At 39.2% G+C, this 144179-nt stretch overlaps 6 protein-coding genes across 10 annotated transcripts in view; 2 read left to right on the top strand and 4 right to left on the bottom strand.

Annotated features, from left to right (window-relative positions):
• Positions 1–1305, bottom strand: part of tmem127 (transmembrane protein 127) — an 8680-nt gene extending 7375 nt beyond the window's left edge. The window contains exons 1-2 of the mRNA XM_057830847.1: positions 339–1305; positions 86–250 (exon numbers count right to left, since the gene is read on the bottom strand). Of these exons, the coding sequence (XP_057686830.1) occupies positions 86–250; positions 339–582 (409 nt within the window). The 5' untranslated portion in view covers positions 583–1305. The remainder of the gene's footprint in view (positions 1–85; positions 251–338) is intronic.
• Positions 1306–3966: 2661 nt separating this feature from the next.
• ciao1 (cytosolic iron-sulfur assembly component 1) lies at positions 3967–20791 on the top strand. Of its 4 annotated transcripts, XM_057831803.1 has the most exons (7): positions 3967–4294; positions 6170–6318; positions 6402–6513; positions 17698–17786; positions 17854–18055; positions 18123–18192; positions 18306–20791. In XM_057831803.1, the coding sequence occupies exons 1-7, from the start codon at positions 4156–4158 to the stop codon at positions 18538–18540; spliced, it is 996 nt and encodes a 331-aa protein (XP_057687786.1). In that variant the 5' UTR covers positions 3967–4155; the 3' UTR covers positions 18541–20791. The 4 variants fall into 4 exon arrangements, 1 of the variants encoding a protein (XP_057687786.1); XR_009062753.1 differs by lacking the exons at positions 3967–4294; positions 6170–6318; positions 6402–6513; positions 18123–18192; positions 18306–20791 and adding exons at positions 6522–8417; positions 8573–14876 and having other exon boundaries at positions 17854–17878; XR_009062752.1 differs by lacking the exons at positions 3967–4294; positions 6170–6318; positions 6402–6513; ... (2 more) ...; positions 18123–18192; positions 18306–20791 and adding exons at positions 6522–8417; positions 8573–14876; positions 15032–17691.
• On the bottom strand, positions 18699–48358 carry snrnp200 (small nuclear ribonucleoprotein 200 (U5)). Its single transcript, XM_057831802.1, has 44 exons — positions 48090–48358; positions 47741–47904; positions 46554–46725; positions 44271–44463; positions 44126–44181; positions 43962–44060; positions 43734–43886; positions 43548–43647; positions 43287–43423; positions 43141–43218; positions 40982–41155; positions 39955–40092; positions 39703–39858; positions 39384–39554; positions 39106–39299; positions 38884–39007; positions 36856–37005; positions 36532–36774; positions 36261–36449; positions 35979–36176; positions 35751–35903; positions 35566–35646; positions 32201–32284; positions 31821–31927; positions 31613–31731; positions 31391–31545; positions 31127–31316; positions 30861–31034; positions 30598–30758; positions 27732–27959; positions 27458–27649; positions 27206–27384; positions 26976–27127; positions 26790–26898; positions 24228–24336; positions 23955–24144; positions 23543–23707; positions 21647–21768; positions 21420–21563; positions 21165–21341; positions 20935–21095; positions 20773–20854; positions 19253–19345; positions 18699–19175 (listed from the first exon to the last, which is right to left on the bottom strand). Exons 1-44 carry the CDS (start codon positions 48132–48134, stop codon positions 19026–19028), a joined length of 6411 nt encoding a protein of 2136 aa, XP_057687785.1. The 5' UTR covers positions 48135–48358; the 3' UTR covers positions 18699–19025.
• A 4208-nt stretch (positions 48359–52566) lies between these two features.
• zfand5a (zinc finger, AN1-type domain 5a) lies at positions 52567–66693 on the bottom strand. The gene is made up of 6 exons (XM_057832597.1): positions 66494–66693; positions 63832–63993; positions 63345–63447; positions 63180–63265; positions 54212–54340; positions 52567–54137 (listed from the first exon to the last, which is right to left on the bottom strand). Exons 2-6 carry the CDS (start codon positions 63989–63991, stop codon positions 53989–53991), a joined length of 627 nt encoding a protein of 208 aa, XP_057688580.1. The 5' UTR covers positions 63992–63993; positions 66494–66693; the 3' UTR covers positions 52567–53988.
• A 15432-nt stretch (positions 66694–82125) lies between these two features.
• Positions 82126–111437, bottom strand: LOC130913494 (uncharacterized). Of its 2 annotated transcripts, XM_057832155.1 has the most exons (5): positions 111168–111437; positions 101966–102328; positions 85391–85596; positions 83618–83777; positions 82126–83275 (listed from the first exon to the last, which is right to left on the bottom strand). In XM_057832155.1, exons 1-5 carry the CDS (start codon positions 111343–111345, stop codon positions 83121–83123), a joined length of 1062 nt encoding a protein of 353 aa, XP_057688138.1. In that variant the 5' UTR covers positions 111346–111437; the 3' UTR covers positions 82126–83120. The 2 variants fall into 2 exon arrangements, with proteins under 2 accessions (XP_057688138.1, XP_057688140.1); XM_057832157.1 differs by lacking the exons at positions 82126–83275; positions 83618–83777; positions 85391–85596 and adding an exon at positions 98889–101284.
• A 5731-nt stretch (positions 111438–117168) lies between these two features.
• LOC130913890 (oocyte zinc finger protein XlCOF22-like) lies at positions 117169–143858 on the top strand. The gene is made up of 4 exons (XM_057832811.1): positions 117169–117450; positions 119443–119760; positions 122958–123080; positions 141327–143858. The coding sequence occupies exons 1-4, from the start codon at positions 117273–117275 to the stop codon at positions 142796–142798; spliced, it is 2091 nt and encodes a 696-aa protein (XP_057688794.1). The 5' UTR covers positions 117169–117272; the 3' UTR covers positions 142799–143858.
• The last annotated feature ends 321 nt before the right edge of the window (positions 143859–144179 follow it).

Below are 144179 nucleotides of genomic sequence, written 5' to 3'. Positions count from 1 at the left end.
TATGTAACGGTGTTATTTATAACGGCGTTATTTCCAACACTGTTCATGAGTCATGACACTAGCATGAAGAGAAGCACCATCTAACCTGTGAGGATATGTGCAAAAGCATATCTCCGTGTAATCTTAAGGGCAGGGTATTTGGGTCCAAACACATCCAAGAGGAATGCGGTCAGGCTGCAAAAGATGCCCAAAAAACAGAAGGCTGCGATAACTCGCAGCAGCAATATAGTCTGCGAGTTCACGCAGAAATCTGAAAGACAAATGTCAGAAGAAATAATAAGATGAAAAAAATATTTAGTGGCTTTCTTCTGGATGTCGAGGCCACGTTTAGTCCTCACCGTGCAGGAGCTTGGGATCAATGTAGCCTAGGACGTCCGCCACCCCCAACTCTTGTCTGGGGCATTTGCCCCCGTGAACACGGAGCCAAGCCGGTTCAGCCAAAGCCGTGCATAGGGCGGTTATGGAAAGGGCCCCGGGCAACGCCGAGACAAGACTCCGCTCTGGCTGCTTGGGCAACGGGGTGCCTCCTCTCCTTCTCCGGCCTCCGGGAACGCTCGTACCCGGCGGGGCATACATACTCATCCGGTAGTTTCTAATCGCGAGGTTTTCTCCCTAGTCTTAAATTAGCGTGACTAAATGAGTATCATATAAACAACAATGTTTTGATAAAAGCGGCGTCAAATCGTGTCAAAAATATTTCCGTTTCAGGAGATAAAAGGATCGCTGACAAACAAGGAACAAATTGTCTTCAGGCCTAAAATTAGCTCATACAGCTAGCCCAAAAGCTAACGTTAAATTTGGTCGACGATTTAGTAAAATCAAAGTAATTCGATATACAAAAACATGCACGGGTTTTTTAGTTAAGCCAATTAACGTCTTAGCAAAGTTTTTGGAAAATTCAATAGGGGAAAAATGAAAGCTAAAACCAAACAAAACAAAGCCAGCCAACGACAGCTTCCTGTAGATTTATTGACTTCCTTGTTCACGACCTTCTTCTTCGCCACTGTTCCACACGTTTTCTGTCACATAGCGCTCGTTGCTTACCTCTATTGGCGAACGGTAAAATAACAACTGCAATTTACTGTTGAAAACCCTAGATTTCACATTATTCTGTGAAAAATGTACGCCCAAGGGCATAGGTTTGCATAAGGACGATAGGGACATAAGACTACCAACTTTTCAGGATGCTCAAATTATCCCCACCAATTATTATTCGCATTATATATTGACTTCAGTTATATAGGTCATTTAGATTGTCTTCCTATGTGTTGTAAGGATAGAATTGATCCTACCATTATTAAATCAATTACAGTACTTTCAGTATGTTCACTTACACTGACCCCTTTTCACTTGTTGAATGTGCCAGTCCATTTTTCCCTGAAACGCACGTTTGATTGGCTGATGACTTGAAACCCCCCCCCCCACACACACACACACCCATTCCCAGCCCGACAGAAATACAACATGCCGCCTCCCCCGCCCCCTTCAAAGACGAGGGATTTTTCCCCCCCCGCCAGCAACAGCCTCTGTAAGTAATATAAAAAGACATCAATGTTGTGGAGGTGGGGAACACTCCACTAATTTTGCTACTGCTACAGTCCTTCAAGTCGATTTTATTCACTGAGATTTCTTGAAATAACAAAAAAAGCTAGCTGAAAATAATCTTAACAGACTTATTTTAAGCAAAAAGTTTGTATATTTAATCTTAAAAGAAAAACTTGTTTGTCAGAAGTGTTCTTAATTCAAGAATATTGTTCAAAACATTATTTGAATGAATTTTTTTTCTTGATTTAGGTGAAACATGACCAACTTTTAGATGTGTGGGCCAAATACGAACAAATAGTAATATTTACTTAAAGTAAGTGGAAGAATCTGATGCATTAATCTGTTAACTAGCCTTTAACACTCAAAAAGTTTTTTTCCCGCCAGCAGCAGCCACTGTAAGTAATGTAAAAAGACATCAATGTTGTGGAGGTGAGGAACACTCTAATAATTTTGCTACTGCTACAGTGCTTCAAGTCGATTTTAACACTGAGATTTCTTGAAATAAGAACAACAGCTGAAAATAAGCTTAACAGACTTATTTTAAGCATAAAGTTTGTATATTTCATCTTATAAGAAAAACTTGTTTGTCAGAAATGCTCTTAATTCAAGAATATTGTTCAAAACATTATTTGAATGATTTTTTTTCTTGATTTAGGTGAAACATGACCAAATTTTAGATGTATGGGCCAAATACGAACAAATAGTAATATTTACTTAAAGTAAGTGGAAGAATCTGAGGCATTAATCTGTTAACTACCCTTTAACACTCAAAAAGTTTTTTTTTCTGCCAGCAGCAGCCACTATAGGTAATGTAAAAAGACGTCAATGTTGTGGAGGTGGGGAACATTCCACTAATTTTGCTACTGCTACAGTGCTTCAAGTCGATTTTACTCACTGAGATTTCTTGAAATACAAAAAAAAAAAAACAGCTGAAAATAAGCTTAACAGACTACTTAACAGACAAAAAGTTTGTATATTTAATTTTAACAGAAACACTTGTTTGTCAGAAATGTTCTTAATTCAAGAATATTGTTGAAAACATTATGTGAATGAATTCTTGATTTAGGTGAAAGATGACCAACTTTTAGATGTTGGGCTCAATACGAACAAATAGTAATATTTACTTAAAGTAAGTGGAAGAATCCGACGCATTAATCTGCTAACTAGCCTTTAATACTCAAAAAAGATGGAGAAAATTATTTGACTAGATTTTTTTTTTAAAAAATATCAGATTAATTAAGACGTTATAAATTTGCAGTGTGAATGTTAGTATAGATCAATACAGATTTATTTTGCATTAATCATTTAGCCTCTGAATTAATTAGGTTCATATTAGTGAGAAATGTAGCCCTGACCCCCATTCACCAAATATGTTTGGTTTTATTAATGTCCCGTCCCCAGCAAAAAGTGTACATGCAGGTTATGCTGTTATATCGTCCCTACCAATATTAAAACCAAACCTACGCCCATGTACTCCCCACATACATAAGAATATTTTTGGGCTGATATTTGTGCCATCAAATACTGAATCTGAATTACTTAACTTGAATCTGAGTAATGTAATTTGAAATTGAAATTCTTTGATATGAATCATTGCATTAAAAACTGAATGTGAATAATTTAATGTGAAATTATTTTCTTCAATGGCATGCCATTTTGATTAAATAAACACTCACTAAAGCAGATGTATATTGTAATTAATCATCCTGTGATAATCGGTGCGTTTATGTTAATGCCTTGTTAACTTGACTTCATTTATGTCGAAAATTTTACAAACATTAAGCAACCGTGCCGCGCTCTTCTTCCTTAATTTCTCCAAGTGGCCAAAAAGTTTTCAGGTAATAAAAATGAATCTAATCTCTGACTTTGCCTAGCTCTGGACGTCTGTGATTGTTTACACGAACTTGCAAATATATTGAGAATTATAACATTGATTAATTTAGCATGAATTCGCAGAATTTCAAACTACTACTTTGCGCTTCAAACTTCGTGCCCTCACTCCATCGCGGATTTTATATCATTTATATCATAATTACATTTGCAGTGCTTAACAACCATTTATTAAAATATACATGTTCATACACGTTTTTTTAAATATACATGGGGTGGGGGGCATTTCTTATATGTAACTGTTGCCAATGTTGTTAAATCTGATAAATACATTGAAAAAAAAGTTATGTAAATAAGTTCCGTCTGTACTTCGTGGATTTTGGATTTTTGCAGGAGGGGGGATCCCGATTAACCGCGATAGAGGAGGGATCTTATTTAGCTTTTTTTTATCTGATCGTATTTTAAGTTTTAACTTTCTACATAATTTAACACATCCTATGCAGTTTTAGTGTGTGTTTATTAATTTATTATTATTATATTTTAAAGGATAAAGTTGATGGTCAGTTATGTCCCACAATGCCTTGCACAAAGCAAGATAACAAACATGGCGGCGCTTCCGTAGTGGCTAACTGTCACAATTTTTTTCTGCGTTATAAAATCCGACATTTCCATATTTTGAGCATAAAAAGTCCCGCTTGAGCAAATTGTTACACTAGACGTCAGTAAAGTGTAGTTGTGGATTTAAATTATCTTAAATTATCCGAGTTAACAGTTTGAGCAATGAAGGAGAATTTGACTCTGCTTCAGAGACTGGACGCACATCCGGACTCTCGCAGCTGGTTTGTCGGCTGGAGTCCAAACGGGACTCTTCTGGCCTCGTGTGGGGGCGACAAGGCCATCCGGATATGGGGACGGGAAGGTCAGTGTTTTTCTTCTTAGGTGAAGACAGACTAGAAAAGAAAACATTTTACCCCACATTATCTCTTGGACTTAGACGGCGATGGATTGGATGTCTATCGCCGTCAATGGATGTTTTAAATACTATATACATTGTCTTCTTTTACTAACTACCACAACAAATACTCTGTTAATAATGTACTATACGTGGGTTGGTATTACAGTGGGGCAAATAAGTATTTAGTCAACCACCAATTGTGCAAGTTTTCCTACTTGAAAAGATTAGAGAGGCCTGTAATTGTCAACATGGGTAAACCTCAACCATGAGAGACGGAATGTGGGGGGAAAAAACCGTAAATCAAATTGTTTGATTTTAAAGAATGTATTTCCAAATTAGATTGGAAAATAAGTATTTGGTCACCTACAAACAAGCAAGATTTCTGGCTGTCAAAGAGGTCTAACTTCTTCTAACGAGGTCTGTATTAATGGCACCTGTTTTAACTCATTATCGGTATAAAAGCACCTGTCCACAACTTCAGTCAGTCACACTCCAAACTTCACTATGGCCAAGACCAAAGAGCTGTCGAAGGACACCACAGACGAAATTGTAGACCTGCACCAGGCTGGGAAGACTGAATCTGCAATAGGTAAAACGCTTGGTGTAAATAAATCAACTGTGGGAGTAATTATTAGAAAATGGAAGACATACAAGACCACTGATAATCTCACTCGATCTGGGGCTCCATGCAAGATCTCGCCCCGTGGCGTCAAAATGATAATAAGAACGGTGAGCAAAAATCCCAGAACCACACGGGGGGACCTAGTGAATGACCTACAGAGAGCTGGGACCACAGTAACAAAGGCTACTATCAGTAACACAATGCGCCGCCAGGGACTCAAATCCTGCACTGCCAGACGTGTCCCCCTGCTGAAGAAAGTACACGTCCAGGCCCGTCTGCAGTTCGCTAGAGAGCATTTGGATGATCCAGAAGAGGACGGGGAGAATGTGTTATGGTCAGATGAAACCAAAATAGAACTTTTTGGTAGAAACACAGGTTCTCGTGTTTGGAGGAGAAAGAATACGGAATTGCATCCGAAGAACACCATACCCGCTGTGAAGCATAGGGGTGGAAACATCTTGCTTTGGGGCTGTTTTTCTGCAAAGGGACCAGGACGACTGATCTGTGTAAAGGAAAGAATGAATGGGGCCATGTAATGAGAGATTTTGAGTAAAAATCTCCTTCCATCAGCAAGGGCATTGAAGATGAGACGTGGCTGGGTCATTCAGCATGACATTGATCCCAAACACACATCCAGGGCAACAAAGGAGTGGCTTCGTAAGAAGCATTTCAAGGTTCTGGAGTGGTCTAGCCAGTCTCCAGATCTCAACCCCATAGAAAATCTGTGGAGGGAGTTGAAAGTCCATGTTGCCCAACGACAGCCCCAAAACATCACTGTTCTAGAGGAGATCTGCATGGAGGAATGGGCCAAAATACCAGCAACAGTGTGTGAAAAGCTTGTGAAGAGTTACAGAAAATGTTTGGCCTCCGTTATTGCCAACAAAGGGTACATAACAAAGTATTGAGACGAACTTCTGGTATTGACCAAATACTTATTTTCCACCATGATTTGCCAATAAATTCATTAAAAATAAAACAATGTGATTTTCTGTTTTTTTTTTTCCACATTCTGTCTCTCATGGTTGAGGTTTACCCATGTTGACAATTACAGGCCTCTCTAATATTTTCAAGTGGGAGAACTTGCACAATTATTGGTTGACTAAATACTTATTTGCCCCACAATAAATAACTTATCAGTACTGTATAGTCAGCCATTTTCTCTTCTTCATGTTTTTCTGGACTTAATTTGACACTTTTAGATGTTCCTCTTCGTGCAGGTGACTCATGGGTGTGCAAGGGCGTGCTAGAGGACGGCCACCAGCGCACCGTCAGGAAGCTGGCATGGTCTCCGTGTGGGAATTATCTGGCCTCTGCCAGTTTTGATGCCACTACCTGCATCTGGAAGAAGAAGAATGAAGAATTTGAGGTTGGCGTTGATCTTTTGCACTTGCGTACATTAAAAAATTGTGTTCTAGAAAAATGATCACTTCTCTCCTCTTGTTCTTTTAGAGCTTGACCGTGTTGGAGGGTCATGAGAACGAGGTGAAATGTGTGGCTTGGGCCCCTTCGGGCAACCTGCTTGCGACGTGCAGTCGTGATAAGAGCGTGTGGGTTTGGGAAGGTATGTTTTTTTGTTTTGTTTTTAATCTGTCCTGTCCAGCTCCTTGGAAATGCATAATACAAAATACCTTAAAATGCTTAAACAGTTTTAATGTGCCTCGTGGGAGTCTGGAATATTTGAATATATATGCCACGCTACCTAGCTATGAGTAGTGTTGCAAAGTCATTACGACTTCATTTACTGAGGGAATATACCTAATAAGTGATAGGACAAGAAGAGGGATGACAGGAAAGATTATGGTGTGGTGACAACAAGGCATGGTGAGTGTTCAAACTAGAGCTGAAACGAGTACTCGAGCAACTCGAGTAACTCGAGTTTAAAAACTGATCCGAGTCATTTTATTCACCTCGAGTAATCGTTTATTTTGACAGCTCTAAGCATCACGTTTTGCTCGGACTACTTTTAATGCGGGACAACGCGCTGTCACGTGCGGAGAGGAAGAAGGGGAGAAAAAAAAACTTACTGCAGCTGACAGCCGCCACAAACGACGCCGACGTTGCCAAATACTAGCCCGCACGATGCTACGTTGGTAACAGCTAGCGTCTGATGCGTCTCATAAAGATCACATGTATGTTGAACTAGATGCGCAATGACAGACTCGGCCGCGTCTGGGCAGCGTTATTAAACAGCCGCCATCTTAAAGCAGTACAGCGCTAAGCGCTAATAAAGAGCGCTAAGCGTTAATAAATAAGATTAACGTTACTGTCGCTACTAGCTCACGTAAAGTTAGCCCTGCGGAGGACTAGGTTTCAATTAATTATGACTACTGTCATTGCGTGGCTAACGTGTTTTACATACAGGCTTTAACATAACATAGCATTGTGGAGTGATGAGGGTGTAAAATAAAAACTTAATCATGCTAACTATCAATTTTAGCTCAGTAGTCATTGCTGGATAAAACACCAAGTTGCACTGGTCCCTAATGTGCTCCAGTACAGCCTGTATCATACATTTATTTTGAACACTGCAAAAACTCAAAATCCTATCAGGACTTACAGTTTAGACTAACTTAAAACTTAACTAGAACTTAAAAATGGCTTGACACAAAGAGAAATTCAATTGAAACACGAGGGAAAAAATCCTAACTTTTAAGTGATGTGTGTCATCAAGCGTAACGGCATTTTTAGGTTATATATATATATATATATATATATATATTTTTTTTTTAAATAAGATCTAAAAGTTTTTTGAGTGAAAGCAGTGAATGTCTTTTTTTTAAATTCTAGCTACAATATACATCAAAAATAAAGACATTGATTGACTGAAAATGGTTCAAGATTAGATGAAATGTCTTGTTTTCTCATGTATATTTATAATTGCTCTTCACCTAAAAATATATTTGTTTTATCCGATTACTCGATTAATCGATAGAATTTTCAGTCGATTACTCGATTACTAAAATATTCGATAGCTGCAGCCCTAGTTCAAACAGTGCCAGTATTATGAAAAATCACGTTTGATTTGTAGTGGACACAGAATAGCAGAGAGGTGTTCATGATCTGATCTGAAACATGATCACTCATTGCCTGTCTCCCCAGTTGAAATGGATTTGATGTCCATAACTGTCAATGTAAGTAAAGGAGTTAAGGGTTAAGAGCAACAAAATAATCCAGCGGTATAAGAATATTGTAAAAATAATACATACGTTTTTTTTTTGTTGTTGTTTTTTTTTTTTTTTTACATATATACAGTGGAAAAAAATAAGTATTTGAACACCCTGGTTGTTCTGCCTTTTGGTGAGTTTTGTAGAAGGCTTTTTTGTGCTGTCCAGCAGCGAACTCTAGTGGTCGCCTCGCGACATGGTTTTTTGTTTTTCTAGCCAATTCAATATGGCTGCACGACGTCTCTGGCTGAAGCCTAAGTTGCAACGTTGTGCTCACATGATCCTTGGACAAGATTTGTCCGTAAGTATGGATGTTGTGGATAATGTACATATTATGTTGGTAGGAGAAATGTTATGTTTTTTGTATGGAACGCTTTTTGTTTATGTTTAGTGAACTAGTCTGGCGTGCTAAGCTAACGTTGTAGCTAATGCTATGCTTGTATACTCTTTTTGTAGTTTTACGACGGTCCGGAGAGGACAATGGTTTAAGGCCATTCCATTAATAAATCAGATAAAACCAAAGGAAGAAGTCTGTTTATTAAAGCGTCGTTCACTAGCCGTCTAGCTTGGAAAAAAGTAGACGCTTCCGAGTGAGGACAGCATAGTAAAAGGACATCAGCGCGGCGGGATCAACTACGACGCAACACACAACAATGAGCCTACGGTCAGAAAAACACCTGGATTCTACAGACGAAGGAGCAACGCCAAGGCAACAACAAAGACAAGTGGAAAACAGAGACTATGCAGACAATACAGAGAACATGGATAACGCAAGCAATGCAGACTCACAGGTCAGGTCTATACGCACGCATACATCCAAGAGTTCATCTACTAGTTCATCTACTAGTTCTGCAGCACTAAAGGCGCGAGCAAAAGCAGTAGCCGCACGTGCACAGTTGGCATATTCAGAAAAAGAAGCTACCATGATGAAGCAAAAATCTGAGCTTGAAGCCAATCTACACGTCTTAAGTTGTCAAAAGGCAGTTGCAGCCGCAGAAGCAGAGGCTGCTGTTTATGAAGAAGAAGAAAGTTTCACAAAATCTGAAGTAAGACATTCAATTGTAGGACAACCTGCCAATCCAATGCAACGTACAGCAGAGTTTGTTCAAAGCCATCCAGACAGCTACTATGAAAGATTTTTATCGAAAATGGATCCACTCGCCAGCCACAAAGCAGCACGTGAGCAATGTGAAATGGCGATGAACACAGAAATAGATGAGAGAAATTTTTACAGTGAGAAAAAACCTGACATCAAAGTGGAGCAGCAAACACAAGAGAGAGAAGAACGCAGTCCACCCAAACTGTACCCGTATGACACTCTTCCAACTCCAGCAGAGACGCAGGGAAAACAGGACATCACATGTTACCTGAGACGGAGAGAAATGTTGAGTACTGGACTTTTACAGTTTGATGATCTCCCAGAGAACTACTGGGCATGGAAGGCGTCATTCCAAAATGCCATTAAGGACTTGAGATTAACAGCCCAAGAAGAAATAGATTTAATGATAAAGTGGCTTGGAAATGAGTCTCGCCAGCAAGCTAAAAGAATCCGATCAGTTCATGTCTTCAATCCAACAGCTGCACTTCATCTTTTGTGGGAACGACTGGAGGAATGCTACGGGTCACCTGAAGTCATGGAAAATGCATTGCTAAAAAAGATTGAACAGTTTCCCAAACTTAACAACAGGGACAACACAAAGTAACGAGAGCTAGGTGACATTCTACAAGAAATTGAATGTGCCAAGGACGGAGGATACTTACCAGGCCTATCGTATTTGGACACGTCTCGAGGAGTCAACCCCATCGTGGACAAGCTACCTTACGGGCTTCAAGACAAGTGGATCGCTACAGGAGCGAAGTACAAAGAAGAACACAAAGTCGTCTTTCCACCTTTTAGTGTCTTTTCAAAATTTGTGAGACAACAAGCAAAAATAAGAAATGACCCAAGCTTCGTCATCACATCTCCTATCAACACAAGCTTCAAAAAGGAAAAAAGCTTCAAAAGTGATAACAGGCGAGTGGTTTCCGTGCACAAAACAGACATTCCAACTGACACCAGTACAGCTCAAAAATGTTTTAGTAAGCCAGCAGAAAGTCCGGACAAGCTATGTCCATTACATAAGAAACCTCACCCGCTTACAAAGTGCAAAACCTTTAGAGCCAAGCCCATTGATGAACGCAAGTCATTCTTGAAAGACAACAGAATTTGTTTTAAATGTTGTAGCTCAACTCAGCATTTAGCGAAAGACTGTAATATGCAAATTAGGTGCATGGAATGTGGCAGCGAAAGACATTTGACAGCGCTACATCCAGGTCCACTTCCTGCTCCAGCGGAAAGTTCTGAAGTTGAGAAAGGTGATGGCGGGGAGACACACGAAGATGTAAGTGTCTCAGTTGTTTCTAAATGCACTGAAGTATGTGGTGATGCAAACAGCACACTTTCATGCTCAAAAATAAGCCCTGTAATAGTGTACCCAAAGGGTGAGCGAGATCAAGCAGTAAAGCTATATGCTGTACTTGATGAACAAAGCAACAAGTCGCTTGTCAAGTCTCAGTTTTTCGAGCTCTTCAACATAGAGACACGCTCGGACACTTATAAGCTTAGAACATGCTCAGGCCTGTCAGATAATGTCGGCAGAACAGCATCAAACTTCATGATTGAGTCAGTGGATGGTAGAGTAAAGCTCCCACTCCCAAACCTAATTGAATGTGACATGATTCCTGACGATAGAAGAGAGATCCCATCTTCACAAGTTGCTATGCAGTACCCTCACCTGCAAAGGATAGCAAACAAAATACCTCCGGTAGAAGAAAAAGTACCAATCCTATTGCTCTTGGGACGTGACATTATCCAGTTACACAAAGTTCGAGAGAGGATTAATGGACCGCGTAGTACCCCCTATGCACAACGTTTAGACTTGGGTTGGGTTATAGTTGGTGAAACCTGCCTGGGTAAGACGCACAAACCTCCAAACGTGAACGTCCTCAAAACAAACGTTCTTCAGAATGGCCGTGCTTCTTACTTCAGCCCATGTCCTAACACCTTTCAAATCAAAGAGTCGAATGGTTTTAGTAGCCAGTCAAACACTAAACCAACTTCCCAAAACGAACGTAAAAATACAAACACGGATCAGCTGGGACAAACTGTTTTTGAGAGAACCAAAGATGACGACAAACCGGCACTCTCAATAGAAGACAAATATTTTCTTGACATTATGGAAAAAGAAGTATATCAAAATGAAGATAACAGCTGGGTGGCGCCATTGCCATTCCAATCTCCAAGACCAAAGCTTCCAAGTAACAAGGAGCAAGCACTCAAACGTCTCCAGTCACTCAGAAAAACACTGGACCGAAATCCTGAAATGAAAAAACAATACGTGGAGTTTATTCAAAACATGCTGGACAACGACCACGCGGAGATCGCTCCAATTTTGGACTCAAACAAAGAACATTGGTACTTACCATCATTTGGTGTGTATCATCCTCAAAAACCTAACCAATTAAGGGTAGTTTTTGATTCAAGTGCAGAGTTCGAAGGTCAGTCACTTAACAAAGTGTTACTAAGTGGACCGGACTTGAACAACACGCTACTAGGCGTTCTTATGCGTTTTAGAAAAGAGTCTGTAGCATTTTCTGCTGATGTGCAACAAATGTTTTATTGCTTTCAAGTCAGAGAAGATCATAGGGATTATTTAAGATTCCTTTGGTATGAGAATAATGACATGAGTAAAAGTGTATGTGATTATAGAATGAAGGTCCACGTTTTTGGAAATAGTCCGTCTCCGGCTGTGGCTATTTATTGCATGAGGCGCGCTGCAGTCGAGGGAGAGGAGGAGCATGGACTGGATGCAAAACAGTTTGTAATGAGACATTTTTATGTTGATGATGGCCTTGCGTCTACAGCAAGCTCAAAAGAAGCTGTTGAAATACTGACAAATGCACAAAACATGTTGGCCCAGTCAAATTTAAAGCTGCACAAAATAGCCTCCAACGACAGCAAAGTAGTTGAAGCATTTCCTGTCGCAGAGAGAGCGAAGGATCTAAAAGACTTGGATTTAGAATTTGACAACATACCTTTACAAAGAAGTTTAGGGGTGTTGTGGGATCTTGAAAATGACTGTTTTACTTTTCATGTCAACACTGATCAAAAGCCATATACTAGAAGAGGTGTTTTGGCTACAATTAACAGTTTGTATGATCCGCTAGGATTCGTGTCTCCCATAACAATGCAGGGAAAAGCTCTTCTACGTGAACTGTCAGCAGAGCAAAAGGACTGGGATGAACCACTTCCCATTGAAAGAGAAGAGGAGTGGAACAAATGGAGAACCTCGTTGAAGCACCTCGAGCAGCTACAGATACCAAGGTGCTACCTACCTTTTTCTCAGACCACTGCTGTGAGGAAAGAACTGTGCATATTCTCAGATGCCTCCACCATGGCCATAGGAGCAGTAGCGTATCTGAGAGCGCTCAACACTGAAGGTCAGTGGCACACAGGTTTCATCATGGGAAAGTCCAAAGTGGCCCCCCGACCTGCTCACACTATCCCTAGGTTGGAACTGTGCGCAGCAGTATTGGCTGTAGAAATGTATGAACTCATTAGAGATGAGATTGACATTGAAGTGGACATTGTCAGATTTTTTACAGACAGCAAAATCGTCCTAGGTTACATACATAACAACACAAAGAGATTTTACACGTACGTAGCAAACAGAGTGAACAGGATTAGAAAAACCACACATCCTGCACAATGGTTTTACATTAACACAGATGACAATCCAGCAGACAAGGCCACAAGATCAATTGCAGCTCCTGCATTGACTTATACAAACTGGTTTAGTGGTCCTTCTTTTTTGACACAGCCGAGTACAGACACGTCACACTGTGACACATTTGCTCTCATCGAACCTGACGCAGATGCAGAGATTAAACCTGAAATCAAGACATTTGTTACTCAAGCTTCAGTAACACAGTTCGAGTCACGTCGTTTTGAAAGATTTTCTCATTGGATGAGATTATGCCACACTGTTGCATCATTAAAACGTGTAACAGCATCTTTCAAGAAAACAAACTCAGAAAGTAAAGGCTGGAAGTGTTTCAGTGTAACTAACACCCCAAATGAGCTCGAGAAAGCAGCGAAATTCATCATTCACACAGTTCAGACTGAAACATTCAAAGAAGAGTACAGGTGCATAAAAGCAAACAAGCCACTTCCAAACCTAAGCTGTCTCAAAAAGTTAAATCCAATCATCGATGAAGATGGGCTCCTCAGAATAGGAGGACGCTTGGCACCTGCAAATTTGACAAAAGAGGAAAAACATCCACTCATCATCCCAAATGCTCACCATGTAGCCGTCCTTCTTATCAGATACTATCATGAGAAGGTAGCACATCAGGGACGCCACCTATCAGAGGGTGCGCTCAGAGCAGCTGGATTTTGGATCAAAGGCAGTAAAAGACTCGTCTCTTCTGTAATTCACAAGTGTGTTCTCTGTCGAAAGCTTAGAGGACAACTACAGACACAAAAGATGGCGGATTTACCCATTGACAGACTTACACCTATGCCCCCATTCACCAGCGTAGGACTGGACGTTTTTGGCCCCTGGTCAGTCATCACACGTCGCACCAGAGGAGGAAGTGCAGACAGTAAACGCTGGGCTGTACTTTTCACCTGTATGTCCACAAGAGCTGTGCACATTGAACTCATAGAATCAATGTCAACATCCAGCTTCATTAACGCATTAAGAAGATTTTTCAGCATCCGTGGACCAGCTCAAATACTTCGTTCGGACAGAGGTACCAACTTTGTTGGCGCATGCAACGAACTCAAAATTGATCACAAAGACACAGAACTGACCTCCTACCTACAGGAGAAAGGATGTACATGGCTTTTCAACTCCCCACACTCCTCACATATGGGAGGGGCATGGGAAAGACTCATCGGAGTCGCACGACGAATCCTGGATGGAATTCTTTTAAAAGCCACAAATGTCCAACTCACTCATGAAGTGCTGAGTACTTTCATGGCGGAAGTAATGGCAATAATGAATGCGAGACCACTCGTACCAGTATCAACAGATCCAGACAAACCAAACCTTCTCACACCAGCAACTCTTCTAACCCAAAAGACCAACACGTTAACTGCCCCAACCGGAAACTTTGCACCTCCTGACCTCTACGCAAAGCAATGGAAGCAAGTGCAGTGCATGGCGGACACTTTTTGGAAACAGTGGAGAAGTGAATACCTTTCCTCTCTGCAACAAAGGAGAAAATGGACAGACGATAAACCAAACATAAAAACTGGTGACATTGTGCTATTGAAGGATGTTCTTGCACATAGAAATGACTGGTGTATGGGAAGAGTTGTGAAAACATTTGAGAGTAAAGACAATAAGGTTCGAAAAGCAGAAGTTAAAACTGTGAAAGATGGAAATGTGAAATTGTTTATGAGACCAATTTCAGATTTGGTTTTGCTACTACCAGTTGAGAAGTAATCTCGTATGTTGTTGTAATTGTTCAAAACAAAAAAAACAAAAAAAAGTGTTTTGTAGTGGCACAATTGTATTGTACCAGGCGAGGAGTGTTCTGCCTTTTGGTGAGTTTTGTAGAAGGCTTTTTTGTGCTGTCCAGCAGCGAACTCTAGTGGTCGCCTCGCGACATGGTTTTTTGTTTTTCTAGCCAATTCAATATGGCTGCACGACGTCTCTGGCTGAAGCCTAAGTTGCAACGTTGTGCTCACATGATCCTTGGACAAGATTTGTCCGTAAGTATGGATGTTGTGGATAATGTACATATTATGTTGGTAGGAGAAATGTTATGTTTTTTGTATGGAACGCTTTTTGTTTATGTTTAGTGAACTAGTCTGGCGTGCTAAGCTAACGTTGTAGCTAATGCTATGCTTGTATACTCTTTTTGTAGTTTTACGACGGTCCGGAGAGGACAATGGTTTAAGGCCATTCCATTAATAAATCAGATAAAACCAAAGGAAGAAGTCTGTTTATTAAAGCGTCGTTCACTAGCCGTCTAGCTTGGAAAAAAGTAGACGCTTCCGAGTGAGGACAGCATACTGGTATTTTGCAAGTTCTCCGACATAGAAATCATGGAGGAGTCTGAAATTTTCATCGTAGGTGCATGTCCACTGTGAGAGAGATAATCTAAAAAGAAAAATCCAAAAATCACAATGCATGATTTTTTAACGCTTTGTGTGACACAGCTGCAAAGAAGTGTTTGAACACGTGTCTGTCAGCTAGAATTCTGACCCTGAAAGACCTGTAAGACCACCTCCACTCTAAGTATTATCCTGAATCAGATGCACTTTATTGAGGTCGATGGCAGCATAAAGACACCTGTCCACCCCATACAATCAGTAAGACTCAAACTTGTAACATGGTCAAGACCAAAGAGTTGTCCAAAGACGCCAAAGACAAAAGAAAGGAAAGGAAAGGGAAAGGGCTACGGAGCAACTGCCTTGTAGCCTGGAAAAAAAGCTCCACTGTTGGAGCAATCATTAGAAAACAGAAGAAACTAAACATGACGGTCAGTCTCAATCGGAGTGGAGCCCAATGTAAGATATCACCTTGCGTGGTCTCAATGATCCAAAAAAAGGTGAGGAACCTGGTGAAAAACTACAGGAAACGTGTGATCTCTGTAATTGCAAAGAAAAGCTATTGTACCAAATACTGTATTAGCATTCGTTTTCTCAGGTGTTGAAATACTTATTTGCAGCTGTATTGCACAAATAAATCGTTAAAAAAAAAATCATACATTGTGATTTCTGGATTTTTGTTTTTAGATTCTCTCACAATGGACATGCATCGACGATGAAAATTTCAGACCCCTCCATGATTTCTAAGTGGGAGAACTTGCAAACTAGCAGGGTGTTTAAATAATGTACTTATTTTCTTTCCTGTATATATATTTACTATAGTTCCAAAAAATCGATTATTACATGCATCGTGATTAGACACGCGACGATTCGATTATAATTCATAAAGGTTCAAAAACGATGATTTTCCTTCTTTACTTTGACAGCCGCTTGTAGCGGAACGAAATTCAAGACACGTCTGCCGCACGGACACCGTTAACGGAGGCATGTACAACATTATGATGGATGCTCCTGGTTACTGGGAGAGATATTTACTCTTTTTTAAAAGACTGGAAAATAAATTTGTGTATGATGCAGGCAGGAGCCGGCGGTCGCGCTTTTGTGCGCAAGTGATTTTTTAGAACGAGAGGAGAAGATAGTTCGTTGCACCTTGTCTTTCAGATGTGTTTTAAGGCATTTCAATTGAAAAATGTCCTGAGTGTGTTGCTAAGACCTGTGTGCGTCTATAAGAGGTGAGTACACGAACCCTCTTGTATTGTTTATGTGTAGCCTTTATTGTTGTTGTTTTTGAGATGTTAATAGTTAGCGCCGAGCGCTAAGCTAATTAGCTAATTTGCTCATGTGTATATTATATGCGGAACGTGTAAAACCATGATTAAGTACAGTGGTAACACTACAAACATGCGGAATAGTACAAAAATCTGTTGTTGCAAGTGCTCCCTGGGAGCCGACAGGCGTGTGTGCTTGTGGGTGGGCAGGAGGAGAACAAAGTGCACGCGCTGTAATGAGTGTCTGTGTGCCGATGTTGGAGGCTGCCAGACTTTTTTATGTGCTCGGCAATAAACGCCACAAGTTAAACGTGATAAAGAGCAGTTCTGATTTCCACCTGTCACTCCGAGAGTTACACAAGGGAGGTAACAGTGTGAAAACAAAGTATATTGGTTCAAAGAAGTCTTATATCTAAAGACACTTTGTGTCCAGAAAATGTAGAATTCATTCCACCAGTGTAAATTTTATTGTATTGTTGAGAGAAATAAGTATTCCCTTCAAAATGGTTAATGTTTTTGCACTTTCTTGTAAAAAAAATAATTAATAAATAAAAAAGCAGCTTAAGGGCAGCTTTTTGTTGTATGGGCATGTTTCCATCTTTCCTGTTGAATCATAAGGATATTTTCTTATAAATAATGGACATAAATTTGGTTGGCTACTTTATTAATCAGTAATGTATGATGCATCGATAATTGTTCAAAAATCGAATCGTAATCAAATCGAATCGTGGGGTGCCTAAGATGGCACACCCCTAATATTTACGCTATTGAAACAAACTGCAGGACAAAGGAATTGTCCAACTACAGCAAAAATGTCAGGAAAATCATAACCAAGATAGCTCAATTATGACCATACTGTAATTTATTCATGTAAAACAATATTTGGAACGCAACTTTACAACCTTATTTTGTGCTACACCATTGACTTGCAAAAAAAAAAAAAAGTTAGTGTTCTTTTTGCTTCGTTGAAACCACTTCTGTACTAATCCTAACCTTTTTATAAGGATAGTGTTGGCATAGCTTTGTTCAAATTATAGGGGAAAAAATTTTTTTTAATGTGATTCCCCCCTGCTCCATAGAATAAAATATGCAGCGCACTTTTTTTAAAAGTGTCAAAATGCCTTTCCATAATCTCTTCCCTTGATTGTGTTACGAAATTGTGAGGCATTGCTGTGCAACAGAAATGATGTTCTAACATTCGTGTGTCACAGTTGATGAAGAAGACGATTATGAATGCGTTACAGTGCTGAATTCCCACACGCAAGATGTCAAACATGTTGCATGGCACCCGACACAGGAAGTGAGCTCATACCGGCACTTGACCGAATTTTTTTCTGTGCGCTGTACTGATTTGCTTTTTTATGTAGCTTCTGGCTTCCGCAAGCTACGACAACAACATCTGTATTTACAAGGAGGTAGACGACGACTGGGAGTGTCAGGCTACATTACAGGGCCACACGTCCACCGTGTGGAATCTGTGTTTCAGCGCCACTGGTGAGAGGCTGGCGTCATGTAGCGACGATCGCACAGTTAAGATTTGGAAGGAGTATCCCACTGAGAGCGGGCAAGGTGAATTCACATTGGCAAAATGAAGTTCTCATTGTCTTAGTAATGAGTGCGACGATGCTTTGATCAGGTGACAAGTCATGGAAGTGTGTGTGCACATTGTCTGGCTATCATGAACGCACAGTATACGACATTGACTGGTAAGATGTTTCAAAACGTTTTCATTTTTCGAAAAAAATAGCTGACTGTTTTATAATTTAAAGTGTCAATATGCACCTTCTAATTACCTGAATGCATCACATGGTCCCACCAGGTGTCGTCTGACCGGCGCACTGGCAACTGCTAGCGGTGACGATGCTGTCAGAGTGTTTAGGGAAGAGGTGTCATCTGACCTTGACCAGCCATTGTTCTCGTTGGCTGCGCACATGCCCAAAGCTCACAGTCAGGATGTCAACTGTGTGGCGTGGAATCCAAAAGAAGCAGGACTGCTAGCTTCCTGTAGCGACAGTGGAGACATCGCCATTTGGAAGTTCCACGAGCACGACTGAACATGGTTGACATTTTTGTATTGAGAACTTGATTGAAAGTCACACTGGCCAATGTGTTCCAATCCATTATCTTCATAAATGTACTTGTTAAAAAAATACATGGAATCCATCTGACATTACAATGCATTGTTATATAATTTCCAGATGTTTATATAGATAACCACAACTTCAAGTCTTTTCTTTATTGCAAAAAATCTTTGAAATTCTTTTTAAAAACATGTACTGGTTAACATTAACTCCAGCCCCTGTACCAACTTTTACATATTGTGGAGAAAAAAGTGCCAACAGAATCTCTGATTTTGTGGCTTTTTCTAAACTGACTACTGTATACTCAATTATTGTTCTGGATTGGAGTACATCACAGAGCTGACTAACAGAAACAGTGGTAAATATAAAGTCACAAAACAATAACTTGATTTAAAAGAAAATAGGAACTAAACTTTAGGAAATATATACAGAAATCAAACTGCCTCGACTGGTTCTCATTAGTCAGAGTCGCTATCTGCATCACTGTCAGCTTCTTTCACATCTGTGCTGAACTTGTACTCCTGGTCACAACCCATGTAGGCGTCGCTCATGAAATACAGCGTGTAGTTGTGAACACCCATCGCTGGTGCAACAAAGTCCAGTTTGACCTGTTGGGAGATTTAACATTAAGTGTGCTTCATTTTCCAAACAGCCACTAATTAGGCATAGCGCACAGACCACCAACCTTTGCTTTCTGTTGAAGCGTCAGTCTCTTGATAGAGATGAGGCTGTTGGATTTGGGGTCTCCAATCACTACCCACCAGCCCTCTTCACGATTCTATGTTAAGCATTAGATAAGATTAGTTAAGGAAAAGAAAGTACATTGTCATTCTTAGGTAAACTGGCAGATAAGCCTAAAACGTAAGTGCTATAAAAATACTACAATCACAAATATTGTTGTATTGGTGAATCAGACTTCACTATTAGTTGATGGGAGAAGGGTCCATTCTGTTGGGGCCCTATTTTCAAAACTAAAGCCGCTAGCTACCTAAAACTAAATCAGGCACTTCCCTAAGGCATATATATACAAATCTCCATGGGCAGCAGCATCAAAAAAATCAAAGTCGTTACCTAATACAAATCCCAATTAGTTCTTAATTTTTTAATTGAATATAGGAATAACAAAACATAAAATGGCTATAAAATTCTCAGATTTTACGCTAGATGCAGATGCACACAAAATGCATAGTTGCCTATATTTTCAGGATCAATAGCAATATTTGACAAATCATAGAAGTTTTCGCTCGAAATGGCGACTTAAATGTGTATTTCGTGCAATTTTTTCATGTTTTCAACAGCTAATAAATCACTCAATTTTCACATAAACTTAATACTTGAGGAAAGCATGCAGAATCATCCTAATTTTACTGAAGCAAATTTTGCATTTTCTATACACAATCACAACTTATTTAGGTTGAATTCCGATGTCACCATTGCCTTAGCACACCTTGCCGGCTATCTGGCCCGCGTCGTTTTTAGATTGAAATGTTACATAAAATAACACGTACAAGCCGGGTATTTTTGGATGGATGCAGAAATGTTTTTGCGAAAAAAATGGGCAGTTGCCTGAAAATTACCTGATTATTTGAATGTAAAGTTATGCTACTGTGTATGGATACAAAACCCAACATGGCGGCCATCACAAAACAGCTTTTTAATTGGAAAACTCCTGTAAATAAATGCTTAAATCCCGGAATTTCTATAGATATGAAAGTAAAACAGACTAGATTCTTAGTAAACATAAAAAAAACGGGCATGAACATAAAACAGTCTTAATTCTTGGTTAAAAGCAGAAAACCGGGCAGTCGTCATTCATTTTATGTAAATATTTCAAGCTAAATTTACGCTAATTTTTTCCATTGATTTTTTTACACGTTTCAAAGTGCATGCATGGTGCAATTTTATATAATAATGACCTTGATTCCTCAACCAAATCACTCTTGAGAAACTCCTGCCTGCTTGTATGGACTAAAACTTTCGTCCTGTTTCCACCAAAATACAGCGTTAAAATGCAGCGTGTTTTAGTTTATCGCAGTGAAAGCTTCTACGACGCTCTGCCTGGCCCGGCAACCTATGGGAAGCCGTAGCGCAACGTCTGTAGGAGATGTCTCGTCAACTGATAGTGAAGTCTATTGGTGAATTGTGTTACCTTCCAGTCAGAAATTTTTTCAATTTTTTAATTTAATCAAATAATTGAAATACTACCTGAGGGAACATAGGCGCAATGACAGGCCCAGTGACCTCCTCCTCACGTTCCAATTGGACCTGGACCAGAACTGGATTGCCACTGAGAATAAAAATAAATCTTTGAAGCTACAGACTGAAATGAAATGTAGTTTTTATGCACATGCGAATAAGGACATCAACCTCTTGATGTTGTCCTTATCGGCCACTTCGTAGGACAGCTCGATGTTAGGGTAGCGATTACAGAATCGAGCCACATCGGCTATCTGAGCGTCAGAGAGCTGCAGCAAAGCACTTCTTTCATCATCCTCCATTTCCATGATGTCGAAGATGCTCTCCACGCCCTGATTCGTACATGACGGCTCGTTACTCGACAGCTCTGACAATTGACAGTCAGATAAGAAGTAATTTACCTTTTCCGTGCAGCGCTTGATGTGCTCGGAGGTGAAGAACGGGAGTTGTTTGAGGTAGGAATCCTTGGACCACATGGCCTGCGTGACCATCTGGGCCAACTCCATTGCTGCCAGGGCAGGACTCAGCCAGCCATTACTGGACAACACATCGACGCAGGCCTGGATCAAACGCACCGCCTGACGAGGACAACCGCGCAAGGGAGGTTATTCGATTAAGAAGGCTTTGACAAATGAACGCTGCAGCTAAATACTCACTTTGCTCAGGATCTCCTCAGTATCCGACTGCAGCTCAGCACTCAGCTGCATCCTGGAGAGGTGGGCCTGGAGCAGCAGGTTGGTCTTTACATGGGGGTCGTTGAACTTGGGGTTGTTCAGTTTGTGGGGCACCTTCTGCGCCAACTGGAGGTTAAAAAAATCAGACGCTTTGACTAGGTGATACTTTTCCGCGTTCCTTTCGGCGGGTTTAGATTAGACGTACGTACCTGTCGGAGGAGTGCTTCCTCGTGATGCCGTATGGGAATGTTTTTATACTCCGCAGCGTTGGAGATGATCTCGATTAAGCCGCGGATCTTTGTCTTGGCGTTGAGGGACATACTGAACAGCTCTGCGCATCATAAAGAAAACACTTCGGGTAATCCAACGAGCTACAGTCAAACATTAACGACGATCTGGGGCTGAAATGATTACTCAAATAATTCGAGTTACTCGATTTTAGAAATTGATCGAGGCATCTTCTCTGCCTCGAGGAATCGTTTAATTTAGCCACCTCCAAGCATGACGTTTTGCCCGTACTACTTTTATTGCGGCACAACGCGCTGACATCACGTGCGTAGAGGAAGAAGGGAGTGGCGGCGGATATATTTGATTTCAACCTGGCATTAATAGAAAGATAACAATGAAGAAGTCGACAAAAGCGAAGAGAAAGGCACCGAGAAAAAGAAAATTTCAAAAGAGGGTGAGCATTTAAAGCTGGAGAGCAAGGGAAACACTGTTTCATGTATTCACTGTAAGCCCGGCTCCGGCTACCCGCAGCCCCGCCGACACTTCCGTACCCCCTGCTGGGCCCAGTGACGATGACCGCCCCCAAAACCCGGGCCGGGCGCCACTGTGCGACCTGCTCGCCTTGCCCCTGCTCCACTGAAGGCATCACATTTACTCCGAGAACGAAGGAACGATACTTGGGACAAGGTAAAATTAAGTAAACGTAGGGCTAATAAATAAGATTAACGTTACTGTACCTTGCTAACGTAACATTAGCCCTGCGGACTGCTAGGATTCAATTAATTATGACTACTGTCGATGCGTGGCTTACTTGTCTTTCATACAGGGTTTATTTAATCTGTAAAAACAACGCTGTAGAGTGATGAGGGTGTAAAATAAAAACATAAGCTAACTGCCAATTTTAGCTCAGTAGTCATTGATGGATAAAACACCAAGTAGCACTGCTGCCTAATGTGCTACAATAAAGCAGGTATCATACATTAATTTTGAACACTGCAAAAACTCAACATCCTATCAGGACTTACAATTTAGACTTAAATTTAAAGCTTAACTAAAACTTAAAAATAGCTTGACACAAATGAAAATTTAATTGAAAAACGGGGGGGAAAACACCTAACTTTTAAGTGATGTGTGTTATGCGAAATGACATTTTTAGGTAAGAAACAAGATTTTCTTATTAGGATCTTAAGTTTTTTTAGTAAAACCAATGCATTTGTTGTTTTATTTTCTAGTCACATCTGAGGTGCAATTGTTGGCCGTTTTCAACAATGTACATCTAAAATAAAAACATTGTCTAAAAATGGTTCGCTATTAGGTGAATATCTTGTTTTCTCATGTTTATTCATAATTGCTATTTACCTTAAAAAAATGTTTTAGCTGATTACTCGATTAATTGATGGACTTTTCAGTAGAATACTCGTTTACTAAAATATTCGACAACTGCAGCCCTAAGACGATCACTCGCTGGCAGCCTCCCCGAGTTAAAATGATTGGACGTCAAGTGCTGCCAATGGCACTGAAATGTGAGCGTTCACTGCCAATCCTCGCAGTTCAAAAATCTTTTGTAGTTTATGTTAAATAAAACTGAACTCTCATAGATTAAAAAATAAAAAATGGACGAATGAACATTTAATTCAGTAACCACATTCACACACCACTAGAAGGAGCCCACATTACTTCAAATGGCGAGCCGCATGACATTGCAACACGAACACACACAAAAAAAATCTGAATTTACCCCAAAAATCTAAATTGGGCATCACGCGCAGTGGTGTGAATGTAGCCAATTGAAAACCACAAATTTACACGAATAAATATTTTCTCCACTATAGTGGATATTTGCGGGGTTCACTACATTTCAATAAGGAGGCACAAACCGATGGTGGTGTAGTTGATGTAGTAGTAGGCGGCGATCATGCCCAAGTTGAGTGGCGCCACATCCATCTCATCCTCGATGCTAATGCACTTGGACTGCTCCAGATCATGCAGCGTGTTCTCCACCAGCTCAGACAAGTGGTCAGACAGGTGGCGATGGGACATGCCTACGACAAGGTTAGCGCAAAGTCAGTGTGCATAGCTCATGGTTCGCACGAAAGCTTGCTCTTAAAAGTCTCCAGTGTAGCTTTTATGTAGCTTGTAAAAATGTTAGCAGTTCTGTTTGTAAATTGTCGTCATTTTTTTTTATTTTTAATTGTGTTTGCCGTTTTAAATCTGATGTAAAGTATGTTGCATAACCTTGTGTTTAAATTCTCAAAAATTAACCTAGCCTTGCTTAAAAAGACTACTTACCTTGAAGATTGTAGTAGTTGGGGTTCTGGGTCATACGACGGTACAGGAACGTCCAAGTCAAATAGTCCACAGCGTCCTGCTTGTTTTCCACTGTTTTGGTAACAATCTCGGCATTGAAGTGGTCATGGAGACAGTGGTCCAAGTGGGACTCCACGGGCAGAGGTTCGTACAAGAACTTCTTGAAGAAGTCCTATCAAAAGGGGGGAAAAAAATAGTAATTTCTATCATTTATATATCTTAATGCTAATTTTTTTTTTCTAAAAACAAACATACCTTCTTGGAGCCCTGACACATGATCACACAGCGTCCTTCGTCGTCAAGAATGGGCCTGTTGGCTTTGCCAACCATCTGGAGGACGTCGTAGATGGGATAGTCCACATAGCTGCAAGAAGGATGGACACAATGAAATAAAAAAAAAAACAATGTCAGAATTAATATACAGTGGTACCTCGACATATGGTCGCATTGACATAAAATCCTTTCGACAGCCGCCTTAAAATTTGACTCATCATTTGTCTCAACAAATGACAACATGTTCGAAATACGATTTATGACAGCGTCGCAATTTCATTTTTTCGAGCAAGACAGACGCACGGCGGATTTTCTTGTGGGAGAAATTAACATGGGTCCCAAGACGTTTATTGCAGGTGCTGACAAAAGTTAAAGGTGATGCTTACCATTGAAATTAAGAAGGAAATGATAGGAAAATATGAGCATGGTGTGAGTGAAGTGGCTCGATAATATGGCCGGTCTCCTCCGACCTCCGTTTGCAGGTTCAGGTGACAATAAAAATGCTTTTTTACTTCCGATTTATTATTATTATTATAACATCGGCAAGCCAGCTTCGTCAAGTTTTTAAGTCATGTATTTTAGAACGTGTTCAACGCTGCTACTGTCCGCCATAGCCTACACCAACAACAAATGAAAAGAGGAACTAAAAACTCTCTCGTCAGTCGCACAGTGGGTTCAGGAACAGCATGCAAAACAAAACCCCCACATTAGAGACTGATTCGTTACATTATTATCAGGGCTGCAGCTATCGTTATTTAAGTAATCGGATTAGGAACAGTTAATGCGTTGCAGAATAAATTTTAGGAGATGGAAAACAAAGGCTTGTCCTTTCAAAAAAGCATTAAATGCAAATACAAAATAAAATTATAAATTTTTAAAAAATCAAAAGAATTGCACTTTCACAAGAGCAATAGTTAAAATCCCTGATCGTAGCCTCAAACGGTATAATAATGAATCAGGATTGAAGTACAACAAAAAAAACAATTGGCTAACTTGCAAATGTGCGCTAGCTTAAATGCTATAAAATGCTAACTTTTTTTTTTTTTTTTTTTTTACAATGCTTATAAATCTTTCAAACATATTCCAACAGAAAACAGCTAAATATACCTCTACACTAAACTGCATATGTGTAAATAATCAAACAAAAACATACAACCCTATGTTGGTCTTAACAGTGAGTAAATGAGACGTCGTATTCACTATTGCCACTAGAGGGCAGCATATCCACCCAAATTAATAAATCTAAATGCAAACACTTACAAAACAAACCATTACAACGCCACTAACTAAACAAATCCTCGAAGCAGCAAAATTTGGTTCGAAGCTTTTTTTCCTAATTGAACTACCAGAGTTAATCAATTCATCGTTGCAGCTCTAATTGTTATTATTATAATTATTCCAATTTGTATTTAGAATTTGTTTGTTTTGCCATGTGTAATTGCTATTTGTAATTGTACCAGCAGTATTTATTAAGGATTTTGTGTAGGTTTTTGGGCTGTGGAACAAATTATTCAAATGATAATGTATTCTTTAGAGCTGGGAATCTTTGGGCACCTAACGACTGGATTACGATTGTGATTCAGAGGCTCCGATTCAATTATAAAACGATTATTGATGCACCCCCCCCTCCTTTTTTTTTTAAATTTATTTATTTTTTTTAAATGTTTTGTACATTAGTTCCAAAATTGTTCAAAAATCCTCTCAGGCTAAACCAAAATACTATTTCAGTATCAAGTTAACATATAACAGTAAACAAATATACAAAAATAACAGTAAATAAAATACTCCAGTCCCCATTCTGTATCAGCAGCTTTAAACTACATTCAATTAATTTATTGTTGTGAATCAACCGTTACAGTTGTTAAAATTGCTCCCGTTATTCCATAATTTCCCTTCTGTCTACTTGTCATGTCAAAGTTTTAAAACTGTCAAGACAAGATTTTGCCGATTTAGGAGTATTTTAGATAAAAAGTTAGATTCGCTACAAAAGAGCCTTCTAGAGAAGTCTACTGCTTTAAGATGGCGGCTATTTACTAACGCCAGCAAGTCCATCATTTTGCATCTGTTCAATAATACATGTTCTAACACCGACGTCGTCTGTCATTTTGCATCTAGTTCTACATATATATGATATCTACTGCAGCCGTTTGTTTGTAGCAACTAGCAACCGGGCGTTGTTTATCGCGGCTGTCGGCCGCAGTCAGGTATGATTGTTTTTTTTTTTATCTAGCGGCATGAGTTGAACATGATATTTACTCTGGGTCCGTTCCTCATTGTGTCCCAAAGACCGCGCTGACTGTGTTTTACTTCCGCTTTACCTGGTATAATTCAATAATCGGAATTTGAAAGTTTGTGAATCGTTCTCGAATCTTCCACGGCGGAATCACGAATAATCTAAGAATCGGAAATTTCGCACGCCTCTAGTATTCTTAGGGGAAAACGTCCTCGGACGAATTAAATTCGTATGCAGAAGTACAACTGGTTATGTATTTATGTATATATATAATGCTTTCCAATGTTTGTGTATCTGTGATTTTTACTTACGCATGTATTATGCCATTGTAGTACTGCGTGTCCATGACAATGACAAGATGTGCCGAGATGTTGACCCCCCAGCAAAGGGAGCGGGATGCCACCACCACCTGAACAGCTCCTGGAAAAGAAGATCAGAGAAGTCAGGACCGAACTCTAAAACCTTCCCAATTTAACGCAGATCATCATCAGTCGTACCCGAGTTGAAGAGCTGCTCCACTATTTTACGCTCGGTGGCGGACAGGCCCTCGTGAAGGTAGCCCACACCGTTGGCCAGAGTCTCTTTCAGGGTCGCGTCTGTTATCTTATCCAGGAAAGGACTGAGATCTTTTTCAGTGCAATGCAGAAACCTAAAGATGACAAATATGTAGAGCGTGGCTTCTCAACAGATACGACTTGGATAAAAAACAGGACGGGAAGAGACTGACCTTTGAGGAACCACGTCAGCGGCACAGAAAGTGAGAATGTCGATGGCCGTGAGGCGAGTTTGTCTGCGGGACGGCACAAACACCACAGCCGGTTTGGAGGGTGAGTGCTTCATGATGGCGTGATACACCGGCTTGGCCATGGAGAGCAGGCGAGTCTGAGTGTGACTCACGTTGAAGCCCTAAAACGCCACAAGGGAGAGCTCAGAAAATATAATGCTGTACAGCAGAAGTCTTTGTAACCCTTTTCCACACCTGAATGTGGAGCTCCAGAGGCACAGGCCTGACATTGGGGTGGAAGTTGAATGTGGCCGTGGTGCTGCAGCCCAGCCAGTGAGCCACGTCTTTGGCATTGGACAGTGACGAGCTGAGTGCCACGATACGTATGGGCCGCTCAATCTGAGAGGAGATGTATCTCATCCTTGAGCAGATGACCTCCAGCACCGGCTGGGGGAGGAAAAGAATGTTCAACATCATGATGAATGTTCTATTAAAATCACAGCGCTCGAGCCAACGACTTGAATCTTACCCCATTTTCTCCTCCAATGAGGTGCGTCTCATCCACAATAAAAAGACTGACGTTTTGGACATTCTTCCTCTGCTTCCAGCGACGAGACAAGATGTCCCATTTATCAGGGGTGCTGACAATAATGTCCCCTTTTCCTAACAGTTTCAGATCGGTGCTCGTTTCTCCTGTGAGCAGCACCACCTTCTTGTTTAGGTAGTCCTGGAACTTTTGGTGCCAGTCGACAAACACCTAACGAGAACAAGATGAAATTTTTTACTTCTAAGAAAGTAACTCATGAACTTCCATTGCCGGCGATGGACGTGCAATCCATTTTAACATCAAAATGTGACAAGTAATAAAAAACATGAACATAAAAGTGATATTTTCACCAGTTCAAAGTGTATGTGAGATGATAGTCAGCAAAAGAGAAAAAAATATTTATATTGAAAACACCCACTGACGGTGATAGACATCCAACCCAATTTGAATGCCAGGGATGGACGTTTATCACCATCAATGGCAGCCAATTAGTTAATCGATAAAATCGGTTGTCAGCCCTACCTTCGATGACATCATACCTGCTCTGCATTGACAAAGACTATTCTTTAAAATGGGAGAATATTCCTTTTGGTTGTTTTACAAAGCATGAAAAAATAGAGGCCTTTTTAATGAATTTGTTGATATTGAAGGCTTAATTTTATTCTATCAAAAATGTAAATAACACTCTAAAACCCATCTTTAGACACTTTTACAATGACACCGTTTCCTACATAGAACCTATGAAAGACTATTAATAAAAAGGCTCAAAACTATAAATTAGGGCTGCAAGCCTGCAACTAACAATTATTTTCATACTCGATGAATCGGATAAAATTTTTTCAATTAACTTCACATTTTAACTTGAAGTTGTTTTAAGCATGTTGTAAGTACCAATGAAGACAAAATGGATGACTATTTCCTTCAAGAATAATATTTTATTACAGTTTCCTGACTTAACTGCAGTCTACAGCTGTACTTTTTTATGAACACAAAGCTAGTTTTTAATGAAGGTTCTGAGTCTAAAACAAAAAATATCTCAGTACACAAATCAGACAAAACCTGTCGATTCAAATAAAAGTGCCGTTTTTTTTTTCTTGGGGGCAAAGTGCCGATATCATTTGTGTTAATGACACATTTATTTTCCTTAAACAACAACAAAACCGAATGCGGAGGAGGCAGACTGTAATGAATCTTTTTTTTTTTTTTTAATTAAACAGTCGTTCATAAATACAATCCAAATCCAATTTGAAAGCACTCTCTTGCATGAGAATTCACACTTTGAATGTAAGTTTGTGTTGAAAGGAGACTTTATTTGTGTGGTTTCTTTATAAAAAGAAATGAGACAACTTTACTATCTAACAATAACTCAAGTGCTAATATGCTTCTCTAAAGCACAACACAAACGGACAGTTAAAACACTGATTAGCATAATCGCTAACTAGCTTAGCGCTCCGTGCTAAGTAGTAATGTCTCATCAACAAACAATACAATTGGCTTCCTTTACTCATCTCTGATGGAGGCACACTGGATCTAACAACACAAAAGACAATCTAACTCTTGACACTTCGTAATAATATTGAGCAACCCAACCTGAATGTAGCTGTGAACTCTCTCGCACTCTAATCACTGTTACGTGCGTGCAGCCTCACATTACATGGAAACAAGGACCCAAACGGGACTGCTCATAGCTGCCAGAAAAAAATCGATTATCAAATTCATTTGCAACTAATTTATTGATTTTAACTCATTCACTCCCAGCTATTTTCACCAGAGCAAGGCCCTTCGCTCCCGGCCGTTTTTCTGGATTTTGACTGATTTTGCAAGGCCCACAGAAAATTCTGTTCTATTATTATAAAAACATGGAAGCCACCAAGAAAGATTAGACTCTTCTTTCAGCAGAAAAAAGGTAAGTTCATATCTTTTTCCATTCTTTAGAAATCAGCATTAGAAAATAGCTTAGCTTGAGCAATTTTCCAATATCTGATGAAAAAACGGGGAAAATTGACTTTTTGTAAACGCATACATTTCAAACATAACTGACTTTAACACAGCTATTTTTTTGCATTAGTTACATCCCAAACATCTGAATAATGTTTTCCTTTTACAAAATATCATAATGAACAAGACAAATAGAGCTTTTGATAGCAAAGTAACAATTTGTTTACACATGACTACTGAGAGATGACGCCTGATGTCGCCGAGATGACGTTGTCGTTGTCTGTCTCGCAAAGATGGATTATTTTTTAATCTCTGCGGGGTCTACTTGGCGAGCCCACTGCACGGTGGTCTGTCGTTTTGCTCTGTCGTCCAGCGCCTGGCATTCCCGGCGTCCTCTCGATTGTTTTGTTCGGTCGTCCGCCGCCTGGCATACTGCCGCCAGCCATACTGCCGCCAGCACTCCGACCATTGCTGTTGAATCGGTTTGCGGGTCTTTACAAAATGCACTACTGCCCTCCAGTGGCCAGTTTTATTGCTTTAAAATGGGTTTGGAGCCTTGTTTTTTGTTTCTCAGATAGATCGCAAGCTATAGATTCTTCTTGTTAAAAAAAAAAAAAAAAAACGCAAAAGACGTATAAATATGTTTTTGGGACAATGAAGCATTTAAAAATAGAACGTATTTATACGTTTCAAATGAGTTAATCAATTTAATCGATTAGTTGTAGCAGCCTTCGTATAAATGTTTGTAAAATGTTTGAAAATTTTGAGGAAACGCAAGCCCGACATCTGTATGTAGTTTGTTGTACTTATATTGTTTATATATTGTATAATGTTAATTTTAATCTCTTTATATTGTTATTATCAATATTGTTTCCAACACTTGTCAAAAAAGTAAATTAAAAAAACATACCTGTTCTGCTAGTGCTTCCATGGGGGTGATGTAGACACAGCGACCTTCTGCATTGTGAAGCAGCATCCTCAGAATGGCAAATTCGGCACAGATAGTTTTCCCGCTGCCAGTAGGTGCTCCCACAAACACATTGTCATCACTGTTGTACACTGCATTGAACACTGGATGGGACACAGATGTCACAGAAAAACAGAATTACTCGTAAAAACAAAAAATGCTCACTTTGTTTGAATACGTAGTCAATATTTCCCAGTTTCTTGTACCTTGTGTTTGAATTGGGTTAAAGAATGGGAACTTATTTTGGTAGAGGGCCTCAAAGGCAGAGTTCCTGAGAGCAGTGACAGGAAGGGGCTGCAGATCGAGCAACTCTGTGGGTGGAGGGTACTTCTCAGGGAGGATAAGGTGACGGAACGACACCGGGAGCTGGGTCTCGCATGCTGAAACAATCAGAAATACAGCAAAACAAGTTGAACTTTTACCATGTTAACATAAAGGGAATTGTGTATAAAAGCCTCCTCCATTCACTTACAGAGCCAACGATCAGAGACTACACGGATGAAGTACTGAGGAGGCAGAGGCTCGAACACCGGGACGAAGAAGGTCACAAGGTGCTCATCCTGGGCGTACTTTGCTTTGAGCAGGAAGTACTCGTGGTGAAGGATGACCTCACTGTCTACATCCTCTACCAGGATCCAGAAAGCTTCTGATGAACCATGAATCTAAATAACGGCATACGAAGCCCGTCAAAGAAGTGATGCACATTATTCCCTATTGATGCTGTTCAAATAGTGACCTTGTCATCCCACTGGAAATCTGGAGTGATGGTAAGCTCCACTTTGAGCGTGGAGCGGGTAATGGGCTGAAGATGAACAGCCAGGTCCAGTTTGGGGAACTGGTGGACATATTTGTGGATGGTCTTTCCCATTTTTGGCATTCGGATCAGCTCGCCTGGAAATCACAGCTTGCTGTGACTTTGGAAATGGAATTTCAAGGATGGGAAAGAAGGGAAACTTACCTATCTCATTGTGGTTGAGGTCATACAGTCGCTCAAAGGGGAAATTTTTCTTCTCAATCTTCTTGATCACTTCTTCTGGCAACTTCTTAAACTGTCGCAGTGGGGACATGGACTGCCACCTGAAAATAAAACCACAATACACTTTAAGATCTTGCTTTTGTAAACCAATTCTAGAAAAAAAAATCACCAACTTTAATAACAGACTTACATTCTCTTGTCAATCATCTTGCACAGATTCATGGTTTTGTCTGATAGCTGAGCCCAGCCTCTGTTCAAAACAATCTCAAATATGGCTCGCATCAGCCTTCCAGCACTCTGCAAGAGAAATTGAACACACTTGCTCTGAAAAGGCCTGGTTGGATGATTTCAGATTTCCTTTGGTAAAACATCATCAGTGGAAATATTAAAAAATTTTCACTTGCATACATAGCGTATGTGTTGCGGTAGTTCGTAAAAGAAGAACATTTGTATATTAAAAAAAACTACCACGTCCAATCCATTTTGACTGTGTGACGATCGCCAGCCAAAATAGACGTTTATCACTGTAAGTGGCAGCCAGGAGTTGAATAAATATGTAATAATACAAACCTGTGTCACATACACCATGTCTGCCATGAGAGCAAAGCCTTCCAGTTTAAGCTGAGAGATGAATGCCTGAAGCAGCACATTGATCTGTGGAGGGCGAAAAAAGGGCACTCATTTAACTCAATGGAAGTTCTCAAAGCAAAGCATTTACGGCCACGCCGCCCATTAAATTGAATTGCACGTCTGTCCCCATCACTGGCATGCAATGAGTTAAATACTAGGAAAGAAAAAATATCTAGTATGACTCGGGGCCATTACCAGTGTATTTCTTTTTCATTGTAATTTCATTAATTTATAATCAGGGGTGCACAGGTTCTCAGAGGAGGACCTGGAGATGTGACTTGGTCCTCATTGAGCTTGAGAGCCGACCCGCCTGATGCGATAACATTATGACAAGCTTTACCTAGAGCCAATTAACTTTAATTAATTATATTAACAATTAATGCTTGATTAACATCATCTGGCACAACAAAATTGCCATTACCGTACTTTGAAGTGAAATGTAAAGAAATAAACATAAAAGTTCCAATTCAAAATAAAGGGCATTATGCGGCTCCCACATTAACTCCAAGCCTTTGTAAAAGTGGGATGTCCTCCTCATAAGACCTCATTGAACGTGCATGTTTAGCTTTGTAAAATGCGAGCAAAAACGGGTTTGTCAGTGCATGGCACTGTTCTTCATTACCTTTATTCCGCCACTTGTCCATAGCGCGAGTGAGGTCCTGTCTGACATCGATAGTTTGCTTAAATGCCACATGCTCTGTTTTTTTCATGCTTTTCAAAATTTGAATGGCTGAAATTCTTTGACCCTACATAAAATGCGCTGCTCTTATCTGCGACATTGGGATTCTCACGGCACATTTTGTACTGCATTTCCGTGCGAGCATCATTTGCTTCTAGCCATGGTTCCTCCTTCAGCCACTTTTCAGCTAAAGTCCTTTTTTTCGGTAGCTCCGGTGATGTCTCCGTCGTCTGTCTTTTGACGGGGGTGGGGGAACACGGAAATAATTACTCAGTGGGGCCTGCCTCTTCGACATTTTGAGAAGTTATTTTCTCGTGTCCGCCGCAAATACAGTGGTCAGCCATCGGTACGCAAAAGTGTATGGAAGCCATTGAGGGCCAGTGCGTTTGTCTACGTCCAGTACGCATGCGCGCATGCGGACCACTTATGTGCACCCCTGTTTATAATTGTTTTTACCTTGTATTCATTCATACATTAATAATTATTTAAAATATTTTTAAAAATACAACGATTAATCATTTTAAAATTTAGTGATCCCTCGCTACTTCGCGCCCTCAGTCTATCGCAGATTTTTTTCCAATAAAAAAAATAGATGATCCTGAGCCGTAGTCTCTCTCTCCCTGCTCTTTGTTAGTGGCAGTGCACTGGAGTTGCTTATTAAAGTTAACGAAGATTGACAGACGTTTGGGTTTGATCTGGCCAGAGACGCGAACTTCAAAGCGCCGCATGCGTCAATCATCATTTAACTTGTCAAACAGTTGCTGTGGCAACTCTAAGTGAGCAGCTTCAACGGATTTTAGTGGACTCACTAAATGAAGCATTTAATAAATTAAGCATTTTTCTGCTTTATTCTTATTTTAAAATAATTCTGTGGGACTGCAACATGTTTAAAACATAATAATTATTACATTTGAAGTGCTTAAAAAAACATTCATTAAAATTTATATATACATAAACATTTTTTTTATTAAACTTGGGAGGAAAAAAGTGAAAAACATTTTTTATGTATCTCTTTCCAATGCTAAATCTGAATACAATGAACACACACACACACACAAAAAAGAAATGGGGGGTTGAGGGGGGCGCTACTTGGCGATTTTTCACTTATCGCGCCGGGTTCTGGTCCCCATTAACTGTGAATAACGAGGGATCACTGTAATTGTAATGATGAAAAATAGTCACTTGCACGATAAAGAGTTAAAGGTCTTAAGTGTCAACTTTTGAGTAACTGTCCACTGCAGTAACTACTGTCCCTGAAAGGGTTAAGTAGTCATAACTCAATTTTTGAACTTCTCATAAGCAACTTGCGATTCACAATATTCTTAACTCATTTAATAAAGTTAATATTGTGAACTTGATTAATGGAGTTGACTTGAAGGATAAAGTATGTGGCCCATAATTAATAGTCTGAGTAAACTGAACTTGAAATGATAAGTTGTAACCACACTCTTGGTGCCTTCAAAAGAGTGCTATGGCAATTGAGCTGTCAGACAGGGTGTTTAGATCAGCCTGCACGTTCAACTGCCACGGTGGCGGGATGGGTACAATCCATATTGAGGCAACATATCAAATATTTACTTAAACTCAAGTCCATTTTACTTAAAAATGTAGAGTTCTAACTCCTCAACTGAAGTCTTATTTACTTGGAATGTTAAGTGCAAAGCTTTAACCTGTTTTGTTGAGTTTTCCATCAAGACTTGAAGAAGCCAGTGAAATTGTTTGACTTGAAATTTCAACTCAACTAACTCATTAAAAAAAAAAATATATATATATTGATCAGGGGTAGCGTTAACCGAATATTTTCCGTCATTGACCGGTTTTTTAAAACGGTGACGGAAAAAACTGAAGTCCATCCGTCATTTTGACAGGTTGCAATTCACACCTCAGATCACAGGGTGGCGAGTGAGCATATTAATTAGCTATTCTTGATGCATGACGTCGTTGGCCTTACTCGGAAAAATGTCAAGGCAACTGAGTGTTTGCCTGGCACGACCAGACTGTTCTCCCTGTATTTTTCAAACACTGAGAGAAAAGTCTGGGACACAGCCTCTCGAGTAGTTACAAAATCAATCGACAAATCAGATTTGTTTATTTGCGTGGCGTGTTCTTCACGAGCAACGTCACTCTTGCGTGCCGAAAGTCGTCTTTACAACACGGTTGGCGAACGGGAGAGCCGAGAATATGCTCCAATCCGCGGTAAATTCAGTTTTAAATGAGCTAAAACACATCGACACGAGACATTGACAACAGTCTGTCTCGCGCTAGCCATGTTGAATAAACTCCGTTCTCCTCGTATGTTTACTTCCGCGCGCAAGTCCCTCGTCGCTTTGCTAACGGCACGGCTGCCCGTCGCTGATTGGTGCACTCCGCTGTCTGTTTGCCTCTTGTTAAGCTTGTTCGGACAGAATATTAATTAAAAATTAATGAAAACTAAATACTATTGAATATGTCATTGTTATCATTTTAAAAATGTATGTGACGGGTAAAAATAGATTATGACCGGATTTTTATGACACTGTCAGTCAAAATGACAGACAACGAAAAAGTCTAGCGTAACCTCTGATATATATATATATATATATATATATATATATATATACAATGTAGGTACAAATTTGAACGCTACCTTAGCACTCGGCTCCTCAATGCTTTCCTTCACTGGAATGGGAACCCTCTCCAGCAGTTTCTGGAGTTCCAATTTCTCCTCCTAAAACAAAGACCCAGAATTGTAAGGATCCAGGCAACATTCCAGGTTATTCAGCTAAGACCAGACAACAATTATCAATAAGACTGGTTCAGAGTCGATCATACCTCTCTCACTGTGATGTTCCTGAACTCAGAGGAAAGTGAAAAGACTCGGAAGAGCTCAATCTCACTCAGGGTCGGTTTGAGCAGCTGGTTGTAAGTTTGAACTGAGTCATGTGTAATGTAGAAGTGACTGGCAATACGTCCTAGGTCAGTCACCTTTGAAGAGATTAGACAAATGTAATTATGTCCGGTTACGAAAAATGCTTTGAAAAAGAACAATGCAGCGTATACCTGGAAACTTCCGGTCCTCTTGTCATATTTGATAAGGCTGTTCTTGTCGAGTACACTGGCAGCCGTGTGCACCAGGTCAGTCCGGCGTCGCTCCAGCAGCGGGTCTGAAGATCGGTCATCATGGGAGACGCCATACAGTGTTGGGTTGCGAAGCATGCGCACATACAAGTAGGTGTAACCGAGCCAGTTCACCGCATCCTGAAATGTAGTAAAAAAAATAAAGTCACTGATCATTCCAGCACTTAAAAGTTAAATAGCCATCTGTTCGTGGCAGGAATTTACCTTCACATTCTGAACATTTCCCAACACAACCTCGGCATTAAGCATGTCAGGAAGCTTGCCAACCATCTGGCTCTCGATGGGCAGCTGCTGGTTGAGCAGGGACAGATAATACTGCAGCTCTCCATGTGATGTGATTAGGATTCCTTCTCCCTTGGTGTCATACTGCGGCCGACCAGCTCGACCAAGCATCTGAAATGTTCATGTAACATTCACAAACGTTATATGGCAGTCAGAGCAGCCTTATCTGCGTGGGAATGCTCTCAAAACTCACCTGCAAAATGTCCAGGGCACCCAACTCAGTCCATCTGCCTTTCTCAGGGCTGTACACCTGAGTACCTTTAATGATGACAGTGTGTGCTGGCAGGTTGACACCCCAAGCCAGCGTTGCTGTGGACACCAGAACCTGAATGTGGCGATCGGCGAACAGATCTTCCACCAGCGTACGGTCCACTCTGGTCATTCCGGCGTGATGGATCGCAAAGCCGTAAGGGAGCAAGTCCTTCAGCTCAAGGTTCTGTGAAAAGCAGTTTGTGTTGAATGCTGTGAGAATTTTGCAAAAAGTGTTCAAAAGTAGTGTTATTATTTGTGTAATTACTTTGCATTGTTCTGCTTCAGTGCGCAACACTTCAGTGGATGCTGAGCCTTCTCGAAGGAAAAGACCAAGCGTGTCCTTCTCCAAACACATGTCTCGAATGGCCCTGGCAGTTTTTCCAGTCTCTTTCCTGGAGTGAACAAATACGAGTACCTGGCAGAAAGGAATATAAGTTAGTAGCTTCCTAAATGTGATCTCTTAGAGATGTCCCTATCCGATCACGTGATCGGAAATCGGGACGATTGCATCATTTTTCAGAGGATCGGAATCGGGTAAAAAGCATCGGGTTTTTAATTTAAAAAATGCATATAATTATTTTTCAGTTTCATGCTCTTAGAGCCTATCACCCTCCCTCCTGCTGAAATAATCCCGAAATAAAATGGAATTGTCAAAAGAGACAAAAATATATACATTTTTTACTCCACAACACTCGCAGAAAAGAAGTACTGTCAAAAATAAAATACTGTAGCATGTTTGGAACTTTTGTTCAAATAAAAATAAAAATTAAAAAAACCTATATAAAATCGGTATTGGATCGGGACTCTGTATTAGCAGTTTCTCAAAATCAGGTAACTCAGACTCGGCTGCAAAAATAAGCGTTCAGGACATCCCTATACACTGTACAATAAAACTACAATGTAGAGTGATATATCGTGATACTTTGTATCAAAAGAGGTTATCGATATACCAAGAATTGATATAATGTAGTGCTGCAACAAATTAATTAACTTGAGTAATTTGATTAGAAAAAAAAAAAGCCTCAAATCAACTTTTGCTGCTTTGAGTATTCATTTAATTAGAGTGGCATTGTAATGCTTTGTTTTGAAAGTGCTTGCATTTAGTTTTATTAAATTGGGTGGATACACTGCCCTCTAGTGAAAACAGTGAATATGAAATAACTCATTTAACATGGCTGAATCCAGCTGCTCCCTGTTAAGACCAACATAAGGGAAGTTTTTGTTTGACCTAATGTCTTTTTATGCGTTCATAATTTAGTTTATATGTTTTTTTAGAGGAATATGTGTTTGAGGGATTTGTTAAGAGCATTGTACAAAAATTTAGCATTTTATAGCATTTAAACTAGCTGACTTTTGCTATACAAGTTAGCCAATTGTATTTTGTTGTACTTAGATCCTCATTTATTTCTTTTGAGGTCAGGTATTTTAACTTTTAAATGAAAGTGCATTCCTGCATAGTTTAAAGAAACACTTGGGAATTTTGTATTCACATTTATTGCACTTTTGAAAGTGCAATCTTAACAAGCATTTGTTTTACATATTCTAAAATTGATTCTGCAACCCATTAAATGTTCCTAATCCAATTACTCAATTATTTGAACTAGGTGATGGATTACTCGACTACTAAAATAATCGATAGCAGCAGCCCTAATATATCGTTTTAAAAAGATGTCACTGTTTGATAAAGGCACCAAAAGGTTGCAACCAAAATTTTCCACAAGACCAAATTTTCTACCAGAATAGTGTGTATGTTATCTCATTGCTGCTATTGATGGCGCTAGACATCCAAATAATTTTGATTGGGTGTCAAAATGAATGACGTCTAGCGCTGTCAATGGCACTCAAACATAAGAATTCAAAGTCAATCCTTCCATTTTAAATGTATTGGACATCTATCGCCATATTGTGAGATAATCGTTATAGTCAGCCGTATGTTGCAAATCTAACTGTATCGGGAGGTACCCATCCCTAAAAGGTGTTGTAGAAAATGTGATGCAACTGCAAGAACACCACACCCTTAACTGTAGCTTTAAAATCGCTAATGTACTTTAAATAAAAAAAATACTCTTGCAAATCTTCCCAACAAGCCAGACTAAACTTTGATTTTGAGAAAGGTCAATGACAGCATGTTAAAATGTTAGGAAAATAATAATAAAAAAATAAGCCCAAAAGCTGCAAATAAGTGAATTCACAACTCAATGGGGATTCGTTGTATATTTTCCTATTTAATTAACGTATAACAATGATCAGAACTAGAGCGTTTCCCTCAAATGCAGAGTAATAAAAGACAAACCTGGTTCTTCCCAGCATGCTCCATTATCTTCTCATAGACAATTTCATTCATGATCTGGAAACGTTTAATAGCTTTTTTCTCTGTGATGCCAACATAAGTCTGTTCCAAAGGAACTGGTCGGAAACTGTAGAGAGACCAGGACATGTGTCATATTCACGCAGTGGTCTTTTTGATCAACCCCCAAAGACCCCCAAGTAATCCTTTACCATTCACAGGGTATACCTGTTATCAAAGTAGAAGAGACCCTTAGCAGGATCTACACGCAAGCAGGTGGCAACGTCCTCATAGTTGGGAAGCGTGGCGCTAAGTCCAAGTAGACGCACGTCTTCCTGAGTAAGCTCCACATTGCGGATGGTTCTCGCCACTAGAGACTCCAAAACGGGCCCACGGTCATCGTGCAGCAGGTGGATTTCATCCTGTGCAAGCATTCACATTTATTATTTTAAACTAGCTTCTCTTTCTGTAACAAGTCTTTAAAAAAAAAAAATGATGGCACTTACAATGATAATGAGGCGCACTAGTTGGGTGTAAGTACGCTCACCACCTTTACGAGTAATGATGTCCCACTTTTCGGGGGTGCAGACAATAATTTGAGTGGCATTAATCTCCTCTTTGCACAGTTGATGATCCCCTGTCAGCTCAGACACTGTGATTCCATAGCTCGCCAACCGCTGGAAGGAAAAAAAAATTGAAACATCAGCATAGATTCTTTGGCTTTTTTTCGGCGAAAGAGATTCCATCTATTTGAGTTTAAAATGGTCTCGTCATAAATAACAGCCAATGAGTTAAATGCATTAAAAGGTGATGAGACTAACTTACTTTACTAAAGCTTCCCACCATCTCCTGTACCAAAGAGCGCATAGGTGCAATGTAGATTATTTTGAAGTCATCCACATTTATGGTTCCATCCATGTTTATGTGCTTTCCTATTTCTCGAAGCATAGCCATCAAGGCGACATTTGTCTTACCAGCTCCCTGCACAAACGTGTCATGTTAAATGTTTAGAGAATGCAGATGTGGGAAAGAAATATCTGTGTTGTCAAATCCAATGCATTCCATTAGTCAACGTACCGTTGGGGCACACACAAGCAGGTTCTCATCAGTGTCCATGGCTGTTTTAAACAGCTTGCTCTGGATGCGGTTTAAGGTCTTGAAACCTTCAAATCCAGCCTGTGCGTACTTGGGCAGCTTATCAATTGAAACAAGCACCTAGCAGTGTGATAAGAAGAAAATTAATGAGGACAAAAATCCATCCAGCCTACCAGCACCTGACATGAATAACCACAGAATCACTCATAGCAAACCTCCGCCTAAGCAGCCAAATTCAACCAATTTCTGACCTCCGCGAAAATTGATTACATTATTCATTCAAAATCCAATCGCTTCTACAATTTCAAATTCAAACATATTCCGGACGTTTCATGCTATTATTCGTTCTTGAGTTATCTTGAACATAGGCAGACATACAGAAGTAAATACAAAATAGAGTTAATAACGCTTGTAAGACAACACTCTTCTGCCTCAGTAAAGTTGGGCCCCTATCAGACGCAAATCGATAAAAAAACTTATGTCAATCGTTTTTGCTACGTTTGTGCTATAAACAACTTCATTTGTGCTGCTATAAATTTTTGAGATACTGTATTAACAATTGTTTTATATTTTTATAATTTAGTGCAAAATAGACCCAAAAGGGTGCCCATTTATTTGTGCTACGTTTACGCTAGTTTTTGGGACACCCTTCTGTTACTGAGTTGGTACGCTCCGTCAGCCCCGGGAGTTGGATATAGAAAAGCTGCGAGTGACGTCATCACTCGAAATTGATATCTCAATTACGACCACAGCAAAATTTTTTACAGCACAAACGAAGCATAAACGATTGACACCATTTTTAATAAAAATTTGGGGCTGGTTGATTTTAGATTGACCTATAAAAGAATTGTAAATATCTCAAAAATGATAGCAGCACAAACAAAACTTTTTACAGCACAAACAAGCACAAACTTAGCACAAATGATTGACATCATTTTTATGTAAATTTGCGTCTGTTGGGGTGCTAACTTAATGGAGATCACTTTTCTGGGGCACTCAAATTACAAACCTCATCATCGGCAAATGGCTTGGGTTTGAGTGCAGGAACGTGTACTTCTTCATAACCTTTTCTTTGCTTGCGGAAAGAGCCGTCTGGCAGCTGACAGCGCTTGTTGGCCATAAAATGACTTCCCTGGGTGAAAGTTAAGTCTTCAAGATCCAGCAGTTGGCGGGGGGCAACTGTCTAAAGGACAAGAATGGATAGCATAAAAAATTGGAAACCTGAATATACCCGTTTCAGTGGTTTGTACATAATTATGCTATGTGTAATGTAGCAGAATATTTTGATGTCTGTTTAATTACTTTAGTGCCAAACCAATATAATATTCCCACTCACAGAGTATGTGTTATTAGAGGTGTGCAAAATTTCCGATTCTTAGATTATTAGCGATTCGGCCGTGGAAGATTCGAGAACGATTCACAAACATCCAAATTCCGATTATTGAATTATACCAGGTAAAGCGGAAATAAAACGCAGTCAGCGCGGTCTTCAGGACGCAATGAGGAACGGACCGAGAGTAAATATCATGTGCAGCTAATGCCGCTAGGTAAAAAAAAAACAATAATACCTGACTGCGGCCGTTAGCCGCTACAAACAGCGCCCAGTTGTTAGTTGCTACAAATATACGGCAACATACGGCTATGGTAGATATCACATATATCTAGACTAGATGTAAATTGACAGACTTTCCCGCGCTAGTAAACAGGCGCCATCTTAAAGCAGTAGACTTCTCTAGAAGGCTCTGTTGTAGAGAACCTACCCTAATTTTCACACTATAAGACGCACCTGACTATAAGCCGCAGCCCACCAAATTTGGCACGAAAACAGCATTTGTTCATAGATAAGCCGCACTGGACTATAAGCCGCAGCTATCTTCACTGTATCATGGGATATTTACACCAAAAAAATATTAACCGGTACAACCTTATTTGACAGCGGTATCATACGAACGACTGTCATAAAACCAAATGAACCATCATTAAACTTTGAACCAATTACTGCAAAGCTTTATTACTTCAAGAAGCTTCATTTGGCCATCACTGCTCCCTTGGGGGGAGACAGTCAACCTCTGCTGCCATCTGCCGTTGACTGTTGTCATCCAACATGCCTCTTAGCATGCATTGCAGCACAACAGATGTAAATAACAATCAAAAATCATGTTCTATGCTAAATATGTCTTCAGTTTACTGTTCCAATTGTTTCATCAATTGCTAGTTATGGTATTTGCAAACACTTTATTTGACACTGGTGCCATAAGACTTTCATTACACAATCATAATTATGACATGTCTCTGTCCTGAGCATTCATGAATGCGTACAACAGATGTCATTAAGTGTTATCCGGCAAATGATCTCACTTTTGAATGGATGCAAAAGATCCAAGATGGACAAAAATTGAGTTAGTGACATAATTTGCCAAATGACACTTAATGACATAAGCATTCAGTAATGTCCATGATAGTGTCATGTCATAATTTTGATGATCTTATGACAGCCTTATGACACCGCTGTCAAATAAAGTGTTACCTAAAAAAATCAACAAATAAGCCGCACTGGACTATAAGCCACAGGTATCAAAATGAAGGAAAAAAGTAGCGGCTTATAGTCCGAAAATTACAGTAATTACTTTTTATCTAAATACCCCTAAATCGGCAAAATCTTGACTTGAATCTATCTTTAAATGATGAAACAGTTTTAAAACTTTCACATGTCGAAAGTAGACATGAGGGAAATTATGGAATAACGAGCGCAATTTTAACAACTTTAACGGTTGATTCACAACATTAAATTAATTGTAGTTTAAAGCTGCTGATACAGAATAGGGACTTGAGCATTTTATTTACCATATTTAACCGGTAACTTGATACTAAAATAGTAGTTTGGTTTATTTAGCCTGACAGGATTTTTGAACAATTTTGGAACAAATATAGAAAACTTTCACAAAAAAAAATTGGGGGGAGGGGGGCATCAATAATCGATTTATAATCAAATCTGAGTCTCTGAATCGTAATCGCAATCGAATCGTTAGGTGCCCAAAAATTCCCACCTCTATGTGTTATGGTAATCAAAATGGATTAGACTTCTATCACCGTTAATGGCAGCCAAAGAAAGAAAGTGATAACCTGTACGTATTATGATGAAATGTTGCAACTATGTCTCACACTTACCTCTCCGTGGCCTGTGTCCATTGCTTCCATGTCATCCACACGAGACTTCCTTACTCTCTCCCTGCGAGAACGCTCCTCCTAAAAATAGAAACAACCATCAAGATATGTGAAAACAAAAATAACACATGTAAAGGCATACAGTTTACCCGAATAATATCCTCCTTCTCCGTCTCTTGCAGTTGGTAGAGAATCTTTGAAAGTTCCTGATCAGACTCCATCTTTCCAATGATTCGTTCCTTTTCTGCCTCACTTTGAGCACTTGCCAACATTGTACAGTACTGAACTGCGTGTGAAAAGCATGCAAATTAAATATGGACTCAAAAGACAATCTACACATGCAACCGAGTGCCTAGATGGATCTCTTCCTTATTTCATGAGAGAAGAACACGAAAGCATCATGCACTTACTCATGCGACGATGTTGGCGGAGGATTTTGATGAAGTCAAAGGTGTTAAAGCCAAGAAGCAACACAAGCTGATTTTCACACTCTCTGTCATCACTGGCAGTCTGGTGAAAATGGACAAAAACTCAAGTTTACGACAACAACAACAAAAAAACAACTAAAGATAAGAAGCACAAGATGGTTGACCGACCTTGAGAATTTCTAAGACTTCATCAGCTTTTTTCTGTGAAACGATAGCATCATCGTAAAATCGACTGAGCTGCCGTTGGAGCCAAAAAGCATCGATGTCTCGGGGGTGGAGATCTTTCTTCTTCACTGTCATCACGTCGCCTGTGACACCAAGCTGAATGGGTAACAGAACATGTATCAATAAACAGTCTAGTTTCACCTCCACCACTCCAGCTGATGGCTCGCTTACATTGGCTGAAAGCGCACAGCCCACATCGGCTTCCTCCCCTTCACTGTCTTCATCTGAGTGTTCATCACGCACTTCTCCGTACTTGTCTTCATCTCCCTCCTAAAAAGAAAGTATTAGTTTGCAAACCAGAGGTTCTGTAAAATTCTAATACCCTAGAAATATACCTCCTCATCAGATCCAAACTGGACATTTACACCATAAGTTTCATCAATGTTGTCATCTACAAAAAAACACGTTTGTGAGAAAATAAATAGTTTGCAACACAATGACATTGGTTATTTAGTGGACAGTTGCGTCTTTTAAACATACCCATATTCTGCAAATCCTTATCACCACCATAGTCTGTGATTTTCTTTCCCAGGTTCACCAGCACATGGTAGCGGGTGTCATCGGCCGGGCCAAGAAGCTGCTCGACCTCACGCCGCCTTTCCTTATCTCTCATTTTATCATTCTTTAGTACCGCCAACACTTCATCTGCTGCGCCACAGAGGATATCACGTGGCTATAAGGAGAAGAAAGTCAAGTCGGTGTATGTACTGGACAGTAATTGAACCAATGTTCATACGCCAAAATGTAGGCCTGTCGCGATAACAAATTTTAGTTGGGAATACAGTGTCTCATAAATTGCCGATATGCCATATTATTGTAATTAAAAATAAAAATAAAAAAACATTCAACCATTTATGTAGTGACAATACATCCATAAAATTACCCATTCAAATGCAATATATTGTTATTCTTAAATAAAACAGAAATTACAGTATATTGAAAAAAAAATTTTTTTTTTTTTAAACACACACACACACACACAATGCATAACGAGTCATTTGAAAGCTAAGTGCAGAATATGAAATGTGAGAAACCCAACACCCTTTTTGTTCTCTGCCAATTAGAGCCCATCTAAAGTGTGAATTTGTAGAGCTGGGAATCTTTGGGCACCTAACGATTCAATTACAATTACGATTCAGAGGCCCCGATTCGATTATAAAACGATTATTGATGCACCCCCTCCTTTTTTTTGTGTGTGTGTGTGTGTTTTTTTTTTTTTTTTTAATGTTTTGTACATTAGTTCCAAAATTGTTCAAAAATCCTCTCAGGCGAAACCAAACTACTATTTCAGTATCAAGTTAACATATAACAGTAAACAAATATACAAAAATAACAGTAAATAAAAAACTCCAGTCCCCATTCTGTATCAGCAGCTTTAAACTACATTCAATTTATTTAATGTTGTGAATCAACTTTTACAGTTGTTAAAATTGCTCCCGTTATTCCATAATTTCCCTTCTGTCTACTTTTGTCAAAGTTTTAAAACTATTTCATCATTTAAAGATAGATTCAAGGCAAGATTCTGCCGATTTAGGAGTATTTTAGATAAAAAGTTAATTAGGTTCGCTACAACAGAGCCTTCTAGAGAGGTCTACTGCTTTAAGATGGCGGCTGTTTACTTACGCAGGAAAGTGTGATATCGCATCTCTGTTCAATAATACATGTTCTAACACTGACGTCATCTGTCATTTTGCATCTAGTTCTACATATATATGATATCTACTGTAGCCGTATGTTTGTCGCAACTAGCAACTGGGCGTTGTTTGTAGCGGCTATCAGCCGCAGTCAGGTATGATTGTTTTTCTATTTAGCGGCATGAGTTGAACATGATATTTACTCTCGGTCCGTTCCTCATTGCATCCCAAAGACCGCGCTGACTGTGTTGTACTTCCGCTTTACCTGGTATAATTCAATAATCGGAATTTGGATATTTGTGAATCGTTCTCGAATCTTCCACGGCCGAATCACAAATAATCTAAGAATTGGAAATTTCGCACACCTCTATGTATTTGATCCAAAAATATTGTCATTTTGGCCTGCAGTGCGCATGTATGCTAATTTGAAGCCAAATTATTCATTACCACTTATATTTTTCGTAATTGGTGTCCTTTCAAAAGCTATCCTTAATGTAGAATCTGATGTGAGATTAACTCCAGAAATCTTCATTTGCATGTTGAAAATGATGTGCTTTTATTTTAAGAATGTTCACCGGAAACATGTTTGCCAAGCACAACCGCAAACTTTACACTCGGTTTTTAAAAAACAACAACAACAAAAAAAACACTTTATTTTCGTCATGCATGTGGTATCAGTAATAGATTTTAAAAAAAAAAATTATATCGTTTGCTGTAAACCAGCGAGTTTTCATGTGTGAAATGTCACCTTTTGACTGCAAGTTTGCGTTTTGGAGGAGACTGCCAATGTTTTATAGCAGGCTAAAGAGGTTCGTACGTTGCCTTTTTTCCATTACCCTCAATGTAGCAATGCTAACGTTTTACAATGTTTAATACAGATGTGTCTCCTTATTTTGTTTGCCTGAACTTTAATTCTATGGTGTATTGATAACCAGTAAATATCTGTGAAAGGAACTGGAGTCTCATATGCAATCAACACGCTCGTGTGCCTAGTGAACGCAGCACACCCAAACACACACGGGGCGATAAATCGCAGCTGGGAATATTCCCGCTCTCATTTTTATTTACAGTGCGATAACAGATTTATTGCATATCGTGACAGGCATACTAAAATGTCGCATTCACAGACCTGATCTCCCAAAGCTGCATGGATGAAACTGAGCAAAACTTCATAGGTCTCTCTCGTTTCTTTGGTTTTGGGTTTGTATACAATTCCAACCATTTCATCAATGCCCTCTGACAGGAGAGTAAAGCCCTTCATTTTGTTGATATCATGTCTGTCCTCATCCCTCTTTCGCCTCCTGTTTGAACAGAGAAATAAAAGGGATTATTTGAGGACATGTTTTATATGTATAAAAAAAAAAGTCACAATGTTGATTTTAACATTTCTTAATTTTAGTGATTGTATTCAAGCTTAACACATAGCTTTCTATTATCGTCTAGTTTTATTTGTATTAGGCATGTGCCGATTTCCGGTTTCAAGGTATACCGTGGAATGAAAACGTCAAGGTTTCAAAACCGTCCCTAAAATGTAATATATTTTTTGTCCCAAAAATGCATGGAGAAATCCCTCACAACTGCAAGGCTCAACCCTCGCCCACCGGTTGTTGCTCAATGTCAGTGAGTCAGCTGTGCTACACGATAGCTGGAGGAGGTGAAACTCCTGAACTTTTTCCCCCATCGAAGAAAACGAAATCGCTGGTATGGGAATACTTCAGGCACAGCAAGGTTACAGACGGCCGTGGCTTACAGGAAGGCCAACCGATATGTAAAACGTGTTTGGAGGGTAGCTGTCAAGGAGGCAGTACTTCCAATATGATTTATGATTTATTTTAATTTTATTTAGAATATTTTGTCAATTTTGAAATTTATTTTAACATTATACTTTCGTTACAATTTGCTAATCTTTATTTTAAAAATGAAAATGCTGTTAAATATAATTTTTTTTAAAACACAGATTGTCAAAGTAACACATTTTAGAGCTGTAATTGCAATACCGTGGTACCGTGAAACCGTGATATTTTGGCTTAAAGTTATCATACAGTCAGAATATCATACCTGCACATGCCAAATTAGTATAAATGTAATTTTACACATAGCATGTGTCACCAGAAATCAAGGATCAGTATAGGTACTACATCAACGTAAACCACAATTGTACAGATTGACATTATATTCGATTTCAAGATTTTTTTTTTTTTTTTTAAACCGTATTATTTTGGACTACAGATAGTGTATGTGGAAAAACAATACAGTATTTACTCATGAAACGTTAATTTGCAAAAACCTCATAAGAAATGTAATGACAGTACTAACTTGTCTCGTCTTTCTTCCAATTTTTGAGGTTTAGTTCTCTGAGCTTTGTCTCCCATCTTGGTTCCCTCCAGCTTCCCCACCAGGGACAGCACCTCTCCTGTAGGTTCATCTCGCCGTGTGCGGTCGATCAGAGAGCGATCAGCTTGCAGCACCAAGTTCGAATTCTACGGTTCAAAACATATTGGGTCAATGAAGCCAGCTAGGTTAATTGCTAATTGTTATACCGTCATGAACTACTCATAAAATAAACAAATATCAACCAATATTACAGCGTATTAAATCCATGTCAACAATTATGACGAATCAGATACATTTTACTATATTAAGTATTGTACAAAAACATACTCACCGCTTTATATTCATACTGCAAGCTACGAGCGGTAACATCCGCCATGGTGCCACTTTGTGTTAGCTTTCAGCACACTTTCGAAAAATTATCTGATACGGGCTCAAATCTACCACAGTACTCCTTACACGCTCTTCACGGAAACAGATGCGGAAATCATCAGCGCGTAGCTTGAAGCTGTATCGTTAAAATTTCGATATAATATTTGCGTTTCCGTCCAACTCACGCTACGGCTACGTTCCAATAGCGCCGCAACACGAGCGGATGACAAAATGTTTTCCTTTTCCGGTGTCAGAGGTCATATGATGCGGATATAGCGCCCTCTAACGGTATGACTATGTTTACTCATTATTTCATAAGAAAATCAATGGAGATATGAACAACTAAAACATTTGAATACAGTGCAAAATCATAATTGTGGCAGTTTATGTTTTCGAACAATAACGATATTTTGTTTTGTTATTTTTGACGACAGGTCACTACATTCCCGCGATCGTGAAAAACGATTAACGTTGTTGAATATGGATGGATGTTCACCTCAATCATGCGCACAGAAAAAAGTCTTGTTTGCTGCAAGCAAACAAAAAGCATTCTTGACATAAACACATAAACATGCAGTGAAAAAAAAGAAGTAGGAAAAAGAGAAAACATTTAATCATTTTTAGAATATTTGGAAGTGGTAATATAACATCTAATTACATAGGAAACAATATAATCTTGATCGATTTTTTTTATAAAGGCAGGGATAAACCACCTGAAAGAGATTTACTCAAGGGCATAGGTTTGCATAGGGACGGTAGGGACATACCACTAGCAACTTTTCAGGGTGCTGAAATTGTCCTCACCAACTTTTAAGCAACCTTATTTGCATTATATATTAACTTCAGGTACTGTATATAGGATACGTTGTAGGGATAGAATTGACCCTACCATCATTAAGTGAATTATAGTACTTTCATTATGTTCAGAATTACAATGACCCCTATTCACTTGATGTATGTTTTCCCCTAAAAGGCATCTTTGATTGGCTGATGACATGACCCCCCCACACGCACACGCACACACACACGCATTCACAGCCCCGAGAGAAATACAGCATGCCGCCTCCTCCGCCCTCTTTGAACACAACGGATATTAGAAGTGTTTTTCCGCCAGCAGCAGCTACTGTAGGTAATTTAAAAAGACATCAATGTTGTGGAGCTGGGGAATACACCACTAATTTTGCTACTGAAAGTCCGACCTGCATCAGAGTTAGCACAACATTAATCTATATGAATTTCTCGAACTCTAGGAGGAAGCTGCTTTAAGAGAAATATCCTCCTGTAGGTTTTCTACTGTTGATGTTAATTAAACTGTAAGAAATGTAGTGAACCAAGGTTTACCCCCTTCTCCCCAGTTTTCATTTTTATTTCATGTATGTGGTCTTTGAAGAGCCCAAAGGAGCTTTCATTTTTTGTTGAGTTTGGCTGTGCTGGTGGACAAAAGCAGTAGTGTTTTACTTGAAGGAAGGCCCCATTTTTATTTTTTGTGAGGATTAGGGTTATCGTCCCTACCAATATTGAGACCAAACCTACGCCCTTGGATTTACTATGCATTTGATGAATCAGAATTCCGATTCAGATTGTTGGATTTGTTCAGATTTTGTTGTTCGCAGGTGTTCGCCTATGTCTGCTTGAGAAAAATAACAATCAATACACTGCAAAAAAAAAAAAAAGATAATTTTTGTACAATATTAATATGGATTAAAATGACTAATTGAGATGTGCCTGAATACACGCAGTATGTTTCCATATTGTACACATAGATGTACAGTGGTACCTCTACTTACGAAATTAATTGGTTCTGGAAGTTCTTTCTTAACTTGGAAATTCTGTAAGTAGAGACGCGTTTTCCATGTAAAAGCCCTAATCACTTCCAAATCCCCCAAAATTCAGACACGAATCTTATGCATAAAAATGCATCAAAACATTTTACCATGAGATTATTGCAGAAGAAACATAAAATCTGAGCACTCACACATCTGTGCACAATGTAAAAAAAAACAAGAATAAAGAAAAAAAGTTAATACACTCATGTAAGGCTGTCGGAACACAAGGGGCGGATGAAGAGGACGCTGGGATATACACATATTCATACAGTAGAGGTCCTTCTTAGCCAATTGAATGCCAGGAATGCGAGGCAACAGCCAATGGCAGAGCAGCTATACATAAGTATGTTACATTCAGTAAACTCTGGGAGCTGTGAGTTCCAGTCATACTGTATTTTTGCCTTTTGTATTATGAAATTTCTTTCATAACAAGAGGTAATATTTTCCCGTTGACTTATGTTGCTGTGTGTGTGTGTGTGGGGGGGGGGGGGGGTGAAAGTTGATGACCCCGAAACGCAGTGTCAGCAATAAAAGGAACTTAAAAGATATATACTCGGATAGTAGCTTAGCCCATGCTTGTACATACAGGCATCCAAAATGTGTGTGTGTGCGTGGATGTGTGAGCACGAGTGTTTTTCTGTCTTACCTAGTGGAGAAGTAGAGGCCGCATCCTTTTTGACTAAATATTCCAGCCATGAATATTTATGATAGTACGTTGAAAATTTGCATTTTTTTTCTTTCCCCTCATTTTTGAGCGGAAGTCTAAATCAGGCTACTTAAGAAAGCTATGTTTGGCCAATATCGTCGTCCATTGAATATGGTACGCCCGGTGGTGGCTCTGTTGTACAATCAACGTCTTTAGTGGGTAAAACTAAAACTCCGCTCAACATTTTGGCGGTGCTCTCTGGCATTTCGTGGTCCACATCTTCAATGCTTGATTCTCGCTCAGTAGTTGTTATTGCTTTTGAAAGCTGTGGTTTGAAAAAAATTATGAATATCCATCTTGCATCTTCTGTCCACAGGTGGTTTTGGCCATGCAAAGCCAATGACCGTCTCTAAGGTGCTACTCACATGATCTGTTCGAAAAATAATTTTGACCCATTATAAAAATATTTTTGGGGTTCTATTTATTCATTTTTGTTGTTTGTTTTATTGCTTAACAGCATTTATAGACAACATTCTGCCGGCAAAGTCCTAATTTTAAATTCATATACAGGAAAGTCAATTACATGCAATGACATTTTCGGCCACCAGAGGAGGCTATATCCCTATGCTTGAGTCGTGTCTTAACCTGAAAATTCTGTATGTAGAGACGTTCTTAAATTGAGGAACCACTGTATTCTCTGCAAATTATAAAGTATGTGCAATAAAGTACTGCTTGTAAAACAATAATTTATGAACTAAAAATATGTAGTACATCATGAAAATGGGCAAAAACCGTGAATGAAGTTGCTGTATGCAAGACGATCAAGAAATTGTAAATATTATGCCTTTGATCTACCAAATTTTCACATCTCTTTGTTATTGTCCTTCGGTCTTGCCTTGTCCTGTTGAGTCACACCGAGAATGGCAGACACTAACATGGAGGGTGACACACTGCTCGGCTTCACGCGCTAGTGGAAATGACAAAATACCGTGTGGTCATGGTGGCAGATAAGCGTCAACAAAGCGTTTGTTCCCACTCTTTTACTCTTGCTCACAGGAGGTCAGCATTTGTTGCATGCCACGACTCACAAGGAATGTGCTGAATCCTCCTCCCTTCTAGCACAGGGGTCAAAAACATGGTGCTCATGGGTACTAGGTAGCCCCCAAGGACCACGAGTAGCGAGCAGGCCTGTTCTAAAAATAGCACACCAGTGATGGCACATTATTTCCTAGAAGTGCAGTGGAAGTGACCCTTTGAAAATGTAGACAGTTGCTAAGAAACATATCAAAAGTAATTTGAGAAAAGTTATTATATCAGAAGTGTGGATCCAACTTAAAGGCCTTCACATTAATCAACATCGAAGAAGTTTTAGATTCTAAAAGGTGACCCCTAATTGAATGCCAGAAGTCCAAGTTGTTTTTTTTTTTTTAATCTCTTGCCTAAATCCTGTATTGTCCTGGGCCCATGTCCAAACAATGTGATCTCTGTCATTCTGTCACAGGAACACCACATGAGCACGCCTCAGCTGTCAGGGCAGCTGCTGCAGTTACGCCATCTGTGATCTCACTCTCAAAAGGAGTGTGAAAGAACATATTGTTTTTGAAGTGCACGCGCAAGCAAGGTTAGTCCGCTCCGTATGGTATGACCTGTGTGACTCGGACAAGGCCTGAATTACGTTTGTCAGCGTTGGTCTGTGTCCTGCCAATGTTCCAGTAATAGCAGGCGAAGTTTAAGCAACCGGTTTAGCTGAGGTGAGGCCTTCTTCGGTGCATGGCATTGTTTTCCCTGTTCCTGCACCATGTGCTGAGTCACATATTATGACATCATCTTATTCCCAACAGCAGGTTTCTGGCCAAATGACAAAATCAAGCTTTGCAGCTTTTCCATTACATGTTTTAAAATACTAAATACAACATGAGTGATGTGAACACACACACATTAAAAATACTGACCATAGACAGCACAGATTGCTAATGTCTCTCTGTACAGTTTTATTTACATGATACTATTCTGTGGTAATGCTGGATAGCAGGATTATATGCAATACATAAATATCAAGTTTTTTTTCTTTTTTTTGTACAAATTTGCATATAACTAAGAATCGAAAAGAGGAGGAAAAAAATCAAACGGATACATGGTTGTCTTAAATGGAACACACTGGCAGATTAACAAAAATCACATACGTACAATGTGTCAGGCAGCCATGAAAAAACACCTTGCATACAACACGCACACTACATATAATTATGATAGTCTAGTATATTTTATTTAATTTAAATCTAGCTCTTGCATGCTCCTGTATTTTTCTGTAAACATGTGCTGATAAACCTTGTTTCTCAACAATCACACACACACTTTGCCCACATGAACATTGTGTTAGCGCACTTAAATCAATAAAAAACAAAGACTAAAGTATGGTGCACATATGCCTTGAATACATGCACCACCAAGCAAACAAGATTGATGTGAAGGGATCTAACATAATAATTGTCTGAGCAAGTAAAAATGCCTGCAACTCAATTACACTGAGGGCTTATTTTCAGGAAACTCTTCTGTATGCATAAATCCAATTCATTCAACTATAAGCTGTGAATCCTCCATCCTTTCAGCCTGTCACTCTCGTGCATGCACCCTTAATGCCCACCACTAGGGTTTTACATCAGTGAAAGTATGTTTGTCCCTGTCCTGCACTATACCTCGATGATTAAACAAGAATGAGCCTCATCACAATCAAACCAATCAGTCAACATAAGAATGCTGATCAGAGGGGTCACTGAGGCGGATTGGAGGTGACCTGTTGCTCTGCTAAGGTCACAGCAGATGAGCACATAGGGACAAAGGGGGGGGGGGGGGGGGGGGGGGGGCGGGCGACGAGGCGAATGGAACAACTTTGAGGTAGGTAAAGCCAGGAAAGACAGAGACAAAGTAACAGAACCCCTTGTGCAACATTTTGGGGGACAGTCAACTCTGGAATCAGTGTCTGACACATGACAGGGTCTGGGCAAGAATGGCGGTCTACAGTTTGGCACAGTATGCCTGGTTAAGGTGAGAGGCGCGCAGCTTATCTTGGACATTTACTCTGGGCTTCTCAATATAAGACAATATGTATTCTTGGGAAGAAAAAGTCACACCACAGAAAATAGGATAAAAACTAACAAAAGAATGAATTAAAAGGGGAGCAAAGTGATCATTCATGCATCTCCCTCAGACAGGATTTTTTTTTCTTTTTCTTGAGGTTTTAATTTTGTAAATCAAGTCCTTTCCATCCTCACTTAGCCTCAAATGCCAGTGCTCAATTCCAAAGGTGAAACACTTCAGTCTTAAAAAAAAAAAAAAAAAAAAAAGTGTTATCTTCATCACTGCCACTTGCATCATTTGCCTTGCGAGATTTATATTCTCTGGATCTTGTCAGCCACCACCACAGGGTTTTCCTTACGGATCTTGGCAGCTGCTTCAGCCTTGTAGTCGTAGGGGCAGTTGTGCTTGTCGGAGTACCGGTGAATACCACAGAAGAGGTTTCCACAGCGACAGTCAAATCCTGAAAGCACAAAAAGTTCATAACAAAATACAAAAAAAAAAGAGGTCATTTTCAACAAACTCCCAACCACATACCTGTAAGGCCCACTCTCTTGCGGCACATGAAGCATCTGTTCTTCTTGGGCTTGGACGAGTCATCTTTGCTATCATCACTGCTGGAAGAAGCTATCGGAGTTGGGATAGAGGCAGCTGGCTGGGTTACAACTGTGGAGTGAAGATAAAACAATATTAAAGGGACAGACAACATCCAAGTATAAATTACCTTCATTTCCAAGACAGTCCAAGTATATAAATACGCAAATTGTAAATTTCTTAAGACCTGTTAATGCAGACATTATGCGCAAACACACACACTGAATTCACACACCTCCTTAAAGGGATCCACAGATCGACAGACTTGTAGTTCTCAAAAGATAAAAATTATTATGAGTTAAAATCATTCGATATTAAAACCCCTCTTGAGGTTTTTGTTTTTATGTAATTTGTAAAATTAGTTTAAATAGTAGGTCGCCATTGTTATTGACATTACAGGGTGGTGACGTCACATGGTTACACTGCCGAGCTTCCAGAGTATGACTCTAGCGACATAAACATGTTATCTTTTCAACCCTTTCAATTTGAACTCGAGAGGAACATTAATGAGCATAACAGTGCTGTCGATATTTCACAAAGCGAGCAGCAAAAGCAAAATAAACAGGAAAGACGGGATGAGACGAGAGTAGGAAAAAAAAAAAAGGGTTTTGCTAGAATGTGCTACACCAGCGAAACACCCCACAAGAGGCAAATTTGACACCCAAAACACTACCGTGCACTTTCAGCTTGTTTTGTTTAGATGCATACAGACAGAACATACTAAAGATGCCTTAAGAAAATACTTAAACGATGTAATATACAAAAGGGTGGTTTAAATATGCTACATGACTAATGTGGACAACAGATCAACAATCTGCTTTATAACTACCACAAGAAAACACAATGTTTAAAAGTATGAGAGGGAAACTAATGCAAAAAGTATTTTGAGGCAATGAAAAGGTAATTGAAAACTCAATTTAAAAAAAACAAATAGTGAGGACTCGCTGTTTTAACCGATGTGCGCATGCATGTGGATGCTTGTGCAAGAGCACTGAGCATTGTGTACACTGTAAATGCTAACATTCAAATTAATTAAATGTGATAAGTGAACTAAACTCAATTTTCATCAACCTGTTGTGAACACTACTTTTAAATAAGTAAGTAGTAATTTGGGGTTGGAGTACTTGCTTAACTTGATATATCCCAGTTAAGTCAAATTAGAAAAAATAATTTCTTGTACCCAGTGTCCTTTGGGCGTTCTATCAGACATGCGCAGATCTGCCCTGCCCACTTTCGCGCTCTTTCCAACACCTTTCTCAGTTATTTTCGCCATTGTGGGTTTACTTGTCCTCAGCACACTGATTTGGTAAGTACATATTTTACTCTTTTGTAAACCGTCGATTTGTCTTGTTGTAGTGTAGTAGCCTGTGTGCTGCCAGGGAGGAGAAGTGTCAATTACATCAAATATCACCGCTAGCAAGCATGCTATATGACCGTGACAGGAACCTCATCATTTTCAGAAACAAATGTAGACTACAGTTTATGGTAGACTCCCATTTTATGCCGGCCGGCGTTTTGAATTCTTGACAGACGGGGCTCGTAACGTTTTTAGGCGATGGGAGAGGTTTTTAAAACCGATTTAAAACAGTTACCGAGCGGTTTTAAGTTAGGTAGACCGAGGGGAGGTTCGCTTCCTGTTTTAAAAATAAAAACACTAATTCTATCGTTAGCGGGTGTTTTATTTTGTGAAACTAACAGGAAGTGCCTTAATCACTACGGCTAGCTTGAGTAGCGCCGAATTTGCACGTTGTGGATCTAAACGGCTACTTTCTCACGTAAAAATGTTAGAAATGTCGATAAAGTGATTTATTTACAGAGTTAGTGCTAGAATTAAGTCAGCTTCAGCCTGTCTATTTCGGCTCAGGTAAGAGCTAAATGCACAGTCAGACCTTATGTGCGCCAACGTAATCGGTTCTTGCGTTGGAGCAGGGGTCCCGAAACTACGGCCCGCGGGCCGGCCGGATACGGCCCGCCTCCACAATTGGTCCGGCCCCCTGAACCCCCCCCAATAGTGTTATTATTTCCTGGCTTTTTTCTGTGAAGAACCCAGACAGGGTTATTTGGTTATTATCTATTTAATTAATTGTGTTATTATTATTCATTATTATATGATATTATATTATGTTATAATTATTTTTATTTTATTTTGTTCCAAGAAGAATTCAGAAAGGGTTATTTAATTATGGCTTTCTGAAAAACAATAATTTTTTTACATTTAGGCACTGCTGCAATCGTCACACTTTTTCTGTTACAAACTGACCCGGCCCCTCATCAGAGAAGGGAAAAGTCATGTGGCCTTCACAGGAAAAGGTTTGGGGACCCCTGCTTTAGAGTGTTTGTCATCTGCCCTTCCATTTGCTTTTCTTCATGTGCAGTGCTCCCCCTCCATGTTTGATCAAACTGCACTGATAATTTGAAATTGTTTTAAAATGCATTAATAGCAAAAATCAGAGGACTAGATCACATTTCCCCCTGTTATTTCACCACTTTAACTTTGGTCTAACCTAATATAGGAATACAGATAGAAAGAGTGCCGAGATCACACTCGACGCCATAACAACCTGGTGTGTTTAAGGTTGGTCATTTATGTGCCTATATTTTGAAATTGTTGCCTTAATTTTGTGTTCTTTTTCACCATCCCCCAATCAGGCTGAAGCAAATGGTCAAAAGTCCACACATACCTCAGTCTCAGCAATTACAGGTATGTTTCATACACTGATCAATGAATCATTTAATATTTGTATTTGTTTCATGGGTTGGGATAACAAACATGCATTAATGTTTTTACAGATGGATTAAGAAATTAATTGTACATCTCAATTTGAATGTTCAAAAATAATCAATTACGTTAATTTAAAAATAACTCATTGTTAAACATTTTAGTTTGTGAATATTAAAATAATTTATTGCAGATTTTAATTTGTGATTAAAAATAATTGGACATTTTAATTTGTGACTGTTAAGAAAAAATTTAACTTTTTTTTTTTCTAACAAGTTCTCAATGCTGAAATTATCATGTCTTTTCAGGTCAACCAAAGCAGTATTCTCTAATGCAGTGGACTTGCAAGTACTGCACATTTTCTGCTGAAAAGAGCCTACTTGCTTAAGCATTACCGCTTAAAACATGGATACCACACTCGGACATCCCTACTCCCATGTCTTCATAAGGACTGCCTCTGCACATTTAAATCTTTTAATGCACTCAAAGTACACCTATCGACATGGCACTCTCAAAAAGATGCAGGCAAAAGTGGAGAAACTGCATTTGACAGTCAGTTGTGCAACTTTGTGGAGCCCTGCTCAGGAGCAGACTTCTTTACCCATTTGCGAGGACATCTTAAGCTGAGGCAAATGGTTACTTGCCCATATCAAGACTAACTTTCAGAGCAGTATTTATTCGACCTTCACTGCACACAAAAGCAAAGAAATGTGAAATGTGTTTGAGCCATAGTGTGGGTAGGACATTTGTGTCTAAATCATTCAATCCCAATAAAAGTTGCTTTAATAAAAAAAAACTTATTTTTAATCAAAGAAAAAGAACCTTTTGCAAAAATATATTTTTTTGAAAATATATATATTTTTAAATATATATATTTTTTTATTGACGTGTCACTTTTTTTTAAAGGAAAAAGTTTAAAACTTTTTTTTAAAAGTGGAAAAAGTTTTGAACGCATTTCTTTTTTTCTTTTTGAAGTGGAAAAGGTTTTAAAGGCACTTTTTTTTCGATTGAATCATTTTGACACAAAGATACGACTTCAACGCTACTTCCGACATGTTTGAGTGGCAGGTGACTACACCAATGGCATAAAAGAATGACTAATGGCCACCAGGGCTCCATCGAGCCATCGGACTCTGCTCGAGTCCAAGCCGAAAATAGGGCACTGGTACGGGGGGGTGACATCGGCATCTCACCGGAGTGCCCGCGCTGGTATGGTGCGCTGCTGCTTAATGTGATTCAAGAGGGGAACTTCACCCACTGCCCTGACGTGACGGTTGGCAATCGGGGTCCAACCGCAGTGTCGCGACGCGCCGGTATGGGAGTGGCCGACGAGTGGCCCGACACTAGCCTGCCCAGTAGCCCGCGCCGGGAGCCCCGTCGCTTCAGCTTTGAATGAATGTCGTGTCAGTCGCGGGCCGTCTACTCAACAGCCGGCCTCCGCGCCGGGGTAGTGATATCGGGGTCCGCCAGTGTGCCGCAACAGGGCACCGTACCATCGCCGGCACACCGGTGAGATGCCGATGTCACACCCCCGTACCGGTGCCCTATTTTCGGCTTGGACTCGAGCAGAGTCCGATGGCTGGATGGAGCCCTGGTGTTCATTATTTTTGCTTCCTGCTTTTATGCCATTGGCGTAATCACCTGCCACTCAAACATGTCACAAGTAGCGTTGAAGTTGGATCTTCGAGTCTAAATGATTCAACCGAAAAAAAATGCCTTCAAAACTTTTTCCACTTCAAAAAAAAAAGTGCCTTCAAAACTTTTTCCACCTTTAAAAAAAAAAAAAAAAAAAAAGTTTAAAACTTTTTGCTTTTCAAAAAAAAGTGACACGTCAATTAAAAAATAAAAATTAAAAAAAAAAATTTTTTTCAAAAAAATATTTTTGCAAAAGTTTTTTTTTCTTTGGTTAAAAACAGTTTTTTGATTGAAGCAACTTTTATTGGGATTGAATAATTTGGGCACAAATGTCCTACCCATAATATGGCTCAAAAACAAAAAGGATTGCTTCGATCAAAGAAAACAGTTTCAATGAAAAATAAAGCGTAAATTTCTGAGTCTCAAATATTTTTTCACATTCAAACCTTTTTTTCTACAATTGTTTTTTTTTTTTTTTTTTTTTTTTTTTTTTTTAATTGAAGTGATTTTATTTTGAAAATATACATTTTTTGTTTGAAGCAACTTATTTTTGGATTGAATAATAAAGACACAAATGTCCTAGCCAAAATGTGGTCCAAACGCAGAATTACATCAATCAAAAAAGTTGTTTCAATAAAAAAAAAAGAATTAAATTTTTAAAAAAAAATTTCAAAGAAAAATAGTTTTCAAACATATTTTTTGACTTACAAATTTATTTTTGCATTCAAACAATTTTTTTTGATTGACATGACTTTTTCTTTGATTAAAAAAATAATAATATATATATACTAATGAAATATTTTTGAATAGAAATTACTTTTTTTTTTTTTTTTTTTTTTTTTTTTTTTTTTTTGAGGAAAAAGCTTAATATGAAATTAGAATTTGAATAAAAATAAGACACATATTCTTGGTAAGATTTTAGGTTTCTCAGGTGTATAACTCCAGTACACGTTTTGCATTTACTCTTTTAGTGATGTGAAAAAAAACAAGTATCTTGTTTACTGTATCAGGTGTTAAAGTGAAATTTGAATTTGAACTGAGTTGTGTGTTTTAAAAAGAGTTCTGTATTTTTATGTTTATTTTATCACTGCTGCACAGTTTAAACCATGGCACAATGTTGATTGTAGTTCCAGTTTTGATCACTAATATTGTTGGAGAAATCAGAACTGTTAGCTTTACCAGAGCTCAAGCTCATGTTGTAATGGGAAACTAGTTTGACGCCATGTCTTCAATGCTGAGTTAATGTCCTGAAATTATGATAATAGGATCTCGCCTGTTAGTCTTTGGAAATTACAGGATAGGAGTGGACATTGATGCAGTTCAGGTATTCCGTAATTTCTGTAGCAAAAGGTTATTTTAGGTACTTATACTTTGTATGAGGTGCAAAATGTTTGCAAAAGTAGGTTTATAATTAATCCACTGATTGTTCATTGATACTGAGCATTAACCAAACACCGTTCAGCCTGCCAGGAGCCAGTGTCTCTCATTAAATGCACTTTTGAGCATTTTAAAGTAAATTTTAATTCCATTGAATTAATCCAATGAGTGTTCTCCATTTATTGTGTTTTGGGGGTCATTACTGTTAGATAATGTGTTTTTAATGAAATTAGTATGTGCAGATGTAATTTCTATTGTGGAATTCTTTTAGGTCAAGAAAATTAAGTTGACCTGAATATGATGGGAGTACTGTGCACTCAAAATAAACAAGTTACTGTAAACCAGTTATTTTAGTTAGTTTGAGTACTGCCAACTCAATAAAAACAAGTGACTATAATCCAAATTTTTTAAGTTAATTTGAGTACTGCCAACTCACAATAATTAAGTTAATCAAATCTAATTCATCTAAGTCAACATAAATTAATTTTTTTAAGGCAGCAAGTTTGCATATATTTTTTTAGTAAAGTCAACTTTTAATATTTTACAGTGTAGACGTCTCGCCGCGTGGGAAGGAATTGCAGAACATCGGTAGTGTTCGTCTAGTGCAGGGGTGGGCAAACCGGTCCTTGAGGGCCGCAGTGGGTCCTGGTCTTTGTTCCAACTGATTCAGCACAGACAGTTTAACCAATGAGGTTTCAGTGGAAACAAGAAGCACCTGACTGCAATCAACTGATTGCACTTGCAAGAAACCAGATTGGTTAAAGGCTGTCCTCATGATGGGTATGAACAAAAACCCGCACCCACTGCGGCCCTTTGTGGAATAATTTGCCCACCCCTGGTCTAGTGAGCAAAAAATGTCATCACCACGAGGGTCCATTGTGAGCATAAAACATGGCGCCCTCCGTAGGTCAAAAGATGCACTAATTATTTTAGATTTTTAAATCAATGGCAATATTTTATGTGTTTCGAAAAACACATTTTAGTAAGAGAACAATTGTGGCTTATTAGAGCCTACAAGTCTTCCAGTCCGAGGTTCCCTTTAAAACTAGTTAGATTCCCTTGTTTTCAGTGTAAATCTACTAGAAATAGGTGAAATTATCAGCCGGTGCTTCAAGTAACTTTTACTCAGATTTCTTGAAATAAATGAAAAATAGCTAGCTGAAAATAAGCTTAACAGACTTATTTTAAGCAATACATGAGTATATCTTAAAAAAAAAAAAAAAAAAAAAAAAAAAAAAAAGCTTGTTTGTCAGAAACATTCTTAATTCAAGAATAGTTTTGTTCAAAACATCAAATGAAAGCAATTTTTGGGGGATTTAGGTGAAAAATTACCAACTTTTAGATGTGTGGGCTTAATAAAACCAGATAGTAATATTTACTTTAAATAAATGCAATAATCAGACACATTAATCTGTTAACTAGTCTTTAACACTCAACACAAGTTGGAAAATATTATTTGACTAGATTTAAGAAAAATAATATGATAAAGATGTAATAAATTTGCAGTGCACAGACCACACAGACACACAAAAGGACACCACTTACAAGCGCAGCCCTTTTGTGACATCAGTTATACCCACGCACATAGACACGGATAAACTTGAGGATAAGTGCTTATAATAAAGAGTATTTTTGACATCATAAGAAAGGGTGTGCAATCTGTGATTAATATTTGATTGGCTAAAATAGTATAAGCATTGACAACATGTCTGCCTCCATGTTGGGCAGTGACTTCCTGGAAATATAGTACTGCCTTTTATTGAAATTTTTATCCACTGTTAACATCAGAAAAGTGAAATTCTGTGTTTTTTTTCATTTCATGAAAAAAAATCACCTGGGATTTAATGTTAAGGTGTCATTTGCTGCTATTAACAACAATAGATGAAACATAGCTGTTTTTGCATCGACTGCACTGTAACTTTGGCATATAACCACTTAAAACAAAGAAATTAAGGAAACAGATCAAAATCCTTCCTTGTAAATTTTTTAATGTTATTCCATAAATTGACTCATTCGCTGCCATTGCCATTCAAAATGGATTTACTGCCTACCACTGTCAATGTGTGTTTTAATATACAGTCCCTGAAAAAAGTCTTGTCGCTTACCATTTGTAGAAACAATTGCTTATAACCTGAATTTTAATTACAAATTGTAAAAAATAAATTGTATGAATCCTTGCCGAAGCCCATGGATGGAAGGCATAAAAAATATTAAATTTGGATCTCGCAGCACCACTACTTAATTCGCTTATATTATGTAACATGTTTTTGTATTTGACATACATTTTTTGTTCAATTTTCACACTACTTTTTGTGGCGACAAAACGTTTGTCTTGCCAAAATTTGACCTTTATGTCTTCATTAAATGATAAATCTTTTTTCAGTGAAACAAATATATTTTTGTACTTTTAACATCATCTGGGAGGGTCTTAGCTTTCATATGAGCCATTTCTGAAACCAATTGAATAATTAAAAGTCAGGTTATTAGCAATTGTTTCTACAAAATAGATAAGCGACAAGACTTTTGTCATGACAGTAAAACTGCTTCATTTACCAACTACCAAAACACATACCCAAAATATTGTACATGTACCTGGGCTGGCAATGAATGAATCAAAATGAATTTAATTTCTATTGTTGTCAATTGCATTGAAACATAATAATTCAATGCCAGGCATCTACTACTGTCAATGGCATTGAATGAGGTAATAAGGAACGACAGCGATCCCTCAACTGTCGATGATAATAGGGACCAGAAGCAACTGCGTAATGTTAAACACCGCGAAGTAACGTCACCCCCCCCCCATTTTTAACATTCTCTCACTCTCCCTCATACGATACGTGTGTAAGTGTTCAAACATGTAAATAAAATGTACATAAATATTTTTAGAACTCTTTTCTTTTCCCACGCAGTAATTAGCATTGTCTCCGTCTTGAAATTACCCCTTACAGTCCCAGTGAATGGCTTTTTGGTAGCCAGAAGCTACTCCAAAAATGTCTTCTGAAGTGGAGTTATTTTTAAACAGGTCTATTTTTAGATAGCTTTGCTTTCTTCGATGCAGAAAGAAAACCCCGTGGTCGAGCTGAAGGAATACAACATGGCTCAAAGGAGACTGCGCGTGAGCTGTCAGCTGCAAGTGCATCAAATGTCTGCTTGAATAGAATACACGTGCGTGCTTACCAGGTTCTAGGGATTCAGGCTTGTCCTCTCTTGAGATGCTCATTTCTGTCATTTGTTGTGTCACAGGAAGCGATCCTTGAACAGTTCTAGGGATGAGAAACGGAGGGAAACATGAGGTAAAAGCAGCAGCCAAGACTATGTTGGTCATATACTTTTGATACTGACCTAGACATGTCTGGCGAGGAGGCAGGGGAGGCATCAACTTTAGCTAGACTAGCTTCTAGTCTCTGGATTGCAGAGGCTTCTGAGGTAGGACTAGAAGTTGAGCCTGCTTGAGCAGAGATACCTTCATTAGACTCAGCACAAAATGACTAAAGTTGAAACTATTAAAAAGAAATATGCGATACAGATTTTCTGTGTTCCTCTTTAGCACTCATAATTAGAGATAAGCACAAATAAAGACTGTGACATTGACTCCCACGGTTGACCAAAAGAGTGTCTGTAACCTTGAATATTGCCACTAAGGAAAGCAGCTGTCTTTCATTACACAGAGCGGAAAAACAGAGAGGGTGGACAGGGGCTACTGGGAATAAACACATGCTGAAGGAGGGTCATAAATTGATTTTAAAACGATACCTCTTACACTATTACAGACATCAACTTTAGCTATAACAGCACAATGGTTGTGTTGTCCGGAAAAAGTCGGACATACCCATAGGGTTCAGGGGGCTCATCCGGTCACTGCTCTGCTGCCGTGTCAGGTGTTCCTTGTAGCATACAGAGCACATACCGTTGGTTCTTGGGTTGCCATAGAAACCACAGCCTGTGGCACATAGCATGGGCACCGGACTCTGGTTTGTCTCTTGGGCCATAACTGAAAATGTGACAAAGAAAGCAAGTGGGGGTGAGATTTTTTTTTTAAAACACTCATTGTGTAAATTGCTAAAGAAATCAACACCTGACAGAAAAAGGAGTATTGTTCAACCTTCCCCTCAAGCGATCACTGGCATGACTCTTTCCCGGAGCTGACGCACCATTTGTCATCCAGGAAAACTCGCCCTCATGACGTGTCACAGCTATGACGACCTACTACGCGTTCCCGCTTAATAGAACATTGTGTGAATTCTGGCACTCAGTTTTGTCTTCCTTTTGCGTGATAATTTACGACTCATCATCATTTGACAATTGTGTTTACTACACAACTATAATTAACAAACCAAGTTGGCAGCGGTATAAAAGATAGAAAATATAGACATAATAATGAAAGAATAATTATGAGGGAAATTCCACCCTCCAGCTGGTTTACCAAATAGGGCCTTTTGAAACTTCCTTAGTCTTGCTCCCTCCCTTACACAATCATCCAGTAAACATGAATGTTCTCTAGGCAAAACTTGTAGTCGCATGACATAATGATGAAAGAAAAACGGAGGTTGTGTAATGGGGAACTTCACATTTCAAAAACAGTCCTTTGTGATTGAATAAATGTGGGAAGGTAGGAAGGCTAATGTTTGAGGATGTTCTGTTCTGAAGCTCAAACCAAACAGCTTATTAACTCATTCACAGCCACTGACAGCGAAAGACGTCCAATCTTTTTCAACTGGGATAGCTAACCGATGAGTTAACTCATATGAAAAGCAACCAGCTGACAAAGCAACACTCCAAATTCTTTCTTGAGTAACCTTTGACACAGTTCCGTCACATAGCAGCTGCTTACTTATCAATATTTCGCCTACAAACATGCTCAAACAGTCTTATGTTGCAAGTTTACTGACAGTTGTTTCAGACTGCCTTCACTGCACAGAAAAGGTGTCTTGACCTCACCAACACAAGCGTTTTAAATCGTAAACCACCCTCCCCTACTTGTTCCCTTGTGCATGCACGTCAACAAAGGGTTTCCACGGAAAAGCCCACAGTGACCTTCTCTGCCTTCCTGTCACATGTTCATCTGCTGACTGGTGTATATTCTTCACTCATCAGCTCAGTGCTAAGTTTAGAGCCTTTTAAAACTACGATTGAATCCACTGGACTTAAAATAATATATTTAAATCAATAAGAATCACCACCGAATGCCAATTTTCTACAGGATTATTAAGTGTCTACCAAAATTAAGTCAACATACAGCATATAAATACATTGGAGCCCTACTCTTACAATCTCATCAACAGACCAATAGCTAGCTTGTAAAGACACCCAACACATCAAGCAAGAAGGATGTTGAGACATGGAGAGATACACAAAATAATCCTTAAACACCTTTGAGCTGTACCTGGTTTCTCTGTTCTGTTAACGCACAGTTTCATTGGTCAATATTTGATTCATAGCACATAAAAACACTGAATTGTAATCAACCCAACTTGTATTTCTGTAAATGGTAAATGAATGGCAGTTTCAAAATACTACAGACCACGGTTGGTCTTCCTCTTTGGTTGACTACACAGATATCAGCAGGAAGCTGAGCTCATATTTCAGGCCCTGCTACACTGAAAACTACTGAGTCACACTGGACAGAACAGAAAGACAGAACTGTTATTTTGTTGTCATACTATGTATAAAAGAAAAATAAACATAACAGAAATAGTGAGCAACCGGAAGTGGGGAGAAGTGATGTTAAATCAAACAGTCTAGACAGTGTGCTGTCTGCCGCCTTTGTTTCTCCCTTTGTCTGCATTCTTCTTGTTTCCTGTTTGGACATTACATTAGGGGCTACAGTTTCTCATGTTACCGAAATCATTTAACACATCCATCGTGTTCAGAACCAACATGTAACAAAATGTAACGAAAAAATAAAGCTGCAACCGATGACTAACCACAATAGCCCTAAAGCAACACAGATTAAACCTCGAATTACCCTGAAGAAGAAACTAATTTCACCACTTGTTAAAGCTGTACTTGGCCCTTTTACGCTGATTTACACAGTTTCGCCTCCTTTATCTCGCTTTGCTTGTCTATTCGACATGTAAATGTTCAACTTGTCGACAGGAATGATCTGGTTTTGGTACCCCATCCCCCAGCTTGGGCCATCTAGAACCACAGAGACAGGAACAAGCACCAGCTATCTCTCCCCCTCATGTTTTTCCCCCAAAGCAGACAGTCACGTTCGTGGGCTCCTGACATGAACGCAAAGTGGTTGCAATGCTACTAGTAAAGACTTCCCAGCAGCAAAAATGAAAAATAAACATAGCTTGTTTATCCTTTCTCCGACACAACACACGAGATCGTTACGCACACACCACCTGACCTTTCAATCCACCGTTAAAGGTCGCTTTGGCTGACATCGCATTCCCACAAAAGCAGCTTTTTTTCTTTTACCTCAACAAGTAACAAACATTAATAATAATATGTAATCGGAGAGATCATGAATCGAAGAAAATTACCTGATAAAAATCGACGTGTCTCGCCAAGCGACGGGGGGAAATGGATGTTAATAGGGGGGGGAACGTGGCAGACGTCCTTCTTTCGTCTAAACGTGGCGTGCTTATCCGTTTCAAGCCTTGTTCGGATGGGTTAAATTCTCCCTTCCTCGCCCTCCCGTTCCTTCTCTCTCTCTGGTGATCTCCAGCTCTTTCTGGGTGGATGTTTGTTTCCTTCTTTAGTAAGAGGAGTGGCGGATGGTGTCACGGGTGAAACAACGTGTCCCGATTGGCTGCCCGCGGAGCCCCCCGGATTACAGTTCCGCCATGCGCATGCGCACAACCTGTCTAGCCTTTATTACACATCAATTCGTCATCCACCTACAAGGACAACAACCTTTTTTATCCTACTTTTTATTGAGTAATCAGCCGAAACAGTCGAGAGCGTAAATTCTGCTGCAGCGCTGACACCACTGATATGAAAAGACACAAGGGTGGATGATAATGTAGGCTACACAGTACAGTATGTTCTTTGCTGCTTGTTTTTTGCCCACCTAAGTACACTATCTGAAAGATTTATCGGGTGCCATGTCGCTTACACACACACGTTAAAATAATATTATTACTGACTCAGATATTTTCAAATTTACTTTCATATATAATAATTACATACATTACCTTCAAGCAAGGGCGCAGGTTTGCATAGGGACGGTCGGGACATAACACTATTAACTTTTCAGGATGCTCAAATTGACCCCACCAACTTTTAAGCCACTTTATTTGCATTATACAATGACTTCAGTTATATGAGTAATTTTGATTGTCTTCCCATATGTTGTAAGGATAGAATAAAGTACCCTACCATTATCAAGTGAATTATTTTCATTATGTTCAGGCTTAGATTTATCCCTTTTCACTTGCTGAATGTGCCAGTCCATTTTTTCCCCCTCAGACACACGTTTGATTGGCTGATGACTTGACCCCCCGCCCCCTCCTCTCGCCACACAGACACACGCATACTCACACAACCTCACCAACAGAAATACAACGTGCCGCCTCCTTCAACCCCTTCAAAGAGGACGTTTTTTTCGGCCAGCACAAGCCACTGAAAGTAATGTAAAAAGGTGTCAATGTTGTGGAGGTGGGGGAAACACCACTAATGTTGGTAGTAAGTCCGACCTGCATCACAGTTAACATAGCATTAATCTGTGTGAACTTGATAACCTGCAAGCCGACCCTCATTTGGAGCATTGTTTGCATTATGTGCGTTACCGTAATGCACTCGTGTCAAACTGACTCCATAAAGGGCCAAGTGGGTACAGGTTTTCTTTCCAACCAATGAAGAGGACACCCGTTGACCAATCCGATTTCTTACATGGGTAATCAGTTAAACTTTGTCAGGTGCTGCTTGTTTCAACAGAAAATTCATTAGTTAAACTGTTTGCGCGGTATCGGTTGGAACAAAATCCAGCACCCACTTGGCCCTTTGTGGAATCGGTTTGACATCTATGCCGTAATGCAACGCGGTGGCTTCAGAGTGCAAGTCCCAAGAATGGGTCCACTTCAGAGGGACACTGACATGAACCGACATGAAAAAAAAGTGAAATTAAATCACACATCAGAATTTCAGGGGAGTACTTTGGATGCCTCAGATGTAGAGCAGTCCTTGAATAGCTCAGATTTTTTTTCATGATTTTTTTCCTAAATCACTTTTATATTTCAATGCTTTAGTTTGAGTCTAGGTCCCCCAGAAGTGGACTCATTCTTAGATGGCTCTCCTTTTTATTTATTTATTTATTTTTTTTAAATAATGGAACTTTGGTTTGAATCGAACGTTGTAGCACGTGAACCAAATTTACATAAAAGTTAGTATAAGTCAATACAGATTCATTTTGCTTTGATCATTTTGCCTATCAACTAATTAGGTTCATATTCGTGAGAAATGTGGCTCTGACCCCCGTTCAATAATCTGCTTGGTCTTATTAATGTCCCGTCCCCAGCAAAAAGTGTACATGCAGGTTATGCTGTTAGATCATCTCTACCAATGTTGAGACCATACCGACGCCCTTGCCTTCAAGCTTTAAAAGGTAGTAAACTCATTCGCTGCCATAGACGTCTGGGATGGCTGGCATTAAATGATCATGGTTCAGTGCCATTGACAGACATAAACGTCCAATCCATGGCAGCCCCCTCCCAGTCAAAATGGATTGGCCGTCAATGGCAGCTATTGATCACTGTTACAATAAGAGAAAGGTTGTTGATGTTTCCTTAGTTTCGATGCTGTAAGTGGTGGTAATATACCAAAGTTAATGTGTGTTCAATGCAAAAATGACTTAAAGAAATTTTTAATTTATTCAACGTCTATTGCTGTCAGTTACCTTCTACCACACATACTCTTTGACTGCGACTGATAGTGGAAATTAAACGTGATCATTCACTGTCAGCCCTCAGAGTTCAAATTGACTGGACAACTATACCCGTCAATGGCAGCTCATGAGTTAACTACAGTTAAATTCTAAACTGAAAGAAACATGACAAAGAAATGTATTTTCATGTTGCCAGAAATCAGAGAAATGTGATGACGGTAAAAATCTCGTGAATTGCTGAACAGCTATCATGTTGAGTGTTATTCAAAGAACATGGGAGTATCAAGCAAAGACTAAAATGTTTACAGGAAAGTTACACATTCTTGTCATTACAGTGTTGTAACACTTTATCAGAAGTGCTTTAAAAATAAGCAAGCTGTAAGGAGTTGTCAATACAATTATTCAGTACTATACTACCGCACGTTCTGAATTTTTCTTTCAAAACAAAAGATTCTATGGTCTATCTTCAGCTACTAGTCAATGTATTCAAACTGAAAACATTTAATTTTTTTAATCTTTATGATTCTTTGTAGTAAAACCGAACACCGCAATTTGATACGAAAGCACAACCTGAGCTGGAAACAAGAATAAAATTAACAAATGCTGTTTACTCCTTCCGTGTACATTAGTTTCCCTTTAGCTTCTTGTTTTAAGGAGGCACCCCCATCTTTGACAACATGTCATGTTGGGGGACACAAAAACAAGTTCATTCCATTCATTTGCAGAATGCCAGTTAGCCCTGCAGGTCTGACAAGTCTCAACGTATTCCTCCCACCCTTTTCAGTCAATCACACATAAAACATCCTTAGGCCCAGCCCAACAGAAAACAAACACTCCTTGGACAGTTTGTATGTCACTGCATGTTTGTGCTTTAAACGGTACATGTTGTCTATCAGTAAATTCGTGGAACTTAAAGGAGTTGTAGATTCTGGAAGCCATTGATACTGACTGACATGGCAAATGTTAAAGGTGTAGGATCTAATGATCGGTCTCACAATTTCAGTGAGCGTAGCCCCTAATGTTTGTCAAACTGAAACATAATATGAAGGGTGATTAACAGCTCTGGAGGCTGTAACACTACCTGCCACTGTCTGAATGGCAACTGTGGAGTTGCTCATTCAACGTATTGACTGTTTTGGCACACCTCCTTTATTAAATGTAGGACTTCTGTATAAATCCACACGATGAGGTGGCGCTTGCCAAAATTTGTCTCTTGATAAACAAGGTGGTATGTTCAGATGGGCTCTCTTTTATTGCCATATTGTGTAATCTCGGTGAAGCTCAACACACACACACTTGTTAAGAAAACAAATTTCGTAATAGCGTCGTGTTATGGTACTATGTAAACAACTGAGTTACTAAAGCTGTTGATGCAATGTACTTTGAGTATGACATTTATGTGTTAATAATATACGAGTATATTTGTCGCCACTCTAGTGATAGCGGACACAATTCTGTGAATGAATTGTAAGGTCAATAAAATTAAGTTGTTTGTGTCATGTTGACACCTATTGATGAGGCCGCATTTACGGTTTGGAGAGTGTGACACGTTTTATATGTGAATGTCAAATGTAAACAGGGCTTTTAATATTTATGTTTGATGATACAATGTTCCAATGTTCTACAGACATGAGCTTTTCAAATGTCAGTAAAGCAAGCACAGAGAGCGATGGGGGAGGGTAAAGTCACTCAGTTCTCGACACTGAGGTCTTTGTGAGGCTGTATGTTATGTTAACGCAGCTATGTACAGAGAAGAAAAGACGGACCATGTGTATGTGAAATGTATGTCTGTTTAGTATGTAAAGGTTCACGGGTTTCACTGAGAGGAGGGGGCGACTGAGGAGAAAGTGGGAGGTGTCGAGTATCGTTACCCATCCCCCTCGTGTATATGCTGTCATCACTCTGCTTCTCTGTTTGTGTTTAGAGGTTTCTGTGTGTGCTGGAGATGGGTGGCTTTTTGGGTACTGGATATATGGAGGAGCTTTTCCTTTCCACTACCATGAATGATACTCGTGAGGAGTAGCTACAGATATGTCCTCATGATAGCAGAAACATCTTACCCTTTTTGGAGTTTCCTTCTGCGGATCTGGGGATTACTTTTGGGAATCAGCACGTACCAAGTTACTAGGCAGATATTGCCCCACCAGACACATGCCCCCCCCCCCCCCACATACGGGTTGCACTTTTGTATTGCCAACACTGTTGATAAAGGGTTTCGCAGCTTATCCATTTACATAAGCCGCGTGTAGGAGACGATAAACTATACAGAGGGGTTGACCAGAACCTTTGCCTCAAAAGTTGATCCCCACCCTGCTCAGCTCACACTGAACATTCTACATTATATTGAGACCCCAGATGAGGGGGTGTTGGGTAGCATTTCATCACAGAGTAATTTTGTCTGTATAATTTCGGAGGTATAAGGAACTTCTTTGTTGTAACTGATTGCTGTATTTTTTAATTTTCAAAGAAAAACTATGTTCAATCTGTGAGTATAGACTTTCTTTGAAAACCCAACAAGTTCACCCTAGAACGGGGCCGGATGTATGGGGGGGCCGGGGTGAGTCGTGCCAACCCAATCAAAATGTCGGGGATATTGTAGCGTTGCACTGGATATAGAGAACACACGGAGAGTTGGTCTCACCTACTTTTTTATTGCAGGATTAACGGTTACTGTCGGCCGCAACCACGCCGAACAATCACCAAAACAAGCTGTTTTTACAACCTCGTTTGTTAGCCGCGCGCTTCCTCTCTCTCCTCCAGACACATTCTCGCAGTCGGATATCCGGGCATTAATGACGTCACCAGCCACAACAAAGCGTCGCCATACTGAAAAGGGGACAAAACACAAGTCACAAGCAGTTGCTCTGTCGTGCATTGTAGTACAAACGCATTGAACTTTTGTCTTATTTACAGTCTTTTTTCCCAACGGAATGACTAAAAGTTGCTGTGTTGCGGGTTGTAACACAAGGAAGAGTTCGGAGCCGCATTTGAAGTTCTTCATTCTTCCTCGTGAGAAGAAAAGGACAAGCAAATGGCTGAAAGCAATCAATCGAGGAACAGTAAAAGAAGACTGTGCCGTGGACCATTCTCGCCAGTTGGAACCTAAATCCAGGCACATTTACGTTTGCAGCAGACGTTCTATTACTGGTGAGTAAACTTTAATCGATTTTTGCTTTTTTTTGCCCCAATTAGCTGCTAGGATTCAATAGACTAGGCAGTGGTTATTATTATCGCAACCGACAACTCGCAAAGCGTTATTTTTCTTTTGCCGTGAACTGCTTTGATCGGTCAATCGGTATATTATTGGCCTGGTGGGAATTGTTTATTTTGCCGTAACTTGTTCATGGCTAAATAACGCTTGGAGGAGAATTACCGGTTACGGCAGAAATAATCACTCCGTATACACTACCAGTTTTCTTAGTTCCACACAGTACATATTCCACGTAATTGATAAAGGTCAACTTACTGGGTGACTTTATGAGGTAGGTGTAGATGTTTCCGAACTCCACTGCAGGCAATTCCTTTGGATTGTTTATCCAGCTATCAGCTGCGACTTTGTATGGGCATATTTGCAGGCCAATACACGCTAATTTTAGCGCGTCTGTCAGCAGTGACTCATGATAACAATAAGTCGTGTTTTAGATGTTTTTATGAAAAAAAGACGCAAAAAACAGCCAAAAATATGAATTTCAGACAACATTTGTCTACGGATGTTTACCTGTGCGTGCCCCCATCTCAAAATGGTGACACGTTGCTATGCGAGTTGACGTCATCGTGACATCACGCCGACTGCGAGAATAAGTAGATAGATGAATGAAAAAAACAAAACAAAACAAAAATCAAATAAATCCCCCCAAAATTAATGCAGCCTCAACAGGACACAAGCCAGTGTCCTACTTGCGCCAGTCTCAAGCCCGGAGAAATGCAGAGGGTAAAAAAAAAAAGCCTGGATGGGGGTGCCCCCTCAAGATTTCTTAGTGCCCAGTCTGGTGGGTAAAACTAGATCCGGGCCTGCCCTAGAAACGGAAAATTTGTTGAAAATTAAACAATGATGACCCAAGAATGGTTTATCAGCTGATTCGGCAACTTCTTATCTTTCATTCCCCTCTCCAACTGTATCAGAGTTATTCAGCATCATGAATGTGTTTTTTGTGTCTCGCCCAGGGTGGAGTCCCCCCCAACTCTCCTGCCACATTCTGTCGAAATTCTTACTTTCTCCCCCAGTATCCACATGAAACCTCTCCCTTGCATAGCGGTCTCGCTGATTGCTGTAAAAACAAGAATGTGTGCTCGAGTGTGGTCCCTGTGGAAACTGTGTGCGTATACTATATATAAACGTGTGTTTAAGAAGCCAAAGGTGAAATGCTTATACCGATGTGTTCACGTGGTTGACTATTTGTCTGCTTTTCTATGCTCCTTTGCGGGTGTTAGTACTCCACATAAGACCACATGCATGTGTGTGGCTAACGTGAACGTGAGTATGCTTCATGCTTGTGCGAAAAGTGGGTGTGCGCGAGCGCGTGTCTGCAGCCGATGTCCCGTGTACTGTTTGACTGGCTGCTCTTTGTTGCTGCGCCCTCGTGCAGACTGGCCGAGCCACGTGCTTCTCTGTCTGCAAGGATAAACCACGCCCACTCGGCTGTAATCTGTCAATTGAAGCCGCCAAGTCCCGCCTCCAAGTAAATTCAACTCCGCCTCTTGCTTGATGACGCGGCTTTACTCACGCATACTTCCCATGCTTGCATCCCTCTTCCTCTACAACACTCTGGCTTTGACTAGATCACACAGAAGAACATATTGAGCAATAGTCACTCACCAGCTCTCCATATGTTCCAGATAAGGCCTGTTCCTGAAAAGTGCTTCCTGCTTTTCCATACAAGGCTGAAAGTCAGTTTCCCACTCAGAAAGCAGAGAAACAATTAAGAAAAAAATAAGGACCAAAAAACAGAATTTCCACCAATATTGATCAGCTGCAATACAACTATTTGCATATGTTCAGACTGATCATTGTGTATTCTTTAATTTAGACATGTTTTGTGGTTTACAGAGCTTGCAACTTTGAACATCAAAGTGGTAAATTTCACCCTAAAACACGGTTCGGGAACCTTTTTGGCTGAGAGAGCCATGAACACCACATTTTTACATGTAAATCCGTGAGAGCCATACAATGTTTAAAACTAAAAATACAAGTAATATGTGCATTTTGTGTAATTTCAACACTTTTGAAGTACAATAAGTCTGAATTATTTTTCATAACATAGTTATGCTGTTACTAATCAATGATGAGTATTTCTTAACATTAATGCGACTTCTGGTGCTGCATGGTCTTGCTGATGGCTTTGTAGTCTGGCTCATGTAGGCGTTGAGAAACTTAACAGTGCCCTCCATAATTATTGGCACCCCTGGTTAAGACGTGTTTTTTAGCTTCTAATAATTTTTTTAAAAATTCAAATAACATTTTTAAAGTGTGTCTTAAAAAAGGGAGCCAAAGCGCCAGTTAGGCTCAAGGGCATTCATCATGGAAGGTGTGCCAAAAGTCATATATTCAGTTTTGCTCTCGTTAAGATATAAAAAGTTTTGTGCTAGCCACTACTTCACATCGGAAATGCAGTCCATCAATTTAGTTAAGAGCAGTTTGTTCGTTGGGTCTCAGGGGTAAATACAGCTGCGGGTCATCAGCATAAAAATGGAAAGAGATATTATGTTTTTTAATAATTGATCCTAAAGGTAGGAGATAAAGTGTCAACGGAACAGGCCCTAAAATAGAGCCTTGTGGCACTCCGCAAGACAGAGAATTCATTTTTGAAATTAAATAATCTGTGGAAAATGTTTAAAAGAAAGAACATAGTATGGATGATTAACATATTATGTTATGTTGTTATGTTATATTTTTTTATATTATATTTAGTGCTGTCAAATTTGTCGTGCTAACGGGCAGTAATTAATTTTTAAAAAATTAATCACATTAAAATATTTGACGCATGCGCGGAATGACCCGCTTATGCATTGCCTCAAACAGATTTCAATGATGCCGTTTTTCGCACATTGAGAGCTAAGAGGCAGAGAAAGGCGAGTGGACACAGGCGTTCAATGGACCGCGCCGTTTATTGGCATAAGCTTCGGCAACTCCTTCACAACAAACATAAGTATCATTTAGTGAAAGCACAACAAAAACAATATTCCTATCCCTAAAAAAAAAAAAAAAAAATCATTCCCAATCAAAATACAGTGCCCTAACATAATTATTGGCACCCCTGGTTAAGATGTGTTTTTTAGCTTCTAATATATATTTTTTAAATTCAAATAATATTGGACCTTAATGGAAAAAAAGAGAAAAATCCAACCTTCAATACAAGTGCATTTATTCAGTGGGGGAAAATCCCACATAAAGAAATAATTATTTGACATCAAATAATGTGTCACAACTATTAGCACCCCTGGTGTTAATACTTTGTGCAACCCCCTTTTGCCAACAAAACGAGGTCTGGGGACTGAGATGGCCATGGGAGGAGCTTGATTTTGTGTCTGGTGAAACATTTCTGTGTAGATTTGGCCCTATGTTTAGGGTCATTGTCTTGCTGAAAGACCCAGTGACGACCCATCTTCAGCTTTCGGGCAGAGGGCAACAGATTTTGATTTAAAATGTCCTGGTATTTCAAAGCATTCATAATTCCATGCACCCTAACAAGGTTCCAAGGGCCTTTGGAAGCGAAACAGCCCCACAGCATCACTGACCCACCCCCATACTTCACAGTGGGTATGAGGTGCTTTTCAGCATGCGCATCTTTCGTGGCATGCCAGACCCACTTAGAGTGTTTGGTTCCAAAAAGCTCAATCTTGGTCTCATCTGACCAAAGCACACTGGGACCGTTTATTTATTAGAAGCTAAAAAACACATCTTAACCAGGGGTGCCAATAATTATGGAGGGCACTGTATGCACGGAGCACCACCGAGACAAGCTTATCCATTGGTAGATTTTTTTCTTTACCGAACTCAGTGATGGACTTGAATAAATCCTCCCCTCTTTTTGTCCCTTTCACAGTCAAAACCTTGCAATCACGCTGAACTGCATAGGCCGCTATTTTCGACAGCAAAATACGGCAACCCCACTTGAACAGTGTCTCTGCCTCATCTGCGTTGCCTATGCGATTGATAGATAGATAAATAGATAGACACAACAACATGTATGCTTGCCACTTACCCACTAAAATATTGCGAACCGGCTTTCTAGTCGCCGGTTGTAGTATATGGAATACGTGTCCCATGATCACTCTGGGCTCACGCAGCCAATAGCATGGGGCTTAGGGGGATCTAACGAAGCACATCTAGGTTGCTATTTGATGATATATAGTGCGACGTGCGGGAGTGTTTTCGGAGCATTAAAAAAGTTAACACGCTGCAAAAGTCACGTCTACTCATTTTCGTGCAATGCGTAAAGGAGTATAACGAAACTTTTTAAATTTTTTAAAAATAATTAAAGATTTGTCTGCGAGCCAGATGCAGCCGTCAAAAAAGCCAAATCTGGCTTGCGAGCCATAGGTTCCCGACCCCTGCTCGAAAACCTTTCAGGGATAGTGGACAGCTATTCAAAAGTTGACATCTAAAACCTCGAGCCGGATTATTATTATTATTGGGCTTAATTAATTAAAATGATTAATTAAAAAATGTCTCACCGAGTAAATGTATTCACCATAGACTTTACTATCAGTTGATGACGAGACAGCTCCTACTGACATTGCGCCATGGCTTCCTATAGCCAGGCAGAGCATCGTGGAAGCTTTCACTGTGATAAACTCAAACATGCTGTGTTCTCATGCCGGATTTAGATGGAAACAGGACGAAAGTTTTAGTGCATATAAGCAGGCAGGAGTGTCTCAAGGGTGATTTGGTCCAGGATTCAAGGTAATTGTTTTATAAAATAGGACCATGCATGCACTTTGAAACGTTGTGAAATAAATTAAAGGAAAAAATGTGCGTAACTTTAGCCTGAAATATTTACGTAAAATGAATCATAGCTGTCCAGTTTTTTGCTTTTATCAAGAATCTAGACTGTTTTACGTTCATATCTATTGAAATTCCAGGATTTACGCATTTATTTTCCAAGAACTTTCAACTTAAAAAGCTCTTTGTTTTGTGATGACCGCCAAGTTGGATTTCGTATCCATGCAAAAAAGCATAAATTAACATTCAAACAATCAGATAATTTTCGGCCAACTGCCCGTTTTTGGCAAAAATTTAGCAATTTAGTCATTTCTTGGTCTATACAAAAAACATTAAGCTTTTACACATTTTATTTTATGTAACATTTCAATCTAAAAATGACGAGGGTCAGTAAGACGTGCTGAGGCAATAGTGACATCGGAATTCAACCTAAATAAGTTGTGATTGTATGTAGAAAAAAATGCAAAATTTGCTTTTGTTGCGTAAAATTAAGATAATTCTTCATGTTTTCCTCAAGTATTAAGTTTCTGATGTGAAACTTGGGTGATTCATTGGCAGTTGAAAACATCTCAAAATTGTACTAAATTAAAAAAAAGTCACTATTTCTATTGATCCTGAAAATATACAGTACTGTGCAAAAGTTTTAGGCAGGACACCTGCCTAAAACTTTTGCAAAGTACTGTATATTTTTATTCTATTATGTATATACAGGATATACTGTATGTATATATTTTCCCCAAGTGGAAGCTTCCATGATCCTAATAAATTAATTTAAAAAAATATGTATACAGTACTGTGCAAAAGTTTTAGGCAGGTATCCTGCCTAAAACCTTTGCACAGTACTGTAGGTAATTATCTCTCTCTTCAATGCCCTTGCTGATGGAAGGAGATTTTCACTCAAAATCTCTCGATACATGGCCCCATTCATTCTTTCCTTTACACAGATTAGTCGTCCTGGTCCCTTTGCAGAAAAACAGCCCCAAAGCATGATGTTTCCACCCCCATGCTTCACAGTGGGTATGGTGGTAAATGGTGTTATACTTATATAGCGCTTTTCCACCTTTCAAGGCGCTCAAAGCAATTGAGTATTCTTTCTCCTCCAAATAGAACCTGTGTTTCTACCAAAAAGTTCTATTTTGGTTTCATCTGACCATAACACATTCTCCCAGTCCTCTTCTGGATCATCCAAATGCTCTCTAGCGAACCGCTGACGGGCCTGGACGTGTACTGGCTTCAGCAGGGGGACACGTCTGGCCGTTCAGGATTTGAGTCCCTGGCAGCGCATTGTGTTACTGATAGTAGCCTTTTTTTTACTGTGGTCCCAGATTTCCGTAGGTCATTCACTAGGTCCGCCCGTGTGGTTCTGGGAATTTTGCTCACCGTTCTTGTTATCATTTTGACGCCACAGGGTGAGATCTCGCATGGAGCCCCAGATCGAGGGAGATTATCAGTGGTCTTGTATGGCTTCCATTTTCTAATTATTGCTCCCACAATTGATTTCTTTACACCAAGCTAAGAGTTACAGAAAACGTTTGGCCTCCGTTATTGCCAAGAAAGGGTACATAACAAAGTACTGAGATGAACTTTTGGCATTGACCGAATACTTATTTTCCACCATGATTTGCAAATAAATTCTTTAAAAATCAAACTTTGATCCCCCCCCCCCATTCTGTCTCTCATGGTTAAGGTTTACCCATGTTGAGAATAACAGGCCTCTCTGATCTTTTCAAGTAGGAGAGCTTGCACAATTGGTGGTTGACTAAATACTTATTTGCCCCACTGTATATAAAAAAAAATCAGGATTTTATTAGGGAACGACTTTGAATTTTTTGATGCTGCTGCCCATGGAGACCCATATATGCCTAAGAGAGGTGCCTGTTTTGGTTTTAGGTCGCTAGCGGCTTTGGTTTTGAAAATATTTGAATTTTTAGTTTTTGAAAATAGGCCCTTTACCCAGCGGACCCGTGCTCCGTTTCCCGTCAACTGATAGTAAAGTCTACAGTATGTATTCATCTAATCAGTGAATGGATGTGCCAGAATGTTCCACAGCTAAATGTGGAAAATACAGAGATGATCATTTTTGGGCCAAAAAACGAATGGTCAAAGATCAGCACTCACCTGGGCACAATGTCACTTACAGCTACAAACCAAGCTAGAAATCTTAGCGTAATCATCGACTCAGACCCAAACTTCGACTGCCATCTAAAGTTTGTCACTAAATCTTATTACTACCTAAAAATATAGCAAGAAGGGGCTTTTGCCCCAAAAAGACATGGAAAAATACTTATCCATGCAGTCAGTTTTAGTAGACTGGACTATTGTAATGGTATATTTACAGGTCTTCATGAAAAATCAGTCAGGAAGAGGCAACTAATACAGAATGCTGCTGCTAGAGTCCTTACAAATACAAGGCAATTGGACCATATTACACCAGATATGAAATAGTTACACTCGCTTCCTGTCAGATGAAGGATCTAAACATATATAATTGGACTTTTGTCTCCGTGTGTTCGTTCTCTACGGACTCCAAAACTGCTTGACCGATTTTCTGGAAAATTGACACATTTGTACTATAAGCGAGTGTTCTTAAGGAGGTTTTGTGTCGAGTACCCCCAATAGGTTAATCGATAATAAAAAAAAAAAAATCGGGTTCCAGAAGGAATGGCCCAATTTTAATCAAATTTGACACAAAAATCTGTTGCACCCAATAACCCAAAATTTATAAAACAGAAAATCGGGGTAAAAAATACTGATACCAAGTCAGGGGGTTAACCAACTGAATTTGAAAAAACTACATTGTCCCATTATGTGGTCTTCATTTGGCCCTGCAATCTGACATTGAGACCCATTAAAAAAAACACTTCAACCATGTTTCAGGGTAGCAAAATTAAACAACTTGTGACCCAAGGTGATGAGTGTGGAATTGAATTAAATTGGTGGCCAAAAATCATGGGGAAGCCCTGATTTCGAGGTTTCTTTTGTGTCGATTTAACAAACCTCAACCCAGCACAAAATGCCATGCAACGCCGGGCTATAATGCTTGTAGACTATACAATACTGATGGTGGTCTACAAAGCACTTAATGGCCTTGGACCAAAGTGCATGCTTGATTTGTTTGACCCCTATGAAGGATCTAGACCACGACAGCCGTATGGAACCGGTCTGTTGTCTGTTACAAGAACAAGAACCAAGCTGAGTGTAGGTAAAGGTTCTGCATGAGCTTTTTCAGGATTTAATAATGGACATGTTAGACTTAGAACACGTTGACGCAGGAAATTCGGACCCTGAGAACGTGGCTTGCAAAACAGCGGTTTATCGCGAGAGAGTGCTCATGCAGAACCTCACGCAGCCATGTTGGAAAAGAAGGAGAAATAGCTTGACTCCAGAGCCATGTAGCTCGACTTGCTCAACTCAAACCCCGCCAAGTTCACGTCCGCCCACTGAGTTTGATGAGCCAATGACACATAAAATTATTTCATGCAGTACAAGGGGACCAAGAGTGCAAGAATGAAATAAAAAGTTGATGAAATAAATAAAAATGAAAATAAATGTTGAATTAAAATAGTGAAATATATAAACAAAAATTGAAGTACATATAAATTGAAATATAAAAATGAAATAGAAGCATTTTAATGACACATTTAATAATTAATTTGTGTATTTATTTATTTAATTTTTGCACTCCTGGTCCTCCATATATATGGCCAATGTATGGTTGAAAGAGGTGAATTCTGGCACGAATAGTAATGTATATACAGTGGGGAGAACAAGTATTTGATACACTGCCGATTTTGCTGGTTTTCCCACTTGCAAAGCATGTAGAGGTCTGTAATTTGTATCATAAGTTCTCTTCAACTGTGAGGGACGGAATCTAATACAAAAAAACAGAAAATCACGTATGATTTTTAAATAATAAATTTGCATTTAATTGCTTGAAATAAGTATTTGATACATCACAAAAATCGAACTTAATATTTGGTACAGAAACCTTTGTTTGCTATTACAGATACCAAACGTTTCCTGTAGTCCTTGATAAGATTTGCACACACTGCAGTAGGGATTTTGGCCAACTCCTCCATGCAGATCTTCTCCATAGCCTTCAGGTTTCGGGACTGCTGCCGGGCAACACGGACTTTCAGCTCCCTCCATAGATTTTCTGTCGGGTTCAGATCTGGTGACTGGCTGGGCCACTCCAGGACCTTAAGATGCTTCTTACGGAGCCACTCTTTAGTTGCCTTGGCTGTGTGCTCTGGGTCGTCGTCATGCTGGAAAACCCAGCCACGACCCATCTTCAGGGCTCTCACTGAAGGAAGGAGGTTGTCAGCCAAGATCTGGCGATACATAGCCCCATCCATCCTCCCCTCAATACGGTGCAGTCGTCCTGTACCCTTGGCAGAGAAGCAGCCCCAAAAAATGATGTTTCCTCCTCCATGTTTCACGGTTGGGATGGTGTTCTTGGGGTTGTACTCATCCTTCTTTTTCCTCCAAACACAACGAGCTGAGTTTAGACCAAAAAGTTCAATTTTGGTCTCATCCGACCACATGACCTTCTCCCATTGCTCCTCTGGATCATCCAGATGGTCAGTGGCAAACTTCAGACGTGTCTGGACATGCACTGGCTTCAGCAGCGGGACCTTGCGTGCGCTGTAGGATTTTAATCCATGACGGCGTAATGTGTTTCCGATGGTTTTCTTCGAGACTGTGGTTCCAGCTCTCTTCAGGTGATTGACCAGGTCCTGCCGTGTAGTTCTGGGCCGATCCCTCACCTTCCTCATGATCAGTGATGCCCCACGAGGTGAGATCTTACATGGAGCCCTAGAACGAGGCAGATTGACCGTAAACTTGAACTTCTTCCATTTTCTAATAATCGCTCCAACAGTTGTTACCTTCTCACCAAGCTGCTTGCTTATTTTCCTGTAGCCCATCCCAGCCTTGTGCAGGTCTTTTATTTTATCCCTGATGTCCTGACACAGCTCTTTGGTCTTGGCCATTGTGGAGAGGTTGGAGTTTGTTTGTTTGTTTGAGCATGTGAACAGGTGTCTTTTATACAGGTAACAAGTTCTAACAGGTGCAGTTACTTCCGGTAATGAGTGGAGAACAGGAGGGGTTCTTAAAAAAGAACTAAGAGCCTAAATATTTACTAGTTGGTAATGCATCAAATACTTATTTCATGCAGTTAAATACAAATTTATTATTTAAAAATTATACAATGTGATTTTCTGGATTTTTGTATTAGATTCCGTCCCTCACAGTTGAAGAGAACTTATGATGCAAATTACAGACCTCTACATTGCTTGCAAGTGGGAAAACCAGCAAAATCGGCAGTGTATCAAATACTTTTCCCCACTGTATAGAGATGACAACACACAAGTTTTCCTTCAAAGTTATATTTTAAAACTGAAATACAGCTACACAAATATGCAATCCGTTCGAATACTACCCTGTGCGTGGATGTGTGAAATACCACTGTGAATAATACATAATGACAACAGTACATGCTCAGTTGGCCAAAAGTATTGGCACCTCTGTAATTCTGTCAGATAATGCTCAATTTCTCCCAGAAAATGATTGGTTGTAATATCTTCATTTATTTTGGTTGCAATGAAAAAACACAAAAGAAAATGGAAAAAAAAAAATTTATCATTTGACAACAAAACTCCAAAAATGAGCCAGACAAAAGTATTGGCACCCTCAGCCTAATACTTGGTAGCACAACCTTTAGACAAAATAACTGCGACCGTGCCATGAGCTTTACACTTATTGATGACACTGCGCACGGTAGACACAGGAACATTCAGGTCTTTAGAGATGGACTTGTTGCCTTGAGATTGCCCATGCTTCTTCACAATTTTGCCCCTCAAGTCCTCAAACAGTTCTTTGGTCTTCTTTCTTTTTTCCATGCTCATGTGGTACACACAAGGACACAGGACAGAGGCTGAGTCAACTTTAATCCATTTTAACTGGCTGCAAGTGTGATTTAGTTATTGCCACCACCTGTTATGTGCCACAGGTAAGTAACAGATGCTGTTAATTACACAAATTACTGAAGCATCACGTGATTTTTCAAAGGGTGCCAATAATTTTGTCCCGCCCATTTTTTGAGTTTTGTGTAAAATGATAATGATTACATTTTTTTCTCTTTCTCTTTTGTGTTTTTTCATTGCAAGCAAAATAATGAAGATATTACTACCAAAGCATTTGTGATTGCAATCGTTTTCTGTGAGAAATAGAGCATTATCTGACAGAATTGCAGAGGTGCCAATACTTTTGTCCAGCATTGTATGTTAACAGTACAAAAACGAACAGTAGGTTACTAAGAAATTCATATCGAATACAATCTGCCTTAACCGTCAGCTTCAGCTTTTTTTTCCACAGCATTTTGTTGCCGTTGTCGTCTTCCTCCCTCTCTGTCCCCAGCCAAATGAAGGAATTTGACCATCAGGACCTCCACGTCTTTATTTGAGGCTGTAGCCGTTGTTGGGTTTCGTCGAACAGCTTCTTCAGAACACAGGACATTAGTAAGAATAGTGTTAGTATAGCTTTTGATATTATTTAATGCGCTGCACGAATTTTCAAAACCGTTTTTAATAACTCAGACTATATTGTATGTATGACTTTCAGCTGACTCAGTCAATCACTTGTTCAAAGCATGAAGGAGAGAAGACAGGCATAAAAAAGAATAAAAAGGATAAGGAAGTTACGTGGGCTCCAGCACCCCCTGCGACCCACATGAGGATAAGCAGGTCAGAAAATAAATGAATGAAGTTACAAACAGGGTGAAAACCAGAAGAAATACAGTATACCAACAGAAATATAACATTTTAAATTCCTATTTCTTACCAATGATGATTGTCTTCAAAAGCAGGTGCTGGAAGGATATTTTGTTGTTTATTCCCCTCCAGTTCATCTGCTTAGCGACGTGGTTTGATATTGTGGTCTTCATTATTCTCCACACAGTATCTTTTAAATTGAAGCCACCAATCAATCCCAGGTAGGAAATCTAAACAAATATATGTATAAATAAATTAAGTATGCGTTGATAAAGTCAAAACTGTCATGATGGAGAAAAACAGATGGATGCTGATACTTTTAAAGGAAAAAAAAAAACAGTACACAGCAGTAAAAAACAACTACAGTACTAACGATTTACAATTTTTGTATTTAACGAGGATTTAAACAGTCAGATGGCTATTGCCAGTGCTCTGTGCTGCATTGGTCATTAAACTGTTACTGAAACAATTTTTTTCTTTTTTTGGAGTAAATGAGTGTTTCGTGTAGTTATTGCTGCACAATGTCTAATATGTTTATACTACATACACTCACCGGCCACTTTATTAGGTAAACCTGTCCAACTGCTCGTTAACAAGTTAATTTCTAATCAGCCAATCACATGGCGGCATCTCAGTGCATTTAGGCATGTAGACAATCTCCTGCAGTTCAAACCGGGCATCAGTATGGGGAAGAGGGTGATTTGAGTGTCTTCGAACGTGGCATGGTTGTTGGTGCCAGAAGGGCTGGTCTGAGTATTTCAAAAACTGCTGATCTACTGGGATTTTCACGCACAACCATCTCTAGGGTTAACAGAGAATGGTCCGAAAAAGAAAAAAATATCCAGTGAGCGGCAGTTCTGTGGGCACAAATGCCTTGTTGATGCCAGAGGTCAGAGGAGAATGGCCAGACTGGTTCGAGCTGATAGAAAGGCAACAGTGACTCAAATAACCACCCGATACAACCAAAGTAGGCAGAAAAGCATCTCTGAATGCACAGTACGTCGAACTTTGAGGCAGATGGGCTACAGCAGCAGAAGACCACGCCGGGTGCCACTCCTTTCAGCTACGAACAGGAAACTGACGCTACAATTTGCACAAGCTCATCGAAATTGGACAATAGAAGATTGGAAAAACGTTGCCTGGTCTGATGAGTCTCGATTTCTGCTGCGACATTCGGATGGTAGGGTCAGAATTTGGCATCAACAACATGAAAGCATGGATCCATCCTGCCTTGTATCAACGGTTCAGGCTGGTGGTGGTGGTGTGGTGGTGTGGGGAATGTCTTCTTGGCCCGCTTTGGGCCCCTTGGTACCAATTGAGCATCGATGGAACGCCACAGCCTGCCTGAGTATTGTTCCTGTCCATGTCCATCCCTTTGTAACCACAATGTACCCAACTTCTGATGGCTACTTTCAGCAGGATAATGTGCCATGTCATAAAGCTGGAATCATCTCAGACTGGTTTCTTGAACATGACAATGAGTTCACTGTACTCAAATGGTCTCCACATCCACAGTCACCAGATCTCAATCCAATAGAGCATCTTTGGGATGTGGTGGAACGGGAGATACGCATCATGGATGTGCAGCCGACAAATCTGCACCAATTGTGTGATGCCATCATGTCAATATGGACCAAACTCTCTGAGGAATGCTTCCAGCACCTTGTTGAATCTATGCCACGAAGAATTGAGGCAGTTCTGAAGGCAAAAGGATGTCCAACCCGTTAGTAGGATGGTGTACCTAATAAAGTGGCCGGTGAGTGTATAAAAATCACTCAGTAAATAAACTTAAAACACATTGTACATTTCCAATTCATATTTGTACTAAAGCATGATAATTTACCAGGTTAGACTTGAGGCCAGGGTCTGTGTGCAACTCTGCCTCCAGGCGTTTGAGGGCCTCAACTGTTTCCACGGGAATTTTGCCTTTAGGAATGGTGCCCTCGTTGCTTCCTTTATTTGGATGGTGATATTTTTGCAGACTTCCAAGAATCCTTTTTTGCTGGTCAAGGATCATTTCTTGTTTTGTCAACAACTCTCTTAGTACAGCTGCAAGAAACACAAACATTTTTAACTCCTAACTCAATCTACTAAAACAGTTTGGCATAACAACGACTGAGGACTCAGAATTTCTCCTCCCATTCATACTGTATGGAGAGAATTTTCAACCCAAGGGCAAGGCAAAAATGCGATCATGGCATTGATTTGACTTTCGTTTGCAGGCAGAACTCAATGTTGAGCTAAAAGTGACCATGGTGAACATTTCGCAGCGTCCACACACTATACTCTCAAAGCCGCCGAGGGTGCAAGATTTTCGGTTTGACTCGAGTGAAGATTCGGTATAATACACCTGAAATCAGGGGGGAAAGTGGGCCAAAGTGGTCTAGAACGGCATTCCGGTATAAGATTCGGGGCTGGAACGCCGTTCCGATATATGGTGCTTTGATCTTGAAAATATGACGGTAACTGTCAAAACGCTATGTAAAAAAACTGCAATGTTGCCACACACGCATCCCATCTCCATGAAGAAAACAATCTATCAACATCAGATTTACATACTTAATTGTTAACAACAAGCATAATAAAGTGATTTTGTAGAGTAATCAGTTTCCGCCGATTTTTATTATTTATTTATTCCACGGACGGCACGGAATTTTCCCCAGCTGCTGCAGTTATCCGAGTATGACAATGACTAGTCACGTCAATGTGCGGATGCACGCAGCAAGACAAACTGCCCTGGACTCAGTTGTCCGTTCAATGGGCTGACATACGATCAGCAGAGTTACTTGCTTCTGATTGGTTAAAATTAGCATGTTTTCTGGAACAGCAAAAAAAAAAAAAAAAAAAAGAAAAAAGAAAAAAAGAACAAGCTTGTTGAATTGATGCGATAAAGAAAGGGCTATGCAACAGAAAATTGATCAAATCTTTAAGAGCAAGGAAAGAGTTGAGGAGGCTTATTTATAATTGATTTGCTCTGATTGGTAGGTTTAGAAAATCTTACCTGTCAATGTGCACTTTGGACTTATTTTTGTGCATTTGTGTTAGGCTACTTATTCATTTCCTTATAATTTAACAAAAGTCAATGTTTGCACGATCTTCAAAATATATTCAATTTCAACTGTGCATAATTTATTTTTGTGACTGCATGTTACTGATATCTATTTCAAAAAGAAGTAAATGTTTATGTTAACTTTAATTTTAATGTACATCCTATGTTCATACATAGTTCAAATTGACATTTTGCATTTAGGTGTGAGGAAATTAGGGAAAATAATAAAATATGAGATGGGGGTTAAGGTTATGCTGTTCTTGTTAACTTTTATTTTGCAAATCAGTGAAAAAACACAATTCTGAATGGAAAATCTTGTTTTAATGTATTATAGGAATAACTGTGCCAAAAGCAATTTTCTTTGCATTTCAGTGGTTTTAGGTTTAAAAAAAAAAAAAAAAGTCTGGCTTCGTGGCGACTTTAATGTCAGGGAGTTCCGGCAAGAAATTCAAGCCACTTACTCCTTATCTAATGATGCACTGACATTTTACAGTGATTTGACTCCAACTTGGTTGCTTGTTGATAAAAAACCAAATTGGTTCTTAGTAAGCACAAGGTTCGACCCAACAAAGCACGGGCACGAGCCATAGCACTGAAAGGGCACCCTCGTTCTTTGGGTGGAAAATGGGGTAACAAAAACGCTGAAATGTTTTGGTATCAATCAATTCAAATGTTTTAAATGTGTTTTCTGTAAACAAAAGAAACATTCACCTCCACTAGGCTATTCAGAGGCAGACTTTTAAAGTGTGAGTGGCTTTTTTGTCTGCTAAACAACTGTCATGCAAACAAGGTCCACAATGATATCACATTATTCATTATCAGTTAAAAACATGCCTCAGTCTCAGTATTAGGACATCGGTATCGACGAATGAGAACTTATTTTATACAGTTTTTTAAGTGATAAACAATTCTGACCTTGATGGGATAATCTTAGAGATAATCGTATTGCAATGATTCCATAATTTACATTTCTGTAGTGACAAGACTGTATGCTGTGAATGTTTTGCAGATTCAGCTCTAATCTACCCTCACTCTCGCAGGGCAAAACAGTATAGTTAAACCCTCAGGGCCAAACTGTTGTTTTACGTCAACATTGGTGGGGTAGAAGTTAATGAGTTGCTATTATTGGCTGCAATGTGGGACATTTGTTTTTTTACTTCTTATGGTGCATCAGCAAATACTCGGTTGTGTTTTTAGATATTGTAATTCTGTAAGTAAAACGTTTATGTTAGCAGCTAGACAATGCAGCGTAATACACCAGACTGTCATTTCTCTGACGTCCTTTATACAAACGGAACACAAATGCCTTTGCTTCATACGATAAAATTCGAGTCAGGCATTTATCTCCACAAATGATTTATCTACTTTGATCAAAAAAATTGTATTGCAGACTCCCTGTTCTTTGTTTGTACTCAATGTCATCATTATCTAGGGCAGCGGTTCTTAACCTTGCTAAAGGTACCGAACCCCACGAGTTTCACAGGTGCATTCAACAAACCCTTCAGAATTTCATAATAAAGCCTTTTTTTTTTTTTTTTTAACAAATTCAAAACCTAGCGAGCTAACATCTAAGTGAATTCCTGTTCAAATTTCTTCCGGATTTCAAATTTACTCAAAATAATTTTGGCTTTTGCTGTTGATTTTGTTGGTGGTGAATGAAATGAATTTCATTGTATTTCTCACTGTTCCTTTTTTTGTTTTCATGTCTACATTCTCATTTTGTTGCATCCTTGCATCACATACTATTTTCATGACGTAAAATGACACAAACGTTTGTTTTTTTTTTTAATCTAAATTATGATCTATCTATCTATTATCTAGAAATGGAATCAATAAAACCTGTAAATTGAGGTCAACCCAGTCCAAAACCTGGTCTAAAATGCCACTTTGCCTAGATTTAGTCAGCATATAAAATAGTGCTCTGCGTTTTTTTAACCTTCACCGAATCCCTGAAGCTTACTCACCAAACCTCTGAGGTCCGATCAAACACCAGTTAAGAACGACTGATCTAGGGTGACTAAACGCCCTTTTGTGCCCGGACGTCCACATTTTACATCCTGTCCAGAGTGTCTGGTGGGGTTTTATAATTTCATGAAAATGTCAGTTTTTCATTATTTTTCATGGAACAGATTAGCGTGTGTTGAAATTGACTGATGCTTTGCACAGCATACTACGCTTCTGTGCTGCCTGATGTGTTCCCAAAGAGCCTGCCCAGTGGTTGTTTCTGCTGTTACAGAGAAAACAGACGTCCAAGCAGCATTCAATCATCACTAAAAGTGCCCCCCCAAAAAAAGACTAAATTGACAGTTTTTTTTGGTTAAGTTATTGTTGTGAGGCTACGGTTTGATTTACATTATTTCACCGGAAAGATAAAGAGCTTTTTGTTAAAGCTGGATTTTCTACAGAAGATGCATTATTTAGAACATTATTTCAGCTTATTTGTACAGTTAGAATTGAAAAGACCGCTATTATTTTGTTCAAGGATGATTCGCTAATACAGAAGAGGAGTCCTTTTTTTTTTTTTACATCATAATTTCATTCCAGTTTTTTAACGTTATTTTTGTTCTATTATTTTAGGAATGATAAAACCTGTTGAGTATCTCTGATAATTTGAATTTGTGTCTTTGGTTATGTAACTATTTTTTTTTTTTTGTAATATACAGTACAGGCCCAAAGTGTGGACACACCTCATTCAACGCAACACAAATGAAGGTCCCAACCCCATTGATAAAGCAATCAATTCCACTCATTAACCCTGAAAAGTAAAGATGTCCCAATCGATCGGGATGCCGATAGATCGGGTCCGATCACGTCATTTTCAAAGTATCGGAATCGGCAAAAAAATATCGGACATGCCTTTTTTTTATATATATATACAGTGCCTTGCAAAAGTATTCGGCCCCCTTGAACCTTGCAACCTTTCGCCACATTTCAGGCTTCAAACATAAAGATATAAAATTGTAATTTTTTGTCAAGAATCAACAACAAGTGGGACACAATCGTGAAGTGGAACAAAATTTATTGGATAATTTAAACTTTTTTAACAAATAAAAAACTGAAAAGTGGGGCGTGCAATATTATTCGGCCCCCTTGCGTTAATACTTTGTAGCGCCACCTTTTGCTCCAATTACTGCTGCAAGTCGCTTGGGGTATGTTTCTATCAGTTTTGCACATCGAGAGACTGACATTCTTGCCCATTCTTCCTTGCAAAACAGCTCGAGCTCAGTGAGGTTGGATGGAGAGTGTTTGTGAACAGCAGTCTTCAGCTCTTTCCACAGATTCTCGATTGGATTCAGGTCTGGACTTTGACTTGGCCATTCTAACACCTGGATACGTTTATTTTTGAACCATTCCATTGTAGATTTGGCTTTATGTTTTGGATCATTGTCCTGTTGGAAGATAAATCTCCGTCCCAGTCTCAGGTCTTGTGCAGATACCAACAGGTTTTCTTCCAGAATGTTCCTGTATTTGGCTGCATCCATCTTCCCGTCAATTTTAACCATCTTCCCTGTCCCTGCTGAAGAAAAGCAGGCCCAAACCATGATGCTGCCACCACCATGTTTGACAGTGGGGATGGTGTGTTCAGGGTGATGAGCTGTGTTGCTTTTACGCCAAACATATCGTTTTGCATTGTGGCTAAAAAGTTCAATTTTGGTTTCATCTGACCAGAGCACCTTCTTCCACATGTTTGGTGTGTCTCCCAGGTGGCTTGTGGCAAACTTTAAACGAGACTTTTTATGGATATCTTTGAGAAATGGCTTTCTTCTTGCCACTCTTCCATAAAGGCCAGATTTGTGCAGTGTACGACTGATTGTTGTCCTATGGACAGACTCTCCCACCTCAGCTGTAGATCTCTGCAGTTCATCCAGAGTGATCATGGGCCTCTTGGCTGCATCTCTGATCAGTTTTCTCCTTGTTTGAGAAGAAAGTTTGGAAGGACGGCCGGGTCTTGGTAGATTTGCAGTGGTCTGATGCTCCTTCCATTTCAATATGATGGCTTGCACAGTGCTCCTTGAGATGTTTAAAGCTTGGGAAATCTTTTTGTATCCAAATCCGGCTTTAAACTTCTCCACAACAGTATCTCGGACCTGCCTGGTGTGTTCCTTGGTTTTCATAATGCTCTCTGCACTTTAAACAGAACCCTGAGACTATCACAGAGCAGGTGCATTTATACGGAGACTTGATTACACACAGGTAGATTCTATTTATCATCATCGGTCATTTAGGACAACATTGGATCATTCAGAGATCTTCACTGAACTTCTGGAGTGAGTTTGCTTCACTGAAAGTAAAGGGGCTGAATAATATTGCACGCCCCACTTTTCAGTTTTTTATTTGTTAAAAAAGTTTAAATTATCCAATAAATGTTGTTCCACTTCACGATTGTGTCCCACTTGTTGTTGATTCTTGACAAAAAAAATAAATTTCATATCTTTATGTTTGAAGCCTGAAATGTGGCGAAAGGTTGCAAGATTCAAGGGGGCCGAATACTTTTGCAAGGCACTGTATATATATATATATTTTTAATTAAATCGTTTTCTAATTCTATTTAACGTTACAGACAAAATGTCTTACACCCATCCAGAGTCTTTAGTTTTGGCTTAAAGTAAGGCTATCAAATTTATCGCGTTAATGGCAGTAATTAATTTTTAAAAAATTAATCACGTTAAAATATTTAACGCAATTAACGCATGCTCTGCACGACCCACTCACGCGTTGTTGCGTTCAAACTATAATGGCGCCGTTTTACCTATATATAGAGCTAAAAGGCAGCGTAAAATGAGTAGAGTGAATTTTGGCAGCCTTTGGAGCTTTTTTTTAATTGGCTAAAGCCTTACTATCCCTCTCTCAACAATTAGAAATATCGTGGGAAGCAATGTGGGGAAGAAAGGTAGTAGTTGATCTTTTTCTTAACACCCTATGTTATTTCCCAACGCAGAGAAGATATATCAATTGGTGCCACTACGCACAGTCATGGTTGCACTTCCCATCATGCATTTGGGCAGAACAGTTAAATGGCTACAGTATCATTTACTGAAAGCTCAACAAATACACTAGTTGGTAATATTTAGTCACAATTTACAAAGTCACATTTATCCTTTAAGAATTACAAGTCTTTCTATCCATGGATCCCTCTCACAGAAAGAATGTTAATAATGTAAATGCTATCTTGAGGATTTATTGTCATAACAAACAAATGCAGTACTTATGTACTGTATGTTGAATGTATATATTCGTCCGAGTTTTATTCATTTTTTTCTTAATGCATTGCCAAAATGTATATGATCGGGAAAAATTATCGGGAATGATTGGAATTGAATCGGGAGCAAAAAAAAAAAAAGAGCCATCGGATCGGGCAATATCGGGATCGGCAGATACTCAAACTAAAACGATCGGGAGCAAAAAAACATGATCGGAACAACCCTAATGAAAAGGCATACCTGCGAAGTCAAAAACCATTTTAGGTGACTCCCTCTTGAAACTCATCAAGAGAATGGCAAGAGTATGCAAAAAAAAGTACCGTAATTTGCGGACTATAAGCCGCTACTTTTCCCCCTCATTTTGAATCCTGCGGCTTATAGTCCAGTGTGGCATATTTGTTGATTTATTGGGTTAACAGGTAACACTATATTTGACAGTGGCATCATAAGACTACCATAAGATGGTCATAATTATGACATGACACCATCATGGGCATTAACTCATTTGCTCCCAGAAACGTATAAAGACGTTTTATTTTTAAATGCTTAACTGTCCCACAAATTTATACGTCTTTTGCATTTTTTTGTACAAGAAGCATCTTGAGCTTCCGATCTATCGCCGAAACAAAAAACAAGCCTCAAAACCAATTTTAAAGCAATAAAACTGGCCACTGGAGGGCAGTAGCGCATTTGTTAAGACCCCACAACCCAATTCAAACAGTACAACTTTATTAGGGAAGTTAGCAGAGCCCCTGCGCAGCTTGCGCACGCTCGAGTGTCCTGCACGGAAACGTGCACGGCCAAACCAGTTCCCCCCCAGGAACATAAGTTCCCCAGGCGAACGAAACAGTGGTCACCACAAAAAAAGACAAAAAAAAAAATCCATCTTTACGAGACAGTCGGCAATGAGGGAAAAGTTTAACCGCTGTCGCAGCCACCAAACATCATCTCTTACCTAGGTAAGTGTGAATAAATTGTTACTTTGCTATCAAAAGCTCTATTTGGCTGGTTGATCATGTTATTTTGTAAAAGGAAAACATTATTCAGATGTTTGGGATGTCACTGAAGCAAAAAATAGCCGTGTTAAAGTCAAAGTTATGTTTGAAATTTTTGCGTTGACAAAAAGCTCATTTTCTCCCGTTTTTTCATCAGAAATTGGAAAATTGCTCAAACTAAGCTATTTTCTAATGCTGATTTCTAAACAATGGAAAAAGATATGAACTTTTTTTTCCTGCTGAAAGAAGAAAGTCTAATCTTTCTTTTGGTGGGTTCCATGTTTATATAGCAATAGAACAGAATTTTTTGTAGGCCTTGTAAAATCTGTCAAAATCCAGTAAAATGGCCGGGAGCGAAGGGCCTTGCTCCGGTGAAAATGGCTGGGAGTGAATTAGTTAATGAATGCTTATGACCGATGTCATTAAGTTTCATGCTGCAAATTATGTCACTAACTCTATGTCCAGCTCGAATCTTTTACATCCATTCAAAAGTGAGATAATTTGCCAGATGACACAAATGACATGTGCCATTAGCATTCTTAACAGTCTTATGACTATTTTATGGTTCCACTGTCAAATTAAGGGTTACCACATACCATAACTAGCAATGACAGAAGCAACTGGAACAGTAACCTAAGAAATAATTAGCACAGAACATGAATTTTAATTGTTATTTACATCTCTATCGCTGCAATACATGCGGGGAGGCAAGTTGGACAACAACAGTGTTTACAGCAGGTGGCAGCAGAGGTTGACTGTCTCCCCCAAGGGAGCACTGATGGCCAAATGAAGCTTATTGAACCAATGAAGCTTTGAAGCCAATTGGTTCAAAGCTTCATTGGTGGTTCATTTGGTCTTATGACAGTCTTATGATGCCACTTTCAAATAAAGTGTTACCAGTTATCTTTTGGTGTAAATATCCCATAATACAGTTAGGAAAGCTGCGGCTTATAGTCCAGTGCAGGTTATCTATGAAAACATGCCGTTTTGGTGTCAGATTTCGTGGGTGGCGGCTTATACTCAGGTAGTCCAAAAATTACGGTACTCATAGCAAAGGATGGCTACTTTGTTGATACGAAGATAGAACATGTTTTTAGTTATTCCACCCTTTTTTTTTTTTTTTGCTAAGGACATAATTCCACAGTTGTTCATACATAGTTTTATTACCTTCAGTGAGAATGTACAATGTAAATTGTCATGAAAATAAAGAAAATGCATAAATGACAAGGTGTGTCCAAACTTTTAATGCCTCTACTGTATTTAACTGAATTTCCTATCCAGATGGAGGAGGCACACTTTAAATATATTAAAGTGATAAGGCATCTTTGAGTGAACATCAAATAAAATTTCAGTATCTCAAGGCTGGGCCGAGTGTCCTCTTTTTTGGAAATCAAATTGTGGTCACCCTATCATAATCAATTATCAAAGTTTTCATTATGGTGCATGTTTCACAATAAAAGTGCATTAAAACTACTTTACAGAACGAGAAACATACAAACAAAAAAATAAACAGTATGACTAAAATTTTCTACGCCATCGGAAGCTGCTGTATGACTTAAGTCTAGGGCGTAGGTTTGCATAGGATCGGCAGGGACAAAACACAACCAACTTTTCAGGATGCTCCAATTGTCCCTACCAACTTTTAAACAACGTTATTTGTGTTATATAGTTAATGACTTCAGTTTTATAGGTCATTTACACTGTGTTCTCATATGTTTTAATTGATGTAATTGACTCAACGATTATTAAGGGAATTATTTTCATTATGTTCAGACTTTCATCTACCTCTTTTGACTTGCTTAATGTGCCGGTCCATTTTCTCCCCCTCCGAAACGCACATTGATTGGCTGATGACTTGTCCCCCCCAAACAAACATTATATGTTACAAAATTTAGGGATATTACAAGTTTTTTTCCAGCCAGCAGCAGCCACTGTGAGAAGTGTAAAAACACGTCAATGTTGTGGAAGTGGGGAACACAGCACTAATTTTGCTACTGAAATTCCAGCCTGCATCAGTTAGCACAGTACTTCTCAAATAGAGGGGCGCGTCCCCCTGGGGGGGCGCAGAGCGATGCCAGGGGGGGCGCATGTGACCTCTGGGAACATGCTTTTTTTTTTTTTTTTTTTTTTGCAGTGGGTGGCAGTGGCGCTCTCATTTTCAGAGTGCGCGCAGTATTTTTGGACTAAGGAAGAGCACTCAGCACACACAGAAAACAGATATGAAGAGCAGTGTGCCGCCGCCGTTTTCGAAAGCAGTTTTCCGACCGGACTCACGCAGTGACCCACTGTCTTGTCCGGTTCTCACGTCGCCCCCCGAGAAGTGCCATTTTCGGCTTGGGATCGTCACGATGACTGCCCTCACCTACGGTCCTACCTCGGCCGCCGAGAAGGCGCTTTTTCGTGCCGTTTGCCTTTTAGCTTTGACTTTTAATACAGCGGGTGATGAGGAAAGACCAATGTTTACTGTGTCTAAAAATAATTATATCGGACAGCCAGAAGCCAAATCAATTAGGACGCCACTTAAAGACATTAGACCCCAATCTCATTGATAAGCCGCTTGATTGTTTTTCAGTGAAAACGTGCCGAATATTGCCAACAATCGTGCTGCTTTGTCAGTGTTATATCAGTAAACCAGGGAGCATTGTTAGCATGCTCATTGCAAAATAACTCCACACCATTGCAAAGGAGGTAAATACTGTGAGCAGCAAAAATAAAAACTGTCCTTCTGTCCAAGGACACTCTTTTTTTAATTTTATTTTTTTTATTCAGTTTTGTTTTTTCGGTCAATTTTTTTTGGGCATATTGTCCCCATGAGTGAATGTTTCTAATCAATTTTAATTTGTTATTATTTGCTGATTTTATTACATTTTATTTATCTTTATCAAATGGTCAAAAATGTACCTTGAGTGTATTTTTTACAGTTTGGATGTGACTTTTTTTGAAATTCAGGCAAATTGATGCGCGTCGTCTTCTCTGTTACAAACAAAACAATGTTAATAAAGTTAGACTTTATTATAAGTTGATCTATGTTACTTTTTTTCTTTATTAGAAAAAAAGGACACAATGTTAGGCATATGCGTATTTATAATAGTAATTTTATAGACAAATGATACTATTTACAGTGGCGGCAGAGAGTTTGGGGGGGCGCGAAACCTTTACGTCTTCCTTGGGGAGGGGGGGCGTAACAGAAAATAATTGAGAAGCACTGAGATAGCATAACATTAAACCAGACATGTCCAAAGTCCGGTCCGGGGGCCAAATGCGGCCCGTGGTCAAACTTCATCCGGCCCGCAGCCTCTGTCATAAAACCCATAACGTTTGGCACGCACAGAGACTAAATTGAGCAGCATATGAAGTAGTTTACACTCAATGCTGTTCCTCATTTATCTACTAGTCAGCAGCTGCACTCTGAGTGACGCTTTACCCCCAATTTTCTAAAATGGCAACAATAAACAAAAAAAAAGGAAAGTTGACTGTGAGGGCCGGCGCTTCAAGGGTTGGTGGAAATTGGAATATTTCTTCACTGAAATACGCAACAACTGTGTCTGCCTCATTTGCCAGGAGACAGTGGCTGTTTTTAAAGAGTTCAATGTCAAGCGATATCACCAAATGAGACACGCTGACATGTACGACAAGATTGCAGGGAAGGAACGCTACGAGAAATTAAAGCAACTTGAAACTTGAACTTGGAAAAAAATTAAGTGAATATTCAACGGCATGTGATATGCATGTTTCAAATGAACCAAAACACATGCTTAAGACTTGAAATTATAATAAAAAAGCAAATTTGAAACAGAATGGCTTGCTAAAATTTGTTTAGATTTATATTGTTGTTGTACGTAAAAGAACCTCAGCCAAGGTCGGCCCCTCACATTTTTACCACACCAAATCCGGCCCCCTTTGCAAAAAGTTTGGACACCCCTGCATTAAACTGTGTAAACTTGCTAACCTGCAAAACTCGAGTAGGAAGCTGCTTAGAGAGGTGTCCTCCTGTATGTGTTTTCGATAGTTAACGTTAAATTAACTATGAGAAATGTAGTGAACCGAGGTCCCCCCCCCCCCCTTCTCCCTAAATTGACTTTTTTTTAAATATATTTATGTGGTCTTAAAGCAGCGTACAAAGGAGCTTTGATTTTTTTATTGAGTTTGGGCGTGCTTGTGGGTAAAACCAGAAGTGTTTTACCTGAATGACAGCTCAATTTTTATTTTTGTCATTCCCTGACAATGAAGTTTTTTTCAGTTAGGCTATATTTAATTTCTTTATTTAGACAATGTTGAGTGGTCTTAAGACAAATGTTTATTTTTTTTGAATTCCTGGATAGTTAGGAGATTATTATTAAGCTTGTATTCATTGTGTATGTTACTATAAATTATGTTATGTTCAAATAATGCAATTTAAATTAGCTAAAATCTGGACATTTTTTCTGGAAGTTTTCAAAATCTTTCTTTAGTAGTTTTTGAAAACAAAGGTTCTAATTGAAGGGTGCAGGCTGAACCAATACACAAAAAAGTATAAATCCATACAGATTTATTTCGCATTGATCATTATGAATGATCCGTCCCAAGCAAAAAGTGTACATGCAGATTATGCCATTTCGTCCCTACCACTGGTGAGACCAAACCAATGCCCTTGACTTGAGTTCAGCATTTCTTAACCAGACACCTACAATTTAGTGTCGAGAAGCCACTTCGTTCAGATCGCCTTGACAGCGTCTTCAACTAGATGTCCTCGTAGATGTAGCAAAACTAGCAAGACTAAATATATACAAAACAACCCCCCTCTAGGCTCTGCCACAAACGCATTGCATGGAAATTCAAACGCACGCACGGCTGCCTGCAATTTTCCCCCCTTCACGTGCATGAACAAATAAAGTAAAATAAGGTCCAGTAGCGCCGCCTGGCGGTTAACTAGTATTGGCTTGATCCGGAAAAAACAATGGTGGATATTTTGAACTGAATTAGTCTATGGGCTGAAATTTATATTATGCTATGGGAATAGCTTAACTTGAAATTGAAATACATAAGTTAAATATTTGGAATATAAAACTATCTGAATAATAATTAGCTGTACTGTGGGATATGGAAAATATCTATCATGATATAGGCCATTTTATATCAATATCGATATGCCACTATTCAATACATTTTAATAACTTGGTGAAAAGTTAAAGAACTATGACAGATTTTCTCCTACTCACTTTATTTTTTAATCTACATTAAACTAATTGTGGACCTAAACTTGCTACTCCATAATTCATTGACAGGTCACAATGAAATTTGGTAGGTACATACAGTGCCCTCCATAATTATTGGCACCCCTGAAAAAGATGTGTTTTTTTAGCTTCTAATATTTTTTTAAATTCAAATAATATGGAACCTTAATGGAAAAAAAGAGAAAAATCCAACCTTCAATACAAGTGCATTCATGCAGTGGGGGAAAAATCCCACATAAAGAAAAAATTATTTGACATCAAATAATGTGTGTCACAATTATTAGCACAAAAATACACACCGTCCCAGGCTTCAACTGGGACCGTGTGCTTTGGTCAGATGAGACCAAGATTGAGCTTTTTGGCAACAAACACTCTAAGTGGGTCTGGCGTGCCACGAAAGATGCACATGCTGAAAAGCACCTTATACCCACTGTGAAGTATGGGGGTGGGTCAGTGATGCTGTGGGGCTGTTTCGCTTCTAAAGGCCCTGGCAACCTTGTTAGGGTGCATGGCATCATGAATGCTTTGAAATACCAGGACATTTTAAATCAAAATCTGTTGCCCTCTGCCCGACAGCTGAAGATGGGTTGTCACTGGGTCTTTCAGCAAGACAATGACCCTAAACATATGGCCAAGTCTACACAGAAATGGTTCACCAGACACAAAATCAAGCTCCTCCCATGGCCATCTCAGTCCCCAGACCTTGTTTTGTTGGCAAAAGGGGGTTGTACAAAGTATTAACACCAGGGGTGCTAATAATTGTGACACACATTATTTGATGTCAAATAATTATTACTTTATGTGGGATTTTTTCCCCACTGAATGAATGCACTTGTATTGAAGGTTGGATTTTTCTCTTTTTTTCCCATTAAGGTACCATATTATTTGAAAAAAATAAATGAATAAAAATTAGAAGCTAAAAAAACACATCTTTTTCAGGGGTGCCAATAATTATGGAGGGCACTGTACCTGATATGAACACGCATTGATCCTAGGAGTTCAAGAAAATTGTCCCAGGGCCAGAGGTGGGTAGAGTCACCAAAAATTGTACTCAAGTAAGAGTAGCGTTAATTCAAAATAATATTACTTAAGTAAAAGTAGTCATCCCAAAAATGTACTTAGGTACAAGTAAAAAAGTATTTAGTGAAAAGAATACCCAAGTAATGAGTAATATTGTGAGAGAGTAATAGTTTTCTAATGCTTTTTTTTTTTTTTAGTCTCAAATGTATTTTTTCCAATTTTTATTTTTTTTTTTAGATTGAAGTGACTTTTTTGGGATTGAAAATGTACATATTGATTGAGGCAAATTTTATTGATAATGATTTGATAAATTGAATAATGACACAAATCTACCTCCATATACAATAACCCATTACACAACCACATTAAGACAAGGGGGGGGGGGGTGAATTCTGGCTAGAGAAAAAAAAATGACAGAAATGAAGCATTATTTGTCCAAAGAAAATGACTCGTAAGATTGGGCATCGTTTGAATTTGAACGGTTCCAATTCCGATTCCACGTTTCGATTCCGTGCAAAACTATTCTCGATTCCGATTCTTTAAATAGACAGGGTCAACTTCGATTTTTTTTATTTTTTATTATATGAACTTTCTCACAGGGCTATTTTTAACCTGTATAGAAATATATCTTTGAACTTGAATATGATAAAGTTTCTTTCCACAGGATTGCACTTTCACAAATATGTTTATTTTTCAAAAGCTCACTGAGAAAACATTTACACATATACTTTTGCCTATGTTTTAGGGTCTCTTATGCTGCAGGCATTTTACATGTTATTGAGCTCTGACTGACAGGCTAAACTGGTACAGAATATCAAACAAACAAACAAACAACTTGTAAAACCCAGTCCACAGTAGCAGCGGGTACAGTATAAAACGAGAAACAGTTTTGTTAAGGAAAATGATCATATCTGCCCTCTCAGGCACTAAGCGTGAGCGTTCTGGACAGATAGTGTCTCCTGCAGTGGAAAACACACGTTCACTGGGTGTAGTTGAAGCTTGAACGCATAAATATGAGAAAGCAAGAAAAAGTCGCAAATATTACATAAGGGAAGTAGGCTGTGAGCCGCTATGCACTTTACATACATGTACCTTAGCTGGGAGCTACGATGAAGCATTAGTATGAATTCTTCTATTGATTATAATTTGATGTAGATGAGGCAAAATCATAAGGATTTCCTTATCTGTAAATCCGATTCTTAAAAAAAAAAAAAAAAGATGCTTTTAATACTGTTGATTTTACCGGGGGTGTCAACGCGCTACGTAAAGTACATAGCTGCTTAAATAGCTACATCAGCCCGATGCAACAATACAACTTATTCTCGTACTATATCATCCATCCATCATCTACCGCTTAATCCAGGGTCGGGTCGCGGGGGCAGCAGAACACAGACGTAATTTATTGTTTTACTTACTTGGTTCTGACTGGTTAGAGGACCGGTGTTCTGTCAAATTTTTCACCCTTATAATATTTTGCTCCCAAAGCTGTTGTAGCGGTGAATAAGCACTCTTTTACATTCAGTTGGACTCTCAATGTTATCCAAAGGTGCTAAATAAACAAGTTACATCACAAACATAATTGTGCAACATTAATATGGCGTGAATTAATGCTTAACAACACGGCGAAGACATTAAAAGTGAGAGAGCGGCGTGCAGTTGTTGTGTGCAGCTAACATGGCAGGATGTGTCTGAGAACTTTTCTACATGCCTGTCCATGATCAAACGTAAGTAAATATTCCTTTCTTTGAAGAAAGTGTGTAGTGTTTACTTTGGAACCGCTGCGTTTGCAAACATTTTTCACGTTATATGCATGCGCAGAACCGCAAAGTTGTAATTTCTGATGGGGTGCGAAATTTGACAGAACACCGGTACTGCAATTCAAATACACGGCACTCAGCTATCCACTACTCGGCACTTTTATTCCATGAAGCCGGAGGTGTTTAATCATATTGGTCGTGCAGCCACCTTTGCATGATATAGCTGTGTTGCAAATGTTGCACTGAGCTGACTGGTCATTTTTCTTTGTGAAGTTGAGCCAAACTTTTGAGCGCCGCCGCACCGTGTCCATGGTTGAATTTAAGTTGCAATGCACCGACACACGCTTCATGTGGCTTCTTCGCTGTGTTTGGCAACTATTTTTTTCCGATCGGCGGTCAGGGCATCGAAACTTGGAATCGAAATTTAAAAATTGGAACGGTTCCGGGAGCATCGCAGTGTTAGTCCCGGATCCCATTGATGCTCGATGCTTGATGCCCAACCCTAGGAAAAACACCATGTGTGTTAGAGACATTAGCACATACACCCATTCAATGAAATGTCAAATACTGTTTTGGTTACGATTGAAATCATGTAACAAACAAAATTATGATATTGATAAGGTATGATATAATGCATGAGTTTCAAAATCAGAAAATGAGCCCCGAGGGCTGCCATTTGGACAAAAGGGACTTTTCTCCTATGTCGGATTTTCCCATGTTAGCAAACTTTTTTTTTCTTCTTTTTTTTTAATGTTTTAAGGCAAACTCCACAACACTAGTTTTTCTCCTGTGTGCTCTCATATGTTTTACCAAACTAGTACAGGTAGTGATGAGATAATTATTAAGATGTCTATTATAAATGCAAACTCAGCAATTAAAAGGTTTTTCTTCTGTATTTGTTTTTGTGTGTTCGACCGATTGTTTTGGTTTATTACAAAGTGAGCAACTCATGGGGGTCTCCCCTATGTATGTTCTCATTTTTAATGCCATGATACTTTCACGTAAATGTGAACTGCAAACTGAGCAACAAAAAGGTTATTCCCTGTGTGTTTTTTTATGTGTCTTATTAAAATTTGATTTTACAGTACAACTTTTGAGCATGTAAAAATATGTTTGCGCCTCAAAGTATTCTTGATGCTAAGAGTTGTCTCTTTTTGACAGCACTTTAACTGTATGTCATCACCTTCACAGTCTGCGTCCTTCCCCAAAGGTTCTTCCATGCAGTCACTGTCTGTCAGCGGAGCTTGAAGGTTATCTGGTGGTAGTCCTCCATGGAGGTCTCCTCTTGAACTATCATGATGATGATGATGAAGCTGTAGCAAATTAGTTAATTTATCCTCATTATTCTCACTATCCTTAGAGACACCCGGCAGTGAGAGCTCGCTGACGTCTGCCTTCTCCTCTTCCTCTTTTACGTGGGGGAGCTGTTGACCATCCTTTTCCTCTTTAACAGTCAGGGGTTGTGGATTCTCCTGCTCTAAACTCGAGTTCCCCCACAGCAGCTGAGTGGGAAGATTTTCCTGATGACCAATCGACTGCTGGACATCTGCGAGAACCAAGTAAAAGAAACCCAGTTCAGAATTCAGTTTTTCAGCTCAATTAACTATAAATAACAGGTCAGGACCAAATCAACCAAGTATGGGTGAGACTGGCCATTGAAGGCTCTGCAGGGTTCTCAACTATGACTTAACCATTTTCAGAACGTAAATATAAAACTCATAAGTCCTGTGATCTTAAAACTGTTCCATATACATTTTCCCACAGCCGTCATGTTAACCCATAACATGTCGGCTGGACACGTTTGGCCTGCCATATGACACTCAAAAATGAAAGCGAACAAGTATTTCTTCTGCACATGCAATACAAATTTTTTGCTTTTAAAAACTGATCCATAAAAAAAAAAAAAAAAAAAAAAGGGACTCTACAAATTGTGAAATGCAATGGATACCTGTCAACCCGAGGCCGTTGGCAATCTTACAAATAGTGATGTACGCCCTTACAAATTGGTGACTAATCTTACAACATTGTATATAGTGTGCAATATGAAACAAAAATAAAACTCAATTTTTAAAATAATATGAATATATTGGTAATATTGTAACATATAACCTGGTGCAATCAAAGAACAATCAATATCTTCAGCTACATCATGATTACTAAAATTTAACAGTGAATTTTGTTATAATTGTATGTAGCACTTTTGGCAATTTCTATCATGTCTTGATGGCTGCACTTCAGCTCGCAATTCAGTTTGACTTGAATGTAGTTCGTTAGTGTGTCCCAGACCCGTGCTGCCCATAGGGCGAGCTAGGTAATTGCCTAAGGGCGCAGCAGCGTCCAAAAAGACGTCAAGAAAAATATTCAAGGTAGTTCGTTAGTGTGTCCAGTTATAAATTACAAAGGTCAATTGATAAAATTAACTTACCGATGCAATCTTTGAGTCAGGAAACATTTATTTTGCTAATTTTGAGAAGTGATCAGCAATAGTTGCGGGCAAATTGTGTCCGGCAACAAATTGACAGAATGAAATCTTCGCTTTCGTCACTTTTCATTCTGCAGACTTCATCTTTATGACCAGTTTTGTTAATTTTACTTTTAAAAAGTAATTAATTAGTTGCAAATTACTTCTCCCAAAAAGTAATTGAGTTAGAAACTCAGTTACCTGAATGTAAGAGTAGTTAGTTACTTGGCAAAGTAACTGGTGTTACCTTTCATGTTTTTTTTTCATTAAAAAAACAACAACAAAAACAGTAACCTTTGCTATGTTTGGAAAACGTGTAATGTTTTGAATCAACTGTTAAAGTTGTTAAAATTGCTACCGTTTTCGCATTAGTTCCCTTCTGTCTACTTTCGACATGTTAAAGTTTTAAAACTGTTTCATCATTTAAAGATAGATTCAAGTCAAGATTTTGCCATTTTAGGCGTATTTTAGATAAAAAGTTACTTAAGTTCGCTAGGAAGGTTCACTACAACAGAGCCTTTCTGAGAAGTCTACTGCTTCAAAATGGCGGCTGTTTATTAACGCCGCCGTCTGTCATTTCGCATGTAGTTCTATAAGGATTTGATATCTAGGCGTAGATTGTAGGCTGTCGGCTACAGTCTGGAAATATTGGAGCCGCCTAGCATCACGTTTGCTACAGCGTCACAACACTCTTCTCTCTCAGTGTCTCTGACTTTTCTCACGTCATTCAACCAACGTAGTAACTAGGGCTGTCAAAATTATCACGTTAATGGGCAGAAATTAATTTTTTAAATGAATCACGTTAAAATATTTGACGCAATTAACGCACATGCCCCGCTCAAACAGATTAAAATGACAGCAGTGTAATGTCCGCTTGTTACTTGTTTTTTGGTGTTTGGCGCCCTCTGCTGGCGCTTGGGTCCAAATGATTTTATGAGCTTCAGCACAATGAGTGAGCATGGTGTAATTATTGACAACAATGGCGAGCTACTAGTTTATCTTTTGATTGAAAATTTTTAAAATTTTAATAAAACGAAAACATTAAGAGGGGTTTAATATAACATTTCTATGACTTGTACCAACATTTATCTTTTAAGAACTACAAGGCTTTCTATCCGTGGATCGCTTTAAGAGAATGTTAATAATGTTAATGCCATCTTGTTGATTTATTTTCTTAATAAACAAATACAGTACTTATGTACCGTGTGTTGAATGTATATATCCTTTCTGTGACTTATCTTTCCATTCCAACAATAATTTACAGAAAAATATGGCATACCTTATAGATGGTTTGAATTGCGATTAATTACGATTCATTAATTTTTAAGCTGTAATTAACTCGATTAAAAATTTTAATCATTTGACAGTCCTGGTAGTAACGCCATCGCTGCCTTGTTGCCGAAACGGTGACAAAATCTGAACTGAGGAAAAAAAACGTAATGCACGGAAAACGTACAGATTTTGAACGTACGGCGTACACATTTAAAAATCAGTGATCACTTGTACAACTTATGCCGAAACCGTACAACTTGACAAGTATGGCAATGATGTTGAAGTGCCAAATTTCAATGTTTTGTTTATTTTTTTAAACAAAATAACATAGATTGTATATAAAAAATTTAGATTGAGAAAAAGTATATTTTAAGCGAAAAATACATGATTTTAAATTGTATTGTGTCAATAAATTAAACAAAAATCAGGACAAGAAGCGTTAAGAGGCTGGAAAACTCAATAATACATACTGGACTGTCTCAGAAAATTAGAATACACAATATTCTAATTTTCTGAGACAGTCCTGTACATTAATCCACCATTTAAAGCAGGGGTGTCCAAACTTTTTGCAAAGGGGACCAGATTTGGAGTGGTAAAAATGTGGGGGGCCGATCTTGGCTGACGTCCTTTACATAGAACAATATACAGGACTGTCTCAGAAAATTAGAATATTGTGTATTCTAATTTTCTGAGACAGTCCAGTATAACGAACAGCCAGAAGACCAAATGCACCTAATTCGGTCCATTGTCGACATGATCTCTTGTGTGTTTCGTGTCAGATGTGCATGTAGATCTAAAACGTGTGTTTGTTCATTATGCGACTGTTCTGGGTCGGGATGGGCGGATTTATACCAAAATATCGATATTTTGATCCAGCGCGTTAAGTTTTATGTATCAATCCCCAAGCAAAAGTATCGACATTTGGAATTAATATATTATATTTTCTTTGTTTATTTTTTGGGTATATTTTTGTGCACACTTTTTGTACTACTTTTCTAAAGTACTTTACTACTTTTGTGAGTTTGTAGGGAAACTGCTTTGCTAGTTATTAACAGCAGCAGTTTTTTCCATTGCAATGCATATTTGACACAAAGAGACTTAATAGTTTTTGAGTGCTTGCTGTAGTTGTACATTAGATATCATCAGAATGGCTGAGAACTCTGCAGGGTTGTTTGTGTGTGTGTGTATATATAAAATGAACTTCCATCCATCCATCCATTATCTTCCGCTTATTCCGGGGTCGGGTCGCGGGGACAGCAGCTTTAGCAGGGAAGCCCAGACTTCCCTCTCCCCAGCCACTTCAGCCAGCTCCTCCGGCGGGATTCCAAGGCGTTCGCAGGCCAGCCGAGCGACATAGTCTCTCCAGCGTGTCCTGGGTCGACCCCGGGGCCTCTCGCCGGTGGGACATGCCCGGAACACCTCTCCAGGGAGGCGTCCAGGAGGCATTCGAACCCGATGCCCGAGCCACCTCAACTGGCTCCTCTCAACGCGGAGGAGTAGCGGCTCGACACCAAGCCCCTCCCGGATGACCGAGCTTCTCACCCTATCTCTAAGGGAGAGCCCGGACACCCTGCGGAGGAAACTCATTTCGGCCGCTTGTATCCGGGATCTTGTTCTTTCTGTCACGACCCACAGCTCGTGACCATAGGTGAGGGTAGGAACGTAGATCGACCGGTAAATCGAGAGCTTCGCCTTTTGGCTCAGCTCCTTCTTCACCACAACGGACCGGTGCAGAGTCCGCATCACTGCAGACGCTGCACCGATCGGCCTGTCAATCTCCCGCTCCCTCCTACCCTCACTCGTGAACAAGACCCCAAGATACTTGAACTCCTCCACTTGGGGCAGGATCTCATCCCCGACCCGGAGAGGGCATGCCACCCTTTTCCGGCTGAGGACCATGGTCTCGGATTTGGAGGTGCTGATCTTCATCCCAACCGCTTCACACTCGGCTGCGAACCGCCCCAATGAGAGTTGGAGGTCACGGCTTGATGAAGCCAACAGCACCACATTGTCTGCAAAAAGCAGAGATGAAATGCTGAGGCCACCAAACCGGACACCCTCAACGCTTCGGCTGCGCCTAGAAATTCTGTCCATAAAAATTATTAACAGAATCGGTGACAAAGGGCAGCCTTGGCGGAGTCCAATCCTCACTGGGAACGAATTCGACTTACTGCCGGCAATGCGGACCAGACTCTGACACCGGTCGTACAGGGACCGAACAACCCTTACCAAGGGGCTCGGTACCCCGTACTCCCGGAGCACCCTCCACAGGACTCCGCTAGGGACACGGTCGAACGCCTTCTCCAAATCCACAAAACACATGTAGACTGGTTGGGCGAACTCCCATGCACCCTCAAGGACCCTGCCGAGGGTGTAGAGCTGGTCCACTGTTCCACGGCCGGGACGAAAACCACACTGCTCCTCCTGAATCCGAGATTCGACTTCCCGACGGACCCTCCTCTCCAGCACCCCTGAATAGACTTTACCGAAGAGGCTGAGGAGTGTGATCCCTCTATAATTGGAACACACCCTCCGGTCCCCCTTTTTGAAAAGAGGGACCACCACCCCGGTCTGCCAATCCAGAGGCACTGTCCCCGATGTCCACGCGATGTTGTAGAGGCGTGTCAGTCATGACAGCCCTACAACATCCAGAGCCTTTAGGAACTCCGGGCGGATCTCATCTACCCCCGGGGCCTTGCCACCGAGGAGCTTACCAACCGCCTCAGTGACTTCAACCCCAGAGATCGAAGAGCCCACCTTAGAGTCCCCAGACCCTGCTTCCTCAAAGGAAGGCGTGTCGGTGGAATTGAGGAGGGCTTCGAAGTATTCTCCCCACCGACTCATGACGTCCCGAGTCGAGGTCAGCAGTACACGATCTTCACTATACACAGTGTTAATGGTGCACTGCTTTCCTCTCCTCAGACGCCGGATGGTGGACCAGAATTTCCTCGAAGCCGTCCGGAAGTCGTTTTCCATGGCCTCGCCGAACTCCTCCCATGTCCGAGTTTTTGCCTCAGCGACCGCCGAAGCCGCAGTCCGCTTGGCCAGCCGGTACCTGTCAGCTGCCTCCGGAGTCCCACAGGCCAAAAAGGCCCGATAGGCCTCCTTCTTCATCTTGACGGTATCCCTTACCACTGGTGTCCACCAGCGGGTTCGGGGATTGCCGCCACGACAGGCACCAACCACCTTACGGCCACAGCTCCGATCGGCCGCCTCAACAATGGAGGTGCGGAACATGGCCCACTCGGACTCAATGTCCCCCACCTCCCCCGGGACAAGGGAGAAGTTCTGCCGGAGGTGGGTGTTGAAACTCTTTCTGACAGGGGATTCCGCCAGACGTTCCCAGCAGACCCTCACAATGCGTTTGGGCCTGCCAGGTCTGGCCAGCAACTTCCCCCGCCATCGGAGCCAACATACCACCAGGTGGTGATCAGTTGACAGCTCCGCCCCTCTCTTCACCCGAGTGTCCAAAACATGTGGCCGCAAGTCCGATGACACGATTACAAAGTCGATCATTGAGCTGCGGCCTAGGGTGTCCTGGTGCCAAGTGCACATATGGACACCCCTATGTTTGAACATGGTGTTCGTTATGGACAAACCGCGACGAGCACAGAAGTCCAATAACAGAACACCACTCGGGTTCTGATCGGGGGGGCCGTTCCTCCCAATCACACCCCTCCAGGTCTCACTGTCATTGCCCACGTGAGCGTTGAAGTCCCCCAGTAGAACGAGGGAGTCCCCAGAGGGGGCGCTCTCCAACACACCCTCCAAGGACTCCAAAAAGGGTGGGTATTCTGAGCTGCTGTTCGGTGAATAAGCGCAAACAACAGTCAAAACCCGTCCCCCCACCCGAAGGCGGAGGGAGGCTACCCTCTCGTCCACCGGGGTAAACTCCAACGTACAGGCACCAAGCCGGGGGGCAATAAGTATGCCCACACCTGCTCGGCGCCTCTCACCGTGGGCAACTCCAGAGTGGAAGAGAGTCCAACCCCTCTCGAGAGGATTGGTACCAGAACCCAAGCTGTGTGTGGAGGAGAGTCCGACTATATCTAGTCGGAATTTCTCTGCCTCACCTACCAGCTCAGGCTCCTTCCCTGCCAGAGAGGTGACATTCCATGTTCCAAGAGTTAGCTTCTGCAGCTGGGGGTTGGACCGCCAAGGCCCCTGCCTTTGGCTGCCGCCCAACTCTCTGCGCACCCGACCCCTTTGGCCCCTCCCACAGGTGGTGAGCCCATGGGAAGGGGAACCCATGTTGCCTTTTCGGGCTGTGCCCGGCCGGGCCCCATGGGGACAGGCCCGGCCACCAGACGCTAGCCTTCGAGCCCCACCTCCAGGCCTGGCTCCAGAGGGGGGCCACGGTAACCCGTGTCCGGGCAAGTGAAACTGGAGTTCATGTATTTTTTTCATCATAAGGAGTCATTTTGAGCCACGCTTAGTCTGGCCCCTCACCTAGGACCTGTTTGCCATGGGTGACCCTGCCAGGGGCTTAAAGCCCCAGACAACCTAGCTCCTAGGATCACTGGGACACGCAAACCCCTCCACCATGATAAGGTGATGACTCACGGAGGAGATATAATGAACTTCCGGTGTAGATATCAGATCAGGATCGCAATCGACCCCAATCACATGACGTCACAACTCCGCCCCCCTGACTGTGGCCGCCATATTGTCTGTCAGCTCGTCGTGTTTACACATTATCGCTACGTACATGCCTCCTATTGCGCAGTGTTTTTCTGCTCGTTAACATTAATAATCAAAATGGTGAAGGCGTGTGTGGCGGTTGGACTTGGAAGTTCTACCGTATTCCGAGAGACCCGAAGAGGAGAGTGAGATGGACTGCTGCAATTCGACGAGAAAACTGGGCACCAAACGATCACCACAGACTATGTAGTAGTCATTTTATACCTGGTAAGATGCATTTAATATATATTTAGAGGGTTTTGGGCTGACGACCACAATTAAGATCATTGCGAGGCTAATCGCCAAAAACATACAGTTTCAAATTCAAGATGTTTATTTCTTCCGCCATCATTATTTTTTGAATAATATTTAGCTGGTACCAAGTGAAAGAAGCTGGCCTCGTCTACAGATCATCAGTTAAACAGGGGTGTCCAAACTTTTTGCAAAGGGGGCAAGATTTGGTGTAAAAATGTGGGGGGCTACCTTGGCTGATTACGTAGAACAATATATTTAAACTAATTTTAGCAAGCCCTTCTGTGTGTCTCATTTGCTTTATTACTGTTTTTTTTAATTCATAATTTCAACAATCTCGCCATGGCATTCTCTTTCGACACTCGGGCTCTTGCGAAATACTGCTGCTGTGAAATTAAACTAGCTTCAAGTTGCTTTCATTTCTCGCTGCGTATCTTCCCTGTAATGTACATGTCAGCGTGTCTTGTTTGGTAATATCGCGTCACATCGAACTCTTTGAAAACAGCGACTGTCTCTTTGCAAATGAGGCAGACACAGTTGTTGCGTATTTTATTGAAGAAATAGTCCAATATCCACCTATCCTTGAAGCGTCGGCCATCGCAGTCAACTTTTTTTTTTAATTGATTGTCGCCATTTTAGAAAATTGGAAGTAAAGGGTCACACGGGGTAATGTTGCTTAGAGTGCTGCTCTTAAAGTTTTTCAAAGTTCCGTGAGAATAGGCTGAGTTTGTGTGGACAAGATAGTTGTAGATGTCAGGGTAGCAGATGTCAGGCAGAGACGGCGAAGACAGCGGGTTGAAAAATATCGATTTAGGCATCGAATATGGATCTGCACATAACGCCTTTTATGCAACACATCCAATGAGTTTACAGTGTCTGAAAGCACCGGGGCTTCCATGAATTGCACTATAAATTGCATGATAAATTTAGACCATTGAGAATTCGGACACACAATGACGGACAATATGGCGGAACAACACAGCGATCACGTGATTGTGTGACGTTGGTGATTGGGGTCTATATTTGGCCTTGGTATTACTTGGTATCGGATCAAATCCCAAATCACTGGTATCGCACATCCCTAGTTCTGGCTCCAGAGTCACGAAGCTCTGCAACCGAAACTAAGGGGGGGGGGGGGCGGAACTTTTGCAAAAAGTACTCGTGGGAGCTCGCGCGGAAAATTCTCTGTCGCAAGATGGCCGATGGTTTGTCACGCCAACGTCTCTACATCTTAAATATTATAGTATATCTATGGGCTCCAGCGTATTACAGTTATGTACTCGATGTGACATGCTTGGCACAGAGATCGAAGTTTGAGTGCTTCAGTTGACCGAAAACTTTTACCATATGCATGTTTTTTTTTTTTTTTTTAAGAAATTGCCTCCATGTTTACTTGTCCGACAGCATAATCGGTGTTCCAGAAACTGTGATAACGGTTCCGCCTTGTTTAGAACGCAAACTGCGAACAATTATATTTTTACATGTTTTTTAAATAGTATTAATTTACCATAATGGTGTGCAAACAATATTCCTAAATTGAGTACGCTGTGAAGACCTTTTACGCACATGTTTGATATCTCGATGTGTGTGTCCTTTAGGAAACGGTTATCATCACTGGAATAATTTGTAAAATATATGTGCGATGATACTGTTTTCGTGTAAACCAATCAGTACTTATTGATAATATATCAACAATGAGTATCATGTAGGTAGACCTGACCTCCGACACGTATGACGATCTGGGCCTTGCAGATAGCTTCGAGTTGTTGTCGGTGTCGCTCGCTCTCCTCCCTCACACGATAAAGTTGCTCCTCGTACGACTTTATGGTTCTCTCAAACAGGCCGAATATTTCTTCTGCGGCCGCGTCGAGCCGCTCCTTTATCAGATCTTTCAACATATTGATGGTGTTGTCAGTTCAACGACTACAGAAACAAAAAAACTGAACCCAACACTCTCTCTCCGCGTTTATTTGCTCGTGAGCATCCAATACTTCCGTCGAACCTTAGCGCATGCGCACACTTTATTATTATTATTTTTATTTTTAAAAATACCACACAAATTTCCATACATTCAAGACAGAGTAGCAACAATAAATCATAAAGGAAAAACACCATAAACACAAAAACATTGAAAAAAATAATAAAAATAAAGTTCAATATGCCAGGAGTTAAAAAACATTCAACATTGAGCACAAGTACAATGTACCTTTGGATTTTTACATAGATTTAATCAAGGGCGTTATACAGGTAATTTGGATTGATAGAATTGACCCTACCATTATTAAGTGAATTATTTTCATTATATTCAGACTTACATTTACCCCTTTTCACTTGCTGAATGTGCCAGTCCATTTTTTTTTGCCCTCAAATGCGCGTTTGATTGGCTGATGACTTGCATTTATCTAAAATATATTGATTTATCTTATACATTATTATTATTTTTTTTTTAATATTTGCAGCCCATACGGGCATTTTTTTTTTTTTTTTTTTGATAATCATACATTAATCATAATCAAGGTAAAACGTTTTCATTTTTTGTTGAGTTTGGCTATGCTTGTGGACAAAAGTAGTAGTGTTTTACCTGAAGGAAGGCCCGATTGTTATTTATTTGTCCGTATATTTACAGTCCGTTTTCGCCACGTCATACACGTCTACGTGACGCGAAGGTTAGAAAATTCGAGAGGCGTGCGTCAGGCTACGGCGTAGGGTCGTAACTCGGTTCTTCCTTGACGGCGTAGGTCTGACGCGAAAGTATAACTCGGCCTTTAGAAATAGCTATAAATTGCTCAAGTTTCAACCGATTTTCAAACGGCTTGCTTTATAATAAACGTCGGAGATTCAGTAAATTACTGCATAATAATTTTATATTTTTATCAACATCCAGCCTGAATCAGAGCCACCTTAATATGTTTGTTATAGACTGCCAGCGTCTCACTCGTCTTCCAAAAAGCCATTAAATGAATTGTTTTTTTTATTGTTATTTTTAGAGGTGGGTAGTAACGCGTTACATTTACTTGAGTAACTTTTTGAGAAATTTTTTTTTCTAAGAGTAGTTTTACAAAGCCATAGTTTTTACTTTTACTTGAGTAGATTTGTGAAGAAGAAAAGCTACTCTTACTCTACTACTTCTGGACTACACTAGTCGCTACATTTTTCCTCTTCAATCCACATATCAGAAACTTACCTTTTTTCTTGCCAGAGCTGCCAACAGTGGCTCTACCAGTTTCACCAATGAGACATTGCAACAATAATTACTTGACTCATCATGCCAATCAGACTCAAGCCTGCTCTTCTGTGATCACACCGGTCTGTTCAATCACAAGGCACCTTTAAAGCACCGTAAAAAAATAAGTATTTGACACAGAGCGCCGCCGTCAACATGATTTGAAAGCGGAGATTTTAATCTCCCTCCCAGACTTTATTTGCCACCGATTGACCACGGAAAACGGGAGATATGATCCTTTTAGTTTTATAATAGGAAATATGTTTTCTCCACTTGAGGGCACTCATGTTCTTTGGACGAATAATGCTTCATTTCTGTAGATTTTTGTTGTTGTTGCCAGAATTCAATGCTTTTTTTTGGATTTCTTTGGCTTAAAGTGGTTACATAATAGGTACAGTTTAATAATAACAGTTCATATGGATAACTATGCTGAGAAAAAATACCATTGTTTTACGAAAAAAAAAAAATCAAACAGCATAAGCAGTTACTCACAATGTTACTCATTACTTGAGTATTCTTCTTTGTACTTGAGTACATTTTTTGAATGGATACTCTTACTTTTACTTGAGTAATCTTATTTTGAAGTAACTATACTGTTATTTGAGTTAAAATTTTGGCTTCTGTACCCAACTCTGATTATTTTACAGGGTGTCCAGAAAGTCTCTTTACCATTTCAAAAATGTATTAAAAATGCAGTTGATTAGATATTTTATTCAGATTTGTTCTGTTGTATTCAGCGTTTATTGAAGTTTTTTTTTTTTTTACCTCTTTTAATACACTTCTACATGGGCACCATTAGCTGCACGAAGCACATCAAGACGTTACTCGATTTCTTGCCATGTTCGCTGTAGCCTAGCCTCATCAATTGTGGCATCAGTAATCCTTCACTTAAAGCGGAAATGTGAAGTAAGGTTGGCCAACCATGTTTTTGAATAATATCAATGGCTAAACAATTTAAAGCATATTTTCGTTTTTTTTTTTTTTTAACGCAACCCTTCCAGATTCTTTGTTTAACCCCTTGACAAAGAAAATGCTTTTCTTCGGCAATCTTCGGAAATCTTCGGAAATTACGTCACACCTAGAAGTGCGAGGGCAGTCCGCCATAGAACAGTATTGTTTGTTGCATTGCTTCTCGGTAAGATGCCACAGCGGTGTGTGGCGATGTTTTCTTCTCACTCAAACGAAAAGTTGTATGAGTGGCCAAAGGATAGCAGGGCACGTAAATGGACATCTTTCGTTCTCACGAAGCGAATGAATTTCACGCCATCATCAAGTAGTGTTCTCTGCTACAAACACTTTGAAGACGCCTGCTTCCTTAACCGGTCTGCTTATGATCAAGGATTTGCCAAAAAGTAAGTGTGATTTTTGGATAGATGGCTGATGACTTTCTCAAAGCAGAGCTGCCAACTGTTGTGGAAGAAGCTAGCGATGTTAGCCGAAAGCCAACTCGTGGCAATCCCCGATCATAGTTGTTGTTGTGTTCACTAGGTTAAGCGTGTTTAAATTGTACGTTATCTACGATCTTGTCCGAAAGGGTTAATCCACTGTCAATCGGGAAAGGGGTGTGGATGTGCATATAAGCGGGTCGGCGTCGCGGTAATTCACGGTCACGTTGCCGTAAGAGACACACGCTGCCGGTGAGTTTGTGCACATTTATTTGTATTTGTATTATGTATTTCCACATTCATGCTTCAAGCATTGCATTGCATTTGTACGGTTCGGTGTTTTTTTTCACATTTTTTTTGATCGCTTGATATCCTTCTACTTTGTGTTTTACGAGAGCCGCTGACAGGTGACAACTAGCGTGTTGGCACTGAGTCAATCTCGCAGCGAATCAGCGAGCGGCTCAAGTCACGCAGTGAATCATAGGAAATGTAGTCTCGGGACAACACTGAAGTGGTGCTTTGTAATCTGTTCGCTTGTGTGAAAAGACTACATTTCCTCACGCCATTAGACGCCACTTCCTGCCGAGAGCCCCAAGCTGTGTTTGTACTGTTAGCTCCATGTGTTAATAAAGAAACAAAGTTGTCAGCACGTCGTGTGTTCGATACCTTTGTCAACAAAAAGCTCATAACAAGAAACTATGCACGATCCGTTTAAGAGACGCTGGGACTGGAAGTAGTAATAGCTGGTAGTACGAGGCAAGGCGGAGATGAGCGAGAAGCAAAACTTCCGCGGTCGAATGTGAAGGCAGTCCGCTATCATTTTGTTTTCTTATTGTTGCCACAATAAAGTGGAGAAAGCCATCAACGACTCATCTTCTTTCCCCCCAATGTTTTTATATTAGTATTTTATATGCACGAGAGCTGCCGGATCTGCCAAAATGAACATGAAGTCTGATTATTATTCTTTTAAACAATGTCATCAGATAGACAAAAACATTAAATTATGTGCAAATGCCTGCATCTTCAAATCATGAAAATATTAACAGCCTATATCTTACCAATCTTGTAATCTCGATGGGTCTTGTCTCCATTCCATGTCAGGTAGTCTAGGCACATTGCTTGCATCCTGATTAGCGTCTGGCTAACACATGTTAGGTCCAACATAAAATTCCAACCTCCTCTTCTTCTTCCAACTCTTCAAAAACTTGCGCTCGATCTATCGCTTATATCGCTGTTTGAATCATTGTTTGAAGGGCTTTGTATGGCGGCCATATGTATGGAGCGCTGCCATCGCTGTTCTCGGTGTGACGTATCACTTCCGGGTTCGTCCCCTTTCAGGCTCGAACTTCGGAAACGCGATTATTTTGTCAAATATACAACATTTAAATAATTTTTTCATGCTTTATTTGTTGGACAATGTTTAATTACTTTAATTGTGACCCTATTTGGCATGTGATGAAATTACTTCACATTTCTGCTTTAAGGTCAGTAATGTCCCTTATCTTTGTTTGATACACAATATCTTTAACATAGCCCCATTGAAAGAAGTCCAGGGGAGTGATATCTGTGGCCTATACTAGAAGCCAGTTTTCTGGCTTAGCAGGGTAACTTCGAGAGTAACTTCATCACGTGCGACCTAAGTTCGCAGCTAAGCGAGACTACGAAAGGTGGATATGTTGGAACCAAGAAGTGTTGCCATGGCAACACACGCCACACGCCAAACCTGGTCGTCTCACAGTTAGATCTTGCTTAACCCCAGAATTCTAATTAACCACGCTATAATTAAACAGCACTCATCCGCGGACGTGTCCACCTGACAATGACAATGACCTGGACGACCCATACGACATTGGCGCGCGGATTGTGAGGGGCTCTCTTCGGAGTGCACGGGTTTTTGGAGACCGCCAGAATCCGCTGGCGTACCCGGAAGATGTTCTCCATGAAAGATATAGATTTTCAGCTGAGGGAATTCTTTACCTGTGCCAACTGATCGAGGCGGACGTCACTATAATGCAACCCGCCGAAGTCAGGCCCTCACAAACGGGCAGATTGTGTGTCTCTCCGTGCGCTCTTTCGCCAGGGACAATATATGCATTCCAATGGTGATGCTGAATATCTGCGTAAGAACACTGTATGCCGTGCGATTCGAAGTGGGGTATGAAAACGCTTCAAATTGATCGTTGAAATTGCTGAATGTAAACGAATGCGGAGCTTTGCTCTCATATACAAGAAATATATTTAACGAACTTTTCCAGCGTTATTTCGTTGTGTAAATGGGTTAATAATAACCATAGAAATATGTAGACTATTTAAACATTGAGAAAACTTGCGTTTTTTTCTGCCAACTCGAAGAGATTAAATTAAATGTCAAATCCACTGATAGGACAGACGCACAAATATAAAAGATATAAATGTTTATTGAATACTCATCTTACAGTCTTGTTTAACTGTGAAAATTCGTTACAAAAGACGGGCTTTAATTCACGCAACAACGCATGGCATCCCCGCATTTCCTTCTTCTCCTGAGTCCTCACAAAGATAACATAAAATTATGGAGTTCGGGCTCGGGCTCGGGCCTGCAAATAAAGTTAATTGATCGGGCTCGGGTCGGGCTTGATTTTTTAGGCCCAAACTAAGGAAAAAAAAAAAGGACATACGTATTCATACAGTCGTGGCGGCCAAGGAATTGGCCCATCCCTTCCATTCCATCGGTCTGGAAATGTTTGATTGAGGAACCCACGAACGTGCAGCTCCCAATGTGGTGGGGCACCATCTTGCTGAAAAATGATGGTTGGTTGAAGGTCATTCAGTTGTGGTGCCACATATTTAGTTAAAAGGTCAAGGTAAACATTTGCAGAAATTGATGTCTCGATGAAGAAACGTGGACCAATTATTCGATAAAAAAAACTTTAATAAACACTGAATACAATAGAACAAAACTGAATAAAATATCTAATCAAATGCATTTTAAATATTTTTTAAATGGTAAAGAGACTTTATGGACACCCCGTACATCTTTGTTTTGTTTCCGTTAGTCTGGATGGATGGATGTACACAAACTGACCCACACTCCAGGACAGTAGATGGCAGTAATGCTCCCTAAGAAAGAACGAAGTGCAACTACGTCTGGAGCTAGCATAGCAGTGCATCTTTTGACAGACGATAGAGAATTTGTGCTCTTGTGTGCTCGTCCAACTGGCCACACTGCAGCATCAAAATGTTGAAAGTGTTGGTAAGGGAGCGACTCATTGCGGCTGCCGACGAAATCTTTGGACTATTCGCTGATACGATAAGGTCGTACGAAGAGCAACTTTGTCGAGCGAGAGAGGAGAGCGAGCGACACCGACGACGACTCGAAGCTGTTTGCAAGGCTCAAGTTGTCATACGCGTCGAAGGTAGTTTTATTCAACATTTGCAAGAATTTATAATTAAAGGGCGTCGGCAGTACACAAATGTTGTCTTTTACCAAAAATGCTATCCGAAAATTTCTTTTGATTCATATCGAGGTTTATTCAGCGCATTCTCTGCCCATGAAGGGAAAGAAACATTGGCGCATGCTGAATGCTTGTACATGTAATTTCAACACTCTATATATACGTATTATCATTATTATATAAGTTCATTAGTATATAACACCATTTACCATTAGAACAGGCAATCATAATAAAGAGACTCCAGCCATTTTGGACGATTCCTATCAACCAATAGGAACGCTGCTTTGACGTCACGTGGATGCTTAGTTTCTTTGAAATAAATGAAAATCTAAAATCATTTTATGGGTCATTTTCATGTAATTTGACAAATAACAGTTAAAACACTGGTTAATATAGTTGCCCCGAATTTAGCAATTCGTTTGCTGCCTTAAATTTATATGCTTAACATAGGCGGAGTTTGACTTTTGGGTAGGGGGGAACAACATGTTGATGACCCCGAAACGCAGTGTCAGCAATAAAATTAACTTACAAGAATATTGATAATAAGTTGACAATGAGCGTTTTTTCCTTCCCATCATTCTTGAGGGGAATTCTACATCAGGCTGCTTAGGCAATACTTTTTGCCAAGATCGTCAACCGTTGAATATGGTTCACATGCCGGTGTCGTGCCAATGTAGTTACCCCAGTCAAAAATGGTATCCACTGGGTGGAGCCATATGGAGGTAGATTTGTGTCTTATTATTCAATCCCAAAAAAGTTGCTTCAATAAAAAAAAAGTTGCTTTGATCAAAATAACTATTTTCAATAAGAAAAAAAGTCTCTTCAATCAAAATAAATGTTTTTGAATGCAAAAATAAATTTGAAACTCAAAAAAATACATGTGAAAGCTATTTTTCTTTGAATTTTATTTGGCATTGACGGAACTTTTTTGATTGAAGAAATGTTGATTTGTGTTTGGGCGACATTTTGGCTTGGACGTTTTTGTCATTATTATTCAATCAAAAAATAAGTTGCTTCAAAAAATATATTTTCAAAAAGAAAAATCAATTCAATCAAAAAAAAAAAAATTTCAATCATAGAAACCTTTTTTGAATGCGGAAAAATATTTGAGATTGAAAAATTTGCATTTGAACACTTAATTTTTCGTTGAAAAAGTTTTATTTGATTAAAGCAATCCTCTTTGTTTTTGGGCCATATTATGGGTAGGACATTTGTGTCTGAATCATTCAACCCCCCAAAAAGTTGCTTCAATCAAAAAAAATGTTTTCAATCAAAGAAAATCATTTGAAAAATAAAATTGCTCTCTCCTAATTTTTTTTAAATTATATGCAAAGCAAATGACTCTCTAAGGTGCTAGTCACATGATCTGTTCGAAAAATAATTTTGAACCATTAAAAAAATTTTTTTTTTGTTCATTACATTCATTTTAGTTGCAGTTGTATTGCTTTACAATTTTTTTATACACTCACTGGCCAATTGGCAGTGTATCAAATACTTGTTCTCCCCACTGTATATAAGAAAGTCAATTTCATGCAATGACACTTTTTGGCCACCAGAAGGGGGGGGCTGGCCCTCCTGGCCCCCCCTTAAAATCTGCGTATGATGCTGAAAACCAAGCCGACAGTTGTTGTAGCATTTCATGATAGTCCAGTATGAGTGTGCAATGCATTCGAGTAGGGATGTCCAATGACGTCATCAATGGCGCCCACTGATTTAATACTTTAAATGAATAGTCTAAAAAAACGTATTTACCTATTTTTTTGTCCTATTCCAATCCCCTGAAAATGACGTGATTCAGCCCGATTTCTGATCAGGGACATCCCTACATTGGACTATAACATATTACACATCCTGCTAGAGTGTGTGAGCGCAACAGTATTGCATATCTTAAAAACACTACTTTCATCTGTCTGATTTGCTGCATAGGAGCTAATCTGTGTTTTTGTCCTGCAGATGTTGAGCAACTGATCGGTCGTCAGGACGATCTTTCTCCTCAGCCGCAGTGGGGTAGCCCATCTTTAAAGCAGGACCATCCACAGCCATCACGTGTTAAAGTGGAAGAGGAAGAAGCTGGAGTCTGCAACTTGCCACTGAATGGTTTCTCTGTAGAGAGTAAGGTTAACCAACATGAATCATCAAATTGGTCAAAGTGTTTTCGTCATAGTCCAAACGGAGACACTTCTGGAGGACCGCCACCTGACAACTACTTGCCTATGCTGCCAAATAGTGATGACACTGAAGAACCTTTGAGGAGTGACACAGACTGTGCAGGTAATGACAAACATTTGAAATGCTCTTAAAAAGAGAGAACCAGAAACTCGCATAAACACTTACCCTCAAATGAAACAGAATTTCTGTAGTGGACTTCAAAGCTATTCTTTAGCCGACATAGTTTGATTGCCGGGATTAAACATAATTATTTTATACCGTAAGCCCTCAGTAACACAGGAGCGTTAAGCACTTTGTTGCCAGTGGGTTCTCCAGGGTTAAGATTTGAAGACATTGGACTCGATCGGCTTGAATACTATAATTGCCCTCAGTCCAACATTTATGTACATTTGAGACAACTGTTTATAATTTTTCTTTAAATATACAGTCAGTGGTATAAAAAAGTATCTGAACCTTTTGGAATTTCACACATTTCTGCATAAAATCCCCGTCAAATGTAATCTGATCTTTGTCAAAATCACACAGATGTAAAAACAGTGTCTGCTTTAACTAAAACCACCCAAACATTTATAGTTTTTCATATTTTAATGAGGATAGCATGCAAACAATGACAGAAGGGAGAAAAATATTGTAAGTAAGTAAACTGCCTAAGGAGACTTAAAGAGCAATTGAAACCAATTTTTACCAAACATTTTAAGTCATACTGTGCTTATTGAAATATGAAAACCTATAAATGTTTGAGTGGTTTTAGTTAAAGCAGACACTGTTTTTTCATCTTTGTTATTTTGACAAAGATCAGGTCACATTTGATGGGGATTTTATGCGGAAATGTGAGAAATTCCAGAAGGTTCAGATACTTTTTCACACCACTGTATGGATCTTAAGCAGCTTCTGGCAATTTACTGCTTAAATTAACTTTCATAGGTTGCGGAAAAGCCACATCCAATCATTTTCACGAAACGATTACAGGTAGTCCCCAGGTTACGATGCACCCAATAGACATGTGCCGATTACTGGTTTCAAGTTATACCGTGGTATGAAAACGTCAGTGTTTCACAACTGCAAACATTTTCCGACGTACTGTCCCCAAGGTATTAGCTATTTCTTTTATGTTCCAAAAATCCCTTGCTTGCAGCTGCAAGGCACGACACTCCCCCACCAGTTGTTGCTCAGTGTCAGCTGTGCTACACGATGACTGGAGGAGGTGAATCTCCTGAACTTTTTTCCCCCATCAAAGAAAACAAAATCACTGGTATGGGACTACTTCGGCTACAGAAAAATTACAGACGGCCGCGGCTTAGAGGTGGAGGGCCAACTGACATGTAAAACATGTTTGCTGAGGGTGGCTGCCGAGGAGGCAATACCTCCAATATGATTTCGCAGTTTTACAAAATTAATGGTTCGTAAACGCTGTCATGAAAGTTTCCCACCAGCTACGAGAGTTAACTCCAGCATGTTTAGTGTGTCTAGCGGTGGTAAAACATGCAGTGTTTTTTTTCTCTCTGGCAACTGTCTGTGTTGAGAGAGTGTGTGTATGAGTGAGCTTGCTTGGGTGGATTTGAGAGGACTCACTCAATGAAGCATTTATTAAAGACAAGCATTTTTCTACTTTATTCATGTTTAAAAATAACTTGGTGGGACAGTAACATGTTTAAAACTGATCTAGGGCTGCAGCTATCGAATATTTTAGTAGTCGATTAATCGATGGACTAGTTAGTTCGAATAATCGAGTAATCTGATAAGGAACATGAAAAATTAAAATACCTGAGCTGAGTATAATTTAAAAAAAAAAAAAAAGAGGATCTATGTAAAACAAAAGAACAGTTGGCTAACTTACATAGAAAAAGTCCGCTAGCTTAAATGCTATAAAATCCTAGTTTTTTTTTTTTTTCCAATGCTCTTAACAAATGGTTCAGACACATATCCCCACAAAAAAGGCTAAATATACCTATAAACTAAATTATGAATGCATTAAAAAAATTAAACGAAAACTTAGCTTACGTTGGTCATAACAGGGAGCAGTTGGATTCAGCCATATGAAAAGAGGCAGACCAGAGGCAAGGCAAGGCAAGGCAAATTTATTTATATAGCACAATTCAACACAAGGCAATTCAAAGTGCTTTACATCACATGAAGATCATAAAAATCACATTTAAATCAACACAACGTAGAAACGAAGACAAAAGATCACATTTAATCACAGAATAAAAATAAATAAATAAAATAAAAATAAAAATAAAAACAAAAACTACTACTACTAATAATAATTGAAATCAGCAATGGAGATAAAAACGAGGAATAGAAAGCAGGTAGATTGAAATATATAGACAGTTATAGATATGCAGTGCTAAACAAAAGCGTTTTTAGCCCTGATTTAAAAGAGCTAACAGTTTGAGCATACTTCAGACGTTCGGGTAACTTGTTCCAGAGGTGAGGAGCATAATAACTAAATGCTGCCTCACCCTGCTTGGTTCTTGTTCTAGGAACATGCAGAAGACCGGTTCCAGACGACCTTAGGGGTCTAGATGTCTCATAGGACTCTAACAAGTCAAGCATGTATTTTGGTCCAAGGCCATTAAGTGTTTTGTAGACGAGCAGTAGTATTTTATAGTCTATCCTTTGACTTACTGGAAGCCAGTGTAGCGATTTCAAAACTGGTGTAATGTGGTCCAGCTTCCTTGTATTTGTGAGGACTCTGGCTGCAGCATTCTGTACCAGCTGCAACTTCCTGACTGATTTTTTATCAAGACCTGTAAATATACCGTTGCAATAGTCCAATCTGCTGAAAATGAATGCATGCATAAGTTTTTCCATGTCTTGTTTAGTGGGCAGTGTATCCACCCTCATCAATAAAACTAAATGCAAACACTTTCAAAATAAACCATTACAACGCCACTGTAATTAAACGAATACTCCAAGCAAGAAAATTTAATTCGAATATTTTTTTCTAATCGAATACTCGAGTTAATCGGTTAATCGTTGCGGCACTAAACTGATCATAATTATTATAACATTTGAAGTGCATAAAATCCATTTATTGAATATATAGTATTTACATAAACTTTTTAAATTATTATTAGACTGGGGGGGTGAAAAAAAACAGCGGGATATGACTTATCGTCCCTCGCAAAAAACGAGGGATCCCTGACTGTAATACATTAGTGCGACCTTTTTAAACTTATTTTCCGAATAACCACTTATTGTTTTTACTTTGTTGGTCAGTATTGTTCTTTCTGTCTAAATTGATATCATATTTGACCTGCGTGATCGGAACTGTTTGTGTTTCTTGGTTCTCTCAGACTTGCAGAAGCTGATTGGTCATCCTGAAGAACTTTCGTCTCAGCAGCTGTGGGGCAGCTCCCGTTTTGAGCTGGAAGATCTTAAGCACCCCATATTTGAAACTGAAGAGGAGACCGATGTCGGTATGTTGCCACAGGCTGGCGTCTCAGTGAAGAGTGAGTATGACCCAGATGAAGTAGCCGAATGGTCACAGGTTGATCATGGCAGTCCAAGTGGAGGAACACCACAAGCCAACTTCTTAGCTCCACTGTCAGACAGCAACGACACGATAGACCCTTCGGGAAGTGACGCAGGCTGCGAAGGTGGCGACAGTCAGTCAAAACACTCCCGAAAAGATGCAACTCTTAATAAGAAAATTTCCAAAAAACACAGGAAATGTCCCACACTTAAAGAACATTTTCGATGCTCAATTTGTGGGAAATGTTTTACTTGTAAGTCTCATTGGCAGAGACATGCGAAAACACACACTGGCGAAAAATCGTTTTGTTGCTCAGTTTGTGGGAAGACATTTTCTCGAAAGGAACATATGGAATTACACATGAGAACACACACGGGAGAGAAGCCCTATTGTTGCACGCTTTGCGGCGCAACATTCTCGGTCAAACAAAGTTTAAAGAAGCACATGAGAACTCACACAGGAGAAAAACCCTTCAGTTGCTCTTTTTGCCGAGCAACATTTTCTCGGAAAGAAAGTCTTGATAAACACATGAGAGTTCACACAGGAGAAAAACCATTTAGTTGTTCAGTTTGTGGTGGAAGCTTTGCTCAAAAGTCCAATATGATTAGACACATGCAGATACACAAAAAGTCAGAATAAATGATTTCTCGCAATACACATTACATAGCACAGGTGTCAAACTTTTGAGCCCACATGCCAGATCATGTCCTTTGTGTTAGTTTACATGGCCCGCTTAGGTTTGACGCAATTATTCCAGGACTTCTGTTTGAAACTGTGTTGCCCTCCATAATAGTGTAAGTAGTATTAACATTAAAAAAAAAAAAAATCGGTTATGCGTTGGCAGTAAAGTATTGCTTTTGTTTGTGATGTTGTGTACCTCAGCTAAACGTAAAGCATTGGATTTATTTAATGACAGTTGTACCTTAGATAGTTTGCTTCTATTAAGCTTGAATAGTCAGTTAGCTTTGTGGTTTATTGATACTAAATAACCAGTAAATGGCAGCGATTCACATTTTCAGATCTGACATCACACCAGTTTCTGACCTAATGTAAGAGGACAAAAAGAAAAAAATGGCATGCTCACCTGCTGGAAATTTGGAAAAGCTTGTCATCGGACCAGAACATGTATGTGCTTAGATTTAGCATCTTTTGTTGCAATTAGCAGATATAATAATAACGATAATAGAATAGAATAATAGAAACCTGTTGGATTTGTGACAAGGGTCATGCGATTATGCATTTTGAGCAGCATGACCGATGTGCACATGACAAAAATATAATTATTTTGGGGTCAAACACCACTCTCAAATGTTGTCACAAAAGCAAAAATGTCAGCAGTCTGGCTTGATATGTTTTGTTTCACAAAAAGCACATTCTCCATTTTGGGAGAGAAACACCTGCGGTTTACCCACTAGTACTAGTGTTTTAATGCTCATTACAAAATAATGGAGGAAAAAGGTAGAATAAAAACGTATGTTTTACCATATGGTAGATTTGGTCTATATGTAGTAGAACACATTATTGTGTTTTTTTTTTTTTTTTTTTTTTTTTTTATTTGTAATGGCTGGCATTGAATGTGTCAAGCAACACGCCATTCGTGTTCAGGTGTTAGCGTGTAGCGAGTTTGAACAATTTACTGTAACCGAAAGTCATGTAATCATACAGTTTCTTTTTTAATCTATATATGTTGTATGTACATTAGAAGTTCTGAAATGTAAATCCTTGAAGATAAATACATTTGCCAATAAACCAAATTTATCAAGGTTGATCAAGTCAAATTTTTAATACTTGGGGAAAAAAAACTTTTAAAAACAAAAATATGATCAAATATAATGTCCTTTCCATACAATTTAAAATGAATTGTTGAACAGAAAAATATGAATACTGTCATGAATCCAAAACACACCCGGAGGAGGTTTTCATTTTCCTTGAATTATTTGTAACCGCAATAAATTGTGGAAAACATTTTCCGACACGTATTTTTTCAAATTAATGTTTTTCATTTTTGTATGTATACAGCTATGTAATGTAATGTTCCTGACCCAAGGGAGTAGGTTTGCATAGGGACAGTAGGGACGTTACACTAGCAACTTTTCAGGATACGTCCCCACCAACTTTTAAGCAACCCTATTTACATTACATAATGAGTTTAGCTATGTCGGTAATTTTATTTAGATTGTATTCCCATATAGGATAGAATTGACCCTACCATTATTAAGTGAATTATTTTCATAATGTTCAGACATCCCTTTTCACTTGCTGAATGTGACAGTCCATGTTTTACCTCAAACTCGTGTTTGATTGGCTGATGACTTGGGACCCCACCACACACACACACACACACACACACACACACTCACAGTCTCGACAGAAATACAACATGTTGACAAAATTAATTCGCCTTCGCCCCCTCCAAAGACAAGTGATATAAGAATTTTTTTCCCGGCCAGCAGCAGCCACTGCAGGTAATGTAAAAAGGGGGAGGTGGGGAACACACAACTATTTTTTATGCTGAAAGTCCCACCTTCATCTGAGTTAACATTAAACTGTGTGAATTTGCTAACCTGTTTGTCTTCTATTGTTAACATTAATTAAACTGTGAGAAATGTAGTGAACCAAGGTTTACCCCCGTCTCCCAATTTTCATTTTTATTTTATTTATGTGGTCTTAAAGCAGCCCAAACTAAGGAGCTTTCATTTTTTTGTTGAGTTTGACTGTGCTTGTGCTTGTAATTCCCTGAAGTTTTTTCCGGTTATATATATATTTTTTAATTTCAACAGAAAATGTTGAGTGGCAAATTTGTATTTTTTTGCTCTTCTGAATAGTTAAGAGATTAGACAACAAATACAAACTTGTTAATATATGTTAATATAATTATGTTCAAATATTGCAATTTCAATTAGCTAATAAAATCGACATTTATTCTGGAAGTTTTCAAAATCTTTCTTTAGTAGTTTTTGAAAACAACGGTTTGAATCGAACGGTGTATCACCTGAACCAGTTCATATGAAAGTGAAAATCAATCCAAATTTATTTTGCATTGACCCCCGTTCACCCAATCTGTTTGGTCTTATTGATGTCCCGTCCTCAGCAAAAAGTGTACATGCAGGTTATACTGTTATATCGTCCCAACCAATGTTGAGACCAAACCTACGCCCTTGTCCTGACCTGATCAATATTAAAATGAATATACTGTGCGAGTCAGACGATGATTCCTAATCAGCTCTACTCCCTTAATATTTTGGTTAGTGTGAATGAGAGGTCTAACTTTTGAGAGGGAAAACTTTTTGATGTTTTGTATGAGGGGCCGTACAAGACATTTTTCATTCTGGCCCTCTCACACACATTCTCCTTTCACATACATATATATTCACTCTCACACACATACATTCTCCTCTCACATGCATACATTCTCCTTTCACATCCATACATTTTTACTTTCACATTCATACATTTTCACTCTCACATTAATACATTTTTACTTTCACATTCATACATTTTCACTCTCACATTTATACATTTTTACTTTCACATTTATACATTTTTACTTTCACATTTATACATTTTCACTCTCACATTTATACATTTTCACTCTCACATTTATACATTTTTACTTTTACATTTATACATTTTCACTCTCACATTCATACATTTTTACTTTCACATTTATACATTTTTACTTTCACGTTTATTTTTCAAAGTACTTTTATTTTGAAATAATACATCAGAATTTTATCAGAGTACTTTAGTTCAATACTTGGGGTAGTCTAGTATACCCCAGAAGTGGAACCGTCCCGGGATATCAGCCAGATGTTTTTAAATCAATTTTTGAAATCAGGCGAAATGACAGCTAAAATAGGCAATTTTCAAAGTACTTTTATTTTGAAATGATACATCAGAATTTTATCAGTGTACTTTAGTTCGAGTCTTTGGGTCGTCTAGTATACTTCAGAAGTGGAACCGTCCCAGGATATCAACCAGATTTTTTTTTTAAATCAATTTTTGAAATCGGGCAAAATGACAGCAAAAATGGGCAATTTTCAAAGTACTTTTATTTTTGAAATGATACATCAGAATTTTATCAGAGTACTTTAGTTCGAGTCTTAGGGTCGTCTAGTATACCTCAGAAGTGGACCCGTCCCGGGATATCAGCCAGATATTTTTAAATTAAAATTTGAAATAAGGGTAAATGACAGAAATAACTAGCAATTTTCTAAGTAGTATTACTCGGAATTCCTAAATTATTTTTTATATCATAATACTTTAGTTTGGGTCTCGGGGTGCTCGAGTGCCTCTCTCAAGTGGACCCGTTCTTGGATGGCTTCCCATTTTTTATTTATTCATATTTATTGTTTTCAATAAAGGGACTAGCGCTATGAAGCCACCGGGGAACTTGCGCTGTGAAACTGCGGTGAACTGAGCCGCGTTCTGTTCAAGCCAGCCGCACTTTCTTTTCTGTTGCGTTTCTCTTTCAGGTTTTATCGCACAGTGACAGATGGCGTACGTGCCGAAACATTCTTCTAGAAGCAGAAAACATTACTGTGACGTCACATGGAAGAATAGCTCGATAACAGAATCGGTTGTCTGTCGCACCTGAGAATGCGGGATCGAATCCCGCTTGAGGTCTTTGAATTATTATTTTTTTTTTCTCAATAAAAAAAAGAATGATGGCTCAATAAAAAAAAGAATGATGGCTGCCTGATAAATAAAAACACTGTTAAAATAAAAAGTTTAAAATCAAGCATGCTTTTTCTGTACTTGTATCAAGTATATTGACAGATCGTATTCAATTTGTGGTAGGATTTAACGAAACAGATGGAAAATGTGTAGCTGTCTGAATGAAAAAAAAGAAAAATTCAGAAACAGCAAGAACAGGACTACAAATGTACACTGATAATGAACAAAAAGGTCAAATGACCTCACAGCTACTTAAGTTTTAATCAAGTACATTTATTAACAACCTATACATAAAAAAAGGGAAAACTAAGAGGTGTGCCTTGAACACCAAGTAAAGTACTTCAACCTCGCACTGGTTTGAGGTCAAAAGGTCAAATGGCCTAGGAGCTATTGAAGTTTGAAGCTAGTCAATAATTTAAAAAATCATAAAAAAAATTTGGAGGCATAAATTGGAAAACTAAGAGGTGTGCCTTGAACAACAAGTAAAGTATGTCAACCCTGCACTGGTTTGGGGTCAAAAGGTCAAATGGCCTAGGAGCTATTGAAGTTTGAAGCTAGTCAATAATTTAAAAAATCATAAATTTTTTTTTGGAGGGATAAATTGGAAAACTAAGAAGTGTGCCTTGAACACCAAGTAAAGTACTTCAACCTTGCACTGGTTTGAGGAAAAAGGTCAAATGGCCTAGGAGCTATTGAAGTTTGAAGCTAGTCAATAATTTAAAAAATCATAAAAAAAATTTGGAGGCATAAATTGGAAAACTAAGAGGTGTGCCTTGAACACCAAGTAAAGTATGTCAACCCTGCACTGGTTTGGGGTCAAAAGGTCAAATGGCCTAGGAGCTATTGAAGTTTGAAGCTAGTCAATAATTTAAAAAATCATAAAAAAATTTTTGGAGGGATAAATTGGAAAACTAAGAGGTGTGCCTTGAACTCCAAGTAAAGTATGTAAACCCTGCACTGGTTTGGGGTCAAAAGGTCAAATGGCCTAGGAGCTATTGAAGTTTGAAGCTAATCAATAAATTAAAAAATCATTAAAAAAAATTTGGAGGCATAAATTGGAAAACTAAGAGGTGTGCCTTGAACACCAAGTAAAGTACGTCAACCTTGCACTGGTTTGAAGTCAAAAGGTCAAATGGCCTAGGAGCTATTGAAGTTTGAAGCTAGTCAATAATTTTAAAAATCATAAAAAAAATTTGGAGGCATAAATTGGAAAACTAAGAGGTGTGCCTTGAACACCAAGTAAAGTATGTCAACCCTGCACTGGTTTGGGGTCAAAAGGTCAAATGGCCTAGGAGCTATTGAAGTTTGAAGCTAGTCAATAAATTAAAAAATCATTAAAAAAAATTTGGAGGCATAAATTGGAAAACTAAGAGGTGTGCCTTGAACACCAAGTAAAGTACTTCAACCTTGCACTGGTTTGAGGTCAAAAGGTCAAATGGCCTAGGAGCTATTGAAGTTTGAAGCTAGTCAATAATTTACAAAATCATAAAAAAAATTTTGGAGGGATAAATTGGAAAACTAAGAGGTGTGCCTTGAACTCCAAGTAAAGTATGTAAACCCTGCACTGGTTTGAGGTCAAAAGGTCAAATGGCCTAGGAGCTATTGAAGTTTGAAGCTAGTCAATAATTTAAAAAATCATAAAAAAAATTTGGAGGCATAAATTGGAAAAATAAGAGGTGTGCCTTGAACTTCAAGTAAAGTATGTCAACCCTGCACCGGTTTGGGGTCAAAAGGTCAAATGGCCTAGGAGCTATTGAAGTTTGAAGCTAGTCAATAAATTAAAAAATCATTTTAAAAAATTTGTAGGCATAAATTGGAAAACTAAGAGGTGTGCCTTGAACACCAAGTAAAGTATGTCAACCCTGCACTGGTTTGGGGTCAAAAGGTCAAATGGCCTAGGAGCTATTGAAGTTTGAAGCTAGTCAATAATTTAAAAAATCATTAAAAAAATTTGGAGGCATAAATTGGAAAACTAAGAGGTGTGCCTTGAACACCAAGTAAAGTACTTCAACCTTGCACTGGTTTGAGGTCAAAAGGTCAAATGGCCTAGGAGCTATTGAAGTTTGAAGCTAGTCTATCGATTTAAAAAATCATTTAAAAATTATGGAGAGATAAATTGGAAAACTAAGAGGTGTGCCTTGAACTCCAAGTAAAGTATTTCAACCCTGCACTGGTTTGGGGTCAAAAGGTCAAATGGCCTAGGAGCTATTGAAGTTTGAAGCTAGTCAATAATTTAAAAAATCATTAAAAATTTTTTGGAGGGATAAATTGGAAAACTAAGAGGTGTGCCCTGATCTCCAAGTAAAGTACTTCAACCCTGCACTGGTTTGGGTTCAAAAGGTCAAATGGGCTAGGAGCTATTGAAGTTGGAAGCTAGTCAGTCAATTAAAAAAATCATGCAAAATTTATAAAGAGATATTTTGGAAAACTAAGAGGTGTGCCCTGATCTCCAAGTAAAGTACTTCAACCCTACACTGGTTTAGGGTCAAAAGGTCAAATGGCCTAGGAGCTATTGAAGTTTGAAGCTAGTCAATAAATTAAAAAATCATAAAAAAAATTTGGAGGCATAAATTGGAAAACTAAGAGGTGTGCCTCGAACACCAAGTAAAGTACTTCAACCCTGCACTGGTTTGGGGTCAAAAGGTCAAATGGGCTAGGAGCTATTGAAGTTGGAAGCTAGTCAAAAAATTAAAAAATCATTAAAAATTTATAAATGTATAAATTGGAAAACTAAGAGGTGTGCCCTGATCTCCAAGTAAAGTACTTCAACCCTGCACTGGTTTGGGGTCAAAAGGTCAAATGGGCTAGGAGCTATTGAAGTTGGAAGCTAGTCAAAAAATAAAAAAATCATAAAAAATTTATAAAGAGATAAATTGGAAAACTAAGAGGTGTGCCCTGATCTCCAAGTAAAGGACTTCAACCTTGCACTGGTTTCGGGTCAAAAGGTCAAATGGGCTAGGAGCTATTGAAGTTTGAAATTTGTCAGTCAATTTAAAAAATCATGAAATATTTTTAAAGAGATAAATTGGAAAACTAAGAGGTGTGCCCTGGTCTCCAAGTAAAGTACTTCAACCCTGCACTGGTTTGGGGTCCAAAGGTCAAATGGGCTAGGAGCTATTGAAGTTGGAAGCTAGTCAGTCAATTAAAAAAATCATTAAAAATTTATAAATATATAAATTGGAAAACTAAGAGGTGTGCCCTGATCTCAAAGTAAATTACTTCAACCCTGCACTGGTTTGGGGTCAAAAGGTCAAATGGGCTAGGAGCTATTGAAGTTGGAAGCTAGTCAAAAAATTAAAAAATCATTAAAATATTGTAAAGAGATGAATTGGAAAATTAAGAGGTGTGCCCTGATCTCCAAGTAAAGTACTTCAACCCTGTACTGGTTTGGGGTCAAAAGGTCAAATGGGCTAGGAGCTATTGACGTTTGAAATTTGTCAGTCAATTTAAAAAATCATTAAAAATTTATAAATGTATAAATTGGAAAACTAAGAGGTGTGCCCTGATCTCCAAGTAAAGTACTTCAACCCTGCACTGGTTTGGGGTCCAAAGGTCAAATGGGCTAGGAGCTATTGAAGTTGGAAGCTAGTCAGTCAATTAAAAAAATCATTAAAAATTTATAAATATATAAATTGGAAAACTAAGAGGTGTGCCCTGATCTCAAAGTAAATTACTTCAACCCTGCACTGGTTTGGGGTCAAAAGGTCAAATGGGCTAGGAGCTATTGAAGTTGGAAGCTAGTCAAAAAAATTAAAAAATCATTAAAATATTGTAAAGAGATGAATTGGAAAACTAAGAGGTGTGCCCTGATCTCCAAGTAAAGTACTTCAACCCTGTACTGGTTTGGGGTCAAAAGGTCAAATGGGCTAGGAGCTATTGAAGTTTGAAATTTGTCAGTCAATTTAAAAAATCATTAAAAATTTATAAATGTATAAATTGGAAAACTAAGAGGTGTGCCCTGATCTCCAAGTAAAGTACTTCAACCCTGCACTGGTTTGGGGTCAAAAGGTCAAATGGGCTAGGAGCTATTGAAGTTGGAAGCTAGTCAAAAAATAAAAAAATCATTAAAAATTTATAAAGACATAAATTGGAAAACTAAGAGGTGTGCCCTGATCTCCAAGTAAAGGACTTCAACCCTGCACTGGTTTCGGGTCAAAAGGTCAAATGGGCTAGGAGCTATTGAAGTTTGAAATTTGTCAGTCAATTTAAAAAATCATGAAATATTTTTAAAGAGATAAATTGGAAAACTAAGAGGTGTGCCCTGATCTCCAAGTAAAGTACTTCAACCCTGCACTGGTTTGGGGTCAAAAGGTCAAATGGGCTAGGAGCTATTGAAGTTGGAAGCTAGTACAGAACAAACTTTATATTATTGCCGAGGCCAGATCAATAAGTTAAAAGTTAAGGTTATCTAAATGGTGTCTTGCATGTATTACGGAGAATGTTACAGTCCAGAGACAAGCAAGGACAAGGCCTTTTCCTTAAAGCAGACCCACGATATCGATATATCAGACCCATCCCCCACTACAGTGCATGCAAATAAATACAATTTTGAATTTAAACCCACTTATATCCTCGATTTATAGGGTGAAAATAGCAGAACATATGAATGATGCATCATAATTTTTGCGCAACTCAAATGTGGAAAACACATTTTGACTTCATGGGCTTATATGCATTAACCTATTACCTATAGGCCTACAGCTCGCTCGCTAATGACATGATTTATTAAAGAACATTGTGTTAATGAACACTTTTGACATAGATTAATTGCCTGGGTTTTTTTTTCAAATTTTATTTGGCATTCCATATTTTATTTATATATTTTATTTTTTGTTTTGAGTCCGATTAACCCATTCAGATTTATAATGTATATAATAAACATGAGCAAGTTGTACTGTGTTCCTTTTCATATTTAAAGGCATTGGATTATTACAAGTAACTATATAACTTTTTTTTTTGATTGATGAATCCCAATGACAGCCTTACTTTACTACTGTAAACTACTACTTTACTACTTCACTAATGTACTGTACTTGCTTCAAAATCTAGATTAAAGTAATAAAAGTAAAAGATACCACCCACTCCAATCATTTGGGTAATTCCTATTTTACTTAATTAAAAAATTATTTACTTTATTAATTCATTCAATAATTCGTTTCGTTTCAACATTACAGTTAGAACATAATGGAGTCTTGCATGTAATAATGTACACTAAAATGAAATCCACAAAGGCATCCAATTACATTGGAAAACCATAATGTGCAACACGTAATTAAAAATACAATTATAACATTTCAATAGTAACTGTCAAGGTATTGGAATCTTCTCAATTATTTTTTTGTTCCAAGACGTAAGCAAAACCCAAACATGTCAAATTCTACTAGGTGCAACTTTCAAATAACGGAAGAATCCTCCCAGCCTGTAGACATTGTAATAATAATCAAGTCATTAGTTTGATAGATGATTACTTGTCATTTAATCTTTTTTTTTTTTTTTTTTTTTAAAGAAAGAGCTGTGAATTGTAAAGGGTGTGTTCACTTTATCATTTCATTTCATTTCATTTGTTTATTTCAGGCCGTAATTTTCCTTGTCAAGACAGCAAACATATACAGCTCTTATAAACATATAACACAAAAGAGCAGCAAAACTAACATAGCAAGATCAACTACATGCCTGAAAAGGAGTGGGAAGAAGAAAACTTATTTAATCCCACCCCTATTCTCATCTAATTAGGAACAAAAAAAATCTTGCTACTTCCTTCCAAAAATGTAGGCAACCAAAAAATCAGTTCAAACAGTTATGTACAATTTCATTTTTGTAACAAATGTTGTCCCTTGACATGAAGTTACCACAGGTAACACCCAAACCCAAAAACAATTTCATACCAACATGGTAATGAAAGTTAAACCATACCAACTATGGTAAAGGCCACTCACACAGGGCAAACAAATTATAAATGGCAACAATAACTATACCAACAATGGTACCGGGCAATATACCAGCAATGGTAAGAAACAACCAGCACTCATACCAAGACAACTTATTGATGTAATTAAGACCTTATATCAGTATACTGTGACCAGACCATAAATTTGTATAACCGTTTAAATCTGTAGATAGTTTGGCATTGCTTGTGTTGCATTCCCAGATTACTCCACACACAGACACACAAAAACTTTTACGAGTTGTTCGAATTTTTGGTATTTTGAAGTCTCTCTTTCATTGTAAAAAGGTTTTAGAATTTAATTGATAATAATTAATTAAATGCTTTATAGAGGATTATTGAGGTATTATACTTTACAAGATCGTTAAATTTTAGCAGCTTTGAGTAAATAAACAAATTATGTGTGTGCTCCAGAAACCCGACCTTATGGATGATTCGCACAGCCCGTTTCTGTAAGGTGACTAAAGGATTTATCATGCTTTGATAGGTGTTTCCCCAGACTTCAACACAATATGAGAAGTATGGAAGAACCAAGGAGCAGTATAAAGTGCGGAGTGCGTTCTCGTCAAGAAATTGTTTAGCTTTATTTATAATTGAGAGACTCTTGGAAATTTTTGTTTTTATATGTCTGATGTGGGTTTCCATGTCAGTTTACTATCAATTTTGACACCTAAAAATGTATTCACATCTGCGTTTTCAATTTGGAAACCGTCAATAATTATATGCAAATCAGAATTAGTTTTAACGCTACCAAACATCATAGCTTTGGTTTTACTCAAATTTAACGACAATTTATTTATATCCATCCATTTTTTTATTGTAAACCAACATGAACAAACCCTGGCTATTTTTGGAAGAAAAATTTTTTGAAAAAATTACAATGTAGATACCACATAGATGTTTATGGATATGTACATAACTAAGTAAAAACATAAATTTGATTTCAAAATACTTTATTTAGACTGCCTATCAATAAATAAGTAATTTCATTATTTTTTATACAACAAATACTCCACTTCAGAAACAATTAATTTTTTTATTTTCAATACCTTTAAAGGATATATATTAGGGCTGCAGCTATCGAATATTTTAGTAATCGAGTAATCGACTGAAAATTCTATCGATTAATCGAGTAATCGGATAAAACAAATATATTTTTAGGTGAAGAGCAATTATAGATATACATGAGAAAACAAGACATTTTATCATTTTCAGTCAATCAATGTCTTTATTTTTGATGTATATTGTTGAAAACAGCCAACAATTGCATCTCAGATGTAACTAGAATTTTAAAAAATGACTAATTCACTGCTTTCACTCAAAAAACCTTTAGATCTTATTTTTATATATATATATATATATATATATAAACACACCTAAAAATGCCTTTACGCTTGATAACACACATCACTTAAAAGTTAGGATTTTTTCCTACGTTTTCCAATTAAATTTCTATTTGTGTCAAGCCATTTTTAAGTTCTAGTTAAGTTTTAAGTTAGTCTAAACTGTAAGTCCTGATAGGATTTAAGTTTTTGCACTGTTCAGAATAAATGTATGATACAGGCTGTATTGGAGCACATCAGGGACTAGTGCTACTTGGTGTTTTATCCAGCAATGATTACTGAGCTAAAATTGATAGTTAGCATTGTTGAGTTTTTATTTGACATGCTCATCACTCCACAACGCTATGTTATGTTATAGCCTGTATGTAAGACACGTTAGCCACGCATCGAAAGCGGTCTTAATTAATTGAAACCTAGCCCTCCGCAGTGCTAACGTAAGGTGAGCTAGTAGTGACAGTAACGTTAATCTTATACAGTATATTAGCGTTTAGCGCTCTTTATTAGCGCTTAGCGCTCTACTGCTTTAAGATGGCGGCTGTTTGCTAACGCTGCCCAGACGCGGCCTAGTCTGTCATTGCGCATCTAGTTCAACATACATGTGATCTCTATGAGACTCACTGGACGCCACCTGCAACTAACGTAGCATGAGCGGGCTAGTATTTAGCAACGTCGGCGTCGTTTGTAGCGGTTGTCGGCTGCAGTAAGTTTTTTTTTTTTGCTTCTTCCTCTACGCACGTGACATCAGCGCGTTGTCCCGCATTAAAAGTAGTCCGAGCAAAACGTGATGCTTAGAGCTGTCAAAATAAACGATTACTCGAGGTGAATAAAATTACTCGGATCAGTTTTTAAACTCGAGTTACTCGAGTTGCTCGAGTATTCGTTTCAGCTCTAATATATATTCTTTCATCCTGTACCGGTTCTCCTGACTAGGATCACGGGGGTGCTGTAGCCTATCTCAGTAAACTTTAGGCAGTAGCTGGGTTACACCTTAACACTACAAGTACCAGAGAATTCTGGTACTCCTACAGGTCCCAAGCAAAGGCTGATTTTTCTTCTCCCCGGTAAAAACCCTGAGAGGTGGCCAGAATTACCCAAGTACTTTTGAATGAGCAAGTCCTTGGTCAACAGACAACAGCTCTTCATATATAAATGCAACCACTACAGTAGACATGCATTGCGTTGGAATGCGGCCAAAACTGAGGAGAACACACCATGGTTGAACTATTCATTTGATATTTTGTGTCAGTTCAGGTTTATTTATGGGGTTTTGCACATTTTATTAGTGTGTTGTTTTACAATTTTAATGTTGGACATATAAAATACTTCTTACAGTATACTTGTTGAGCCTGTATATGCTCACATATACAGATTTTTTTAATAGACTGACTAGCTTCCAACTTCAATAGCTCCTAGCCCATTTGACCTTTTGACCCCAAACCAGTGCAGGGTTGAAGTACTTTACTTGGAGATCAGGGCACACCTCTTAGTTTTCCAATTTATCTCTTTAAAAATTTTTAATGATTTTTTAAATTGACTGACTAGCTTCCAACTTCAATAGCTCCTATCCCATTTGACCTTTTGACCCCAAACCAGTGCAGGGTTGAAGTACTTTACTTGGAGATCAGGGCACACCTCTTAGTTTTCCAATTTATATATTTATAAATTTTTAATGATTTTTTTAATTGACTGACTAGCTTCCAACTTCAATAGCTCCTAGCCCATTTGACCTTTGGACCCCAAACCAGTGCAGGGTTGAAGTACTTTACTTGGAGATCAGGGCACACCTCTTAGTTTTCCAATTTATCTCTTTATAAATTTTTAATGATTTTTTAATTTTTTGACTAGCTTCCAACTTCAATAGCTCCTAGCCCATTTGACCTTTTGACCCCAAACCAGTGCAGGGTTGAAGTACTTTACTTGGAGATCAGGGCACACCTCTTAGTTTTCCAATTTATCTCTTTATAAATTTTTAATGATTTTTTTATTTTTTGACTAGCTTCCAACTTCAATAGCTCCTAGCCCATTTGACCTTTTGACCCCAAACCAGTGCAGGGTTGAAGTACTTTACTTGGAGATCAGGGCACACCTCTTAGTTTTCCAATTTATCTCTTTATAAATTTTTAATGATTTTTTTATTTTTTGACTAGCTTCCAACTTCAATAGCTCCTAGCCCATTTGACCTTTGGACCCCAAACCAGTGCAGGGTTGAAGTACTTTACTTGGAGATCAGGGCACACCTCTTAGTTTTCCAATTTATCTCTTTAAAAAATTTTAATGATTTTTTTAATTGACTGACTAGCTTCCAACTTCAATAGCTCCTAGCCCATTTGACCTTTTGACCCCAAACCAGTGTCGGGTTGAAGTACTTTACTTGGAGATCAGGGCACACCTCTTAGTTTTCCAATTTATCTCTTTATAAATTTTTAATGATTTTTTAATTTTTTGACTAGCTTCCAACTTCAATAGCTCCTAGCCCATTAGACCTTTTGACCCCAAACCAGTGCAGGGTTGAAGTAATTTACTTTGAGATCAGGGCACACCTCTTAGTTTTCCAATTTATATATTTATAAATTTTTAATGATTTTTTAAAATTGACTGACTAGCTTCCAACTTTAATAGCTCCTAGCCCATTTGACCTTTTGACCCCAAACCAGTGCAGGGTTGAAGTACTTTACTTGGAGATCAGGGCACACCTCTTAGTTTTCCAATTTATCTCTTTATAAATTTTTAATGATTTTTTTATTTTTTGACTAGCTTCCAACTTCAATAGCTCCTAGCCCATTTGACCTTTTGACCCCAAACCAGTGCAGGGTTGAAGTACTTTACTTGGAGATCAGGCCACACCTTTTAGTTTTCCAATTTATCTCTTTAAAAATATTTCATGATTTTTTAAATTGACTGACTTGCTTCCAACTTCAATAGCTCCTAGTCCATTTGACCTTTTGACCCCAAACCAGTGCAGGGTTGAAGTACTTTACTTGGAGATCAGGGCACATCTCTTAGTTTTCCAATTTATACATTTATACATTTTTAATGATTTTTTAAATTGACCGACAAATTTCAAACTTCAATAGCTCCTAGCCCATTTGACCTTTTGACCCCAAACCAGTGCAGGGTTGAAGTACTTTACTTGGAGATCAGGGCACACCTCTTAGTTTTCCAATTTATACATTTATAAATTTTTCAAATTTTTCATAATTTTTTGATTGACTGACTTGATTCAAATTTTAATAGCTGTGATGTCACCTTTTGTTAATTATCAGTCTACATTCGTAGTGCTGTCCTCTCTGTTTGTGGATTTAAAAAAAAAAATTATAATTAAGACAGCTACACATTTTCCATGTTTCTGTAAATCCTAGCACATATTGATTACGATCTGTCAATATACTTGAGACAAAATGCGTGCTTGATTTAAATTTTTTTATTTTAACAGTTTTTAATTAGTCAGGCAGCCATAGAAAAATACAAAGAAACACAGTTCTTACGCGGGATACGAACCCGCGTTGTCACGTATAAGCCACGAATAACTTCACCACTAGGCCATTCTAGCACATGACGTCACAGGCATGTTGTTGTTGTATATAGACTAAATGCACCACACCTACGCCGTCTATCACGGTGCGGTAATACCCGAAAGGGAAACGCAAAAGAAAACAAAGTGCGGCTGGCTTGGACAAAACGCGGCTCAGTTCACCGCGGTGCTGTGAAGCCACCGCGTTCCATTATGAAGCCAGCGTGTTGCAGTACCATAATGCACACAATGATCCAAATGAGGGGCGGCTAGCTTGACTTCGTTTTTACGAGTGGAGGGTGGCTTGACCGCAGTAGTCTGGGAGCGGGTCATATTAGCTCCCGCTTGGACAGTTGAAGAGGTTCGAGAGTTGCTCAGTCTAAAAATGTCTCTCATTTCACTTTCAACTGCGTCATAATTAGCACTGTTGGGTGCAGTTGATTGTGTCCTTTGCCGCCGCTTGAGACAGGAAGCCAAAGAAGTTCGTTTCTGGGGTCGACAAAATGTTTTGCAAAAGTCCAACTGCTTGCCGAAATGATTGTGCGTCCCCTTCCTTGTTATTTTATGAACAGTAACCCGCGTCAGGTTCTCAGCCAATCAGAGCTTACCAGTCAGAGCTAGCCAATCAGAGCTGGCTTCCGTTTCAACTAGACTCCTTCCGTTTTCACTATACTTTCACTCATACATACATACATTCTCCTCTCACGTTCATACATACTTTCTTCACCTACATATATATTCACTCTTATACACATATATTTTATTTATACAAACATACATTTCACAGACTAAAAATGTGTGAATGTGAGAGTAAACATGTATGAATATAAGAGTGAAAATGTATAAACGTGAGAGAGAAAATGTATAAACGTGAAAGTAAAAATGTATAAATGTGAAAGTAAAAATGTATGAATGTAAGAGTGAAAATGTATAAATGGGAAAGTAAAAATGTATGAATGTGAGAGTGAAAATGTATAAATGGGAAAGTAAAAATGTATGAATGTGAGAGTGAAAATGTATAAATGTAAAAGTAAAAATGTATGAATGTGAGAGTGAAAATGTATAAATGTGAAAGTAAAAATGTATGAATGTGAGAGTGAAAATGTATGCATGTGAGAGTGAAAATGTATGAATGTGAGACTGAAAATGTATAAATGTGAAAGTAAAAATGTATGAATGTGAGAGTGAAAATGTATGAATGTGAGAGTGAAAATGTATGAATGTGAAAGTAAAAATGTATGGATGTGAAAGGAGAATGTATGCATGTGAGAGGGCCAGAATGAAAAATGTCTTGTACGGCCCCTCATAGTTTTGCACTCTTCAATTTTTTGTTTTTTTGTCTTACATTTGCACTTACGCTTTATTGCCCTGTAGATGGCAATATGATGGAAGCCAGTACAAATAACTTCATTACAGTAGTTTGTAAGTACAGTATGTGAAAGCAGCAAATTTCTTTTTATATGCAAAATTGTGGCAACAACTGTTAAGCATAAGCTATTAAATTATTATGCTACTACAGTGATCCTTCGCTACTTCGTGCTTCTAACTTCCCACCCTCAGTCCATCGCGGATTTTTTGGGTTAAATGAATAAATAAATAAATAAATAGAGTATTTTAGAGAGATGTCCTGATCCTATCACATACAGTCTCTCACTCTCCCTCCTGCTGCTTTTCTTGGTCAGGGAGTGCACTAGAGTTGCTTGTTAAAGTTCACGATGATTGATAGATGTGAAGTTTTAATCTTGCCATAGATTCATGGAAGCAATACCATGAAATTTTAGCTTCAGTTTATCATACCGTCAGAATCTCATACCGGTACATGTCTATACAGCCTACTGGTAGAAACGGTCTTTGAGCATGCTAGTTAGTTTCTTTCCTTCTCAGGTTTCCTTTGTTAGCATGCTGGCTGAAGATGCGGGGGACAGAGTAAATTAATTATTGATAAAATGTATAAATAATGTAATTAACATTTATATCTGAAATCATTAATGACAAGTTGTCGATTTCCTTTTGCTAACTTTGGGCCTCCACAAATACCGCCGCACGATGGCAGTCGTGCAATATCGTGGATGCTATACTAGCTGTAAAAACCACCGAAGAAGAAAAGGAGGAAGTGTATCCCGCCGGGAATGGACGGTAAACAAACAGCGCGACGGTGAAATAGTAGAAAAGTAAACGTAATCATGTACAAAAAGGAACGTTGTCGAACAAGAGAGGAGAAAGAACGACAATGGGAAAGGGTTTTCTTCACGCCAACTGTCCAAGGTCTGTTCATTAAACTTATTGGCACGCAAAGTGGGTAAACCGCATAAAAATGCTACTTGCATGATGTGAGCGGTTTCGGAATTAGGTTTCACTGGGATGACAACGCCTCACCGTCGAAAAATTATATCTAAGAGTTTATCAAATCATCACCGTGTTGGCACGTGCGCAAAATATGTACCCATTCACTGCCATTAATGGTGACAGGCGCACAATCAATTTGAACCTCGACTCCCCATAATAGTTATCCTGTTCATTGTATTTTCTTCTGCTCGTAATCAGTCCGTCATTCAATTCAAAGGAATATAATTAAAAAATGATTTGGCAATGTAACACAACTAAATAAATATGTACAACTACTCGGTGATCAAATTGAGGTCTAGCTTTGACATTCAGAAACCCAAAACCAGATGCTGTGTGGAGGCGCTATTGAGTGCCTCTTTTATCCTGCAGACGCTGAGATCCTGATTGGTCATGTCAAAGAGGAAGCGAAGGATACTCAGCCTTGCCACATCAAGGAGGAAGAGGACATGGAAGACAATTTCCCAAAGTTGCCACTGACTATCGTCGTCACGAAGAGCGAATATGCTGAAGACGACACCGCCGATTCGTCGCAGCTTGATCGGAGCAGCTCTCTACAGCATGTGACTAAAAAAGAACTTCCCTCTGAGTCGCAAGGTGGGGGGTCCATTTTTGAGCAGGAGGACCTGAAAGCCCCCAACATGAAGGAGGAAGAAAAGGAGGCTGATATCAGCGAATTACCACTGACTGGTGTCGTTGTGAAGAGTGAATACGAGCAAAATGAAACACCCGAGCGGTCACAGCTTCATCGTTTCAGTCCAAGTGAAGCCCTCAGTGGAGGACCACCACCTGAAAACGTGTTGGCTCCGCTGTCGGACAGTTACGCCTCAGACTCTGATATCGATGCCAAACAGTTGAAATGCTCTGAAAAGGACACAACTCTTGACAACGAGGGAACTTTTCAAACACGTAAAAAGCATTTTACTTGCTCAGTTTGTGTTCAAAGTTTTCCAAATAAAACATCACTAGTCAGACACGTGAGAATACACAAAATAAAGAAAAACTTTAGTTGCCCACACTGCGGTAGAGAATTTTCTCAAAAGGGATCAATGCTAGAACATGTGAGAACACACACGGGAGAAAAGCCATTTAGTTGCTTTACTTGCAATAAAACATTCTCTCAAAAAGGAAGTATGCAAGCTCACATGAGAATGCACACAGGAGAAAAACCGTTTAAATGCTCACACTGTGGAAAACATTTTGCTCAAAGGGGAACGATGCTAGGACATGTGAGAATACACACAGGAGAAAAACCCTTTAGTTGCTCATTCTGCAGCAAAACTTTCCCTCAGAAAGGAAGTATGCTATCTCACATGAGAAAACACACGGGAGAAAAACCCTTTAGCTGCTCAACTTGCGGTCGAACTTTCTCTCACAGGGCAGCTATGGTAACGCATATGAGGAGACACACTGGAGAAAAACCTTTCAGTTGCTCCACTTGTGGTAAAATCTTCTCTCAAAAGCCACATCTGGTATCGCACGTGAGAACACACACAGGGGAAAAACCCTATAGCTGCTCAACTTGTGGTAAACTTTTCTCTCAAAAAGCACATCTGGCGACACACACGAGAACACACACGGGAGAAAAAGGTTTCACTTGCTCTATTTGCGCTAAAACATTCTCTCAAAAAAGAAGTATGCAATCCCATATGAGCAAACACACAGGACAAAAATGCTATTGTTGTTCAAGTTGTGGTAAAACATTCTCTCAAATGGAGCATGTGGTGACACATATGAGTAAACACACAGGAATACCCTTTAGTTGCCCGGAGTGTGGGGAAAGTTATGCTCAAAGGGCAAGTTTGTTTGAACACATGCAGAAACACAACATGGAGAGCCAATAAATGTCTTCCTCTCTAGCTGTTATTGGGGCTGTCATGAGATTTTGAGGCAACCATGTAATTCTACAAGATAAACGTAATACAGTGGTACCTCTACTAATGGGTTTAAATTGTTCTGGATGTAATTTCTTAACTTGAAAATTCTGTAAGTAGAGAAGCGTTTTCCATGTAAATACCCTAATCCATTCCAAGCACCCCCAAATTCAGACACAAAATTTTTATAATGTGTAAAAATGTATCAAAACTTGTAACAAATACAATATAAGTATGTTAGGTTCAATAAATTCTGGGAGCTGCGAGTACCAGCCATACTGTATTTTTGCCTATATTATCCTGAAATTTCTTTCTTAACAAGAGGCAATATTTTCCCATTGAGGCGTGCCTTTACCTAAAATTCTGTATATAGAATAGAGACATTCTTAAGTAGAGGTATCACTGTACTACAAATTTGATTGTTTTGAAAATGTTAGCATTACATGTAACCATTGTGTAAACCGTACTCTTTTTAAAAAAACAATTTATTTTGTAAAAAAAGAATATTTTAAAAATTGGATGTTAACCTTTGCAGACTATTTTTTTCACACAAAAATACACAGGGACCGTGTGCTTACTGGGACCGTGTGCTTTGGTCAGATGAGACCAAGATTTGAGCTTTTTGGCAACAAACACTCTAAGTGGGTCTGGTGTGCCACGAAAGATGCGCATGCTGAAAAGCACCTCATACCTACTGTGAAGTATTGGGGTGGGCCAGTGATTCTTTGGGGCTGTTTTCGCTTCCAAAGGCCCTGGGAACCTTGTTAGGGTGCGTGGCATCATGAATGCTTTGAAATACAAGGACATTTTAAATCAAAATCTGTTGCCCTCTGCCCGAGAGCTGAAGATGGGTCGTCACTGGGTCTTTCAGCAAGACAATGCCCCTTAACATATGGCCAAATCTACACAGAAATGGTTCACCGGACACAAAATCAAGCTCCTCCCATGGCCATCTCAGTCCCCAGACCTTGTTTTGTTGGCGAAAGGGGATTGTACAAAGCATTAACACCAGGGTTGCTAATAATTGTGACACACATTATTTGATGTCAAATAATTATTTCTTTATGTGGGATTTTTCCCCACTGAATAAATGCACTTGTATTGAAGGTTGGATTTTTCTCTTTTTTTTCCATTAAGGTCCCATATTATTTGAATTAAAAAAAATATTAGAAACTAAAAAAACACATCTTTTTCAGGGGTGCCAGTAATTATGGCGGGCACTGTATGTGAAATTTATTCATTTATTTAAAACTGATTTTACAGTCGTAAATCCATCACTGTAATGCGTCCTTGAAAACTTTTGATGTTTTCACCTCAATAAAGCGTCATAAATAAGCGCTCCCGTCAGGGG

Source organism: Corythoichthys intestinalis, chromosome 3 (assembly GCF_030265065.1).
Source record: "Corythoichthys intestinalis isolate RoL2023-P3 chromosome 3, ASM3026506v1, whole genome shotgun sequence".
In the NCBI taxonomy this organism is placed as follows: domain Eukaryota; kingdom Metazoa; phylum Chordata; class Actinopteri; order Syngnathiformes; family Syngnathidae; genus Corythoichthys; species Corythoichthys intestinalis.
This window is presented reverse-complemented; position numbering and strand designations above follow the sequence as displayed.

What these genes read in the sequence shown, in the direction of transcription:
- snrnp200 (XM_057831802.1), bottom strand. Translation starts at nt 48,134, where the DNA reads ATGGCGGATGTTACCGCTCGTAGCTTGCAGTATGAATATAAAGCG. An exon ending in TGGTGGGAAGCTTTAGTAAA is followed by an intron (nt 39,555 to 39,702) that starts GTAAGTTAGTCT and finishes TTTTCCTTCCAG; the next exon opens with CGGTTGGCGAGCTATGGAAT. An exon ending in TCAAGCGCTGCACGGAAAAG is followed by an intron (nt 21,096 to 21,164) that starts GTAAATTACTTC and finishes TGTACGAATCAG; the next exon opens with GGCGTGGAGAGCATCTTCGA.
- LOC130913494 (XM_057832155.1), bottom strand. Translation starts at nt 111,345, where the DNA reads ATGTTGAAAGATCTGATAAAGGAGCGGCTCGACGCGGCCGCAGAAGAA. An exon ending in GAAGGACGCAGACTGTGAAG is followed by an intron (nt 85,597 to 101,965) that starts GTGATGACATAC and finishes TGTTTCTTGCAG; the next exon opens with CTGTACTAAGAGAGTTGTTG. An exon ending in CTGGCCTCAAGTCTAACCTG is followed by an intron (nt 83,778 to 85,390) that starts GTAAATTATCAT and finishes ATATTTGTTTAG; the next exon opens with ATTTCCTACCTGGGATTGAT.
- ciao1 (XM_057831803.1), top strand. Translation starts at nt 4,156, where the DNA reads ATGAAGGAGAATTTGACTCTGCTTCAGAGACTGGACGCACATCCGGAC. An exon ending in AGAAGAATGAAGAATTTGAG is followed by an intron (nt 6,319 to 6,401) that starts GTTGGCGTTGAT and finishes TTGTTCTTTTAG; the next exon opens with AGCTTGACCGTGTTGGAGGG. An exon ending in GAGCGTGTGGGTTTGGGAAG is followed by an intron (nt 6,514 to 17,697) that starts GTATGTTTTTTT and finishes CGTGTGTCACAG; the next exon opens with TTGATGAAGAAGACGATTAT.
- LOC130913890 (XM_057832811.1), top strand. Translation starts at nt 117,273, where the DNA reads ATGTTGAAAGTGTTGGTAAGGGAGCGACTCATTGCGGCTGCCGACGAA. An exon ending in GAGTGACACAGACTGTGCAG is followed by an intron (nt 119,761 to 122,957) that starts GTAATGACAAAC and finishes TGGTTCTCTCAG; the next exon opens with ACTTGCAGAAGCTGATTGGT. An exon ending in TGAAGAGGAGACCGATGTCG is followed by an intron (nt 123,081 to 141,326) that starts GTATGTTGCCAC and finishes TTTATCCTGCAG; the next exon opens with ACGCTGAGATCCTGATTGGT.
- zfand5a (XM_057832597.1), bottom strand. Translation starts at nt 63,991, where the DNA reads ATGGCCCAAGAGACAAACCAGAGTCCGGTGCCCATGCTATGTGCCACA. An exon ending in TCCTCGCCAGACATGTCTAG is followed by an intron (nt 63,266 to 63,344) that starts GTCAGTATCAAA and finishes TCTCATCCCTAG; the next exon opens with AACTGTTCAAGGATCGCTTC. An exon ending in GCCTGAATCCCTAGAACCTG is followed by an intron (nt 54,341 to 63,179) that starts GTAAGCACGCAC and finishes TTCACTCCACAG; the next exon opens with TTGTAACCCAGCCAGCTGCC.